Consider the following 144,179-nt stretch of genomic DNA (forward strand, 5'->3'; position numbering starts at 1 on the left):
CAAAAAGTCTCATCTTGACCATTTCCTGTCTGCACTCTATATTGATTTTAGAAAAAAACGCTAGCCTATATCGCTATGATTTTTGGCCATTGTACTCACTCCGCTGAGGCAGCCCCGAGGATTTTTCCGATCGATGAAAAATAAAAAAGTTATGCGTGTTTAAAAAATCTTGAGATCAGCTGATTGGTCCTCTAGCCTGTCAATCACCATGATGAAGGTAACGCCCCTTCTGGGGCGGCAAGACTATAAAATCACGGAGGCCTGGACGTGAATCAGTCACTCTGGAAGATCGCGAGGGAGAGGCCACAATTGTGATTCTAAGCTGTGAATCAACTGAACTGTGAGTCTGCAATGTACTTGCAATAAATGATTTGTTAGCCCTTAATGAAAATGAAATGAGTTGTTTGGTCTGCCATGTGCTTGAAACAGCAATGGAAATGGAAATGAAATGAAATGAAAAGAAAATGCAATGAGCTGTTTGGCCTGCCCTGTGCTTGAAACTGCAATGGAAATGGAAATGAAAAGAAAATGCAATGAGCTGTTTGGCCTGCCCTGTGCTTGAAACTGCAATGGAAATGGAAATGAAAAGAAAATGCAATGAGCTGTTTGGCCTGCCCTGTGTTTGAAACTGCAATGGAAATGGAAATGAAATGAAAATGCAATGAGCTGTTTGCCCTGCCCTGTGCTTGAAACTGAGATGGAAATGGAAATGAAAATGCAATGAGCTGTTTGGCCTGCCCTGTGCTTGAAGCTGCAATGGAAATGGAAATGAAATGAAAATGCAATGAGCTGTTTTGCCTGCCCTGTGCTTGAAACTGCAATGGGCTGTTTGGCCTGCCCTGTGCTTGAAACTGCAATGGAAATGGAAATAAAAATGCAATGAGCTGTTTGGCCTGCCCTGTGCTTGAAACTGCGACGGAAATGCAAATGAAATGAAAATGCAATGAGCTGCTTGGCCTGCCATGTGCTTGAAACTGTAATGGAAATGGAAATGAAATGGAAATGCAATGAGCTGTTTGGCCTGCCCTGTGCTTGAAACTGCAATGGAAATGGAAATGGAAATGAAATGAGTTGTTAGGCCTGCCCTGTACTTGACATTGAAATGGAAATGGAAATGGAAATGAAATGAGTTGTTTGGCCTGCCTGAACACTAATTTCGGCCTACAAGGCCCCTATTAGCAGAGAAACCAGTCCCTTTTGCCCAAAATGCCCCTATTAGCCCAGGAGCATTTTGGCCCAAGCAGCCCGTGCCAGGCTTGGAAAAGTCCAGAAAAAGTGCCTTTCACTGAGATTTCACTCAGATTTGTTTTTTTAAAGAGCCCCTTTGGCCCATCAGGCATGTACTAACCCAGGAGCCCCTTCGGCCCATCAGCAAGTATTCCCCCTGCAAGTATTAAACTTCACCCCAGTATTTTTCTCCCTACCTTCATTGGCTCCCTGTGAAATCCATGCCAGGATAGACTTTCCTTCTTCATTGCTGTGTTCTGCAGAAAAAGATGAAACATGTCTAAAATTCTCCACCCTCTCCCCCTTCTCTCTCTCTCAGTCTCTCACCTGTTTTGGGCAGAATTTCTGGCAGTTTCTGAGCTGCCAGCCCACCAGCCCTGAGTGACTGAGCTGCCAGCCCACCAGACCTGAGTGACTGAGCTGCCAGCCCACCAGGCCTGAGTGACTGAGCAGCCAGCCTACGAGGCCTGAGTGACTGAGCTGCCAGCCCACCAGACCTGAGTGACTGAGCTGCCAGCCCACCAGGCCTGAGTGACTGAGCTGCCAGCCCACCAGGCCTGAGTGACTGAGCTGCCAGCCCACCAGGCCTGAGTGACTGAGCTGCCAGCCCACCAGGCCTGAGTGACTGAGGTGCCAGCCCACCAGGGCTGAGTGACTGAGCTGCCAGCCCACCAGGCCTGAGTGACTGAGCTACCAGCCCACCAGGCCTGACTGACTGAGCTGCCAGCCCACCAGGCCTGAGTGACTGAGCTGCCAGCCCACCTGGCCTGAGTGACTGAGCTGCCAGCCCAAAAATCAATTTGGCCCACAATGTCAATACTAGCCCTCTGGAAACCATCCCTTCGGCCGACAACACCCATACTGGCGCTCCAGAAAGCCCCCCCTCCCACACCACTGGCCACCAATGTTGGAATTGGTGGAGAGGTGTTATATTGCATTGAGGGACCAGCCCTCCCATGTGGACATGGGACCCAACGGGTCCCACTTAGTCTAATATTTAAATAAAACCCATTGATCAAACAAGTGCAATGTGCAGTCAAACCAGGGTACTTAATTCATCCATTCAAATATTGCTGTGAACCAAGTTCCCACAAGGCAGAAGATGCTTGCAACCCTGTAATAGCCGATAAATCTAACCCTTTGATCTTCCATATGCTTGTTGGTACATTTAGGGATCTACATAATTTGTGCTCATAACCCAGGGAAGGCGAGTATTGAACAACATCATGGTCAAGGCTGGAAAAAGAGTCGATCAACTGAGAAGGTGTAACCTTCCCTCTATTGACGAACTGTACACTGCAAGGGCCAGGAAGCAAGCGGGTAAGATCTTTTTAAGAAAGGCAGGAGAGAGAAAACAGGGACTTATAGACCAGTTAGCCTGACATCGGTGGTGGGGAAGTTGCTGGAGTCAATTATAAAAGATGAAATAGCCGCACATTTGGTTAGCAGTAACAGGATCGGTCCGAATCAACATGGATTTACGAAGGGGAAATCATGCTTGACTAATCTTCTGGAATTTTTTGAAGATGTAACTAGGAAAATGGACAAGGGAGAGCCAGTGGATGTAGTGTACCTGGACTTTCAGAAAGCATTTGATAAGGTCCCACATAGGAGATTAGTGGGCAGAATTAGGGCACATGGTATTGCGGGTGTAGTGCTGACATGGAAAGAAAATTGGTTGGCAGACAGGAAACAAAGAGTGAGCATTAACGGGTCCCTTTCAGAATGGCAGGCAATGATTAGTGGGGTATCGCAAGGTTCGGTGCTGGGACCGCAGCTATTTACAATATACATCAATGATTTGGATGAAGGGATTCAAAGTAACATTAGCAAATTTGCAGACGCAAGCTGGGTGGCAGTGTGAACTGTAAGAAGGATGCTATGAGGATGCAGGGTGACTTGGACAGGTTGGGGGAGTGGGCGGATGCATGGCAGATGACGTTTAATGTGGATAAATGTGAGGTTATCCACTTTGGTAGCAAAAACAGGAAGGCAGATTACTATCTAAATGGCATCAGGTTGCGAAAAGGGGAAGTACAGCGGGATCTGGGGGTCCTTGTTCATCAGTCTATGACAGAAAGCATTCAGGTACAGCAGGCAGTGAAGAAAGCAAATGGCATGTTGGCCTTTATAACAAGAGCAGTCGAGTATAAGAGCAAAGAGGTCCTTCTGCAGTTGTACAGAGCCTGAGTGAGACCACACCTGGAGTATTGTGTGCAATTTTGGTCCCCTAATTTGAGGAAGGACATTTTTGCTATTGAGGGAGTGCAGCGTAGGTTTACAAGGTTAATTCCCGGGATAGCGGGACTGTCATATGCTGAGAGAATGAAGCAGCTGGGCTTGTACACTCTGGAGTTTAGAAGGATGAGAGGTGAACTTATTGAAACATATAAGATTGTTAAGGGTTTGGGCACGCTTGAGGCAGGAAACATGTTCCCGATGTTGGGGGAGTCCAGAAACAGGGGCCACAGTTTACGAATAAGGGGTAAGCCATTTAGAACAGAGACGATGAAACATTTTTTCTCACAGAGAGTTGTGAGTGTCTGGAATTCTCTGCCTCAGAGGACGGTGGAGGCAGGTTCTCTGGATGCTTTCAAGAGAGAGCTGGATAGGGCTCTTAAAGAGAGCAGAGTCAGGGGATATGGGGAAAAAGGCAGGAACGGGGTACTAATTGGGGATGATCAGACATGATCACATTGAATGGCGGTGCTGGCTCAAAGGGCCGAATGGCCTACTCCTGCATCTATTGTCTATGTAAATAAGTAATTTTCACAATCTGAAGTTCAAGATCATCTTTAATCAGTGCCCATATTATAACGGTACAGCAGGTCGTTAGCTGTTAGTTCATCATGACCACTTCCAAGACTGACTAGTGTAGGAAGTGGGCATTAGTATGAATCATACAGTAAGGTGGTATTAGTGTTGCTATACTACTATGATTGGTTCACATGCATAAACCAATCTACATCCTTTCCCCTAAAGAATGAATATAGTTAATCACACTTGCCGCAAGAATTCAAGCATACTCGCCATATCTGTCAGGCGGTCTACTAATACGGCACGAACGCGTACGGAACAAGTCCTCTCCCCCTTTGCCAGAAAAATTAGGAGGAGGTGAACCCGGAAGTGAGAAAGCAGCAGGGGACACCCGTGGTGACCGACAGGGAGAGCATGCGGGAGAGATAGTTTTGTTGTTAGTCATAGCTGCCGGTGGTGGTGGGGTAAGGGACATGCTGGAACTGGTGGTGGCCACGGCAGCAGACGGCTGGAAAAGTAGAGGTGGAGCGAAAGGATCAGCTGGTGGGGTGGACATGGCTCCTTCACAGCCAGCAAGTGTTGGCAGCTCCGACGGTACAAGGCGCCATCGATGTCAACAAGGTAGGATTGGGGTTCTTCAGATGGGCCGACAACGCAACCTAGACGCGAATGTCCCACAGTAGTTTGCAAACAAACGAATTGGCCCGGAAGTAGTGGCGTAAGTGATCTGCTGGACTTGTCATGAGATCGTTTCTGTATGCTGTGTTTCTCCTGAATGCGCTTCTGGTTCGTAGCTGGCTTCAGCATCTGTGGCACCAGCTTCTGCTGGGCGGTCGTTATCGGAGGTCTTGTCATCCTGGACATCAGTCGCTGGGCTGGCGAGCCCAGGATCCCGTCTCTAACAATGTTCCTGAGGTTTAAGAGGTCGAGGTACACGTCTGACTTGGCTAGGTGGGCGCGTTCCTTTAGCTGTTTAGCGCTTCTGACGGCTCGTTCAGCGAGCCCGTTACTTTGTGGGTATTCGGGGCTGCTCGTGACGTGGTGCAAATTCCATCGGTTGGCAAAGTGTTTGAAGGCGTGACTGGTAAATTGTCTTCCGTTGTCGGTCTGCAAGCGGACAGGTGAGCCGAATGTGGAGAAGTGTTTCTGTAGCTTTTGAATGACCATCTCTGATGTGATAGAAGGCAGTAAGTCAAGCTCGAACCAGTTAGAATAGGAGTCAACTAGGACTAGATAATGTTTACCGTGCCACTCGAAAATGTCTGCCGCCAGCGACGTCCAGGGCAGTGCTGGTGGAGGTTGTTGCAGCAGGGGCTGTCTCTGTTGGTGCGGCGCCAGGCTGTTGCAGATGGGGCAAGAGGCCATTTTGTCCCGTATGTACTTGGTTATGCCAGGCCAATAAAACATATTCTGTGCATGGGCCAGCGTGGCATCGGTGCCTGGGTGGCCGCTGTGTGCCTCTTTATAGTGTTCGTCACGTAATGATGAAGGGATCACGACTTTGTGGCCCTTAACTATGACACCGTCCTGTTTTACCAGTTCATCACGGACTAAGAAAAACGGCTGCACCTCCGGTGGTGTGCTGGTTTGTTTGTCTGGCCAGCCTCTCTTGATTATGGATGAGAGGAGCTGGAGGGTGGCGTCAGCGGCTGTGTGTTCGTCTAGACGGCGCAATTGTTTTGTGGGAACAAAGTCTCCAACTGGAGGCATGGGTTCGCATCCCACTTCTGACACCATGTAAATATGTAATTTCCACAATCTGAAGTTCAAGATCATCTTCAATCAGTACCCATATTATAACGGTACAGCAGGTCGTTAGCTGTTAGTTCATCATGACCACTTCCAAGACTGACTAGTGTAGGAAGTGGGCGTTAGTATGAATCATACAGTATGGTGGGGTTAGTGATGCTATTCTACTATGATTGGTTCACATGCATAAACCAATCTAGTCTATATCTCTGACCCCTCTCACCCTGGCCACAAACGCTTTGAATCACTTCCCTCTGGAAGATGACTCCAGACTGCCAAAGCTGCCACACCGACATAAAAAGTTTTTTTCCCCACGAGTAGTAACAAAAAATCTGTAACCTCCTTTTGCTCTGGTATTTTATTTAATTCACATGTTTTATCGATAATTCACATGATGTTCCTAACTGTCACTGTATGTCATGTTGTCACTTGCAGGCAGAGCATCAAGGCAAATTCCTTGTATGTGAATACTTGGCCAATAAACTTATTCATTCATAATGAAATATATGGTTTTTGTTTCCAATTTGCAAAAGGCTCCAGTCATCATGCCCGAAATAGCAGCTGAACATCTACATTGCATGGTTTACGATCCAATTCAATGCAACTCCCATACAAAATTGACTTAAACCAAAATAAAAACTATTATGAATGGTGCACACTTGGATTTCTTTTTCTCTCTCCAAAAACATATATGATTGTAATTATATGGAAAAAATGAAAGGTGGAATGCATGAATAACGATTTCACAACTGGCTGGGGAATGTGGGGTGTTTTATTATCAACAGTTTTAAGAAGCATAAATAAACGGCAAGAAACCAAAAGAACAAACATTGAAACTTTGCTGGTACTAGTAAATACAGCCAATTCCTCTTTTCTGCATTGTCAAATTCATTTAAAAATAAAATAATGGCTCAACAAGGAAAGATTTAAACAGATAACTATATTTACAGGCAACACCAATGTCACCTACACAAGATATATAAGGAAGCAAAATAGTAGTAATCCCTCCCCAGAATCCAAAGAAATAACATCATGGCTTTAAAAATATTTAGTAATTTATTTAACCAATATATAACAATACATATACAACTGTGTCTCATAATGAAACACAAGTGCCAGGTTATGTTCTACAAGTGATCTGAAGGAGATCATTGCATCGGACAGGTAAATAAATAATTTGGATCATAATTGAAATTTAATTTTAATTCAGTTTCATTTTATATTCTACTAATGATTGAAAATGGAAATAATAATTATTTAATAAGAGCAAGTTGATGCTTTGCACTGCAAATTATAGCAATACAGCAACTTAAATAAGGAAAAATAGTTTCAGCAAAATATGCCAAGTTACCGTACAAATTCTCAACAAATTGAACTGGAAGAGCATTTTAATATTAAACTTAGAACACTTTTCATTGATAGTTTACAATCATACTTTAATTATTGGTATGTGGAAATTCAGCCTGGTCAGAGATGTCTACAATTTGATTGCAAGTGCATTGCTCTGTTTCCTTAAATAGGGATTTTCACAACTACAGAAACAGAATGATCTATATATGCTTTAATTTTAGTTAATTGTATTTCAATTGGTCTACCTTGTTAACCTTCCATGGAATTCAATTAGATTCAGGTTGGCATCTGCAATGTTTTCTCTTCGATGAGATACTAAATGCAACTGCAGACAAATTCATGGCCAATTATCCCTTTTCCAAATGGGTATTTATCCTCACTTTGATTTGTCTGGTAGCTTAGACATGCTAGTTAATTCAGAGAAAGTTTGAGGTATCATAATCAACTAATACTACAATGCTCTTTCATTCCCACTCCACTAAACAAAGAACAGGTAAAACAAAACAAAAAAACCCATCAATCAACTTATTTTGGGGTTTTCTTTTACACAAAGAAAATCAGCAGGAAACAGAGACAAATTGCAGTTTTAAGATGGTTGTGAATCAATTCAATGTATGCCTTTCATCAGGCTCTGCAGATCAAACATAAAACTACAGAAGGAAATTACAAGGTGACAGATGAAAAGATTCAAGGATATTCTCGAAACGTATTGAAAAAAATTGCAAAATTCCAAGTGAGTCTTCAGAATCCATGACCATTTAGAGTGCAGAAGAAACACTTGGAGGTACTGTTACACTATATTGATGTATTAGTAGCACAAAGAAGCCAGGTGTAGATCATGGAAGAAATCTACCACCTCACAATCCACCCACCTATACATTATTACCCCCCCCCCCCCCCCCCACCCACGCACTTCCACTCCAACATTGGGACTCTTCAGTGTCTCAAAATCCAAAGAAATGCCATGGGAACATATCATTATATTCCCAAGGGATCTCATTCAGAGAGAAGGAATTGTTCTGGCCAAGCTAACAGATTACACAACAGTTTTTAAATGTTAATGCACAAAACAAAAATAGACTAATATACAACCTTCACAAAAAACTAAATGTTTAATTTTATTTCCAAAGCAACTATTTGTAATGTTTTTGGTGAGATTGGCACAGAGGTTAGGAGCTTCTTCTTCTAAAAATAGTATTTACAAAAAATATGGAGGCACTTTAAGAAGAATTCAAAAATAACCAGTAGTGAAATTAGTGCAAAAATGTCAAGTAAAATGCATTTCTTCATGGAATAAAGTCTACTTCTAAAGAGTATGCATGTTTCATTTACATACTATCAAACATTTAGCAAATAAGATCTGCAGATTTGAATTTATCACATAATATACATTTTCCTTTGAACTTTATTAAAGCCGTTGGAGAATTTCAGCAGCATTTCCCATACTCACAGATGTGCCTTAACGAAGGTTCAGAATATAAACACTTATTTCCATACCATTTTTGTTCGATATACAGATGGATTATTAGTTGAAGAAAGAAAATTCACTATAGTATTTCTGAAGCTTGGTGCATTCTAAAAGATTATCAGCTACTGTCAAATTGTTTACTTTCTGAATTCAGAAATAAAATTTAAAAAGCATCAGCAAATGCTATCACCAACTAATCCACTTATTTTAAATCAGCATTTTAAAAATACTTTACAAATAGAATTTCCTATTATTCACAAATTATATAGCTCAGCTTCGGAACAAAAATGGATCACGAATATTCACAACAGGTATTTTCATAGCCGAAGAGCCAGGTGTATTTCCAGTTTTCCAGAATGCTGCATTACTAGGATTGCCCAATGGTGGGTTAGGAAAAACCCACGAGTTATCATCAATTGAGCCCTTTCTACAAGAAACTTTTTCTTCCAATGCAGCACTGCCAACGGGAGTGGGCCTTGAGTTTGCCCATGGTACAAGGAACTCTCCTTGGTCACAAAAAGGCGCTGTATCCTGATGAAAATGGTGAGTTGTGGCAAATTTTGAATTTTTCTCATCGGCCTCCTTTGATGACGGATGCAGTGCCTGATACATTGCCCCCGAAGAATTCAGCTCCAGTTTTCCAGAGTCAAGTGACAGGTCATCTAGGTTTTGAACTGAGTAGGTAGAAAACAGAAAAACATTAATTACAAAGCAATTTTAATCAGTCGATTTTTATTTCATTCCCACCCACAAGCCTTTAGAAATTTTCAATTTGACAGAAGAGATAAGCAAATGTTCTGCTTGCAGCTGTATGAAAGAAAACATTTTAAAATATCAGACATATACATATCAGACATATACAATGTATAATTGAAATAAACTTTGTTTAATGGGATAGAGTAAGGTCCCTTTAAATCAAATTCCATATATAACTGACAAAAATATTAAAACAAGTTAAATATTGGCAAGACTTTTTTTTGAGCGTTTGATGGTGAAAACAAAACCTAAATCAGGTTTTTTTTTCATAAAAGGGCCCTTGCTGACCCTTGCTGTGCTCATCTTCATCAACATAGATGAGTTGGGCTAAAAAGTCAGTTTCCGTGCTGTGTGACTATGTAAACAGGATTCTCAGAGGGTTATAGGATTTAAAAAACAGTGACATTGAGAGGTGCTAGAGGGCAAAAAGAAAGTTGTTTGGGAAAGGATCGTAGATTTTTGGATAAACGAAACTTATGTTGGATAGAAGCTGAAGAACTGGCCAGTAGAATTTTTAGAATGTTAAATGCTTAAGTACAAACCCTTACACGGAGGCAGGGGTCTTATTATAGAGGTGGAAGCAGATGGTGCAATGGATAGGCAATAATGATATTTTGCCAAAACAAAATGAAAAGTACAGATGTCCAAACTACCAAGCAAGAAGATTTATTTTTGTTAACCAGGCCTATAGATGGAAGTCAGGATTAACAGAATAAAGGTAATGGTTATATTGCTCAGAATGAGTCGTATATGCAGTAGCAATAGACAAGGTGCCTGATGAAAGGTTTGATGGGTTTTGCTGAAAGGTTATCCAGCCAAAATATTAAATCTGCTTCTCTGTCCATAGACGCTCCCTGACCTGATGAATATTTAGTGTTTCCTTTTTAATGGTTTAATTCTAACTGAAATAATGGGGTTTCACAATCCTAGGATAGGGGACTGTAAAAACAGGATAAAACCTCATTGAATGAAGCAGTATGTGAAAGACAAGCAGTACACTGCTCCAACAAGCACTTTAAAATTCATGGCACTTATTCATCGTAAGTTGTACAAAGCAGCTCTGGATCATCTCTTCGCCTAGGATTTTGCACCCTTTATCATGGAGCCACAAGGTGCCAAGAGGATCTTTACATCTTTACCCCCAGTCCAGGTCAAAAGGGACTCGTGTTGTGCAGTGAAGAAGATGATCCAAAAGGGTGCCTTGAGGGACTGGAATGGAATTTTAAGTCCATCTCCTCTCACTTTCAAAAAGCAGCAAAGCTGAAACTGAATCAATGAAATGCAAATAAAATTTGCAGTGAGATCATGTGCCGTGATGATGGGAGATAGCACTCTCCTGCAGTCCTGAACTTTGTCACTGTAAATAAAACTTATCACGTGTGTTCACCCCACTGCACGTGTTGGTGTGGTTTCACTGCCGAACTCGATAGCATCCCTGTCGAATTCGATAGCATATCCTCTAAACCTATCCTATCCATGTACCTGTTGTGATGGTACCTGCCTCAACTACCTCCTCCAGTAACTCATTCCATATACCTACCACCCTTTGTGTTAAAAAAGTTATCCCTCGGGTTCATATTAAATCTTACCGTCCTCACCTTAAACCTGTGGTTCTTAATCCCCCTACTCTGGGTAAGTATGCATTTACCTTAACTATTCCACTTTTGACCTTGTACACTTCTTTAAAATCACCCCTCATCCTCATGCGCTCCAAGAAATAAAGTCCTAGCCTGCTCAACCTCTCACTGTAGCTCAGGCCTGGAGTCCTGGTAACATCCTTGTAAATCTTCTCTGCATCCTTTCCAGCTTAACAATTAGGCTGTGGGCCGAGGAGCTTTATTCTGCAGTTTCGTGACCCAAGTCACCAAACTACATGAAATTTTGACATATTGTGTAAAAATTTTATTTAAATCACCCCTGAAACTCGATATGAAGAAGACATGCACATTTTTATTAAATTAGAGAAAAACCGGAAAAATGTCGGGTATTTTTTAGTCCAATCAAAGCACGTTTAACATTGAGTTGTCTGCCAGTTGGCCAATCACGCGCTTTGTTTCAGGCTAGCACACAAAATGGCTGAGGGGGCTTCACAGATGCCTGTTTTACTGGAGATGTGTTGTTCTGTGGAATAAATGTCGTGGAAACTTGCAGCAGGTATTTGTATTTAGTGGGAAAAGCATTAAAAAGGCTGAAGAAAGTGCTGCGAAGTGGATTAAAGTGCAAGAAAGCCTTCAAAGTCCCTGCTGATGTGCTGGAACACAAAGAAGGCCCCCATGAATCAACTCTAACTAAAAGGTAAGACTAAAGTCTGAATTTATGAAAATCTATCTGTATGGACTTTAATTAATTTAATTGCACCATTTTATAATGTGAATAAATTAATTAATTAATTAATTAGTTCCTTATTCATTCACTCACTCACTCACTCACTCACTCACTCATTCATTCATGAAATTGAGGGCCTAAACTATAACACTGTCAATTAAACATTGTCACTAATGCCAGCCTGTAGTAGAGTAATAAGTCTTTAACAGCTAATCTCGGAGCTGCCTGCGAAAACTTACCGGGAAAAAGTGCTTCGATCGCGGGGCCTAGGTACTCGCGGTAAATAGCGATCGATATCCCTCCATTTTTCTCCCGTTATCGGGGTCTGAAAACGACCGCTACAGACGGCACTATGTACAGCCTACCCCCCCCCCCCCCCCCCCCCGCCCGCGGAGATGATCCGTGGCTCCGCGATCGTGAATCGGCTGCTTATTAATTGAGACCGCGGCTTCACTTTACCGCGAGTACCTAGGCCCCGCGGTCGGAGCACTTTTTCCCGGTAAGTTTTCGCAGGCAGCTCCGAGATTAGCTGTTAAAGACTTATTACTCTACAACAGACTGGCATTAGTGACAATGTTTAATTGACTGTGTTATAGTTTAGGCCCTCAATTTCATGAATGAATGAATGAATGAATGAATGAATGAATAAGTGAGTGAGTAAGTAAGTGAGTGAGTGAATGAATGAATAAGGAATGAATGAATTTATTCACATTATAAAATGGTGCAATTAAATTAATTAAAGTCCATACAGATAGTCCATACAGGTCTCCACCGCAGCACTTTCTTCAGCCTTTTTAATGCTTTTCCCACTAAATACAATTACCTGCTGCAAGTTTCCACGACATTTATTCCACAGAACAACACATCGGAATCTCCAGTAAAACAGGCATCTGTGAAGCCCCCTCAGCCATTTTGTGTGCTAGCCTGAAACAAAGCGCGTGATTGGCCAACTGGCAGACAATGTTAAATGTGCTTTGATTGGACTAAAAAATTCCCGACATTTTTCCGGTTTTTCTCTAATTTAATAAAAATGTGCAAGTCTTCTTCATATCGAGTTTCAGGGGTGATTTATATAAAAAATGTTACACAATATGTGAAAGTTTCAAGTAGTTTGGTGACTTGGGTCACAAAATCCTATTACTAGACACATTTTTGATGCTCGGCCCACAGCCTAAATAGCTTTCCAACAGGGTGACAAAAACTGAACACAATACTCAAAATGTGGCCTCACCAATGTCTTGTACAACTGTAACATGACCTTTCAACTTCAATGTTCAATACTCTGTCTGATAAAGGCCAATGTGCCAAAAGCTTTCTTGTCCACCCTATCTACCTGTGACACTACTTACTATTTAATTGCACCCTTAGATCACTCCACTCTACTGCGCTGGCCTGTTCCCTGCCATTCACTTGTTAGACTCCCAAAATGCAATACCTCACACGTCTCTGCATTAAACTCCATCAACCGTTCCTCAGCCCACCTCCCCAACTGATCAAGATCTGCTGCAATTTTTGACGATCATCTTCACTAACTACAATACCACCTACATTCGTGTCATCAAAGTTACTAATCATGCCTCGTACGTTCTCATCCAAATAATTTATATAGATGAAAAACAGCAATGGGTCCAGCATTAAACTCTGAGGCACACCACTAGTCACAGTTCCCTTTTGAAAACCCTGATTAATGCTGTTTCCATCTCTTTTAAAAGTATTATTCCAGATTATAATGATTTGTCTCAAACTGTTTTATCTGACATCTGCTCTGTGTCTTCGCCCAACATTTTAACTCTGTCCCATTTTTTTAATCATTCACAAGAGAGAAGAGCTTTGATAAAACTGATACTCATTGACATCAGTTTTTTCAGGGCTACTGCACTCCATACTTGGTCAATGTTTCTGTAATTTCAAGGGGCAATCACTCTCGTTTATCCGCTGAAGTCAGTTGTTTAGTGCATGTCTTGGCTGAAAATGGGAAAACTGTTTTACGACATTATTCCAGATATGTTGTGTATGTTGTGTGGAAGCTCGCAAATCTGAACCATTGATTAAAACAGGCATGAATGTGACAGGTTACTTATCTTCTTTATTTCAAATGGCAAATGATTACTCTCATGCCAAGTATCTCATGGGAGGGTGGTGTCTCTTCTGTTCGACACAAGAAACTGCAGATGTAGTTTAAAAAATTGGGAGACTCAACAATAACTGCTAAATATTCATACTCCTTCTCAACACTTCAAAAATCGAAGTGGACAATGCCTGTATTCAATGATACAGAGTCTCCCACTACTAACAATCTTGACTTTACCATTGCCCAGAATCATAACTGGATAAGCCACACAGATTCTGTGGCAGCACGAATAGGCAATAAGCTTGGTATCCTGATGCCAGTAACTGAGTTTAGTTTATTGTCACGTGTACCAAGGTACAGTGAAAAGTTTTTGTTCCGTGCTAACCAGTAAGAGGAAAGGCAATACATGATTACAATCAAGTCATCCACAGTGTACAGATACATAATAGAGGGAATAATGTGAATAACATTTAGTGCAAAATAAAACTAGTGAAGTCTGATCAAAAATAGTCTTGAGAGTCTCCAATGAGGTAGACAGTAGTTCAGAACTACTCTCTAGTTGTTGGTAGGATGATTCAGTTGCTTGATAACAGCTGGGAACAAACTGTCTCTGAATCTAGAGTTGTGTGTTTTCACACTTCTCTACCTTTTGCCCGATGGGAGAGGAGAGAAGAGGGAGAGGCCAGGGTCCAACTCGTCCTAGGATTATGCTGCTGGCCTAGCCGAGGCAGCACAAGATGTAAATGGAGTCAATGAAAGGGAGGTTGGTTTGCATCCACAATTCTCTGCACTTTTTTGCGGTCTTGGATGGAGCTGTTCCCAACCAAGCTGCGATGTATCCTGATAAAATGCTTTCTATGGCACATCTGTAGAGGTACGTGAGGGTTGTTGGGGACATGCCACACTTCCGAAGCCTTTTAAGCAAGTAGAGTCATTGGTGTGCTTTCTTGGCCATTGCTTCAATGTGGGTGGTCCAGGAGAAGTCATTGGTGATATTTACTCCTCGGAATTTGAAGCTTTCTACCATCTCTATTTCGGCACAGTCAATGCAAACCGGGGTATATGTGCACCGATTCGCTTTCTGAAGTTGATCACCAGCTCCTTTGTCTTGCTGACATTGAGAGAAAGGTTGCTGTCTTGACACCAGGTCACGAGGGTCTCGATTTGTCCGCTATCCTCACTAATTCAGATCTGTTGTTCAGGAAGTCGAGAATCCAGTTGGAGAGAAGAGCACGGACTCCCAGTCCCGCGAATATATTAATGAGCTTGGATGGGATAATGGTGTTAAAGGCAGAGCTGTAGTCTATGAATAGGAGTCTGACGTAGGTGTCTTTCTTATCCAGCTATCCAAGGGGAGAGTGTAGAGCTAGGCATCACCCATAGACCTGTTGTGGCGCAAGGTGAACTGCAGCGGTTAAATTGTTTGGTAGAATGGATTTAATGAGTTGCATAACTAGCCTCTCAAAGCCTCCTGTTAATCAATGGCTACATCCACAGCATCTTCTAATCCTGACCTCATTTTTACAAAGGACGAGAGCTGTAGGTCCACCTCAAAAATCATACACCATCCTGACCTCTAATATTTGTATATACTTGAACTTTTTTCCCAACATTATAGTGGGAGTAACCTTATGAGAAGCACTATTAAGGATAGGCTGTAAATGTAGACCTCTGTATTAGCATCAATGCACTGGCCAATCAAGAGGAGATGCTATTTAACCTAGTTGTTGTTTGCATCCTTCCCATTTCCAAAACATTCACACTGCATTTAGGGCCTCTGCCTCCTCCACATACAAGAATGATGATGTTAAAATAAGTAGTAGTTTCACCTTCTCATAATGAGCAAATCGCAATAGAGCAACATGTCCGTTGTAAGCAGTGGGATTTGTTGTTTTCCACTAGAACATTTTGCATTTGATCAAGAATGATCATTCTACACAGATTCATCAGAATGAGATTAAAGTTTATAAGGTTAATAAACTGGTACTAAATATATAAACATGGCTTGTTTTCCTTTCAGTTGTAGGTCGTGATTCCAAGGACAGCATTTATTGACCGTCTCTAATGTAAGAGAGAATGGAGCAGCTGGGCTTGTACACTCTGGAGTTTAGAAGGATGAGAGGATATCTCATTGAAACATATAAGATTGTTAAGGGTTTGGACACGCTAGAGGCAGGAAACATGTTCCCGATGTTGGGGGAGTCCAGAACCAGGGGCCACAGTTTAAGAATAAAAAGTAAGCCATTTAGAAGGGAGACGAGGAAACACTTTTTCTCACAGAGAGTGGCGAGTCTGTGGAATTCTCTGCCTCATAGGGCAATGGAGGCAGGTTCTCTGGATGCTTTCAAGAGAGAGCTAGATAGGGCTCTTAAAAATAGCAGAGTCAGGGGATATGGGGAGAAGGCAGGAACGGGGTACTGATTAAGGATGATCAGCCATGATCACATTGAATGGCGGTACTGGACGAAGGGCCGAATGGCCTACTCCTGCACCTATTGTCTATAAAGATGATGGTAAACCACTACAGTTTACATGATGCAAAAGGGACTTCCATTATTCTGACCAATCAATGTGTAGGAATAGTAATATATTTCTATACAGAGAACAATACGGAGAACTTAATTGCGAACATTTATTTGCTGCTTTTCTACATCTAGCTGTCTTGCTTGGGAGGTGCTGAAGAGATAGCCCAATCTCTATTAAGGATTAGAGTGCAGCAGGAACTGGAGAAGCGATCTTTAAATGATTTCAGGATTCAATTGAATATAATACAGAGAAATTGGTTTCTCTAGTGGGTGGCACAGTGGTAGAGTTGCTGCCTTACAGCACCAGAGACCTGGGCTCAACCCTAACTGTGCGTGTTCCGAATTTGTACGTTCTCCCTGTGACCATGTGTGGTTTCTCTGGATTTCTGGTTGATCCCACATTCCAAAGAAGTGCAGGTTCATAGGCTTCTGTAAATTGTTCCTATTGTGTAGGATAGAACTAGTGTGTGGGTGACTGCAGGTTTGGCACACTCGGTGGGCTATAAAGCCAGTTTCCACACTGTGTCTCTAAACAAAAATAAATTAAATTAAAAACAAGGCAATATTTCCTTAAAATTAAAACCTGTTCATTTTGGAATGAAAGCAGCCCATTTTGCACAAAAACTGCAGAAGAAATCTGGAATTCACTTTTGTACAAGGCTGTGGATGTTCAGCAAATTAAACATTTTGAAATCAAGTTCCTCGCTGGTCAAGAGCATCAAGGAATATGAAGCACATGCAAGCAAGCTGGAATGAGATATTAACAGCCATAACCTAATAGAATAAAGACATCTTGCAAGACTGAATTTCCATACATTTGTTCCAAGATAACACAAAACTAAAAAGCAGAGTCTTGAACAAATACATCATAAATATTGAATCTATCTTGATATCTTAAGTAATATTGTTCAAATATTTTCCATTTTAAATTATTTCTCTCATGCAAGAAAAAGTATAACAATAAGCATTTTAATTAAATGAATTGTTCCTTTGTGAAGACAATATAATCTTGAAGTAAATTGTAAAAAATTGACAAATGAATCCAGGAAAATATATTTTCTAAAAAATTAACTAATTTAAATAAAAGCACAATGGTTCTCACCTATTTCATGACTAAAGATAAAATGCATTAATGCTCATATGACCAATTCTGCTGTGGCAAGAAACCTATGTTAGTAAAATTGCTGGAATAAAATTAAAATTATGATTTAGCTCCAATGTAGAGCAATTTCGGGCTTTCTTTAGGATAATTTTTAAACATAAAAGCAATTAGTTTTGCACCGACTTTCAATTTGTGGGTTTATTTTATTTTCCTGTAAATTGAAAGATTGAACATCAAAGATGCTACAAAATGGTTTAGGTTGCACATCAGCTTTGTTTGACACGAGTAGTTTGTAGCTTTGGAGGATAAGGCAAAAGGGGAACAAAACAAAGTAGAGAACATTTTGTTGTGCATGAGCAACACCTTTATGTGTGAAGCTTATCAGCAAAAGAAAGCCAGACCTAATCTATATGAAGGACAGACAGTAATTTATATATTCAGACTTAACAGCTTATGAGATGTTGATGTGGTAGTATTTGATAGCAGCTCTTTTATTGGCATGGATGAAGTCAGTGGTTAAAGGTAGTCCATTTCCCCTCCACACACACTACTTACCATTCTTTGTTGAGCTGTGTGTGGCTAACAGTTTTTGCAGAAGCTCAGTTTGCGTTTTTGTCACCAAATGTAAATTAGACATTTCTCTCTTCAGATCCTGGTATGGCTTTTGCAGACCAACTTCTCTAAAATGTAAAAAAAAAAAAATACATTGTTAAAACTAAACTACAAAACAATACATCATAGCTATAAAATGAAATTGTTGTCATGATAAACATTTGGAAAAAAAGTCTCAGGAACAGTACTTCATAATTTTTTTGAGAAATAACTGAACTAGAAGAATTTTTGAGGAGATTATTGGTTGTCAAAAGTATAGTCTATTTTTTTATCCTTATAAAATAAAATAATTTTCAGATATGCTCTTCACGGCTCAAATGTTTACATCATAATACACTCAACAATAGAGAAACAATGGATACATATTTAATTTCTGCAACTCGTTTTCCTTGCCCAAGGCAAGAAAACCCAATATTTAACAATGATTTGCAGTGACCATCCATTTTCTGTTACCTTGGAATCAATTGTAAACATGAATAAATATGTAAAGTACAGATAGAAAATTAAATGTAGTCAGTTACTGAATCAAATCATAGCAGTAATTAGATACAATATTGAGATTAGTTTGGAATCCAGTTTTTAATGTTGTGGATAATTCTACATTTATATTGTGCCTGTTTTACAAGTTTAACTCCTACATTACACATTTACTACAGAGAACGAGTCGCTGGTCTCAGCACATACTCATATACTTTGAAGGGAAAGTAAATAGAAATTAAAGAATAGAAACTGTAGATCCTTAGGGAGTAAAAGAACAGAATCACAAGAACCACAACAGAAATGCTAATTACATAATAAAAATTACTCAGTCAACTAAAATCTGTCTACAAATTTAAGAACAAATCTAAACATTGCACTTCAGTTTCTTCTTCAGTCTGCACCCACTGTTTACTGGAAAGAGGTGATCAAGTTCTACAAACTAGCATTGCTACATCAACAAAGTTTCATCCATATTTAGAAAATCAATTTTTAGTTCACTATCAAAGGACCAAAGCTATTTTCTACCTGCAAGCATATTGAATTTGCTTCCTCCCTTTCTCACAACTAAAACATATTAGAAAGATATAATACGACCAATAGTCACTAACCTCTCATTGTTTATCATAATATAACTATGCAGACTCAAAACATTCCTAAATTACATTGGGGGTCCTTTTGCATTTTTCCAATACCTTAAATCCAAATCCTCCCTGGATTAGGAAAGTCCAATCTATGGACATCCATAGCATCTGGGGGCTAGGTCAAGCCAAGCAGACTTGCTTCCTGCACTGGTTCACTCACGGTCACAGCTATTTGTTGTGATCCTCTCCCATAGTTTTTTTTAATTAATTTCCAATTTATGAAAAAAAAGGTTACGAATAGTTCCCTGCAACGGAAATTTCGTAAGATGGGGATAGCCTGTTGCATGAATTGATCATGGCACTCGAGACAAATTAGCTCCTTAAATCACAATTTATTTCTCTAATGTGCTATAATGTTGTAAACCACTCCATTATTCCATGCCTCAGTAGAACCAGCAAGAAACTAACAGGAGATTCAAGATTCACTACTACAACTACAGAAACTATAGTAAATATTATTTTTAAAAGATCCAGAAATCGGAAATAAAATTTGAAAATGCTCGCAATTCTGAGTGAAGCAGGCTTCATCCATGGAAAGGTAAATAAAGTTAAAGAGTTTGTCGAAAAGCCTCTGTCATACTCTTGCAAACAAACCAGAGTTGTGATCTGATCCAAATTATTTTGTGAACTCCTCAATAATCAGGCAAAAAAAAAATCTGAAATGTTAACTCTATTTCTTTTTCCACAGTTGGTGCCTGGATTGCTGTGTTCCCACTTCCACAAAGTGTGTACAGGTAAATAAATGGCAAGTGGCTGACTTTTTGTGTCTTGTTTTAAGAGCAGTTTTCCTTTTGCCAGGTTTACAAATAAGGTTTTCACAAATGAGATAACATTAAAAAAAGTCAGAAAATTGACTGCCTCCTACTGCTGATACGGTTTACCAAGGTTATTTCAAAGCTGCCAAAGCAGTTGAGTGGGTGCATTATGCAAGATGCACTGTTCTAACCTTTAGAATTGTTAAGAGTGCAAGAAATTCCAAACTAATTCTTAGATCTTCCCTTTGACAGCAAGTCATGTAGGAGGGTCTGGAAATTTTCAAAAACAATAGCATGGTGGCATGGTGGGAGAGGGGTAGAGTTGCTGCCTTACAGCACCAGAGACGCGGGTTCAATCCTGATTACGGGTGCTTGTCTGGACGGAGTTTGTACATTCTCCCTGTGACCTGCACGGGTTTTCTCCAGAATTGTGGGTTTCCTCCTACTACTCCAGACGTACAGGTTTGTAGGCTAATTGGTCTGGTACCACCACTATTCCGCAGAGTAACTGGAAGAACATTCCTGCCTATAGTCTACAGATCATGGTGACGTGTGAACACACACACACACACTTTCAATCATGTGACAGCAAAAATGCATCTTCTTAACGTGGTATATTAATTGTGATCATAAAGTTGGAAGGTCAAAGCTGAAAACACTTTCTTTTTTGTAACTTATTCAAAACTATCATCAATTAAAGAACATAGCAGAGTATTTTCAGCCTCTGTTAATCAATGTGATATACAAATATCATGGAAATTATAGCACAGAAGCCATTTGGCGATTTGCACTGCTAATGCTGTAGTTTTCCAAATTTCAACAGTGACACAAAACCTTTGCATGCATGTCTCCAGTCGACCACAGCTCAGTTCAGCAACACACAGACTTGGGATTACAAGTACAATTCTATTCATAACCGAGTTAAAGGATTATAGTTAAATATTTATAAAAATAGGAAATAATTTGTTGAAATGGACATATTATTAAATGTTTTAAACTAAAAAAATATCAATGGAAGAGAAATTACAAATCTAAAAAGAGGGTCAATTAAAATGTTTCAACTTCTCCAAGATATTTAAATGAGAAATATAATGGTAGAAACAGTAACTGAAAAGAAGCATGTAAACGTTTTTAATGACAATGTAGGATACAAGACAATGCTGATGATGCAAATTCTATTGTTTACATACGCTGAGCAATGCTGCTAAAAAATAAAACAAGGCTGATGAACTCAAAATTATCAAACATTTAACACTCTTGTAATTCAAACGGCACAGCTAGAAGTTGAAGTAAATTTGTTTGATTGAAAGGAGATATCCGCACTTCAAATATTAGACACTGCTCTATAAAACACTAAAAAGCAGCAAGAGGCAAATAGCTTTACCAAAGGTGTACTGAATGCAATATGCTGACATAATTTGATCTATCTTTACACTTTAAATCTTTACAAATATTATTTCACTAAATGGAAAAGTAATAAAATTAGATATTTTCAATGTTTGAGCTCCTTCTAGAGGTAACACATATAATTACCTATGATTAAAAAAAGTTCATTCACCTAATTGCATTTCAAAAATCCCACAGTGCAAAACACAATAGAAAATAGAATACTTCAGAAGTATATTCATTACTGTAAAAAAATATATAGCATCCAATTTGAACACTGCTCATTCCTAAGAATAGCAATATGATAATGAATGGGTAATCTGTTTTAATATTAAATGGCATTCAATAAAACATCACCATTAATTGCCCAGCTCCATCAAAATAGTGCAATGGGATCTTTCACAGCCGAATGAGAGCGCACAAGGGTTTCATTTTAAAGTCCTCTTCAGAAGAGGGAGCATATATATCACTAATGATATGTTTTTTTCACACAAATTCAGAATTGGCAATGTCAAATTTTTTTTGACAGTTAATGTTATTAATCAACAATTACTGCTACAAATAAGTTTACCAGAAACCAATCACAAATCCATCCTATTTTTTAAAAATTGGATATTAATGAACAAGTTATTGTTTTACAAAGATTTGCTTATTCAAAAAAATTTATAGGTTATTGAGTGCAATTCAATTCCAATTATGTCAACTTGAAATCAGGACTTGAACTCGGATTTCAGAGATACCAGACCAATAATGTAAACACTACACAGCTACCATATTTAATAATATTAAATGTATCTACATCTATCTAGGGGGAGGGTCAATTGGTGTTGCAATTGGAAGTGCTGCAGCAGGCAGGGGAAGTGCAATTGGAATTTATTTGAAAGTCCAGTGCTGGGCGAGGCAGCGGAGTGGTGAAATCTTACATTGGGAATGGGTCGAGTTGGGGGACCACGCCTCCCATGCGGGCTACGGGTTAGTGGTGGAATATTGCGTTGGGGTACCAGGCCTCCTGTGTGACAGGGCTCCAGTTGGTCTAGTATACTATTAAAAGTCTTGTTTGTGTGTGCGCGTGTGTGAGATCGTATCTACGCCAAAACGGTACACGGTAGCGCTAAAATGTTTGCACAACGTTACTTAGCTTTTTCCCTCGTCGCCCTTGTCAAGTTTCCTTCAGATTTTATGTTATATTTCACGTTATTGATATTTAAGGTTTAAAAAAGCCAACTTTAAAAAGATTTTCACTGTTAAATCCTTGCTGCCCCAGTTTCCAACACACTTGGAAGTTGCAATCCAGGAACACTCTGTGCTTCCACCAAGTTTTCACCTGAATGGAATCTCACAGTCCTCCACCCAACATTTGCAACAATGTTGCCATCATAGAACACTTATTTGTGTTCCTGGCAACACAGGAGGAGAGGGGCCAGGGGAAGTGGAATTGGAATTCTTCTTGGTTCTTGGTCCTCCAAAATATTCCAAATGGAATTTAAACTGGAGATGGCGGAGGGAGAACTCAAGCAAAAAATGGTTCTTAGAGAAAAAGAGCCACCTTAAATTTAGTTACGTCTGGTTGGATAACTATGGTAGGGTGAAGACTATTCCATGCTTTAATTGTGCGGGGGAAGAATGAATTGCTGTACACATCTATCTTGGTAGCTGGTATCTCAAATTGGATCAAATGCCTCCTGCTCCTAAAAGGTTTGGGTTCGGTGTAGGTTTGGTAATCTATGTCGAGCTGACCATTTAACATTTTGTAAAGACAGGTCAAATGGTGAGCTTTACGTCTGTCTTGGAGAGGGTTCCACCCCAGTGAATTCAGAAGTTTGGTAACACTTGCTCCTCTCTCTCTCATAGGTATTTGTAACATTGGAAGAGCTGGGGAAGTGCAATTGTAATTTTTTTTTAAGTCCAGTGCTGGGGGAGGCAGGGGAGTGGTGGAATCTTATGTTGGGGAACAGGTTGCATTGGGGGACCAGGCCTCTCATGGGGGGGCTATGGATGAGTGGGGAATATTACATGGGGGAACGGGTTGCATTGGGGTCCAGGCCTCCCCTCAGACTGGTCTAGTACATATATAAAAATGAGGTCTGAACGTCACTGACAGAGTATCAATGATAAGACTTTCCAGAATGTCAGAAGTGCATCTTCAAAATGTAAAAGCAATGATTAATTCCATTTTGTTTTCAAGATGTGTGTGCCTGACAAGGACTTACCAACCATCCAATCCTCCTTGGGAAGGTGGTCTGAAGCAAGGTTCTTGAACTATTGCGTTAATCTGGTGAAGGTACATCCAGTATTGTTGGGGGGGGGGCGGGGGAATTTCAGAATTTAGACTCAGTGACAATAAAAGACCAGCAAGGTATTTCCAAGTCAAGAGGATGTGTAACTTACAGATCGTAGAGTGTTCCTCTTCACCTGCTGCCCTTATCCTACCTAGTGGGCAAGTTGGGACGAAGGACCTGTTTCCACACTGTATCACTCTTTGACTCTACCCAACTTCTGACCTACTGTTGTAGTAATGCTATTTATGTGACTGGTCCAATTGAGTTTCTGGCCAGAATATGGATGGTCAAGAGAACCTCAAATGTTAAGGGTAGATAGTTAAATTCCCTCATGTTGGAGATGGTCATCACCTGGTACATTCATGTCATGGGTGACACTTCTACTTAACAGCCCATGTCTGCATTTTAACTTTTTGATCTTTCTTCTTTCAAATTGCCAATAATCATTATAAATAATTGTTACAGTGCCTGTACACAATCAATAAGCTAGATACACCATTAACCCGTGCTCATTGCTTTTGATGGAAGCACAATGCAAAACTTATGCTGGTTTGCAAAATTGCTGCAATTTGTCCCAATATAGAGAAGTATTAATTGGCAATGTGCTCTTCAGAGAGTCAATGCAATGAGTAACTAGAACCAGAAAATCTTGCCTGGACTATTTTGTCACCCTAAGCTTCAAAGGGGAGTGCATTGTTGCTAAAAGAAAATGTGATGAGAATTTAATCAAAAAGTAAACGAAACTGATTATTTCTGCGGTAGTACAACATGGAAGCAAACAGTCGCCAATGTTATGCAATAATGCATTGAAAACTATGGCATAAGAGGTGGAGAGGACCAGAGATGTGGTCTACCTACACGGACCTAAGAACATCTCTGGATGAAATCTGCAAAAACAGCAAAACAATAGACAATAGGTGCAGGAGTAGACCATTCAGCCCTTCGAGCCAGCACCGCCATTCACTATCATGGCTGATCATCCACAATCAGTACCCCGTTCCCGCCTTCTCCCTATATCTTCAAGAGTTCTATCTAACTCCCTCTTGAAAGCAACCAGAGAATTGGCCTCCACTGCCTTCTGAGGCAGAGAATTCCACAGATTCACAACTCTCTGGGTGAAAAAGTTTCTCATCTCCATTCTAAATGGCCAACCGCACATGCGACTTTTCCGGCGACTTTCAGGCACCTGTCATAGGCTGTTGCAGGTCGCCGGAAAATTTCAACATGTTGAAAATCCACCGGCGAGCAGAACAAGGTACGACTCTTTGGGCGACTACTCATGACCATACAGGCTTCACCCTGCGACATGTTGCCAGGGTGTTGCCTGTATGGTCGTGAGTAGTCTCCTCAGTCGCCCAAAGTGTCGTAGTGTCTTTTTGGTCACCGCTGAATTTTCAACATGTTGAAATTTTCACCGACTTTCCACGACCTATGACGGGTGCCGGCAGTCGCCGGAAAAGTTGCATATGTGGGACAGGCCTATTATTCTTAAACTGTGGCCGCTGGTTCTGAACTCCAACATCAGGAACATGTTTCCTGCCTCTAGCGTGTCCAATCCCTTAATAATCTTATATGTTTCAATAAGATACTCTCTCATCCTAAATTCCAGTGTATACAAGCCCAGTCGCTCCATTCTTTCAACATATGACAGTCCCACCATCCCGGGAATTAACCTCGTGAACTGACGCTGTACTCCCTCAATAGCAAGAATATCCTTCCTCAAATTTGGAAACCAAAACTGCACAAAATACTCCAGGTGTGGTCTCACTAGGGCTATTTACAACTACAGAACTCTTTGCTCCTTTACTCAACTCCTCTTGTTATGAAGGCCAACATGCCATTCGCTTTCTCCACTGCCTGCTGTACCTGCATGCTTACTTTCAGTGACTGATGAACAAGGACACCCAGATCTCGTTGTACTTCCCCTCTTCCTAACTTGACACCATTCAGATAATAATCTGCCTTCCTGTTCTTGGCACCAAAGTGGATAACCTCACATTTATCAACATTAAATTGCATCTGCCCACTCACCCAACCTGTCGAAGTTACCCTGCATCCTCATAGCATCCTCCTCACAGTTCACACTGCCACCCAGCTTTGTGTCATCTGCAAATTTGCTAATGTTACTTTTAATCCCATCATCTAAATCATTAATGTATATTGTAAATAGCTGCGGTCCAAGCACCGAGCCTTGCGGTACCCCGCTAGTCACTGCCTGCCATTCTAAAAGGAACCCGTTAATCCCAACTCTGTTTCCTGTCTGCCAACCAATTTTCTATCCATGTCAGTACCCTACCCCCAATAAGCGAGTTCGGTATTCCGAAAAACGCAAGGAATCATAGGATTTGTTAAAGGTCACTCGCTATAAAGAAAAAGCGATTTGTGTAAAAATATATTTAATCTGAGGAATGGGGGTGCCAGGTAGCGGGAAAGCAGGGTGTAACAGCGAGATAGAAGGGGAAGATGCGAGTGGGAGACGGAGACTGGACCGGCGAAGAGACATTCTCAGCAGCTGCACGCACACAGACCCTCGACTCATCCGCAGCCAGGATGGAACCCGGATCCCTGGCACTGCAAGTGCCGCCGAACTGCCACAGGACCGTCCCCCTTTTCCTACTTTTTAAAAAGACAGACGGACTGTAGTCGAGCTGCTGCTGATAGGTGCCGCCACACCACACATTAGTCAAGCATGATTTTCCCTTCGTAAATCAATGCTGACTCAGACAGATTCTGTTACTGCTATCCAAATGTGCCGCTATTTCATCTTTTATAATTATCCCCAGCATCCTCCCAACCACAGATGTCAGGCTAACTGGTCTATAATTCCCTGTTTTCCCTCTCCCTCCTTTCTTAAAAAGTGGGATAACATTAGCTACCCAATCGACAGGAACTGATCCTGAATCTATAGAACATTGGAAAATGATCACCAATGCGTCCATGATTTCTAGAGCCACTTCCTTAAGTACCCTGGGATGCAGACCATCAGGTCCTGGGGATTTATCAGCCTTCAGTCGCATCAGTCTACCCAATACCATTTCCTGCCTAATGTGAATTTCCTTAGGTTCCTCCGTCACCCTAAGTCCTCTGGCCACGAGTACATCTGGGAGATTGTTTGTGTCTTCCTTAGTGAAGACAGATCCAAAGTTCCTGTTCAACTCGTCCCCCATTTCCTTGTTCCCCATAATAAATTCACCTATTTTTGTCTTCAAGGGACCCACATTTGTCTTAACTAATTTTTTCCTCTTCACATACCAAAATTTTACTATCCTCCTTGATATTCTTGGCTAGCTTACCTCCATACCTCATATTTTCTCCCCGTATTGCCTTTGTTGCTCTTTAAAAGTTTCCCAATCCTCTGGCTTCCCGCTCATCTTTGCTGTGTTATAGAACACAACACAATCCTCTGGCTTCCCGCTCATCTTTGCTATGTTACAGACACAACTGTGATTTTAATCCTTGGCACCTGGCTTCAGTTCGACAAGAAATTTAATGACTTCAGCACATTATAAAAATATGCGAATCCATCCTCAAATGCCATATCCCACCAATTGATTAATTCACCACATTCCCATCAATCACCTACCAATAATCTTTATCAACCAGCACTTAACAGTTTTGCAAGCCTCACACCCACATTGCACACACTCTCAGGGCAGACACATTCTCCCACACATGTTGCACAATATCACCGACACACACCTCTTTCTCAGAGGTCGATGTGGAACATAATCAGAGGTAGAATCAATGAGGGATAGATATGGCTACATATTTTGTTTATATGGTGGAGATATTGCTCCCAGTAATAGAGCAGCCACCACTGATCTATTGGCTAGAAAACAGGGACAAAACAATAGCTTTATGCCTAATCCTTCTTCTCACATCCCACCTCCCCCTCAACCACAAACTCCCAACCTACAAGATGCAGATGGTGCAAGCAAACACCTCTTAATACCCTCTTAATTCCCCCTCCACCACTTCCTTCTTACACCATTTTTGTGGTTTACTCTTTTAGATAGCAAGGATCTCCAACCCAGTCAAATAACAGAAGAGCAAGAAAAGTAATGATGAAGCAACACGGTCAGTCATTTAATTTAACACCCCACCAGGTCAGATACAGGTAACATATGTAATTTAAAGGTCAACTTAACGGTGAGATCTGTAGTGGTGAGCCACAAATAAGTTGCAGCCAGGACAGGAGCAGCACTACTTACTGCCTGTTTCCCAGAGAATAAGGTTGCTCACGAGTTCTGCTCCAGTGACCAAGATGATGCAGATGATAGAAAGCAGATCTATACATGCGATGAATACTTGGCCCATGATCTACAGGAGTCACTGTGTCAAAAAGGCAGCCAGCATCATCAGCCAGCAACACCACCTTTTTATTTTAAATTTTTTTTATTTTATTAGAAGTACAATCATATGGCACCAAAGTGCCTAATATATATTTTCATAATGCATTTTATGTACAACTTCTTTTTTTTTTGTTACATTGAAAAAAGATTAGAATAAGAAAAAGAAGTTAGATAGTAAAGGATAGAAAGATGTGAAATATATAGTGTGTGAAGAAAGAAAACGAGTAATATAATCTTGACCAACCCTCGTCCAGTCCTGAAACAGTTATTTTTTACAATTGTGTTGCACCATATGATTCCAAAAAAACGACGAATGGAGACCAACTCGTTATGAATTGGTCTGATTTATCCATTAGGAGGAATCGCATTTCCTCAAGATGAGCCGTGTCCAACATACTTGCAATCCACATTTTAAGCGTTGGTATTGAGGTACCCTTCCAAAATTTAAGTATTAATTTTTTTGCTATTATTAAACCATAGTTAAAGAATAGATTTTGAGATGTGTTCAATTTATTCCCATCTTCCATTACGCCAAATATAATAATTTCAGTATTAGGTTCCATTCTTGTCTTGAATGATTTTGTAAATATTTCAAAAATATCATTCCAAAATCTATAAAATTTTATGCAGGAAACTAAGGAGTGTGTTATAGTTGCATTTTGGGCTAGACATTTATCACAAGTGGCGGATATATTTGGATAACATTTGTTCAATCTTGTTTTTGAATAATATAATCTATGTACAATTTTAAATTGAATTAGATTATGTCTTACATTAATTGAACATTTGTGAATATATATCAAGTATTTTTCCCATGTAACCTTCGTGATTTTTATCATTAGTTCCCGTTCCCACTCTTCTCTAAGTACCTCTGTCGATGGTAGGTCTATATTTAGAATACTATTATATAAATATGATATTAATTTTTGTGAGTCAGCTTCAATATTCATTGCTTCTTCCAATACTTCAGAGGTTATTTTTTGATATCCTTGTATATATTTTTTCATGAAATCGCAAATCTGAAGATATTTAAAATATTGATTGTTTTTCAATTTAAATTTTAATTGTAATTGTTGGAATGATAGCAGGTTTCCCATTTCGTACATATCCCCGATCCTTCTAATTCCGAGACTTTCCCATTGGTTATATGTCTTATCAATAAGAGATGGTTTAAATAAAGGGTTATTCACGGAGGAGGAGCCATCTTGGAGGAACGGCTGCTAACCAGCAGCCGTCCGTTAAACTCGCTTTTTAAAAAAGTTTTTTAGTTAGTCCTGTCTCGTCCGTTTGGAGAAATTGACGTTTTAAATGTGGGGGGTAGGGGGCAATTTTATTTCTAGGTCCCTACCTGGTCGGTGAGGCAGCTTTTTCTCCGGACTGCCCGTCGACCCGTCCTCGCGGCCTACCAGCGGGCTTGGAGCGCCGTTTCCTGGCGGGGACCGCCCAGCACCTCGGCCTCGGTGGCGGCACAGCGCTGGAGCGCTATCGTGGAGCGGAGCGGGCGATGCCTTGCCTGGGTCGCCGCGCTGGAGCGACATGCTGGAGCTCCGATGAGCTGGACTGCCGAGAGCAACAACTCCGGGCTGCGGGTCTGCGGAGCAGAGCGGGCAGCGCCGATTTCAACATCGGGAGCCTGGGAGTTCCAAACCGGCACGGCCTTGTCGGCTTCGGTAGCCGCGGTCTACAGCTTGGAAGCGGCCGTTCCAGGTGGCCCAGCCGCTGAGAGGACTCTCCCGACGCCGGGGCAAGACCACCCGGTGAGAACGGCCACGAACATCGGGCCTCCGTAGAGGCAACTGCGGTGGCAGGCCTGACTTTGGGTGAACTTCGGGTTGGGGACTGGACATTGTGCCTTCCCCCACAGTGGTAATCATTGTGGGGGGATGATTTTCTGTCTCTACGTAATCCTGTTAGTCTTTGTCCAAGATGGCTGCCGTGAAGGGAGAGTGGACGCTGGCGCGCTTTGGCTGCCGCTGCTCTCTCTTCACATTGTGTTTTTGATTTTCTGTTTTTGGACTGAATTCTGTTTTTAGTTTGTGTCTCTGTGATGTCTTTATTATTTATTTTACTCTGATTATATGTTTATATTCCTGTTAATCTATGTAAGGTGTCCCTGAGATGTCTGAAAGGCACCCAACAAATAAAATTTATTATTATTATTATTATTATTCGCTATTGGCATTAACAATGATAGATTGTTAATGCAACACCACCTTGGCCACATGCATTTCACTCCTGCCATTGGGAAGAAGGTAGAGAAGCCTGAAAATTGTAACGTCCAGGTTCAGGACACCAATCACACTACTGAATGCTACAATGTCCAAACAAGGCTGCGAGTTTGAATTTCATTGTTCCATTGTGGGACATTTTTGACAATAAAACACTCTTGACTTTTTGGCACATTGGCAGGCTTGCCAGATTGTCTTGAGTAGTAAAAAAAAAATTGGAGGAACTCAGTGGGTCAGGCAGCATTTGTGGAGGGAAATCCTCTTGCATAATATAGGATCAAGGAATCATTTACACCTTCAAAATACCTTTTAAAACTGAGAATATTCATTCCAAATTAAGATTACTGGCCAACATTATAAGGCTACCCAAGTAGATAGTAACTGGTGGGTGATATCTCAGCTCCCATTTCAGCAGATGGAAATGCCATCAAATGTCTGAGTGCAACAGGTACAAGTCAAGTTTCTATTGGGCATGCGCAATGTCCATGCCCAGAGTGCACCTGCACAACTTCAGACTACGTTGATCATGAGTCTGCTGTTCTGCTAACGGGCTTGGAGTGTCGCGGCAATCACCCTAACTGACAGCAATTGATTAGGTTTCCTTGAATGCTGCTCCTGCATTTTCTCAAACTATCTCTCGGTCATTGCATTTTATCCAGACAGTCCAGAGGACCATTAATCAGATCAAGCCAAACCAACCCAAAGCTTGGCCATCGAGCACAGAGCTTCCATGGGCATTCATCATGATCATCTGCAGTCTCCTCCACAGAACATCAGCAGCCACACTAGCTATTTGCTTCTGGAATACTTAATACAGAACTAAAATAAACAAATTATGTAATATTTACAAATTATGTAATAGGTAAAAATAAATGTGGATTCTGACGAAGGTTTATTGACCTTAAGCATAAACTCCCTTTCTCTCACCACAGAGTGGAGAGTCCTAAACCAATGAATATTCCCAGTACTTATTTACTATTTCACATTTTCAGCCACCTGATTTTTTTTTTTGACTGTCAGTTGGGACTGTTGATTAATGGAGAATTTAAGGGCAGTGGTTTGAATAAATTAGTCACGGAGTACCCAGCTAGATAGGAATTGCATTAGTTGTCACCTTGTGCTCAGCTTGATGCTCCTACTGAGCTAGTGCAAAAGACTATGCCTTCAAAGTAATGGTGCCACAACATCCAGTAGACCACCATGAATCCCAACACCCACTCAGCATGTACAGGTCCACCACCGATTTTCCGGCAACTTATGGTCTGGCACCTCCTTTAATCCAGACAAAATAACAAGAGCACACTTGAAATTCCCCCCGAAAATGTGGTGCCTAGGCCGGGTAAGACGGACAATCTCAACCTCATTGGGACTTCCACACCTATTAGCGGGTCAAATCTGTCCCCTGTGGAAAAGGCCCTAGAACCTCGGCCCAGCCGGAGTCTGCAGATCCATTCTCATAGCTGCCCTCCAGTAAATTGGTGGGTCTAATTTGCCCCATGGCTGGGGCTCTGAATCTCCGCTCGGCCAAAACCGGCAGATCCTTTAACATTGCTGATTTCCGCAGCCGATCGGCTAGTTGAATTTGCCTCCTCCGATCGAGGCTCTGGAACGCAGGCCCGCCTAGAGCAGGCGGATCCATTCCCATAGCCGACTTCAGAGGCCGACTTTATGGGACGGTATCTCGGCCCCCGAGGGGCCTTGGTGGACTGTACCGGTGCCGCCGGGACTCCTCTCGGAGGCCATGACCTATGTTTGTCCGGCCAAACGGATAATCCAAAAAAACTCTGGAACCAACTTTGGATCTTGGGCAGTTCCTTCTCTCCTCCATACTTTGCTCTTGCCATCACCCTGATATGTTAATCTTTGTCTCATCTGACAACAAGACCTTTTTCCAGAACTGTGGTTGCTCTTTTAAGTACTTCTTGGCAAACTGTAACCTGGCCATCCTATTTTTGCAGCTAACCAGTAGTTTGCATCGTGCAGTGTAGCATCTGCATTTCTGTTCATGAAGTCTTTTGCGGACAGTGGTCATTGACAAATCCACACCTGACTCCAGAAGAGTGTTTCTGATCTGTCGGACAGGTGTTTGGGGATTTTTCTTTATTATAGAGAGAATTCTTCTGTCATCAGCTGTGGATGTCTTCCTTGACCTGCCAGTCTCTTTGCTATTAGTAAGCTCACCAGTGCTCTCTTTCTTTTTAATGATGTTCCAAACAGTTGATTTTGGTAAGCCTGAGATGTGTCTGATGTCTCCAACAGTTTTAATTTTGTTTCTCAGTCTCATAATGGCTTCTTTGACTTTCATTGGCAAAAGTTTGGTCCTCATGTTGATAAACAGCAATAAACGTTTCCAAAGGTGATGGAAAGACTGGAGGAAAGACGAGGTGCTGAGAGCTCTTTTATACCTGCATTAACGAGGCAATTAAACACACCTGAGCAATTACAAACACCCTTGAAGCTATGTGTCCCTGACATTATGGTACCCTGAAATGGGGGGACTATGTATAAACACAGCTGTAATTTCTACATGGTGAAACCAAAATGTATCAAAATGGCCTTTAATAAAATCTAACAATGTGCACTTCAGCCACATGTGATTTTTTTATATTACAAATCTCTAATTGTAAAGAGGCAAATAAATAAATGATGGGTCTTTGTCCCAAACATTATGGAGGGCATTGTATATTTGTTATTAATGTTTTCTTTCAGCTCTTTATTTTACACCCATTGTTGGCTACTCTTTCTGGGAGATTTTCAGTTAAGATGGGCACAAAATATTTGTCAGATCCTTACTTCCTAATATAGCTTGCACTACGCCATTCTATCAGGAACCCATATTAATTTTAATTAAGATTTTCTTTACATTTCTAATAATAAAATAATAATAACCATAATCATATTTTTTTAGCCAAGTATGTTTTGCAACATACGAGGAATTTGATTTGCCATACAGTCATACTTCGAGATCAGCTTTATGTAATTTACCAGATTTCTCCCATAGTCTAATTTGATTTTCATCAATTTGTTGGTGTTCCTTTGCTGCATTAAGAATCATTCCAAATCCTCAAGCGTCCTGTTCTCTTTAGCAATATTTTAACAAATTTTGAAGAAAGACACAAAATGCTGGAGTAACTCAGTGGGACATGCAGCATCTCTGGAGAGAAGGAATGGGTGATGTTTCGGGTCGAGACCATTGGACTGATGTCAGGGGAGTGGGCGGGACAGAGATAGATTGCAGTAAGAAGGAGACAGTAAGGTGGGAGAATTGGGAAGGGGAGGAGATGGAGAGAGGGAAAGCAAGGCCTATTAAGTTTTCCTTTGATCTCATATTATCTTTAATTTATCTGGTTAGCCATGGCTGAACCACTTTTCTTATGTATATTTGTGGTATACTGTGTATTAATCAATTTAAATACCCAGCCATTGCTGATTTACTTCCATGTCTTTTAATAGTAATTAGGAGTAGGCACAACAGTGCATAGAAAATAATTTCTATTTCGTCTCTGGTTCTTTGGTCAATTAGCTGAAATTCATATTTTCTTACTGTCCACCCTTCCACCTCCAATAACAGATTCTCTTAAGCAAATCCCTAATTATTTTGAGTACTATATTAAATCTTCCCTTAAAGTATCTTTGTTCATGTTCCTGGTGAGCAGCATGGCCAGGAGTGTTCTCGGCGAACAGGGTCAAGCCCTCTAATAGGCCCGGCGCACCCGCCGCGGATGTCGGACCCGCCCGGTAGGCCTGGCTCTCACGCCGTGGACGTGTATGGGACCTGCGCCGCAAGAGCGAGGAGGGACCCGCGAGCAACCGTCGAGGAGCGAGGTGGGCCGTAGGAAGCTTTCGGCGACCACAGCGGAGCCGCTCAAGAGAGGACCTGACAGCGGGCATTCGAGGATGGGCCATGAGTGCCGGAGGTTGGATGGGTGCCAGAGGTCGGTTGAGGACGCACCGCTGAGAGAACAAAGTGGGACCCGGCATGGGGGGATCCACCAAGAACAAAGAGGGAACATTGGGGACTATCCTGAATACTTTTGTAACTTTGTTGGCGTCCTAAACTTGGTGGCTCTTTGGTTACTTTGTGTATGGTAGACAAAATAAAGAATTTCACTGTGACATGTCACATGTGGTAATAAAGTATCAATCAATCATCTCAATTTCTTCCGCACATAATTGATGCATCTCATTAGCAGATCATTTGGGTAAATCTTTCTGTCCTCAAGCGTATACTATAACAGATTATGCATCACAAAGTGATAGACAACATGCCAAATCAGATGTTCTTATCTATCAATGAATAAAAAACATTTTATTAATTAATTTAGAGCAACTGTAACATCAACAGCTCTCAGTTAACCAAACCGTTAGAAGCAAAATGAATGAAAGGCATGACTGTTATACTTGAGGGAGGAAAGTTAAAAAAATTGTAGAGGTGCTAAATCGGGGTGTAGTCAATATAAATACGAGGTAAAAAGCTGTGATGAAATACCAATGACATATTAGCCGAGAAGTGATGAAAAAAACTCCTCACCAAATACTAACTGCTAGAAAAGACTGGAGTGGGAGATGTAAAAATGCCAAACAGCAGAGGAGACATTCGTCATGATGGATCGTATCTTTAGCTGCATGCTATATCCGACTCTCAAATGCGCACCACTAAAGTTGGGCATCTGAAATAGTCTAATCCAATGTTAGAGCTCTTTACCTCAAGGAGTGAATTTACTCATGAAAATACTAAGGGGAAGCCTACATTTCTGTGCTACTGAACCACACATGGCATGCATCAATACTGCAACATTACTTTTAACAAGATTACTCCCATCTAAAATAGAATACAAAACACAAATTAGATATAATCTCACAGAGAATGTGAAAGCAAATTAAATGGATGTGTTATTTGAAGCACTACTTGATGTCCCAACAACACTACTACTGAAACTGATAAAAATTAATCAGTAAGACTGAATATCACACCGATGAGAGCATATTATCACCTTCCATAAAACCCAATCTTCACCATTATTTTTTTTTTAAACAACAATTAGCATTTCTTACAATCCTCGGACTAGGAGCAGTCATCTAAATAAACCTGAATCTTAATGGTTACAATTTGTCCTCAACAGTGGGAGGTGTTATGGACTCTGCTGGATACTATTATATGTTCCCCTCTAATACATGTCTCTTGCACATTCCCACACACTTCCAGCAAAAGAAATGTAAATGTATGCCTGACTTGCTTGCTGGTTCTACCGATGCTAGTCAGTGTGGATGGGAAATTATCTTCCCATGGTTGGGGACAGAGCTTGTAATCATGTTAACAGTCATCATGTGGGGTTGACAATCTTGGTGCGAACTATTAAAAGGGACAAAATTTGGTTCTACATATGAAATTCTTCATTGGGTACATTACTGTTTTTGTCAGTGAGCGCGCACACGGACCCACACTAACCAGTGCTTGAGCATACCTCTCTGTTTCTTCATCTTTCAGGATCTCTCTTTTGGGCATGCATGATTCTAGTCTGGAGACCTGCAATGAAAAACACAAGGATTCATTGTGCTGGTTTACAAGGTCACAACTAAAATAAAGTAAATACACATTTTACTCCTTGGACAAACACGCAGGATAACAAAAGGCATGTGATCCTATCATTTAATATCTTTATTTAATCTTTTGAGCATATCATTTGTTGTGCAATGACTTGAAATAACCTTCTCACAAACACATTTTTTTGATTACTTCTGGAGTACTGGTTCAAACACTTGCACCAAATGACTGAGTGCTGTACTTCAGTAGTTTAAAGAGAAATACAGGCCATATAAAGGGCCTGTCCCACTTGGACGACCTAATCCACGAGTTTAGAAGAACCTAGACGAGTTGGAAAAAAATGTCACGGTCGTGTTGACTCGCCGAATTAAAAGACCTCCTACGACTATGTCTATGACCTCCTACGACTATGTCTACGACCTCCTATGACCCCCCCTCGACCTCAGTCTTCCACACCCAAGACCAACTATGACTAGCTACGAGTGGAAAATTATCACATGATAAAATTATGTAATGTTTGCATTTTTTTTCTCGGGCCAGTTACCGATCTACAACTACCTACGACTACCATCGCGACCTACTACGAATTACCTACGACCTACCTACGAGCAAAAAGTATAAATTTTTTCCACGCCGACCTTTTTTTTTTTACCCGTGGACATTTTTTATCAGGCTGGAAAAAATGGCGCGACCTACTTGAGGCCACGAGTACGCGGAGACCACTCACGAGCATGAGGTAGAGTTACGAAGACCTCCTACGACCTCATGGTGGTCAAGCTGCGAGTACGAGTCAAGGGCAAACTCGGCAGAGGTCGCCAATTAGGTTGTGAAAGTGGGACAGGGGCTTAAATGCTCTATCCCACTATCAGCACACAAAAGGTCCTGATCGAGAAAGCCATTAGGCCTCCTTCTTGCATATGGCATGCACAGCCTAAGTTGTAGATCAAGAGTAGACATCCAGGCCAGGACAGCATCAGTTACTGGGTGGATGGCTTTGATGCCCCCATGGAAAAGCATCAGTGGGCAGTCATTCACGATGTGTGGGTTGGTCTGGTCGTCCGCAGTCACAAGTAGGGCTGTCTGTCATCCCCCACTTATGCAGGCGATGGGTTGTTCTTGCATGGAGGGTGCAGATTCTGTTCAGGGTTAGCCATTGCTTGCGATGGAGGTCAAAACCCGGTGGTTTCACTGTGGGGTCTGTGATGACCTCTCCGTTGTTGGCGTTGGAATCTTTCCAGGCTCTGCGCCACTCAGTCTTAGAGTCAAAGTCTTCCAGGGATTTAACGGAAGACCAGAAGGTTTTGCAGGACTTCAGGTGTATATTGGGCAGATTGATCAAGTCAGCATGGATGGGAAGGTCAGGGTTAGCCTTGATGGTGCACCAATCTTTCAACCCTCTCCCTTCTGCATATGCTGGGAGAGGGGCGATATGAGAGAGGACAAGGAGCCACTGCAGAAGGTGTTGACTTAAGCTCACCTACTTCTCACCATTGACTCCGGCGACTGTGCAATCCTGCTCCTTCTCGACCTCAGCGCAGCATTTGATACGGTCGACCACACCATCCTAATTGACTGTCTCTGATACGGGGTTGGTATTGATGGCACTGCCCTGAGCTGGTTCATCTCCTACCTCAAAGGTGGGAGTTTCTCTACTAACATAGGCAAATCTCTCTCCTCCCCAGCTAGCCTCTGCTGCGGGGTTCCACAAGGTTCCATCCTTTGCCCCATTCTATTCTCCCTGTATATGCTCCCCTTAGGCCAAGTCATTCAAAGGCACGGCATTTCCTTCCATTGCTATGCAGACGATACACAACTCTATCTCCCCCTGAAGCCCAACAACCAATCAAATCTACTTAACCCTATCCACTGCCTCGAGGATATAAAGTGTTGGATGGCCCAGAACTTCCTCCAACTAAACGAGAGTAAGTCTGAGGTCATCCTTCTCGGCCCCTCGGACTCAATCAAAACGATAGCAGGCAGCCTGGGAAGCCTTGCCCCATTACTCAAACCTAACGTCAAAAACCTTGGCGTGATATTTGACTCAGCATTGAAATTTGACAAACAAATCAATGCCGTGGTAAAAGCTAGCTTCTTCCAGCTTCGGACGATAGCTAAAATAAAACAATTCCTCCAGTTTGACGACCTCAAAAAGATCATCCATACATTTATCTCCTCCCTCCTCGATTACTGCAACTCCCTTTACACTGGCATCAGCCAATCTCCCTTGTCCCACCGGCAACTGATCCAAAACGCCGCAGCGAGACTCCTGACGGGCACCTGAAAAAGGGACCACATCACCCCAATTCTGGCCTCTCTCCACTGGCTCCCTGTGCGTTTCCGAATAAATTTCAAGATCCTTCTTTATGTTTACAAAGCGCTTAACGGGCTTGCCCCCACCTACATCAAAAGTCTGCTTACCCACCACACCACCTCCAGGTCCCTCAGATCGGCTGACTTGGGGTTACTCAACATCCCGCGGTCTCGGCATAAGCTCAGGGGCGACCGCGCCTCTGCGGTTTCAACTCCTAGACTGTGGAACAGCATCCTTCTTCCTATCAGAACTGCCCCCTCCATCGACTCTTTTAAGTAGATACTTAAAACTCATCTTTACTCTCAAGCCCTTCTTGACGTCCTCTGAGGGAGGGCTATATGTATTTATGTATGTATTTAATCTATGAACCACTGGTGTATAACGTTAGTACCTCCACCAATGTAAAGCACTTTGGTCAACGAGAGTTGTTTTTTAAATGTGCTATAGAAATAAAAGTGACGACTTGACTTGAGCGTCCCTGTGATGACCCGCATTGCAGAGTTGACAAATTAAGCCTCCTGATCAGGCAGCAATACATACACAGCTGGTTTCCTTCATGCCAGTTATTTCCAACTCTCATTGATATTCTGAAATTGCCATTGATCAAACATTGCATTCACCCACAAGCAAGCGTGTTTTTATCAAGTGCATGTAAGCAAGTTACAAGACATATATGGCCACAATGACTGATTCCATGCTTAATATTTGTCTGTAATAGATTTGTACATACTATAAACCTCTCTTAAGGCATCTGCGATGCTGACCACTTGTGCATCTGCTGTGAAAATAGCTGCAAAATACATTGTCTAAAACAGTATTCCAGATGTCCAGTGCATATTAATGGATAGAAAAATAAATGCTTACTGTACTATTCGATCAAATGGGATAAAGTATCCTCATCCATATCCTACATAGCCAAATATTTACACAAATATTATTCGCCCAAATCATGAATTTCTCTTGAGAGGAAGAAAACTTGATCTCTCTTGGAATACTAGTCTCAGTGGGAACACTTTTCATTCTTCTAAATTCCAGGAATACAGATCAAATGCGCTAATAATTATTCATGTGATAATCCCTCATTCCAGGAATTAATCTAATTTAGTCACAACTATTTGCACCTACAAAATGTCTGCAGTTTCAACACCTCAAACATTTATAATAATTGCAACATGACATTTCCCTTCCTAATTGCTTTCAATCTAATCTTCTTGCAGCTATCATATAGCAAATGATAAACACCACTCCATTGTAAGGTTGCATCTGATAACTAAATGTTAGGATAAATACTGTCATATTGTGTGAAAAGAATGATCTTGTGAAAGTGATATTAAAGTGAATGTGGGAATGAAGGGTTACAATGTTTTGCCTGAAATGTCCGGTTCTGCTTCCGATTGATCTTATGGGACATTTGAACTGAAAGGTCCTTCATCAGGGGAAGAGAGAAAACAAGTTTCTCTCGGCTCTGTGGCGCAGCGGTAGAGTTGCTGCCTTACAATGCCAGAGACACAGGTTCGATCCCGACTACGGGTGCTGACTGTTTGTACGTTCTTCCCGTGACCGCGTGGGTTTTCTGAGATCTTTGGTTTCGTCCCACACTCCAAAAACGTACAGGTTTGTAGGTTAATTGACTTGGTATAAATGTAAATTGTCCCTAGTACGTAGGATAGTGTTAGTGTGCAGGCTGGTGCAGACTCGGTGGGCTGAAGGGCCCATTTCAGCGTTGTATCTCTAAACTAAAGCTATTTTTAATTTGTTTTGGGTGTGGAGAGATGCAAAGGGCAAATCTCTGAATTGTTGTGGCAAATTAACTGCAGAGCTGAAAGAAAGGCCCACATATCAATCTGCTAATGGGGAGCGAGACACAGCCAATGTTAGGAATGGAGGATCCAACACAGAACCTGCCATTTCTGATACAAACAGAGAAAATGAAGTTATAGAATTTGATAGAATTCAAAAGACTGAGATATGCCCAACCAGAGGATGAATGGGATGTCTCAAGCTTGCATTGGGCCTCATTATAACAATGCCTGAAAAAGCCATTCTCCTAGCCATGCAAATACCCATTGCTATGGCATTGCTCTGCAGAAAGTAAGAGATTGAAAGAGAGGCTGTTTAATGTGAGGAGAAGTCCAGCCAAGTGGAAGGGGACCAGTTAATTGTTTGTTCACAGAACAAACTGAGGACCTCCACACCACACTGGTTGAAGATAGAAGAGTGGACAGACTATATGTCTATGGTAAAAAATGCCTAGTTGGGTCAAGGGAATTAGAAACTGTCAAAGTGGCATGCAGGTGATGTTTTTAAGTGGGAAAGGATCATAGAAGGGGTGAAAGGATGATGTAGGAAGAAATAAACATAGTGAGACAAGAGCAGGCTGAAATAAGTAGATTTTGCTAGGTGATCTTGTTCATAGATCTTTAGGAAGAGGTGGAAGTGAGTTGTGCGGGGTTGGGGGACTATGAAGCTAGAGGTGTTAAAGGGAGGATTTCTAGAGGATATTAGATCTGTGACCAATTTTTTTAAATATCAAAGACAATGAGTTTGAGGGACGGGATCCCAAGGTCATGAATACAAATTTACAACGTCCTCCAGTATAAATTATAGAACTATGATTAAAAAAAACTCTCACTCTCCGCCATTTCCTAAAAATCAAGTAAGTAATCTCTAAACTAATCACCACTTAGTTATGTGTGCTGTAACCTAAAAAAGTTCAATTTATATGACTTTGGAGAAATAGGGATTATAAAAAGTGTACAATTACTGATTTATGCACAATATCATGAACACATTTGATAAAGATAGAAATGATAAAGTACGAATTCATTAGCAAGATTCTAAAAACTGGTTCCTCAAAAAGTTATACCCCTTCCAGACAGTGTAATAAAAAAGATATTTATCTAATCAAGCACACTTCATCTACATTGCAGCCCACATGTATTTACACCTACACAATCATTTATCAAACAAAGTACTTACATAATTATTAATATACATCTCCCACTTGAATTTCACCTTTCACAAATGTGTGGTTTTATATCATCTACCTTTAAAGCTCACATTTGGTAATCATAAAATTAAAATTATAGATGATTCCAAACTAAATTACTTGAGGGAATCCAAGCTAAGACTATAAAAATAAATAACTGCATCTAACATAGTATTCAATTATCTGTTGTAATCTAATGTAAGTGTAATCTTTAAATAGAATGCAACGTTTATAATAGGAGATGCTTATGGTAAATTCACAATTTGCTTAATCTTCAGCCTATTTTATACTTTTCTTATTTGCCAGTTTCTGCATTTCATTTTCCTTTCAGCCACTGACATTTCAGTATAACCTTTCTAGCGAAGTCTTCCATTCCAGTTGTTTGCTCTTGGATGCGCAATAATGTAAGACCTCCAGCTTTTGTCACAGTTGGACTAGAAAGTGTTTAGAAAGGGTAGTTTGAGAAGTGATGTGCTCCTTTTGCTATTTACATGAGATTTCTTGAGTCTTTTCCAGGGACGTTCTGAATGCTCCCTCTCCAATTTTAGTGATCAGGGGCCATGGACTATCCAGACCTGGTAGGGTTGTTGCATATTTTAAAGGCAGTCTGAAACTTTTCTTCTGTCCAACTGGTAATCCGTTGCTGCGACAGGGCTGTTTCGAGTGCTTGGTATCGGGAATATGAACGACACGATCTTCCCAACAGAGGAGATATTCAGAGAGTGCTGAGCACGAGGGAGAAGTGAGGAGTCAGTGATTGGCAAGGGGATCTGTGCTCTCTTTCCCACCCATGTAAGCTCACACAACTTGAGAAACACACCCACACATTTGAGCATTAATGTCAATGCAGCAAAGCCTGGTCTCCAGCTCTGTGTTGTGGTTGGTGTACATTGGCAAAGTATCCCACATTGGAAACTACACAATGCTTCAATGGATAAACAGTTCTACAGACATTTAAAGGCCGAAGTCCAATTGCAAACCAATGATCACAGGAATAGGCTTTTGAACAGCTTTTTACTTTTAAACAGAAAAATGCATCAACAGTGATTCTGATCGAGAGAGAAATGGCCAAACAGAATGATCCTATGGGAGCATGAGGGGGGGCATCTGAAGCTCACAAATTCCCATCCTGCAAGGCAGGGCAATATAATTATCAGGGCAGGTTTTAAAGAAAATAAAAATGTCAATGTCAAATAGGAATGAGATTTCAGCCACATAGGAGCACTGCAGGCACATCCAAAACCCAACTGAAAGCAAGGAAAAAAACTGTACAATGGAAACAAGTATTTACATTGAGATCGACAAGGGAGAAACAGTTTGTAATCCAAGATTGTTGCCATCTCACAGTAAATGAACTATTGTAATAAAGCATAACCAGTTGGCATGGACTTTGGCTTTTGTACTACTCGCGTCATTCTAGATAATGATCTTGAGCCTGACCACTGTTACTAATGCTACCAAGCGACTCAGCTGCTCACACTAGTTTCAATTCTGATTTATTAACTATTGCAAAATCCTGCAATGATTCTTTTCCGACCGGAAATTTTTTAACTATTAATATGTACTCTTAAAAATTCAATTCCTTTTCCTTGATATTAAGGCTGGCCTTTCGTGTTTAACTGTACTGCAAAACAAATTACACAGTAATTCCTATACTTCTCAAACCCCTGTTCAATAAGCGAGTTCGGTATTCCGACTGCGCATGCCCAGGTCATAGGTCACTCGTGATAAACATTCTCGGCAGCTGTGCTGCTGCATGTGTGCAGGCCTACGTTTCGTCCTTGGTCGGGGTCGGCTCCGGGTCTCAGACGCTGCGGGCGTTGTTGAGTTGCTGCTGGGCCGTCCCTGTCCCTGTCCGGGGGCGGCCCTGGGCTAGCGGGGCGCCGGCGCAGGCGGCCCCAGGCTTGCAGCCAACGCGGGGAGGGGGGAGGTGTTGGCTCTAGCTCGGGTTGGCCGGCAGCCCTGAGTGGTGGCTGCCCCAGGCTTGCAGCCGGCGCGGAGGGCAGGCGCTGGCTCCGGCTTGGCTCTGGCTACCGGAGGGACCGCCAGCTGGGCCTCTCGCCTTGTCCAGTGGCTCTCGGTTGGCCCCCTCAGTGCCGGTCGGGGCCGAGCATCGGTCATCGGCGGGGATGCACACAGGGTGCATCGGCGGGTCAGGCAACATCTCTGGAGAAGAGCCTCAAACCGAAATGTCACCCATTCCACAGACAATAGACAATAGGTGCAGGAGTAGGCCATACACCCCTTCAAGCCAGCACCGCCATTCAATGTGATCATCCACAAACAGTACTCCGTTCCTGCCTTCTCCCCATATCTCCTGACTCCGCAATCTTCAAGAGCCCTATCCAGCTCTCTTGAAGGTTTCTAGAGAAGCGTCCTCCACCGCCCTCTGGGGCAGAGAATTCCTCAGTTTCACAACTCTGTGTGAAAAAAGTGTTTCCTCATCTCCATTCTAAATGGCTTACCCCTTATTCTTGAATCCGGGGATGCTGCCTGTCCCGCCGAGTTGCTGCAGCGTTGTGTGTGTGTCCCCGTTGATGGCGGGTGCTCGGCTTTCGCCGGCGCCAGGAGGATTGGTCGGCGGCTGCTGTGTGGGGCGGGGGGTGTGGCTGCCGGTCCATCAGGGAGAGGGTTCCTCTGGGGTTGGGCTGGAGTTGCACTTCTTCTCCACACTGGCTGTGGGCCTGGGGCCGCCGATGCTCTGGGACGATGTACAGTCGGTCCGGGGCTGTCGGTTGGCCCCGCAGGGTTGAGCTGGGGTTGGCGCTTCTTCTCCGCGTTGGCATGGAGTCTCGTCGGTCCGGGGTCGCCCCCGACCTCTCCTGCCGCCCCACTTGTGGGGATGGGACACTCGGGGTGGGTGGGTGGAGACGGACGGTCCAGCAGCGCCCCGGGTTCGATCCTGGCTGCAGATGAGGCACGGGTCTGTGTGGATGCAGCAGCGCAGCTGCCGAGAATGTCTCTCCGCCGGTCCAGTCTCTCCTGTCTCCCACTCGCATCTGCCCCCTCTCTCTCACTGTTACACCCCGCTCTCCTGCTACCTGGCACACCCGTTCCTCAGATTAAATATATTTTTACACATAAATTATGAATAAAGATAAGAATTTATACACAGTTTATACAGCCAGTAATTCGTTCGTTTTTTCTTTATCGCAAATAACCGTTGACAAATCCCATGATTCCTTGCTTTTTTCAGAATACTGAACTCGCTTATTACAATAAGGTGGTGCATCATGTTACGGCAATCTGGGCAGCCACATTGTCTTAAAATGTTAACAGTTACTGTGATAGTATTTGTTAATTGTTTAGTGATATGCAACATAATCCTTTCTCATCACCAGAGCATGAAGAATTTAAGAGGAAATCAGCCCAAAAAAGTTGGAGAGAGTTAAGGAAGATTTAAAATCTACAATAAACCCTTTTTTTTGTTAAATACTGCATCGTTTTCAAGGCTCAAGTGATGACAAAATTCAATCATTACGTAAAGAAGAGCATAATTTGTACTAATCCTGATCCAGAGTTGCATCAATTTACACAAAATAACCACTTCAAATATTTTACTGCAAATTAGAGGGTCAGTGATATTTTAAATTATTTTTGACTATTTTTTAATTCACACTCCAGATGGTGAGATTGTGCAAGAACAAATCCAATAGAAGCACAAATTACTCCAGAAAATCATAGCTTTGCAGAGATAATGTGTGAAAAATCTAGTTAATCCTAGAGGATTAAAAAAATGCCACCGAAACTGATCAGGTATATTAACCGTTTCTCGCTCCACAAATACTGCCTGATCTGCTTGGTATTTTTAGCTCCTTGCTTGTGAGGAACTGACATTTGTTTTTTGATCACTGGTATTCAAATATTTAGAAGATGAATTTTAAATTTTCATTGCATTATATTTATTGTTGGCGATGAAAACCATCACAAAAAGGATCCCAAGAAGTGATCAACAGTTTAAGATACTTAAAGAATTTGTGCGCTATTATTTCACAAAGGATTAGATCACCATCTAGTGGAAAGATATATAATAACATCTTGCATTCGTCCAAAAATCTGAAGTATAAAACAAAAATTCTTGAAATCAATTAAGACTGGACCCTGCACAGCAAAGATCACAAAATGTCCAACGATTTCTGACATGTTAATACTATAATACTGACAGCAATCTTGGTAATTTCTGTGCCCCAGGTTCAATTTGCTTGCATACAATTTGCCATGAGCAAGTAGACAAAGTAAAGTTGGATACACCTGGGAGTTCAATGTGGGTGCAGAAACCTGGGCTAATTTCTCAGAATGATACGAACTTACCAGAAAATTGCACTAGATCTTAATTGGTGCAAATGTTACTTACCTATTGATAGTCATGAAAGACAAGAAGGGGTCTTTTTTTTTTGACAAATTACTCAAGCGGGTTAAGCAATATCTATAGAGAGGAGGGCATAAACAAAAGAGCAGACACGCGATGAATGGAGGAACTCCATCACTATATCTTGAGAACTGATATGGCAGAAACAAATGGCAACAATGGCACACTTGTACGCTCTCTCTTCTTAGACAGATGTCTACTCTCCCACAATTCTCGTCATAATGCCATCGGAATAGCTGCATCAAATTGTCCCAACAACATCTAAAGAAGTACCAGTTGATGTATTATACTTATATGGATTTTAAGAAACTCTTTGAAAAGGTTATTGTGCAAAAATTAAAGAGTTGGTTTTGGGGGAAATGCATTAGCATGAACAAAACAAAACAAAAAACAGTGAACATCAAGAAAATAGAGAATTGCAATATGTGTTTATTTGCTGGTGATAGGCAGTATGAGTGGGATACCACAGGTGTCAATGTTGGATCCAGTTACTCAATGATTTGGATAATGGAATCAAATGTAATATCTGCAACAAAACTAAGCAAAGTGGGATTATAAATTGTGGAGCCTATACCTAAACAACCCGTCTTTCCAAATGCATGTAATCTTATCCCTCAGAATCCCTGCAGAACCCATCCATTACCTCACCTACTACAGATGTAATTCCAAGATCCCTCAACTTTATATCTTTCTCCAAAGTACAACCAGAGGAAAAACCTTGCCCATCTCCTGCGGCTGCAAACATGGATGTAGACTTTGGTCTTTGAAAGACCCTATTCTCTCCCTAGTTATTCTTTTCCCCCATAATATACTCAAACTTTACTTAGATTCTCCCTAATCTTATCCACCATAACTATCCACGTCCCCTTTTATCCTCCTGACTTCCTTCTTAAGTATATTCTTGCATCCCCTCAACTTCTCCATATTTTTTTCCAGAGAATGGTGAAGCCGTTTCCATGTTGAGTAATTTAATTTTTCTGATCTGCTTTATCTGAAAAACAATTTCCTTTATTCAATATAATCATGTTACATATTTTGGTAAATGTACTTGCTCTGTCCTCCTTAAGATTGCAAAACATCCTCTTTTTCTACTGTTCTGAAGAAAACACACATCTTAACGTTTCTCCTGTCATATACTGTACAATTGCCAAAATCATTGATGATTTTCTATACTGTCATACATAGTGGAACAAATGTCATCAAATTAAAGATTTTGTCTCTACAGTAAACTGTTTGGTACCATACCATTTCAAATTGTGTTTCTCAAAAATTATCCAAGAATGAAACTTAAAAAAAACAAATAACACCTTCAATTTACCTTCAGTTTATAATTTTGTAGCTCTTCTCTAAGGAAATTACATTCTTGGTTAAGAATCTCCAGTTCTTGTTTTAAGGTTTGCACTTTCAGTTCATTACTTGATTTTTCTAAATCCCAGGAATTATAGGTTCTGTTCAGATGATCCATCACTACAAAGTAAAGAAGAATATCTAAAAACAATGACTTTTCAACAAAGCATTTATCAACAATGTAGGTATTGCCTCTTAATAATGTTTTTCTTTTGTTTAAAAAAAAAATTTAACTTCTGTGCACATGATTAAGTTTGATTAAAAGCTTATATTAATCATAGTATAAAAAAATAACCCATTCATTATCTCCTTTACCAATTTAAATATGTATTATTCCAAAAAATCAATAATGATCTCTTGTGTCAGGTTGGAGGGAAGCTAGAATAACACTCATATCTCTATGTTCAAGAAGGAACTGCAGATACTGGAAAATCGAAGGTACACAAAAAAGCTGGAGAAACTCAGCGGGTGCAGCAGCATCTATGGAGCAAAGGAAATAGGCAACTCATATCTCTATGACTTTAAAACTCTCATTGTGTGTGTGTGTGTGTGTGTGTGTGTGTGTGTGTGTGTGTGTGTGTGTGTGTGTGTATATATCTTTATATTTTCGCCAAATCGCTACGCAGTAACGATAAAATGTTTACATATTCTGACTCACATTTCCCCCTCTAAGCAGTGATCAGCTTCACAAGATTCAATATTTCACGACTTATTGTTGATTAAAGTTTAAAAAAAAGGCAAAACTGACTTTTAGGCTTCGACTGATGACGTCACAATGAGGTGGGTGGCCACGATGGCTCGGGTCACTCGGCGCCCATTTCACACACAGAATATTCCACGAGCTTCAAGTGACGTCAGGGGAGGGCCGCATTTAAATTAACGTTCCGCTTTTTCCGACCCGGGCTTCTACCCGCGATGGCCCCGGCTGGGGTTTTACGTGGCCATCAAGGAGGCATCGAGACAGCGGCGGTGAAGGAGACATTGAGACCGCAGCAGTGAGGTCTCCTGGCTGTGGTGAGGCATCGCGATGGTGGGGCCTCGCGAGGGTGGTGGGGTCCAGGCCATTCGGTTGGCCCGGCGGCAGTTGAGCTGGGGTTGCCGCTTCTTCTTCGCACTAGTTGTGGGTCTGGGTCCGCTAGCGTCATCGGTCCGGGCCTGTCGTTTGGTCCGGAGGGAGTTGAGCTGGGGTTGTCGCTTCTTTTTCACACTAACTGTGGGCCTGGGGCTGCTGGTGTCGTTGGTCCGAGGCTGTCGGTTGGCCCGGTGGGAGTTGAGCTAGGGTTGCCGCTAAGTTTTAGTGAGGTCTATAAGTTTTGATTTTCACTTGTGAATTTTATTTTTTCATGTTCACGTTATAGGAGTCCCATTCGGCCCATCGAGTCATGCCATTCAATCATGGCTGATCTAGGCTCCTAATCCCATGTTCCTGCCTTCTCCCCATAACCCCTGACACCCGTCCTAATCAAGAATTTGTCTATCTCTGCCTTAAAAATATCAACTGACTTGGCCTCCACAGCCCTCTGTCACAAAGAGTTTCACAGATTAACTACACTCTGACTAAAGAAGTTCCTCCTCACCTCCTTTCCAAACGAGCGCCCTTTAATTCTGAGCCCAGGACCTTTTCACATCTACTCTATTCATGCCTTTCATTATTCTGTAAGTTTCAATGAAATCCCCCCTCAATCTTCTAAACTCCAGCGAGTAGAGGCCCAGTGCTGTCAAACGCTCATCATATGCTAACCCACTCATTCCTGGAATCATTCTTGTAAACCTCCTCTAGACCCGTTCCAGTCAGCACATCCTTCCTTGGATATGGGGCCCAAATTTGCTCAAATTTTACACCACACAGCTGTTTTTGCTTTCTAGTGAGATTTCCAAAAGCACAGATAACTCTTCAATAACTTGAAATTCAAGCTCTAGACACCACATTGATGGTAGAACAGTTCAATTATGAAGGCATCATATCTATACTTTGTAAACGAGTAATCTCACCGAGTGAAAGACGTTTGGTTTGTTATTTTTATTCCCCAACTCTGCAATTCCAATAGATGTATAAGATCATGAGGGGAATGTGTGTAAATTTATAAGGGGAACAGGTAAAATCCAGTATTTAACCCAGAATTGGGGAATGAAGACCCAGGGGACAAGTGAGAGGGGAAAGGTCTTAATAGAGACCCAAGGGGAAACCTTTTCACACACAGATTGGTGGGTACATGGAACAAGCTGCCAGAGGAGGTAGCTGAGGCAGATACTATAACAGCATTCATTTATTTGGACAGGTTAATGGATAGGAAAGGTTTAGAGGGATATGGGCCAAATGCAGGCAGGACTAGTGTAGATGGGGCATCTTGGTAAGCATGGGCAAGTTGGGTTGAGGGGCCTATTTTCATGTTGTATGACATGACCCTTCACAATTACTGAGCCAAGGTCAAATAATACAAGTCATAACTCAAAGATTGAATCTGAGACATTAGTGACAGTTAGGGTAAACACAATGTAGAATATTCATTGCTAATCTATAATCTTATTCTCCTAGACTGGTAAGACTGCATTTTTTGCAACAAACGCAATGATGTTTTTAAATGTTATATCCTAGAAAAATGTACCTTGATTGGTTTCAACTTCACTTCGTAGCTGAAGAATTTCTACTTCTTTAGCCTGTAGCGTTTCATTCAGAATTCGGACAGAATCCATCTGATCCTTGACCTTTATAAAACAAATTTATTTTTTGACATTGAAAATAAGTACATCTGCAAGATTTTCACTTCATTAAATTGTATATCACACTAAAAAAAACACAAAATGTAGTCAATGTTTGATGATCGCATGGCTAGTTGGGAAAATAAACTTATCACAAACAGGAAACAATAGAAAAGACCATAGAATCAGAAGATAACATAAAAAATATCAACACAATTTCATAAAAATCTCCCTCCATTTGTTATCATAGGAGAGCCTGCAAATACCCCATGTTACCATTTTCCTGACAACTCATAGGACATGGTAAAAGGTCACGAACACAACAATAAATTCAAAATTACCAGCTGCAGTTGTACATTTAAATCAAATTTAAAATTTACATTAAATTAATCATATACCACAAAACAATGATATTCTCTTGATATTTCTTTTAAACACGCCTTTCTACTTATTGTAACTGGAACACAATACCAAGACACATTATTGGATACTACCATTCTTTCCAGTTTCTGTCTCATCTTGTCTCTTTCAATGCAGACTTCCCGATAAACCTGGTAAGCTTTATTCACCTCCTCCTGTCCGAAAAAACCTTTCTCTTTGTCCATAGATGCATTAAGAAGCTGGATGCATGGAACAAAAAAAGTTTTTTTTTAAGCAGCAGTTCACATAAATCATCCATCATCTGTTCATATTCCGACAAGTCAGAAATTAGGTCTTAAATTACCATAACAAAACAAAGTGCTAAACTGAAAAAGTGCTGGTTGCATCTTTCAAACAGAGTACACCTACATTGATTCAATTTAGCTGCAGTGCTTCCAGAGTATTCCCTGCCATGGCAATTCAAGTTCTTGTCCTGGTGTTTTTAAAATGTTGTGAGGGGATCTTCCTCCCCCACCCCAGATTCCCTCTAAATCTCCCCCTTCTCACCTTTATGCTTTGCCTCATCTAAGACAGCCCCAGCTTGGGGGAAAGGATTTTAACCATCTACCCTATCTAGCTCCCATATCTATCTATCTTCTATATTACTAAATCTCTGTTCTTGACCGCTTTTGGCCGTCTGTGCTGCGATTTCCGAGAGAACGCCGCCACCTATGGCTGTCATTTTGGCCACCTTGCTCAGAGCCCCCCTCCGCCGCATGTGTGCCGAGGATTTTTCCCGTCGATGAAAAATGACAGAGATATTAATGTTTTTACAAAATTGCCCATTCTCTCTGCTGCCCCCGATGGTGGCAGGGGGAGGGACTATAAAACCAGGAAGTGGTGCGCCTCACTCACTCTTCAAGATGGAGGAAGGCAGAGGGTCACGTTTCTCTAAGCTGTGAATAACACTGAACACATGTCTACTCAAATGTGAGTGCCCTTAGTGGTTCTAAAATGCTTGCAAAAAGTGTCTATTGGCTCTAAAATGTTTGCAAAAAATGTCTATTGGTTCTAAAGATTGCAAAAAATGTGTATTGGTTCTAAAATGTTTGCAAAAAGTGTATCGGTTCTAAAATGTTTGCAAAAAGTGTCTCTTTTCGTTCTATAATGCTTGCAGAATGTGTCTTTTTTGGTTCTAAAATGCTTGCAAAAAATGTCTAGGTTCTAAAATGCTTGCAAAAAAAGTATTGGTTCTAAAATGCTTGCAAAAAGTGTCTATTGGTTCTAAAATGTTTGCAAAAAGTGTTTCTTTTGGTTCTACAATGCTTGCAAAAAAATGTCTATTGGTTCTAAAGCTTGCAAAAAAATGTCTATTGGTTCTAAAGCTTGCAAAAAAAATGTCTATTGGTTCTAAAGCTTGCAAAAAAATGTCTATTGGTTCTAAAGCTTGCAAAAAAAATGACTTGGTTCTAAAGCTTGCAAAAAAAATGACTTGGTTCTAAAGCTTGCAAAAAAAATGACTATTGGTTCTAAAGCTTGCAAAAAATATCTATTGGTTCTAAAGCTTGCAAAAAAATGTCAATTGGTTCTAAAGCTTGCAAAAAAATGTCAATTGGTTCTAAAATGCTTGCAAAAAAGTATTGGTTCTAAAATGCTTGCAAAAAATGTCTATTGGTTCTAAATGCTTGCAAAAAGTGTCTATTGGTTCTAAAATATTTGCAAAAAGTGTCTATTGGTTCTAAAATGTTTGCAAAAAGTGTTTATTTTGGTTCTACAATGCTTGCAAAAAAATGTCTATTGGTTCTAAAGCTTGCAAAAAAATGTCTATTGGTTCTAAAGCTTGCAAAAAAAATGAATTGGCTCTAAAGCTTGCAAAGAAAAATGACTATTGGTTCTAAAGCTTGCAAAAAAAATGTCTATTGGTTCTAAAGCTTGCAAAAAAATGTCTATTGGTTCTAAAGCTTGCAAAAAGTCTCTATTGGTTCTAAAATGCTTGCAAAGGTGGGAGGGGGAGGGACTATAAAACCCGGAAGTGGTGTGCCTCACAGTCTCTTCAAGATGGAGGAAGGCAGAGGGTCACGTTTCTCTGAGCTGTGAATAACACATGTCTACTCAAATGTGAGTGCCCTTAGTGGTTCTAAAATGCTTGCAAAAAGTGTCTATTGGTTCTAAAATGTTTGCAAAAAGTGTCTCTTTTGGTTCTACAATGCTTGCAGAATGTGTATTTTTTGGTTCTAAAATGCTTTAAAAAAATGTCTATTGGTTCTAAAGCTTGCAAAAAAATGTCTATTGTTTCTAAAATGCTTGCAAAAAAAGTCTATTGGTTCTAAAGCTTGCAAAAAAAAAGACTATTGGTTCTAAAGCTTGCAAAAAATGTCTATTGGTTCTAAAATGCTTGCAGATAGTATCTCTATTGATTCTAAAGTGTGTGCGCGTCGTCTGTCTGTGCGTGCGTATGTATGAGTTGCTGTGTCTGTGTCTGTGGATGAGTGTGTGAGTGTCTGTGTATGAGTGTGTGTATGTGTGAGTGTCTGTATGTGTGTGAGTGTTTGACTGTGTCTCTGTGTATGAGTGTCTGTATGTGTGTCTGAGTATCTGTGTGTGTGTGTGTGTGTGGAGAGCCACTAAGAGTGCATGGGGGGAGATTGAGGGGAGATGGACTGAATGCGTGTGGGGGAGGGGAATGGCATGGAGCAGAGTGGGGGGGAGAAGGGAAGAGGGGTGACTGAGTGAACTGCCACCACCAGCTGTGAGTGACTGGGCTGCCAGCCCACCAGCCATGAGTAAGTGAAATGCCAGCCCACCAGCTGTAAGTGACTGAAGTGCCAGCCCACCACCCATGACTTAGTGAACTGCAAGTCCAAAAATCCATTCAGTCCACAATGTCCATACTAGCCCTCTGGAAACCAGTTCCTTCAGTGCACAACAGCCTGAGTGACTGAGCTGCCCGGCCAGAGTGACTGAGCTGCCCGGCCAGAGTGACTGAGCTGCCAGCCCAAGAATCCATTCAGCCCACAATGTCTGGAAGCCAGTCCCTTTGACCCACAACACACATACTAGCGTTCCAGAAACCCCCCCCCACTGGCCAGCAATATTGGAATTGGTGGAGAGGTGGAATATTGCGTTGGGGGACCAGCCCTCCCGTGTGATGCTGGATCTCTGTCATTTTTCACCGACGGGAAAAATCCTCGGCACACATGCGGCGGAGGGGGGCTCTGAGCAAGGTGGCCAAAAATGACTGCCGTAGGTGGCGGCGTTCTCTCGGAAATCGCAGCACAGACGGCCAAAAGCGGTCAAGAACAGAGATTTAGTAATATAGAAGATATACACTTTTTGCAAACATTTTAGAACCAATAGACACTTTTTGCAAGCATTTTTGAACCACTAAGGGCACTCACATTTGAGTTGACATGTGTTCAGTGTTATTCACAGCTCAGAGAAACGTGACCCTCTGCCTTCCTCCATCTTGAAGAGTGAGTGAGGCACACCACTTCCTGGTTTTATAGTCCCTCCCCCCTGCCGCCAGTGGGGGCAGCAGAGAGAATGGGCAATTTTGTAAAACCATTAATATCTCTGTCATTTTTCATCGACGGGAAAAATCCTCGGTACACATGCGGCGGAGGGGGGCTCTGAGCAAGGTGGCCAAAAATGATGGCCGTAGGTTGCGGCGTTCTCTCGGAAATCGCAGCACAGACGGCCAAAAGCGGTCAAGAACAGAGATTTAGTAATATAAAATAGATTATACTCTGGCTAATGAAAGCAAGCACCCATATACCTTAATCGCCGCAATATCTAATGGTGCCGCCACATTCAGGGATGAGTGTACACCAAGTTCCTTGCTTTTATCATTACTCCCTTGAGACTTATCATTCACTGTGTACATCCTACCATTGTTTGCACTCTGAAAATGCATCACCTCACACTTGCCAGGATTAAATTTAATTTGTGATTGCTCTGCCAAAATTCCCAGCTATCTATAATATGCTGTATTGTTTAAGAAAGAACTGCAGATGCTGGAAAAAAATCGAAGGTAGACAAAAATGCTGGAGAAACTCAGCGGGTGAGGCAGCATCAATGGAGCAAAGGAATAGGGGGGTGGAGGGCGGAAAGAAGAAAGGAAGAGGCGAAGGCCGGTGGTGGAAAACCCGGGGGGGGAGGGGGGGGCAGGGGACACATGCCCACCCCCCCTCTGTTTTGAGAGGTGGGGGACGATCCCCCCATCTTTTGTAATCCGGATTTTAAAACTCGGTGAAATCTCCTCTTTCCGCGAGACAGTGGGGGTGGGACTGCTGATCGAGGGCGCCGATTGGACGAGAGAGACGTTGATCAGCAGGCAATGGGGGTGGGACATGATGATTCAGCACGATGATCGGAGGAGGGAGGTGTCGGTCAGAGGCGGAAGTAGGGGGATGGGACTGAGGATAGAATGCGGTGATTGGAGGAGGGAGACGTGTCCAGGTCATAGGGTCACAATGGCAGCCCTGGACACAGACCTGCGCCTCATTCGCAGCCATAATCGATCCTGGCCGGCTCTCCGGCGTTGCCATCGCTGCCGAACCGACACTGGACCATCCCCGTCCCCACCCGAGTGCCCCCCACGCCCAGGGGTGGCCAGAGACGTCGGGAGTCAGACGGGCGCAGTGCCCACAGCCAGTACAGAGAAGCAGCGCTACACCCAGCTCAACTCTGTCTCTCCCGCCGGGTTAACCTACAGCCCTGCCTGGACTTAAGGGAAATATGGCCCAGGCTTACAGCCAGTGCAGAGAAGCAGCGCTAGCTCCACAGCTCCGGGCTGGTATTCCGTCAGTCCAGGCAGGACTGTAGGTTAACCCGGCGAGACAGGCAGAGTTGAGCTGCATTTAGCACGAGATTGAACTGTAATTACCATTCACAGGGCCCACAACAGAAGCCTTCGAAGCCTCGTGAGTGTGCGCATGCGCGCGCGGCCGCCAATAAATTGTGTCCCCCGCCTGGGGTATAGGGAGAGGTTAGGCAAGCTAGGACTTTGTTCCTTGGAGAGCAAGAAGCTGAGGGGTTATCTTATTGAACAGTATAAAATTATGAGGGAAATAGGTATGGTAAACCCAGTTTTATCCAGAGTTGGGGAATCAAGAACCAGAGGACATAGGTTTAAGGTGGAGGGAAATATTTAATAGGAACCCGAGGAGTAACTATATCCACACGGAAGGTGCTGGAATAATGGAACGAGCTGCCAGAGGAGGTACTCGAGGCAGATACAATCACAACATTTGAAAGACATTTGGACAAGTACAAGGATAGGAAAGGTTGAGAGGAATATGGGTCAAATGAAGGCATGTGCGATTAGCATAGATGGGGCATCTTGGTCCACTGGGGCAAATTGGGCCGAAGTGTCTGTCCTGCATGTCTCTAAGACTCGATGACAAGGCCAGCACTATTATAGTCTGGTGTACTGACCTCTATCTTGTTGAGGCTAGGCGACAGCTCTCGGGACACCACCTCGTACCTACCCCTTGATCCTGATCCCACCAACAAATACCAGGCCACCGTCTCCCTAACCATCACAGTTCTCATCTGTTCTGGCAATCACCTCTCCACGGCCTCCAACCTGAGAGAACCCCTGCTCCGCAAGGCATGTTTTTGCCTCTTACCCAAGATCCATCAATAGGGCTGTCATGGTAGGTCAATCGTTTCTGCTGCTCTTGTTCCACTGAACACATCTTCAAGTACCTCAAAGATAGATACAAAATGCTGGAGTAACTCAATGGTAGCATCTCTGGAGAGTAGGAATGGGTGATGTTTTGGGTCGAAATCCTTCTTCAAACCAGCATCTTGGTTTGAAGAAGGGTTTCTTTCCTACGTATTCAAGTACCTCAACTCTATCTTGTCCTTCCTTTGACTAGTCCATTCCCACCTAAATCCAAAACACCTCACACACTCTCACAAGACTTTGGCCGCCTCCACCTTTTCTTCACCATGGACATCCAGTTGCTTTACACTTCAATTCCCAAACAGGAAGACATCAAGGACTTCAATTTCTTCCAAGAATAAAGATTTAACCAGTTCGCCTCAACTAAGATTATCTTTTATGCAAGAAGGAACTGCAGATGCTGGTTTACATCGAAGATAAACACAAAATGCTGGAGTAACTCAGTGGGCAAGGCAGCATCTCTGGAAAAAAGGAATAGGTGATATTTCGGGTTGAGACCCTTCAACAGTCTGATGAAAGGTCTTGACCTTAAACGTCACCTATTCTTTTTTTTCCCCAGAGATGCTTTCTGACCCACTGAGTCTAACTATCTTCTGCCTGGCAAACCTTGTTCTCACCCTCATGCACTTCCTCCAACCTTGTCTATTGCATGTGCTGTTCTCAATGTGGCCACCTCGACATCGGCAATACCAAGCATGCCATAGTGCGAAACACTTGCACTGTGTCTGCCATGGCTAGATGGATTTCCCACTTTCTCATTCCCATACTGACCTGTCTGTCTCCGTTCTGCTCCCCTGCAGGTGCAAACTTTAAGAATAGAAAATCATATTTTGATTGGGTAGCCTACAACAGAATGAACATTAAATTCTCCAACTCCAGGTAACCAATACTTCCCCCCCACCCACTCTCACTTCTACTGATCTAACTAGGTCCTCACACACACATACCTTTCTTTCTACTCTTCCTCGCACCCCTCTATCTCAGTTACTTTCTTCTTATCCTTTTGGTAATCACCCACTCCAAGACTGTTGGTGTCCCTCTTTCGTCTCCCCCGTTTCCAACTATCTACTATCGTTCCCTCTGGTTCTGCATTTCACTCCTCACCTTTCTTTCTTATCAGATTCTATTATCTACAACCCTTTCTCTTCCCCACATATCACTCCAGTATTTGCAACAATCTCCAGCCTTCCCTCCCCAACCCGACTCATCTGCCAATCAACCCCTCATCCACCTATCGTTGCCAGTTCTTTCCCTTACCTCTTTCTACCACCTATCTTGCCTTCAATCCAGTCTTGAAGAAGAATCCTGTCCCAAAACATTGTCTATCTATTTCCCTCGATAGATGCTGCCCGACAGAGATCCTCCAGCCTTATTTTTTGCTCAAACGTTTTAGTTTGGGTAATTATGAGTGGATGATAAATAAGGATCTCGCCAGCAGCACTCACAATACATAGAGTGATACAGTGTGGAAACAGGCCCTTCGGCCCAACTTGCCCACACCGGCCAACATGTCTCAGATACACTAGTCCCATCCTCTCAGGATTTCATACATCTCTATAAGATCACCCCTCATCCTCCTGCGCTCCAAGGAGACCCAGCTTCCTCAACCTCTCCCGATAGCTCAGACCCTCCAGTCCTGGCAACATCCTTGTAAATCTTCTCTGAACCCTTTCAACCATGACAATATCTTTCCTGTAACATGGTGCCCAGAACTGAACACAATATTTTAAATGCGGTCTCACCAACCTCTTATACAACTGTAACATAACCTCCCAACGTCTATACTCAATACTCTGACTGATGAAGGCCAATGTGCCAAAAGCCATTTTGACCACTTTATCTACCTGCTACTTGACCTTCAAGGAACAATGCACCTGTACTCCTAGATCCCTCTGCTTGACAAAACTACCCAGAGGTCTACCATTTACTGTGTAGGTCCTGCCCTTGTTAGACGTTCTAAAATGCAACACCTCACACATCTCTGTATTAAATTCCATCAACCATTCCTCAGCCCGCCTGGCCAATCCATCCAGATCGTGCTGCAATCTTTCACAACCATCTTCGCTATCTGCAAAACCATCCACTTTTGTATCATCAGCAAACTTGCTAATCTTGCCCTATATGTTCTCATCCAAATCGTTGATGTAGATGACAAACAGTACGGGCCCAGCACTGAACCCTGAGGCACACCACTAGCCACAGGCCTTTAACCTTCCACCATCAGCCTCTGCATCCTTCCATGGAGCCAATTTGCTATCCATTCAGCTATCTCTCCTTGGATCCCATGCGATCTAACCTTTCAGAGCAGCAGACCATGTAGAACCTTGTCGAATGCCTTACTGAAATCCATGTATACAACATCTACAGCTCTGCCCTCATCGACCTTTTTGGTCAAGTCTTTAAAAAAAAAATCAGATTTGGGGGAGACACGACCTCCCACGTACAAAACTATGTTGACTATCCCTAATCAGCCTTTGCTCGTCCAAATGCCTGTATAACCTGTCCCTCAGAATACTCTCTAGTAACTTACCAACTACAGATGTTAAGCTCACCGGCCTATAGTTCCCAGCATTTTCCCTGCAGCCCTTCTTGAAAAGAGGCACAACATTTGCCACCCTCCAGTCGTCTGGCACCTATCCTGTATTTAAGGACGACTCATAAATTTCAACCAAGGGCTCCCGAATTTTCCTCTCCAGTTTCCCACAATGTCCTCGGAAAAATCAGATTCAAAAACATTTACTGCATTTATTGTGTCTCCAAGCATTCATTTCTCTTCTAGACAAGCGTGACATTGGACATTTCCCAATCTCTACATCAGAGAATTGACTCGAACATAAAATAAAGTAGCATTTTAGAAAGAATAATAGGGAATTAATTTTCTACCTGTAGTTTCAAGATATTATTAAGCTATACTTTGCCTAAAGATCCTAAATAGAGGTGGAGACAGTGGGGTTTGAAAGAAGGTGGAGGTCAGAGACAGCAAAGTTCCAGATGGGGATGGAGAAACAAGAGTAGAGGTTAAGGTGAGGGACTGCAAGTTTTTTCAGGGGAGACCAAGTGGTTGAACGATCCAGAACAAGGGGTCACAGTTTAAGGATAAGGGGGAAATCTTAAGGATTTAAGTTAAGGATAAGGGGGAACCGAGATGAGAAAAACATTTTTCACACAGAGAGTGGTGAATCTCTGGAATTCTCTGCCATAGAAGGTAGTTGAGGCCAGTTCATTAGCTATATTTAAGAGGGAGTTAGATGTGGCCCTTGTGGCTAAAGGGATCAGGGGGTATGGAGAGAAGGCAGGTACGGGATACTGAGTTGGATGATCAGCCATGATCATATTGAATGGCGGTGCAGGCTCGAAGGGCCGAATGGCCTACTCCTGCACCTATTTTCTATGTTTCTATGATTCCTCTTTAATAATATTTAGTCGTTCATAGACATGTCTCTCAAAGAGAGGCTGACAGATGAAAGACCCAATAATAACCACGGTAAATTTCACAAACTATTCTGTCATTTGCTACTACTCCTGCACCTAATTTCTATGTTTCTATGAGAGGAAAAGAAAGGTGGCTGGGAGACAGAGCTAGGAGACAAGGTTGGAACAAAGAGGCAAATTGTCAATATCATTGCATATTAATATTTTGCTAATTTCAAAACTAATAAATTCTACAATTCAACACAAAATAATTTACCCTTTCCTCCAGAATCCGAGCTTTTTTCTTCAACAAAGAATTTTCACTCTCCGTTTGCTTCAATCGTTTTTTGATATCTTCGTAGGCTGTGACAAGTGCAAAGTGGGAACCGACAGATTCATCACCTGAAGAACCTGCAACAGGACTAAACCTGAAAGCTGTTGCTTCAGGGCTTGCTTCTTCATGATTCAAAATAGAAATATCATCTTCTGCACATGCTGCGTCCATGCTCACGTCTTCACACAGCTCACCAATGATGACAGAAGCCACAGCTCTCTTCCGCTGACCAGTACAGGCTCACTGTCAATCAAAACAAAACAAATTTGTTGAATATGGTACGTCCTCACAATAAAAACAGCTTTGTATGTTAATAAATATTATTTCAAGGTCATCAAAAGTAACCAAAATAAACCCCAATTCTCAGTCACATCTATTTATACTAATACTGAAATTCTCATCTTGTCCTCTTCCGGTTTGCGTTGTTTTTAAATTTGCACAAAAACAATCCCCCATAGCGCTATGATTTTTCGCCACCTTACTCACTCGCCTCTGCTACAAGTCAAATACGTTTTGTTCGGATCTATTTGTGAAATAGTACAAAAGTTATGAAGGACTAAAAATCGTTAAAAAACGCCCCTTCCGGCAACTGCTGTCAATAACGGAGGCGAGGAAATAAAAAGCTCCCCTTCAGCTGTGTGGAGAGTGTGCAGCAGGAGTGTGTTGATCAGCTTGTGGAGAGTGTGCAGCTTGCAAAGAGTGAGCAGCTTGCGGAGAGTGAGCAGCATGCGGGCTGCTTCTGCGGCGACCAGCATGACGAGCCGGAAGCTGCTGAGTTGAACTGGAAGCCTCTGAGTGAAGCCGTAGTGGGACCGGGATCTGCTGATGCTGATCCGTGAGGCCGAAAGCTGAAGGTGCGGGGTGAGCAGAGTGGGACCTGCGTCTGGTGCGACCACCCCCCCTCCCCTCCCCTCCCCACTCCCCTTCATCCCACCACCCACTTCCCCCCCCACCCCACACCCCTCTCCCCTGAGTAGTGGAATATTGATTTAGGGGAACGGGTTGTATTGGGGGAACAGGTGAGTGGTGGAATATTGCATTGCGGAATGGGTTGTGTTGGGGGAACCAGGCCTCCCAATGAATGGGTCCCACTTAGACTAGTACACAGTTAAAAAGGTAAGCATTTAGTGATGCAAAATATTTGCTCTGGTGCACAGAGTTGTTATTCTTAACACAAATCCACATTCAATTGTACATTTTACTACCTATTCTATATGTTTAAACTAGTATGGAGCTTTGAGCAGCTCCACCATTTAGGATGTAGCAAAGAAAATTGGAAACATAAGCACAGTAGTCTAGTCAGTACTTAGTTAGACACAAAATGCTGGAGTAACTCACCGGGCCAGGCAGCATCTCTGGATAGAAGGAATGGGTGACGTTTCAGGTCGAGACCCGTTTTCAGACTGACAGTCAGGGGAGAGGGAGACACAGAGATAAGGAAGTGTAAGGTGTGAGAACAAGACATGAGAGGGGATAGAGATCAAGGAAAATGTAGAATAGATCATTGCTAGCTAGGAGAATGTGACAACAAAGCAAACTGATAAAATGTAATTGGGGTCAATCAGACTGGTCAGAGATCCGGAAAGGGGGAGGGATGGAAAGCAAGGATATTACTTGAAGTTAGAGAAGTCAATATTCATATCGCTGGGGTGTAAACTGCCCAAGCGAAATATGAGGTGAATTTGCCCTGGCCTCACTCTGTCAATGGAGGAAGCCCAGGACAGAAAGGTCAATGTGGGAATGGGAGGGGGAGTTAAAGTATTTAGCAACCGAGAGATCAGGTAGGTTTAGGCAGACTGAGCAGAGGTGTTCAGCGAAACGATCACCAAGCCTGCGCTTGGTCTCACCGATATTTAGGAGTCTACACCTGGAACAGCAGATACAGTAGATGAGGTTGGAGGTGGTGCAAGTGAACCTTTGCCACAGCTGAAAAGATTGTCGGGGTCCTCTGCCTCACCTGTAAAGTCTGCCCTATCTTCAGTGTAAATCAGCATCTGCAGTTCATTCCAGTCAACACATCTAGTCAGCCCTTGATACAGACTGAATTTTTCCAATCCAATGTTCATGCGTTCTTCCCCTTCACATTTAGCTCAAGTACCATGAGATTGGTGTCAACTTGTAATGAACTGATGGACAACTTATCATCAACTACATGGTTAAGTTTCTGCAGTGATGCAGCTTTGACACTAATCATCCATGTTGTTGACCTTAATCGCCTTTCTGTTTTCTTTTATTTTCACAAGCACAATCAACTTGCTACTGAATTTGACTGTACCACATGCCAAAAGCACATCAAGTTTCTGCTAAAGCATAATAGCATTAAGGGAACATGCAGGCATTATTAGGCCCGTGAACATACACTTGATTCTTGCTGCCTACATACGCAATTTCTCTCTACATACCCTATTTCTCTCTACTCTGAGCTGAGGGCTACAGTGAACTGGCAAAGTGGAAATGCAACCCGCATCAAATGAATCATGATCATATTGAATGGTGGGTATGGTTGAAGTGTTAAGAGGTCTAACTCCGCTTTAGTTTTCTTATGAAATCCAGATTTACTGCCACGTACAATTCTACCTCTGACTTCATCCATTTCACCACTAACTTCCATCCGGCACTCAAATTCACCTGGACCATTTCAGACATCTCTCTACCGTTTCTAGACCACACTATCCCCATCGCAGGTAACAGACTACTGACCGACATCTACTATAAACCCACTGACTCCCATGCATATCTGGACTACACTTCTTCCCACCCCGCTTCCTGCAAGGACTCTATCCCCTACTCCCAATTCCTCCATCTATGCCGCATCTGCACCCAGGAAGAGGTGTCCCAAACCATGGCATCGGAGATATCCTCATTCTTTAGGGTTCCCCTCCTCGACTCTAGATGAGGCTCTCACCAGGGTCTCTTCTATACCCCGCAACTGCTCTCACTCCCCATCCCCCCCCACTCGTAACAAGGGCAGTCCCCCTTGTCCTCATCTTCCACCCTACCAGCCGCCACATACAACAGATAATCCTCCGACAGTTTCGCCACCTCCAACGGGATCCCACCACTGGCCACATCTTTCCATCTCCTCCCCTTTCTGCTTTCCTCAGAGACCACTCCCTCCGTAACTCCCTGGTCAATTTGTCCCTTCCAAACCACCCCCTCCCCGGTACTTTCCTTTGCAACTGCAGGAAATGCTACACTTGTCACTTTACCTCCCCCTTGACTCCATCCAAGGACCTAAGCAGTCTTTCCAGATGCGGCAGAGGTTCACCTGCACCTCCTCCAACTTCATCTATTGCATCCGCTGCTCTAGGTGTCAGCTGCTCTACATCAGTGAGAACAAGTGTAGGCTTGGCGATTGCTTCGCCCAACACCTCCACTCAGTTCGCAATAACCAACCTGATCTCCCAGTGGCTCAGCACTTCAACTCCCCCTCCCATTCCGAATCCGACCTTTCTGTCTTGGGCCTCCTCCATGGCTAGAGTGAGTCTGACGGTAAATTGGAGGAGCAGCACCTCATATTTCACTTGGGTGGTTTACACCCCAGCAGTATGAACATTGACTTTGACAATTTCAGATAGTCCTTGCTTTCTCCCTCTTTCCACTCCCCTTCCCAGCTCTCCCACAGCCCACTGTCTCCGCCTCTTCCTTTCTTCTTTCCGCCCCCACACCCCCTATCAGTCTGAAGAAGTGTCTCGACCCGAATCGTCACCTATTCATTCGCTCCATAGATGCTGCCTCACCCGCTGAGTTTCTCCAGCATTTTTATCTACCTTAATTCCACCTCATTCAGTTACTGTATTGGTTTTTTGTACTACTTTCAGACTGCACCACAATTTCGGCAGAACTGCTTTCCTCCATTATGCACAATGTAATGTATTAAACAAAAATTGCAATATTTGAATTCTGGTCCTGTCCTACCTTCAACTTGCCCATTCAAACATAATTTGCTCAGACTACTCTTCAGTGCCACCCAACATTCCATCTGTTCTTCCCCCCCCCCCCCCCCCCCCCCCCCCCCCCATCAACTCTCAGAAAAAAAAATACCTCAAGTAATTAAACTATCAACATAGAAAGAAGATTATGTTAATTTCTTCTGATCTGAAAGCAGACACGCAAACTTTAGGAATTTCCATCGCAATTAACTTTAGGGTGTGTCTATTTATTGCAGTTCTTCAGGGTCAAAGTCAGGCTACACACCTTGACAACAGTTTTCCATTTTCCGGTATTAACGTTGAGTAAAAGTAACTACACAAGCATGAGTGAGTAGTTGGCTAAAGTTGATTGGAAGGGGACCCTAGCAGATTTGACAATGGAGCAGCAGCGGCAGGAGTTTCTGGGAGTAATTTGAAAGACGCAGGATCTTTTCATCCCATAATAATAATAATACATTTTATTTATGGGCGCCTTTCAAGAGTCTCAAGGACACCTTACAAAATTTAGCAAATAGAGTAAAAACATGTAAGCGGAATTAAATAAATAGTAAAGACATCACCAGTACACAAATTAAAGACAGAATTCAATCCAAAGACAAAAATCAAAAACACAATATGAAGAGAGAGCAGCGGCAGCTAAAGCGCGCCAGCGTACACTCTCCCTTCCGGCAGCCATCTTGGACACAGAATAAAATAATCATTTACACACAAAAAAAAACATCCCCCCACAATGGTTACCACTGTGGGGGAAGGCACAGTGTCCAGTCCCCATCCCCAGTTCTCCCATAGTCAGGCCTATTGAGGCCTCCACAGTTGCCTCTACGGAGGCCCGATGTTCCTGGCCGTTCTCGCCGGGTGGTGTTGCTCCGGCGTCGGGAGAGTCCTCACAGCGGCTGGGACGGCCGATTCCCTACCGGAGTCCGTGGTATTCCGAAGCCGACAGGGCCGCGTCGGTTGGTGCTCCGAGGCTCCCGATGTTAAAGTCGGCGCCGCCGCCCGCGGCTGGCCGCTCCACAGCCCCGCAGCTCGACGGTGTTGATCACAGCGGTCTCAGCATACCGGAGCTCCAGCGCGACGACCCAGCGCGGCGACCCAGGCAAGGCATCGCCCGCTCCGCTCCGCGATAGCGCTCCAGCGCTGTGCCGCCACCGAAGCTGAAGGTGCTGGGCGGTCCCTGCCAGGAAAATGCCGCTCCACTCCCGCTGGTAGGCCGCAAGGACGGGTCGACGGTGCAGCCCGGGGAAAAAGCTGCCTCACCGACCAGGTAGGGACCTAGAAAATAGTTTCCCCCTTCCCCCCCCACATAAAAAAGTCAAATTCCCCAACAAACATAGGACAAAATTCACTAAAAACTAATAAAAAAAGTGAATTGAACGGACAGCTGCTGGTTAGCAGCCGTTCCCCAGGATGGCTCCTCCTCCTTGAGGTGTATAAATAGATTTATAAATAGGTGTATAAATAGATCCTCCATGACATTACAGTGGGTGTTATTGTAGATAGTGTAGATGGTTGGCAAAAATTGGAATAGGATCTTGATCGGTTGGGCAGGTCGGGTGAAAAATTGTTGATGGAGTTTAATACAACAAAGTGTGTGGTGTTCCATTCTGGGAAGTCTAACCAGGCTAGGTCCTACACCTGTGAGCGACAGGGCTCTAGGGAGTGTTGTCGACCAGAGGGATCTGGGAGTGCAGGTACATAGTTCATTGAAAGTGACGTCAGGTAGAAAGAGGCGGTCCATAAGGCTTTCGGCACATTGTCCGTCATCAGAGTATTGAGTATAGAAGTCGGGAGGTAATTTTACAGCTGTATATGACATAGGTGAGGCTACATTTATAGTATTGCGTTCAGTTTTGGTCACCCTGTTATAGGAAAGGATCCAGAGAAGATTTACGGGGGTGTTGCTAAGACTTAAGGGCTTGAGCCATAGGGAGAGGTTGAGCAGGCTAGGACTTAATTCCTTGGAGCACAGGAAGATGATGATCTTATAAAGGTGTATAAATAGATAGGGGGATCAAGAACCAGAGGACACAGGTTCAATGAGAGGCAAGAAAGATTTAATAGGAACCTGTGGGACAACTATTTTACACAAAAGGGTGGTGGGTATATAGAACGAGCTGCCGGAGGAGGTAGTTGTCACAGGTACAACCACATTTTAAAGATATTTGAACAGGTACATGGAGAGGATAGGTTTGAAGGAATATGAGCCAAACACAGGCAAGTGAGACAAGTGTAGATTGGGCATGTTGGTCTGTGTGGGCAAGTTGGGCCGAAGAGCTTGTTTCCATGCTGTATGACTATGACAAAGTGAAAGAAGCTTACTAAGGGGGGAATGAGATAACCGTGACTTCCAATGGAAGACAAAGACAGCATAAAAGCAAACAAGAAGGCATATAACCTAGCAAAGATTAGTGGAAAGCCAGAGTGTTGGGAAGCTTTTAAAAAACAAAGGCAACTCAAAATGCAATAATGGGAGAAAAGATTAAATATGAAGGTAGGCAAGCCAAAAATAAAGAAGACACCAAATATTTTTTCAGATATACAATGAATAAAAGAGAGGCAAGAGTGCACATTAAACCGCTGGAAAATGACACTGCAGCATTAGTAATGGGGAATGGGGAACAAAGAAATGGCTCATGAACTGTCATGTTTTTGTGTCAGTCTATCAAAGTGGAGGCAGTGTAAAACACCAGAAATTCCGGAGAGTCAGGGGACTCTCATTATTACTAAGGAGAAGGCATTTGGTAAGCTGAAAGGTCTGAAGGTGGATAAGTCACCTGGACAAGGTGGACTTACCCCCAGGAAGACATTGTGCCCAGGTTTGTGGATGATACGAAGACAGGTGGAGGGGGCAGGTAGCGCAGGTAGCATAGGATGCTATGAGAATGCAGGGTGACTTGGACAGGTTGGGTGAGTGGGCAGATGCAGTTTAATGTGGATAAATGTGAGGTTATCCACTTTGGTAGCAAAAACAGGAAGGCAGATTACTATCTAAATGGTGACAAGTTGGGAAAAGGGGAAGTACACCGGGATCTGGGGGTCCTTGTTCATCAGTCAATGAAAGTAAGCATGCAGGTACAGCAGGCAGTGAAGAAAGCAAATGGTATGTTGGTCCTCATAACGAGAGGAGTTGAGTATAGGAGCAAGGAGGTCCTTCTGCAGTTGTATAGGGCCTTAGTGAGACCACACCTGGAGTATTGTGTGCAGTTTTGGTCCCCTAATTTGAGGAAGGATATTCTTGCTATTGAGGGAGTGCAGCGTAGGTTTACAAGGTAAATTCCCGGGATGGCGGGACTGTCATATGCTGAGAGAAAATTGAATGGTTGGGCTTGTATACTCTGGAGTCTAGAAGGATGAGAGGGCATCTTATTGAAACATATAAGATTATTAAGGGTTTGGACACACTAGAGACAGGAAATGTTCTCGATGTTGGGGGAGTCCAAAACCAGGGGCCACAGTTTAAGAATAAGGGTAAGCCATTCAGAACAGAGATGAGGAAACAGTTTTTCCACACAGAGAGTTGTGAGTCGATGGAATTCACTGCCTCAGAGGGCGGTGGAGGCCAGTTCTCTGGATCCTTTTGTAAATTGCTTGTTCTAAGCTTCCCCCAGTCTAGTTTCAGTCAAAAATCACTGAGTCAAGCACTTGCGCATCTAAACTTTATTTTGACAAAACACAATTACAGTTCCCACTACTGTACTTAACCACCGCAGGTTCGATCCTCTTGGACAGGTACGTGGATAGGAAAGGTCCAGAGTGATATGGCCCAAATACTGGCAAATTAGACTAGTTTGGTCAGCATGAATGGGTGGGCCAAACTGTTTCCCTCCGTAATTCGAAACGGAAGTTCGATAATTAATTAAAAACAAGGAAGAGATGAGTTACTGACACAATGCAGGGATGCACAAGTCAACTCTTCCAAAGCAATGGTACGATGAGTTGATTGAATGACGCCACTCAAAACTAATCTATTTTCTAATCTACGATTTCATGAACAATCCGATTTTTTATCACCCAGGCCGCCCGAGTTGTTGACAAAGTTGACATGTACAATTTGCAAAGATGTCCAATGAACCAGCCTCTGATCACCCCACGTATACGTTCTGGTGCCCAAGAGCCAGGCACAGACTTCAAGACGCCCATTGGGTCCAGAGTGCTGATGGGACACAGAAGACAGACACAACATTCTGGACAGCGGGACAGGCAACATCTCTGGAGAGAAGGAATGGGTGACGTTTCGGGTCGAGACCCTTCTTCAGATCTCTGGCCCAGGTTTCGCCGATGTCACTCTCACTTACCGGCTAAATTCGATTACTTTCCGCCGCCGCCGGCAGCCCGGCTCTCAGCGCCTGCTTTCCAATACCGACACTGGGCACAGCCCACTGTCCTCCATTTGTGAATCAGCCCCGCGTTCCCCTTTCACCTCCCAGCTCGCACCACGTGACCATTTGCCGACCGCCGCCACGCTGGAACAGTGACGCCATGACGCTGGCGAGTGACGCGGAGTTTGGGGCCGCGCTTCGTTCCCTTGACGGAGGGAGGGGGGGAGAGGGGGAGGGGAAATGCTGGAGTAACTCAGCAGGTCAGGCAGCATCTCTGGAGATAAGGAATAAGTGACACGTCTGAAGAAGGGTCTGGACCCGAAACGTCACCCATTTCTTCTCTCCAGAGATGTTGCCTGACCCGCTAAGTTACTCCAGCATTTTATGTCTATTTTTGGTTTATAGGCAATACACAATAGGTGCAGGAGGAGGCCATTCGGCCCTTCGAGACAGCACCGCCATTCAACCCCAATCATCCCCAATCTGTACAAGCTGTAAGCTGTACCCCGTTCCTGCCTTCTCCCCATATCCCCTGACTCCGCTATTTTTAAGAGACCTATTGTTCTTCAACCATCATATTGGTCTAAATTATACCTGTTGTTTCTACTACATTGTGAAGGATGTTAACAAATAGAAATTTCGTTGTTTTTTGTAATATTCAGTTGTAAGAAACCTGAAGTGCTGATTGTTAAGGTGTGCCATTAATCATGAGCAAGAACCCTATTTATTTTCTAACACATAGGTTATGCGATAGGATTCATCACTGCTGCAGGTGCAATAAATGATAAATTCTAAACAGTAAATTCTTCAATCCTCTTCCGGTTACGGTATTGCTATTGACGAGGTCCAGGTTAGAATACTTTACCGGCGCAGTTTCCACCCGCAAGTTCCACTTCATTTCATGGATTGGCAGAAAGAATCAGCTTGAAACATTGTTTTGTAGCTCGGGTTCAGCTGCGGCTGCGGCTGCAAGGACGAGGCGTGAGGACTCTCGCGCTCCGTTTCTGGCGGGATGGCCCCTGCAGCTCGTGCAACGGACACACCAACGGACAAGCTCGGGGTCGCGCGGGTGCCGGGCTCAGGGAGGGAGAGCAGTTCCCAGGTGCGGGAGGCGAAGGCAGGAAGCGGCAGGAGAAAGTTGGTGGTGATCTGCACACGGACTGACTTTTGATAGTTCGTGCGGGAATTTCGGTAAAGCTTCCTACACGAGCTCCGCGAGTAGAGGGAATGCCCACCGTTCTACGCGTTTATTATCACATAGACACAAAAAGCTGGAGTAACTCAGCGGGACAGGCACCATCTCTGGAGAGAAAGAATGGGTGACATTTCGGGTCGAGACCCTTCTTCAGACTGGTTAGGGGAAAAGGGATACGAGAGATATAGACGGCGATATGTGGAGATAAAGAATAATGATTGAAAGATATGCAAAAAAGTAACGACGATAAAGGAAACAGGCCATTGTAAGCTGTAGGGTGAAAATGAGAAGCTAGTGCGACTTATCACATACACGAGTAGGGTGAGGTGCAGGTGCAATGAAACATCTACAGTAGCAATGTTAGAAAATTTTGAGATTTTAAAAATCAAGTCTGCAATTTATCCCATCAGATAAAGCATAAAAAGAAGTTTAATTTGACACCTAATTCACTTTCATATCTTCAGTATTAAAAAAGTTATGGCCATTTTCATATTCTGAAATTAGCAGCTTGTTCCCTTTTGCTTTTCCATTGACTTAACACAAAAGCTGTGATCAAGGACAGTCAAAAGCCCAACACGTTCTTAAAAATTAAGAGAACTAAATGAAATTTTCAGTTATTATAGATTGAAGCATTCTGAAACAAATATGAAACAATCTTACTTGGATGACCTGAAATTAAAGCATATAATTAGTTAGTTACCCAATTGTAGCTAATTACAAAATTCAATTGCTAGATCTAAACATCTATCCATCTCTTAAGAAAAGGTTAACATTTTCAAAAAGCCTAAGTGTCCAAATAACATTCACACAAGAATTCACAATATAATATGATTTTTAAATCTCATTGTCATCAAATTATAGACCAAAGGAATTTAGTGTTTAATTCCTGTAAATTAATGGGCATTTAAATCATCTTGCGAGTGGGATTTTGTGGAACGCGCTGGTTTGGAACGTTGCGGTTGCAGTGAATTTTATACCCCATATCGGCAGGAAAAATACTGCCGGTTCGTATATTTACATAATGACATTTTCGCAACTTGAAATTTTGATTAAAGGCATCCTTAGAAGCAAGTTTATATGAAAATATAAACGGCATACCTTGCCTTGTCCCCTACGTGAGATCCGTCCCGTTGTCGGCGTTGACGACATTTGAAGATTATTTTAATTTTACTCCAACAATTAAATGATCCAGCGCTAATTTTAATAAACTTAATAAAACGGCAGTGGAAGCAATTTTTCTTAGCAACTAAACAGCCGGACAGAGATCGATTTGAATAGGCTGCAGAAAAATCGCATTTTAAACCTGCCCCCCTCTCAAAGGCGCCAAAGTCGCGCACACGTGCAGCGACAGAACTGCAGCGCTGCTGAAGGTAAGTTTTGTAACATACCTATATACAGGCCAATGAAATTTTCTGCTATGGCCAGAGTCGATGTTCTCACATTGTGAGTCAGTCTCATTTTAGTGCACTTTGGCACCTTTTCAATGTAAGATGGGAGAATCATCAGAGCACTTGGCACCTGTTGAGGTGCTTTCTAAGCTTGCCTGTATCAGATCTCAGTTTTTTACTTTGGGATGCCCCTGAGCCAGTGTCTCTGAGCTGTAATAAGCGAGTTCGGTATTCTGAAAAACGCAAGGAATCATGGGATTTTGGCAAAGGCCATTCACTATAAAGAAAAAGCGAACGAAGCGCTGGCTGAAGAAACTGTGTATAAATTCTTATCTTTATTCATAATTTATGTGTAAAAGTCTCATCCCCCCCCCCAAAGGAACAGGTAGTAGGAGAGTGGGGTTTCACAGCGAGAGAGAGGGGGCAAATGCGAGTGGGAGACAGGGGAGAGCGCGCACACAGACCCGCGCCTCTGCAGCCAGGATAGAACCCGGGTCCACGGCACCGCAAATGCTGGACACTGGACCCCCCCGAGTGGCCCATCCCCGCCTGGGGGGTGGCCGGAGACAACCTGGGGCGACCACGGACCGACGACCCCAGCAGCCTCAGGACCACAGCCAGCACGGAGTAGAAGCACTAGCCACAACTCAACTATGCCTGTGCTGCCAGGCCAACTGACAGCCCCGGAACGACAGGACACCAGCGGCCCCAGGCCCACAGCCAGCCGGAGAAGAAGCGCCAACCCCAGCTCAACCACGCCTGTCCTGCCGGGCCAACTGAAAGCCCCGGAACGATGGAACACCAGCGGCCCCAGGGCCACAGCCATCGCAGTGAAGCGCCAATGCCAGCTCAACTATGCCTGTCCCGCCGGGCCAAGCGACAGCCCCGTAACGATGGGACACCAGGCCCACAGCCAGCACAGGGAAGAAGCACCAACTCCAGCCCAATCTCCAGCCCCTGCCAGTACCGAGAGGGCCAACCGACAGCCACTGGACAAGGAGAGAGGCGCAGCTGAAGGTCCCTGGCCGGAGACGACCAGGGCGACCACGGACCGACGACCTCAGTGGCCCCAGGCCCACAGCCAGCGCGGAGAAGAAGCGCCAACTCTAGCCCAAGAGCCAACTCCAGCTCCCACCAGCACAGAGTGGGCCAACTGACAGCCACTGGACAAGAAGAGAGGCGCAGCAGGAGGTCCTTGGCCCGCCGGGGAACGGCCGCCCCAGGAGCCGAAGACAGCGCCTCCTCCCCGCACCTGCTGCAAGCCTGGTCCGACATCTCCGGCCATCTCCAGCTGCCCCCGGACAGGGACGGGACATCCGGGAGGGGACGGGGACGGCCCAGCAGCAACTCAACAGCGCCCGCAGCGCTAGAGACCCGGGCCCGACCCTGACCATGGACGAGCGCGATCTTGCTCACTCACCAAAGCATAAAGCAATAAATACAACAAAATAATCTTAGCTTTTAACAAAGGAACAATAAATACAACTAATTCATAGTTTGAAAGCAGTATTTTCTTACCTAGAAGAATCAAAGCTGGAAAAAACAGATGAAATGAAGGTCTATAAGTACACAGCTCCACTGCTTCCAGCAATGTTTATGCTGAGTGACCTTTGACCTGGGCATGCGCAGTCAGAATACCGAACTCGCTTATTAACTGCAGTATGCTACAAACGTGACAGGCACCACTAATACTGTAGACTTGAACCAACGATCAGGATTCGTGACTATATTTAGATGAGATGAGAAAATATAACTGATTGTCATCTTGACCTGCCTCCAACTGCTGAGGATTTTCTGTTCACAATTGGACCTTTAGCCAATCTGTTCCCATACGGTTACAACACCAGCAACTACCAAACAGTGCAAACATATTGACCGATATACACAAAATCAGGACAAACTAATCCAGGCAGTGTTACCCCATCAATATTCCCAATTATTCATAAAATGTTGGAAGATAATTTCAAGCAACACTTACTGATGCTCAAGATAGACACAAGATGCTGGAGTAACTTAGCTGGTCAGGCAGCATCTCTGGAAAAACGGGCTAGATGATGTTTTGGGTCAAGACCTTTCAGACTGGAGTCAGGGCAGAGGGAAACCAAAAAGTATGAAAAGGTACAAAGAGCAAATGAAAAAAAAATTATGAAAAGAACACACCAAAGTCAGCACTGATGATCAAGGAAAGGTGGAGCCCACAATAGTCTATTGTCCGCTGTGTAAACGGTGATAATGAGGGGATACGAATAGTGCGTAGAGCCGGAGAGCAGGAGTAATCACAGAGGGGATGCAATGAGAGAGGATGTTACAGACTATTGTGACCTCCACCTTTCCTTGATATGCTTCTGTCGGGTCCCCCTGCAACCTCCTGCATTCCAGAGAAAACAATCCACGTCTGTCCAACCTTTCCCTGCAGCTAATATCCCCTAATCCAGGTATAATTATTTTAAACTGCACCTTTTCCCATTACACCATCTATTTCACTTCAATTGGGTGACCAGGTTTCACCCAAGTTCTTCTGTTCTTGAAATCCTCATACACAGCTTTATTATCTCCCGGTTTGCCACTTTTCCAATGCTCTCTTGACTGACCTTCTTTACTGTACACTCTATGATCCAAAACTGCAATGGCTGTCCTAATTCAATCCAAAATTTGCTGGCCTTATTGGATTCCAGTAAGCAACACTTGCATGTTAATATTCTCATTCTTAATTTCAAATCCTTACAATCTTTGAATTATTCTACTGTGACTTCAGTTGCTAAAGCCGCAAACTCTGGATAACTATGTAAATCCTTCCGGTTCTATACTTCCCTTCCTCCTTTATGATGTTCTGTAAAATCTATCTTGTCTAATTGTCTAAAAATCTAATTTGTCTAATTAAATACAAATAATACAAATATCTCTGCAAGGGGATCCTGCAATTTCTATTGTCCCCCTTCCTCACTTCACTTCATTTGCCCATCATCTCCTTCCCTGATTCCACCTACACATCTGTCTCACCTCTCTGTCCCTCAACTTTTTTACATTGGCTATTTCCCTACTACACTCTCAATTCTGATGCAGGTTCTCAACCTGAAAGATCAACTACTGTTTGTCACGACAATGCTGCTTGATCTGTTAAATTGAGACTGCAGTTTTCTTTGCATCAGATTCCAGCGTTCACAGTCCCTTGCACCCTCAATAATACCTCCTTTATGTTCTACTATAAATGTCTTCATCATTTCGTTTTGATGTAATAAATTTGTATCTATTTTTTCCTGAACCTTTGATCCACATTTTTACCTTTTTGTCGGGTCAATGGACAAGTTACAATGCTCTAGAAAGTGATTTTGACAAAAATATATTTAAAATAAATACCTACTTTCTTTTTTTTCTATCTAAATTCAACTCTAAATGGATTAGTAATTGATATTTACTATTGTCCCCTTCATTTTTGATTTTAAGGTTTTTCAGGGCCCTGAACAATAATCTGCAAAACATAATGGAACTCATTGATAATGGATTTTATGCAGACACGATGTGGATTCAATGTGAAAATGAAGATTGCTTGAAATGGAGGCTTTTGACAATTGAGGATGCTGCATCTGTGGATTCAAGTAAACCCTGGTACTGTCACATGAACAATGATACGTGGTTTAACTGCTGTTCTGTGCCTGAAGAGAGTTACCCTGAGGAATCTGTATTCCACCAATGTGGATTGAAACTTGTCTACTCACAACTTCCTGTGGGAACTCTAGTTTTAGCCAAGATGTCTGGATGGCCGAGGTGAGGCTTACCCTTAGAGTAAGGAGGAATTTTTCAAACTGTAATTTATTCAAAATGATACCGTACTTTACGAGAGGAAAAAAAGTAATAGTCTTACAGCACTGAAACAGGTCCTTCAGCCCCCAAATTCCCAATCATCTGTTCCCTAACTTAGTTAACTTAACATATGTAATTAAGGAAATATTAGCAGTTATTAAAGACATCTGTAGCAGCAATCTTAAAACATTAACTTTTTCTGGCTGGCAAGCTGCGATGCAGCGATTTGTGTTGAGGCCTTAGCTTTGTTACACGATTGACTTATATGAAGACACTGAATCTTGTTGCTAAATTTGTTGCTGACAAAATGATTGTAGGGAAATAATTTATTTACGAAGGAACTGCAGATGCTGGAAAATCGAAGGTACACAAAAATGCTGGAGAAACTCTGCGGGTGCAGCAGCATCTATGGAGCGAAGAAGATAGGCAACATTTCGGGCCAAAACCCTTCTTGGGGTTTCGGCCCGAAATGTTGCCTATCTTCTTCACTCCATAGATGCTGCTACACCCGCTGAGTTTCTCCAGCATTTTTGTGTACCTTTGTAGTGAAGTAACTTGTGCATAGGGCATAAGGAAGCTCTAAAGTGATATAGATTGGTTAAGTAAGTGGACAAAGATTTTGTAAATGGAATATAACATGCAAAATCAGTTAAGTTCTAGATTTGTTATAAAAAACGAACATATTGCTTCAATGGTGGAGACTACAGTGTTCTGAGGTGCAGAGGGATTTGAGTTCCTCAGTGCATGATTGGCCAATGGGTGGTATAAAGGTACAAGTAATTTCCAGGGAAATTAAAGACAAAACTAGCAAGGTTATCCTCAGTTATAAAGGGCATTGATGAGACTACATGTGGAATATTGTATACAACATTAGTAAGGGATTTGATAGTCCCCCTTGGTAGGCTGAGCCAAAAGATTAAGATGCATGGGATTAACTGATTTAATCATATAGATTCATAATTGTTTTGCTGAAGAAGGTAGATGATTGTAGTGGAAGGACAATATTTGGCTGGAGGTAGGTGACCAGTGGAGTTCGGCAAGGATCTGTGCTGGAACCTCTGTTGTTTGTGATCTCTATAAATTACTTGGACGTAAACATAAATGTGTTGGCTAGTAAGTTTTCAGACACCAGAAGACAGCTATTCCATCGGACATTCCACCAATTGAACAACCAGAGCATAAGATGGACATTAGTCCTCCAAAGTGGAGGGAGGTGGAACAGACAGTAAAGCGGGCAAGAGCATCTTCAGCCTCAGGGCCAAATGGGGTTCCGTATCGACTCTGCAAGGGTGTTCCTGATGTTCTTTGCTTCCTGTGGAGGCTAACGAGAGTGGCTTGGGAGAAGAGAGTCAAACCCAAAGCATGGCACAGGGCACGAGGAATCCTGATTCCGAAAGAGAAGGAATCCATAGATATCAGCCAATTCCACCCTATCAGTCTCCTCAATGTAGAGGGTAAGATTTTCTTCAGCATCATAGCTCAGAGGATGACCAGCTATTTAGAGAGAAATAACCTTGTGGATACAACAGTCCAAAAAGCAGGCATCCCAGGGTTCTCTGGATGTCTCGAACTTACAAGCATGATTTTGCACCAAATCCAGACTGCAAGAAAAGAAAAGAGAGATCTGTATGTCATTTTCCTTGACCTTGCCAACGTGTTCAGAACTGTTCCTCACAGTTTCCTCTGGGCATCCTTTGACTTCTTCAGGATACCTGAGACTATCGCAAGCCTTGTCAAGGCTTATTTTCAAGATCTGCAGCTGTTTCACCACGCCTGACTTCACGACCACATGGCACTGCATGGAGATTGGCATTATGGCGGGGTGTACCATCTCCCCATTGATTTTTACAATGGCTATGAAAATCATCATAAGGTGGCGTAGGTGGCGAGCGGCTGAAGTCTGGAGTCCGTCCACCACCCATCAGGGCCTACACGGATGACATGACAATCATAACAACAACAGCACCTTGCACCAGGCGCCTTTTAGGGAAGCTTCAAGAGAACATCACTGGGGTCAGAATGAAATTCAAGCCATTCAAATCAAGAAGCATTTCCATAATCAAAGGCAAACTGACAGATCAAAAGTTCTTCATTGATCAAGAACCTATTCCAACTGTGTCAGAGAAGCCAATCAAAAGTCTTGGAAGATGGTATAACTCTAAACTGAAGGACACTGATCAGGCTAACGAGTTTAGGCAAGAAGTCATCAAAGGTCTGGCGAACATCGACCGATCCATGCTGCCTGGAAAGCTGAAAATCTGGTGCCTGCAGTTTGGGTTACTACCTTGCCTTATGTGGCCACTAACCATGTATGACATCACCCTCACAAGAGTCGAGAAGATAGAAAGAACAATCAGCTCTTTCGTGAGAAAGTGGTTAGGTGTTCCTCGGTGCCTGAGCAGCGTAGGCCTGTATGGTCAGGGGGTACTCCAGCTGCCTCTCTCTAGTCTCACAGAGGAGTTCAAGTGCACTAAAGTCAGACTAGAGATGACCCTGGCAGAATCAAGGGACACTGTCATCCGAGCTGCTGCTCCAACCCTGGCAACAGGAAAGAAGTGGATGGCTAAGAATGCGACACAGCAGGCAAAATCTGCTCTCCACCAAGGCGACATGGTAGGGAAAATCCAACATGGAAGAAGTGGCTTGGGGCTTGGCGGAAAGCGACCTTGCTGGAACAAGGCATCATCACTGGAGCACCGGAAGTTGGTCGCGGCCGAAGTCCGCCGACAGGAGGAGTTGAGTACGTATGCCAAGGCTGTGTCGCAAGCTAAACAGGGCCAGTGGATGAGATAGGAGAGTGTGGAAAAGAGGAAGATCAGCTGGAAGGACATGTGGGAGATGGAGGCGAGCAGGATACGTTTCCTCATTCGGGCAACCTATGATGTCCTTCCTAGCCCAAAAAATCTCAACCAATGGCTGGGCGAAGATCCATCATGCCCCATGTGTTCAACACCAGCCACACTGAGGCACATTCTCGCTGGGTGTAAAGTAAGCCTCTCCCAAGGACGGTACACCTGGAGACATAATCAAGTGCTCAAATGCCTGGCAGCGACTCTGGAACGCAGGAGAACAGCCAAAAATGCCCTGCCGCCCAGAACAACCAACCCAGTTAAGACAATTGCCTTTGTTCGGGGGGAGGGGGGGGGGGAACAAAGGCAATGGACAATTCCACCAAGGACCAGGTTTGGACAGTTGGAGGCAGCCGGGATTGGCAGATGCTGGTGGATGTGGACCAACGGCTTATAGTTCCATCAGAGATAGCCATCACCAACTTGAGGCCTGATCTTGTGCTCTGGTCGAACTCTCAGCGTTTGGTGTATTTTGTGGAGCTCACAGTCCCTTGGGAGGATGCTGTGCGATATACAGAGCTTGCAGCGGAGGCAGAACAGCGGGGCTGGAGAGCTAAGATCTGCCTGGTAGAAGTTGGATGTTGAAGATAACCCTCATAGTAAATGATAACTCCAGAATACAATGATGACTGCTATACTTTAACAATGTTCTAACAAGAAGATGTTGATGTAGCTTCTCAGAATTTCATCGAGCTTCCCGAGTTTTCGTGGGCGTAGCTCCATGATTTCCTTCTGATGAGTCTACACCTCCCGAGTTTTCGTGGGGGCGAATTCCCATCCATCAATCTTGATAGTCCACTGGTCCTTGATTAGAATTCCTAAGAAAACCTTGGAGAAAACAAGTTAACTACTGATACCTCCACTAATACTTTTATAATGATGAAAATGCACCCAGGCATTTCTTCCTTCTACCTTTACTACGGTCGGAGTCATTAAAATAACTTGGTATGGTCCTTCCCAACGAAAGTTCGATCCTTTCCTTACACAAAATCTTCACTAAGACATTATCTCCAGGTTTTACTTTAATGGGAGTTACTAATGAAGGCATATCCTCATAGGTTGCTCTCACTCTACAATGTAAATCCCATAAGGCTCTTGTCAAGGCTAAGATATAGTCGGTCATCTCTGCAGTCATATGGTGGAAATTAACTATTTTCATTGCATTCTGGTTCCAAGGGGTTTTCAGGGGTCTTCCGTAAATAATTTCAGCTGGGCTTAATCTAGATTTTCCTGCAGGCGTGACTCTCGTGTGAAATAGGGGTACTGGGAGAAATTTAATCCATCCAAGTCCAGTTTCTGCCTTTAAATGGACTCATTTGTTTTTCAGGGTCTGGTTTGCCCTTTCTACTAGTCCGGCAGCCTGTGGTCGATAAGCACAGTGTAATTGCTGCTTCATCCCCAGCTGTTCATGAAATTCTTTATTTATTTGTCCAATAAAGTGTGGACCGTTATATGAGCTAAGTCGAAGGGGAATACTGAATCTAGGGACAATTTCTCTCATTAGCACCTTGACAACAGTAGCCGCTTTATTGTCAAGGGTTGGGTGTGCCTCGATCCACTGGCTGAATACATCAACTATGACAAGAACGTATTTGTATTTGTGGCATCTTTCTAATTCAATATAGTCCATCTGCAATGCCTCAAAAGGACCCATAGGCAATGATGTTTTCCCTCCTTCACACCCTATTCCTTACCCTGGATTGTATTGCTGGCAGACCAGTCAATTGCTGCTTACCTTTTGAGCAAAAGATTGTATTACCTCCTTCACATCCTATTCCTTTCCCTGGATTGTATTGCTGGCACACCAGTCAATTACTGCTTACCTTTTGAGCAAAATATTGTAATTTTGGATGCCACCAAGTAGCTAAAGAGTGTCCCCTATTGCTTTTGCACCACAATGGGTTGCATAGTGCATACACTCGATATCCCATATGGCCAATGAGTCTGTCATGCAAGTTTGCCCTGCTGGAGTGGCCCATAGCCCAGTCATACAATCCAGTACACATCCCAGTTGTCTCCATCTCTCCTTATCTCCTTCAGTAGCCTCTTCTTGTAATCGAACAATATCTTGGATGGTCGGCATCAGTTTCTCCAAGAGGAACTTGTTAGTTACACTTTTAGTCTGCCTCATCATTCTAGGTACCACCACCTTACATTCCCATGATACTCCTTTAGCAACTAAATCGGCATTACGATTTCCAATGTCTACTGGGGTCTGTCCTTTAGTATGGGCACTACATTTTATTACAGAAATGTGCCTGGGTAGCATTAAGGCCTTCAATAAATTTGTCACCAATTGTTTGTGTGATATTTGGGTTTCTGCAGAAGTTAGAAATCCCCTATTTTTCCATAATTGTCCAAAATCATGCACCACCCCAAATGCATATCAAGAATCAGTGTAAATGTTTACTTTTAGATCTTCCCCAATAATACAAGCCCTAATTAAAGTGATTAATTCAGCTTGTCATGCTGATAGGGCGATTCAAAAGCAGCTGCTTCTACAATCTCCGTCTTTTGATTAATAATTGCATACCCAGACAACCTCTCTCCCCGCAGTCCAATGGATGCACTGCCGCCCACATATAATGTGATGTCAGGGTCTTCCATGGGTACATCCCTCAAGTCCTCTCTCACTGATGTTTCCTCCTCCATAACAAATAAACAGTTGTGTCCTGCTTCTGCTCGCTCTTCTGGGGGTGAATAAGAAAAGAGGCTGGGTTCATTAATGTACAGTGTTTAAACTGCAATTATGGATTGTTCAACAGATAGATCTCATACTTATTTTGGCGGGCCATTGTCAAATGCTGGGTTTGGAGCTGCCCCAACAATGCCGATACCGAATGTCAACTGTACACTACAATTTCCTGCTGGAGTGTCAAATTAGCAGCCGATTGTAAACTATTGTAGATAGCATTTAAGATTAGAGTGCAAAGAGGATGTCCCCTAGCTACTGGATCTAATTTGGAGGAATAATATGCAACTGGTCTATGTCTATCACCATGCTTTTACGTTGATACCAAAGTGGCACAATTGGATAGAATTGTACAATACAGCTGGAAAGGACGATCGTATAATGGGCTTCCCAATGCCGGGGCTCGCATCAAATATATTTTCAAGTTCTTAAATGCTTCCTGTGCCTCCTTTGTGAGTTTGAATTCACCCTCCTTACTGGTATAGGGCGTTAGCTCCTTTGTTTCTCAAGCTATATTTGGAATCCAGGGTCTGCAATATATAACCATGCCCAGCCATTGCCTCATTTCTGCCCTACTTTGACAAAAGGAAGCAACTGACAATTTTGTCAAAATTAAGCTATTGCTTGTTTTAGGGTATTTAAGATATGCTGTACACAATGGTGAACAAAATAAGTCCTTCTCTGAGTACAATTTGAAAATATTTATACCAGAGAAGTAAGAAATTCCATCACAGAGAACTGAAAGAAAAACACGTTTTCCTCATTTACAACTCCATTCTGTCAGTTGCTTCCTTTTGTCAAAGTACGGCAGATTTGTTTGGCTTCTTTTGGGACTGGAAATTCGCAGATGGGTTCGAGTCTGCTCTTCTCAAGACTTCTTTCGGTGGCCGAAATTATAATCCCTAGAAATTTTACTTTCTCCTGAGCTACCAGTACTTTTGATGGGGAAACCACATATCCTAGATAGGCTAGATGATTTAGTAATTATGCAGTGTCTTCCCGATTACTGGATTCATCTTTACTAGCCACCAATAGGTCATCAACATACTGCACTAATGTTGAATTAATTTTAAACTATAAAGTACTCAGCTGATCCTGCAGACACCTGGAAAATAAAGTAGGTGAGTTGACAAATCCTTGAGGCAACCTGGTCCAGGTATATTGTTGCCCCTTATAGGTGAAGGCAAACAATTGTTGGCTGTCTTCATGAAGAGGAAGAGAAAAGAATGCATGTTGGAAGTAGACTAGCGAAAAGACTTTGGCTTCACCCGGTATTTGGGCTAGGATATGGGTAGGATTTGGCACTAGGGCATGAAATGGTTCGACAACAGAATTGATTTCCCTTAAGTCTTGTACGAGTCTATATTGACCCTCCTTTCCCGGTTTTGGAATGGCACGAATAGGGGTGTTACAAATAGATTGGCAAGTTTCCTTGTTCTAGCAAACCCCAAATTAATTTGTATATGCTGCTGATGACCTGTAGTTTCAATGGATATTGTAGATTGAAGGAAGAGTTACCCCTTTCTGGAGAGCTACACGGATGGGATTGATGTTCACGCATCCTACCTGAGCAGTGTCCTCCGCCCATACTTGAGGGTTCACATACTCGTATACCTCACTCCCCAGACGATGACGTAAGTGGGTAAAAACCTTCCTTGGGGCCTGGTAAAATTCAACAACAATTTGATTAGACACATTTTGCTTTTGGTAAATATTCGGGTTTGCCAAGGTAATTGTCTTTCTTGCCATCGTTCCTAGGTCTTTAGCTCTAGCCGGGAAATTCACCCTTCGAGTGATGTGAGGAGCAGCCTCGTTGGTGCTTTTCCATAACTGTGCTGGTATTTTAGCATATTCGGCAGCTCCCTCTTTTCCTTCCACTAGTGCCAATATTTCTATTTCCCATTCCTGTCCTTCATAAATTTTAAAGAAGGTTTCCAGCTCACCATTCTTTCCACTTCTATGGTAAGCCAGTTGGGGTTCTTCATCCAGATCTAAGGACCACCATTGAGGTGTCACTATGGAGTTACATTGTCATGCAGGGGCCCAGGCGGTCACTACTATGCCTCTATCGCCACATTCTATTTTTAGTTGGAAAGCACAGAGTAAATCTCTCGTCATCAGGTTGCAATCTAATCCGGTGGTTATCACAAATCTATGTTTGATTGTCTTTTATCCATATACTACTTCGACTGGCTCAGAGATGGGATACTGGCAAATTTGTCCTTGAAACCTGGACAGATTCTGAACTGCTCTTGATTCTGGTAATTATAAATTGATTGAAGAGATGACATGGATGTGCCTGTGTCTACTAGGAAAGTGCAGATTTTACCTTCAACCTGTAGAAAAAACATAGGTTCCTCTTCAGACTTGCACCCAGTCACTACCAGGTTTGCTAATCATAGGCGTGCAAATGGGTTACTCTGAGAAAAGGAGATTTGTCCCCTTGGCTCCTGATTTTCCTGCCAGTTCCCTCTGTGCTCTCTAGGATCCCGTTGATCCCTCCATTCTCTTTGATCTTGGAGATTTTTTTCTGTGACCCCCCCCCCCCTCTGTCGTTCTTTTCTTTACTTGGGCGCCCCCTACTCCAGTGATCTACCCCTCCGCAATGATAACTGGCTCATTCCTGGTGGCTGGCTTTTCCTTAACCCTGGTCTTTGGAGGACTGGCTCTAGGGCAGATGTTTCCCTATAACATTGGTCTGGATATTCCGGAACTAACTTTTCCCAGTCCATAGTTTGTTAGTACTCTAGGGATCCATGATTCAGTGTCAAATTTTGGTTTTTCTATTCTGGTCACATATTCAGTTCTTGGTTTTACTGCTGGCGGGCTATCCTGCTTCTTTATTTCCTTCCAATGATATCTTACAGCACTGGCCATTTGACTGGCACTATTTTCTGTCCAGTCCATGTTATTAGTCCAAGAAAGGATTCAATTCAATTCAATGGCTTCAGCTACTTTGGTGAGGTGACAATTCAGTAGGATGGCACAATATTGAGGGGAATTTACTCAATTTCTGTAATTTAAGTCACCCGATTGAGCCATTTCTAATTCAGAAAATCGCTCTAAAAACTCACCTGCTCCTTCTCCCCTTTTTGGTCTTACATCTAATATTCTGGCCAAGTCGATTGTTTTCTGAAGGGTGTTGGCAAGAGCTGTTAAACAGCTTCCTCCCTTGCTCCATTGTCCGCTATTATATTTGCAAGAGCTTCATGCAATGGATGTCCTAAATTCGTTAGGAATCTGGCATGCTCTCTTGGGGTAATTATTTGCTAGATCACCGCCCATAAATCCCAGAAATCAGGGTGATAAACGCGCATTGGAGTTCTTAAGTGATCCACAAAAGAAGCGGGTGATTTTCTACGATCGGGTATTTGACATAAAATAGCCATCGTCTCGTTACGCTTCCATGGGGAATAGACTCTAATTGTACGGGGATTATTTCCATTCACTGTATTGGCTGGATCAAAAGAAGGATTAAGCATTTCCCTTACAGGGGACTGTCTAAGGGTTGTTTGTTTAGCTTCAGGATCTACCTCAGCCTCTTCAATTATGGTCTCACACCCAGATGTATCTTCCCCTTCACCAGGGGGTTTGCGGTACTTTCTAAAGGATTTCCTTCCTTCCTTAACTGCTCGTTTGATTGTCTAGTCCTATTACGAACTCCGCGATGTGCATTTGAGGTATTGGGATTGTAAGGTGAATAAGTTCAAGTTCAAGTGAGTTTATTGTCATGTGTCCCTGTATAGAACAATGAAATTCTTGCTTTGCTTAAGCACACAGAAAATAGTAGGCATTTACTACAAAACAGATAAATGTGTCCATATACCATGATATAAATATATACACACATAAATAAATAAACTGGTAAAGTGCAAATAACAGAAAGTGGTTATTAATAATCAGAGTTTTGTCTGAGCCAGGTTTAATAGCCTGATGGCTGTGGGGAAGTAGCTATTCCTGAACCTGGTTGTTGCAGTCTTCAGGCTCCTGTACCTTCTACCTGAAGGTAGCAGGGAGATGAGTGTGTGGCCAGGATGGTGTGGGTCCAATAAGGTGGTGGACCTGAATTTATAGTTCTAACACTCTCCCAGTCTTCTAAATAATCATCGTCATCCCCCTCGTAACCAGTGCGCTTAAGACTTATGGATGATAGTCTTTCTGTAAAAGATTTTCTTCTCCCTTTATCTTTAATACTCTCAGGCTCTTCCCTTATGCTACCTTAGGTTCAAATGCTTCAGTATCTTCTAATACTATCCCCCGTTTTAGAGTTGCTTCCTTCCAACTTGCCATTCTTTCCTCCGCTCTACTTGCTTTCTGTTCCTCAGAATAATTTATCCAGAATTCAATTAATTCCTTTTTGTGGAAATTCACTGCATATTTCTTGCAGAGGACTTTGCGAGTCAGCGGTCATATATTTATTTGCATAGTTTCCCATTCTGTTGGATAAGGAAGCAATTCTAAACTACTACCACCTCTTAACAATTTCTCTTTCTAATTTCGAAATTACCAAAGTCATTTTAGGAAACAACCAATCACACTCACACACGTTCTCGCAGCTGTCTCCTAACCCCGATCTTAATCTGAACACATGCAAATGAACTCTAGACATGTGAGCAAAATTGAACACAAAAAAGGAAACTTATTTCTGATTAGTCCACTTATCAGAAGTATACCTAACCACACTCCTGCATAAATCAAAAACATTCACATTACAAATCACGCACTCCAAGAAATCCTCCTTGTGGCGCGATCGATCAGCAGGATGACTCCTCCCCCGACGCAGTGATCGAAAGAGTACAACCCCTGATCAAAACACCCCGATTCAGATTCTTACAACACCATGCTCTACAATAATTACAAATATTTAACTCAAACACACTCTTACTTCAAGTTTCTAAATCCGTAAACACTCGCACAAGCAGCAACACAAATGATGGTCCGCGGACTTGACACCATCTAAATCTTAACAGAATATTTACAAAATCCGGATCCTATGACAATACAAAAAGCTAGATTTTTACAATGTACAAAATGATTTAAAGCACTAGCGCACAGTTCACGAACACTCGATCTCGATACCACGTCATGCTGTTATCACGCAGTGAACCTCTCCCTCTGATACCGAAGATTTTCCCCTTCCTAGTTTACTCTTTGCTGAGGGGTACTACTCCTTAATTGACTATTTTCCTCCTGAATGTTACTATCCCTCTGCTAAGACTGGACTTCCATAGGGGGACCTCTATCCCACCTTTTCTAAGTTTGACAGAATTAGGAGTATCCTTCACTATTCGGATTAGTTTTCATCAAGTAAACGGGTTCCCGTCTCTCAGGTACTCTTCCCTATCAGGTACTAGTCAACAATCGACCAGAGGGTTACTCTTCACTGTTGATCAGCCGCTATTCGGAATCAATCATGGACATGCACCAACTTCGAAGTTCTATATACAGGAATTCGAATTCCACCTTACTGGCAGAACCTCAATATGAAATTCAGTATTTGAAAATTTGGCTTTGCAAATATACACTCGAACTCGAATTCCTAATTTTAGCGCTTCTACTATGCGGGTTCTCGAATCAAACTAAAATTGCCCAGTTAAATTCTTGAACGGACTGGAGTATTCCGGCCAATCTATACTCTGTCCGTCCAAGCCCAATACTTCTACAAGGTTCTTCATCCGTCACTTCAGGGAGAGACTCAGATACCTTCACGCAGACACTCCCTTCTGCTGGGCACCGAGGATTCTGCGCCTAGCCGCTTTGGGCTGTGAGTTATCGATGCCGATTTTCAGAGCGCACCTTTTCAATTCGCGCTCCCGGCAAAGATCCGATCGAAGGCCAGACCTGTGTTTTAATACCCCACCAATTGGATACCAAGTCTAACCCTGGGCCACTCCTCACCCAATGAAGCGCTTTTGGCTCTCGATAAATCAGCTGCAGTCTGCCAACTATGACCAAAGTTTTGGGCCTCTAACCCAGGAAAGGAACTCTAACCCAACCTCAGCAGAGCCTCTAATCCCACCCTGGTTTTATGGGCTCCAAACCCAAAGGAGCGCTAATCACCCCTCCATGCTTGCTAGACTCTGTTCTAATGAACTCGATTAGACCCTTTCCCAAGCCCGCGATTGATCGATCCGCTCAGAGTAATGAAGTGCCGAAAATCAATGCGAAAACCACACTATGGGCCTGATTTCTGCACTCGCGATCGAAACAGCTCAACACCCTTGATCGCAAACTTGTGTTTGGGGGTCTTTTGAGATCTTGGATGAGCCCCTAATGTAATTTGCCCATTTCTAAGCTTCCCCCCAGTCTAGTTTCAGTAAAAACACTGAATCAAGCACGAACAACTCTTAACAAAAGCGCAATTACAGTTCAACTACTGTACCTATCCCACCGTGGGTTTGATCCTCGTATCTGCCTGATCAAGCCCTCGAGGCCTCGCTCGAACAGAGACACTCCAGAAAGTCACGCAGTCCCAAGCGCTCTCCCAGAAGATTGACGCAGGACCTCGTGGTAGTGAACTTTTATATGTCCCGGGACCTCGAGGGACCGAACCGTATAGGGATGGTCTCTTAATAATCCAATAACAGATATCGATTAACCCCATAATCCCATACATAACAGACATTTCCCTATCCCAATAATACAGCAGCTTATACATTATATAAGAAAGAAAGCTCTCGAAGGAAGCTAACAAGAACAAACATTGAAACATGTGCCTTGAGATTCAAACAATTTCTCCAAGGCTCAACAGTTCGACCAATCATCAATTAACAGGATGATCGTCTTGCAACATGATGTATACTATTTACAATGCTTTTGCAGCGATCCAATATAAATGATGCATTTAAGGTTAGTTAGCAAAACCGCTGTACATGTTATCAATTTAAGAGAAACAGGGAGAACACCTGGACCCCTTACCATCCTGCATATCAGTCTGAGCCTAGACTGGCTGGCGCCAATCAAAGCCTGTAATGTTCAGCTGACAAGGGTTAAGCAATTCTGACAAGTGCAGGGATCCTCCATTTTATGGTGTCTTTAATTTAGCCAATATTAACAGAGTAAGTGTCAGATTGGGAGGTTGAATGTAGGGAGAAAATATACAATTAATGAGAGACATTGATATACGGAGAGGTAATCGGATCCAGGTCCATAACTCCTTGAAGTCGCTACACAAGTAGATAGAGTAGTAAAGTATAGAAAGCATATGGTGTGCTTGCCTTCATTGGTCAGAGGTCATAATGCAACTTTCTAGGACTTTTGTTCGGCCACATATGAAGTATTGCAAATAGTTCTGGTTGCTCCAATACTGAAAGGATGTAGAGACTTTGGAAAGGGTGCAGAGCAGGTTTACCAGTATGAGGCCTAGATTAGGAGGTATTAGCGACGGACAGATTGGTTAGACAGACTATTTATTGTTTCTGGATTTCTGGAGGTCAAGGGGAGACTTGATCAAAGTGTAGAAAATAATGTGATGCATAGATAGGATAGACAATCAGAACCTTTTTTCCCAGTATGGAAATATCTAATATGACAGGGCATAAGTTTAAGGGGAGAGGGGCTAACATTAAAAGGTGGCACAGTGGCTCCGAAACTCTACTTGATCAACTGACAATTAGTTTTCTTTGAAAGAACTGATCTGTGTTTAAAAATGGAGATACATAGAAACATAGAAAATAGGTGCAGGAGTGGGCCATTCGGCCCTTCAAGCCAGCACCGCCATTCAATATGATCATGGCTGATCATCCAAAATCAGGACCCCGTTCCGGCTCTCTCCCCATATCACTTGATTCCCTTAGTCCTAAGAGCTAAATCTAACTATCTCTTTAAAACAATACACTTTTGCAGAGAAGAAAATCACATTACAAAGTGATGTACATACGGAATCAGGGGATGTGGTGGGACGGTGGTAATTTCTCCTTTTCAGATGGTAGGCTATTTATACATGGAGGAACAAATTTCATTATGTAAAGGAAGAGGAGCAGTACAGTGGTACGTGGTTTAACTTTATGTAAAAAAATAAAATATTTATTAAATAAGGTAAACATTTGTATTGCAATTATCATTAATCAATGAGTTATAAGTTGGAATTCTTACGAGTAACAGCAATTTGTGCCTATGAGGTTTCGGGTTATTTCCATGCTTATATTTCCATGCTGATGCCTATGCCTATGACCATTGATCCATTAATGAAAATATTCAGCAAATGTTTTTGGTCTTAAGGCATTTTATTCCATATACCACATTAGCATGTTATGGAACTTGAGTAATTTGATAATGTTAAATAATTGATTTTACTTCTTTAGTTGGCCTTCCATCCTCTGTCCAGATTGTTTTACTGGAGAGTATGTAATTTATGACAAAGATGGCTTTGTGGAACAATATCATACTGAATTCTTGGGAAAACCACATACCAGGTCATGGATTTCGATGGGACACATTGAGCCTTATTACACAAGAGGCAAATTGGTATGCTAATTTTTGAAATAAATTAACATTGTGGAAGCCAAAAATACTTCGTTTGTTTGAACATTTGTCTTACCAAATATAAATATCAGTTGTACTGTTGTGTTAATTTTGATATCCAGGATTTACACTAATTAAAACTTTGAAGTTAGTTCCTTCAGATTGTATAGAATGGAAGTTGGAAAGTTGAAATAAAACAAAAAATTCTAGAAATGCTGGGAATGTCAGGCAGCATCTGTTGAACATTAGCTGAGTATTTCCATTATTTTCTGTTGCTTTATTTCATGCTAAAAATCATTACAGATTTAAGGGAATGCATCTCAAATATATAGAAAGTTTAAGCAATGATTATTAGAATTTGTTGTAATAATGTTAAAATGCATACTTTAATGTCAAGGTACTATTTTTAGTTACCAATTTGCTATTTTGTACACAGATTTGAGGCAAATGTGCAAGCAGTTCAGTAAACATTAATTAGAAACATAAGGGTAATGTTAAACCTTTAACAATATATGGTGAATAACAATGCCCACAGGATAAACAAACGCTTTCATGTTCATTTATATGAAAATGAAAATGTCAGATCAGAAAGAAGAAACTAAAGAAAGACTGAACATCATTAGTGCTTAGGAATATCCATATACACTCATTGCCAACCTAAGTCACTCTTGGTGAAGCATTGTTAATATTCTGAGAGCAAGTTTGAAAGGAAAGATGCAGAGAATAATTTCCAAAGCAGTTCAGTACTGTTAAAGGCCAAACAAAATGACCAATCCCACACAGAACAGATAAATGCTCCTGCCACAATGTTAGCTAATTTTAAAGTAATTTAAAAAAACTAGACACCAAGTGCTGCAATAACACAAGCAGCATCCATGGAGAATATGAATAAGTGAAGTTTTGGGTCTAGACCTTTCAGACTGATTGTAAGGGGGGGGGGGGGGGGGGGGGGGGGGGGGGGGGGGAGGGGTTGAATGTGGACGAGATGAGGAGCAGGCCAAAGTGTAGCAGGGAATAGGTGAAACCACACAAAGTTTTTTTTTCTTGATAGGCAAATGAAGAAAAATGCACGAGAAAAGGATTGAAGAATTGAAAATTGGGCAGCCAGAGGAAGGAATGTAGGTGGAGGGGAGGGGAGTAATAAATGCGAGTCTAGGTGGGGCACAGGAGAGGGAGAGGGTAAAGAAAGGGGGGGTTGGGGGAGAAGGGGTTGGGGTTGTTAGCGTTTACCTAAAATTGGGAACTTCAGTGTTTATTTCATTGGGTTCTAAACTATAAGTGAATGAAGGAATTGCTAAGGGAGCAGTTTCCTGAATCCATGTCTTGCATTTATGTCTTCATCATTAAAAAAATATCAATAATCTATTATTGTAATAAGTTACTATTGTTGTAATAAATCTATATCTATAGGCAATTGACTATAAAAGAAGCAGACAGTGGTATAAAAGTGCAGTAGCAGAAGCAAAAATGTTGACAGAGTTTACTTCTGAAGAAAGACTCAAAATGTGCAAGCTCAACAAGGAAGGTACAAGATATTGCATTTTCATTAATGGTTAAAATTAGGGATCTGTTTCAGGATTAATTATTTAACATTGTCTGATAGACAATAGGTGCAGGAGTAGGCCATTCAACCCTTCAAGCCAGCACCGCCATTCAATGTGATCATGGCTGATCATCCCCAATCAGTACCCCGTTCCTGCCTTCTCCCCATATTCCGTGACTACGCTATCTTTAAGAGCCCTATCTAGCTCTCTCTTGAAAGTATCCAGAGAACTGGCCTCCACCGCCCTTTGAGGCAGAGAATTCCACAGACTCCCAACTCTCTGTGTTCCTCGTCTCCGTTCTAAATGGCTTACCCCTTATTCTTAAACTGTGGCCCCTGGTTCTAGACTCCCGCAACATTGGGAACATGTTTCCTGCCTCTAGCGTGTCCAAACCCTTAACAATCGTATATAAGATATCCTCTCATCCTTCTAAACTCCAGAGTGTACAAGCCCAGCTGCTCCATTCTCTCAGCATATGACAGTCCCACCAGCCCGGGAAGTAACCTTGTAAACCTACGCTGCACTCCCTCAATAGCAAGAATGTCCTTCCTCAAATCAGGGGACCAAAACTGCACACAATACTCCAGGTGTGGTCTCACTAGGGTTCTGTTCAAATGCAGAAGGACCTCTTTGCTCCTATACTCGACTCCTCTTGTTATAAAGGCCAACATGCCATTCGCTTTCTTCACTGCCTGCTGTACCTGCATGCTTACTTTCATAGACTGATGAAAAAGGATCCCCAGATCCCATTGTACTTCCACTTTTCCTAATTTGACGCCATTTAGATAGTAATCTGCCTTCCTGTTTTTTTATACCAAAGTGGATAACCTCACATTTATCCACATTAAACTTCATCTGCCATGTATCTGCCCACTCCCTCAACCTGTCCAAGTCACCCTGCATTCTCATAGCATCCTCCTCACAGTTCACACCGCCACCCAGCTTTGTGTTATCTGCAAATTTGCTAAAGTTACTTTTAATCCCTCATCCAAATCATTGATGTATATTCGAAATAGCTGCGGTCCCAGCATGAGCCTTGCGGTACTCCACTAGTCACTGCCTGCCATTCTGAAAGGGGCCTGTTAATCCCTACTCTTTGTTTCCTGTCTGCCAACTAATTTTCTATCCATGTCAGCACTCTACCCCCAATACCATGTGCCATAATTTTGCCCACTAATCTCCTATGTGGGACCTTATCAAATGCTTTCTGAAAGTCCAGGTACACTACATCCACTGGCTCTCCCATGTCCATTTTCCAAGTTACATCCTCAAAAAATTCCAGAAGATTAGTCAAGCATGATTTCCCCTTCGCAAATCCATGCTGACTCGGACCGATCCTGTTACTGCTATCTAAATGTGCGGCTATTTCATCTTTTATAATTGACTCCAGCATCTTCCCCACTATCGATGTCAGGCTAACTGGTCTATAATTTCCTGTTTTCTCTCTCCCGCCTTTCTTAAAAAGTGGGATAACATTAGCTACACTCCAATCCACAGGAACTGATCCTGAGTCTATAGAACATTGGAAAATTATCACCAATGCATCCACGATTTCTAGAGTCACTTCCTTAAGTACCCTGGGATGCAGACCATCAGACCCTGGGGATTTATCAGCCTTCAGTCCCATCAGTTTACCCAAAACCATTTCCTGCCTAATGTGGATTTCCGTCACCCCAGATCCACTACTATATCAGGAAGATTGTTTGTTTCCTCCTTAGTGAAGACAGATCCAAAGTACCTGTTCAACTCATCTGCCATTTCCTTGTTCCCCATGAAAAATTCACCTTTTTCGGTGTTCAAGGGTCCAACTTTGGTCTTAACTAATTTTTTCCTCTTCACATACCTAAAGAAGCTTTTACTATCCTCCTTTATATTCTTGGCTAGCTTACCTTCGTACCTTATCTTTTCTCCCGGTATTGTCTTTTTACTTATCTTCTGTTGCTCTTTAGATATTACCCATTCCTCTTACCTCCCGCTCATCTTTGCTACGTTGTACCTCTTCTCTTTTATTTGTATACTGCCCCTGACGTCCCTTGTCATCCACAGTCGCCCCTTACTCCCGTTGGAATCTTTCTTCTTCCTAGGAATGAACTGATCCTGCACCTTCTGTATTATTCCTCGAAATATTGAAATATGAAACATTGATATATCATGTAACCAGAAAGGCATTGATTATGATATTCTTAGATTTTATATAAGCCTATATGTTCTCTATCGTGACCTGCTCCATCTTGTCGACAGTATCTCATCCTTTTCCAGCTGTTCTTTCAGCTGATCTATAACTTGCATGAACAAAGCACCTTTGAAATCTTTAGGAATAAATGGAAATGGCCACTGCACAAAAAACTGGTTACATTTTGAAGTGTTTTTAAGCTGTACCGTCATGTTTCCTTTATTCAAAAAATATATATACTGAAATGTATTTAAATAAAAATAAACTAAAAGCAGAAGAAAAAGTAATTGAGATTAGTACCATCGACAAGCAAATCACTCATGTTGGCCATGATGAAAAAGGTTTGCTAAAATAATTAGAAAATAACAAAAATAGTTAGCCCTTTCTCATCATTCTTGTCATACATTTACCCACTTCTTCCTTAAAATGACTGGCATCAGTTAATCTCCATGAAGAAGCATTCAGTACTCCAATAGGTAATATTTAATAGATAAGATTCACATATCTTTTTGAAGATTTTCAGTAAACTCTTCCAAAGCGATTGTCCTTGGAAATGAAAGTAGATTCAAACACATAATGTGACTGCAATGTTCCAGATACAAATGACAAATTAGAAAGTGGATTAATGAGGCTACTAAAGTTTGCTTTCGATTGGTTGTATAGTGATTTTTGTCTTACTTCCCCAGAATAGTGCTCTGCTGAGGATTATGGATTACACATTTGAAAAAAAATAGGCTTCCTAAATAACATCAGTGGGAAATGCTTCTAAACCCCACATATTATGTAAACTATATGTAAACAAAACTATGTGGAATCTGTCATCAATAACTTTGAACATAGTGCAAAAATCAAATTGTCAGAGGAATTCAGCAGGTCAAGCAGCATCTGTGGAGCAAATGGATGATCAATGATTCAAGTAGTGACACTGTATCAGAATCTGAGCTTCCCCAGTTGGTTGCTGTTTGCTCCAGATTCCAGCATCTGCAATCTTCTCTGACTCCAATGAACAAGTTTGCAAACAGGATAGTATAGAACATTTTCAAAGTGCAAGATACCTATTTTATCTTGTGAATTCTGTCTCAATAGACCCTTTCCGTTTGTTTAATGATTAGTTGACTCTAAGCATGCTAAATACATTCAATTATTTTTAAGGAACAGCAATTGTTTATCTTGAAATTGCAATTAGTAAATGCAAAACCTTTATATAACAGTGAAGAGTAACTTGCAGATATGTATATCATGATAATCAGTGCATTAATTTTTTTTCATAAAGGAAAATGAAAACTGAAAGATTAACCTCAATAAGTCACAAATGTCAACACTCAGTCTGCCATTTCACAAAGAAACTGTTGACAGTAATATTGATTATTGATGAATGTAATATAAATGTTTCAGGTTTATTGGAAAACCAATAACAGTTAGCCATGGGGATAAATCTGCCAGTATATATTACAAGGGGAGTCATCAATAGTACAGATTAGCTCATAGCTTTGAATAGCAATGTAAAATCCAATAATTAAATAAATCATATATCCAACTAATTCAAGTATGTATGTTAAAATCTTATGAAATAAGAGAGAAGCAATTGTAGCTCATTTATGTCTCTTCCATCATTCAATATTATGCCTGATCTTTGAGTTCAATATCATTTTCTGCATCATATCTAACAATTTATTTCTTGAATATACTCAGAGACTGAGCCTTTTCACTGAGAGAATTATAACGATTCACTATCCTGTGCATGAAAAAACGTTTAATCTTTGTTCTTGAGACTGTGACTGAGAACCTCAGTTCCAGACATCCTGGGGACTTATCATCCCCTTAAGAATTGTATGTTTGAATGAGAACCACATATCATTTAAAGTTATCTATGTTTGTCACAAAAAGCAAGACAAATCTAATCCAGCTAATTTACACTTGTCTCAATCATCAACAAAGTGACAGAAGGTGCCATTCATAAAGCTATCAAGCAAAGCTAAACAATAATCTGCTCACCAATGCTAGTTTTGGTTTTGCCAGAACCACTTAGCTCTAAGCCTAGTTACAGATTTGGTTCAAATATGGATCAACGTGCGAAAGTGATTACTCTTGACATCAATCAGTATTTGACCAATGGCAGGAGGAAATCCATTCCCTGATTAGAGTCATAACTCAGTCAATAAAGTGGAAATATTCACTACTGATTGTATAGCATTCAATTCCTATTACAGCTCAGCAAATGTAATAGTCCACGTGTGCATGGAGTAAGACCGAGACAATGCTCAGAGGGGGGCTGAAAGGTTCCAAGTATGTTGAGGCATATGTAAGATATTTACATTGAGGTATGTAAGATAATTTCCCGGGGTCTGATTGAGTGTATCCTTGCAGATTGTTGGAAGTGAGGGTAAAAATTGCAGGGACCTCTGGTGGAGAAATTTGCATCATCTTTATCCACAGGTCAAGTACCGGAAGATTGATTGATAGCTCATGTGCCTTTAATTATAAAAGAGCTGCAAAGACAGGCTAGGGAACTACAAGCCAGTTTGTCTAACATCAATGGCGAAAAGGCTCCTGGAGAGGATTCTGCGGGACAGGATCTACCAGCCTGGAAAGGCTAGGCCTAAATTGGGATAGTCAGCTTGGCTTTGGGCGTGGGAAACTGTGACTCACAAATTTGATAGTTTATTGATGAGGTGATGAAGAAGATTGACGAGGGCATTGTAGATGTGCATGTACCTTTAATATAGTTACCTCATCACTACTAACCACTCCCCATATCACAAGTATAATTACAACCTCCCACCCACTGATCACTCTCAAGTTTCCGTGACAGACCACGTACAGTTAGTGCTATCTGTAATGTTACAGAATGAATAAATGAAGTAAAGCTACAGTGTGTTGATGACACTTCTTTACATGGTGTCATACCTCTTACCCTTGCGCCTCCTGTTTATCGGTTGTTTCTTTAGTTTTGCCCCAGTCTCCTGTTCCCTCTCTCTATTTCCTCGTTATGGCCACTTCTTGCCGCAAACCCGATGTGCTCGTTTTCGATTCAGACATTGCCCATCGATGGGATGTCTTTAGACGTGACTTCGACCACTATGTCACAATCGCTCATCCTGCCGCCACCCCAGAGGTCAAGGCTTCTCTGCTTCTCAACCTGGCTGGTCCCGATGCCCTGGAACTGTCAGACTTCTTCGTCTACGCTGCGGATGAATCTGCTCGGGACCCGGTATGTTTATTGGCTAAGTTTACCGCGATTTGCGACATTCCCTCTAACTGCATCTTAGAACGTTTTAAACTGTTCGGGCGGCGTCAGCACCCTGGTGAATCTGCTGAGAATTATGTCGCTGCGCTGCGACACCTGGCCAGGCGGTGCCGCCTTGACACGCTGACCCCCGAGGAACTGACCAGGGACATTCTGGTTTATGGTCTCCGCGATGATAAGCTAAGGGCTGAACTTTTGCGCAAGCCCGACCTGTCTTTCAATGAGGCTATGCATGCCTGCCGTTTGGCCGAAGCTGTCACCTCGGCGGTGTCACCGGCTGATCACGACATTAACTTTGCCAGCGTTACTAGCCGTCGGCGGTACATGACCCCGCCATGACCACCGGGGTCCGGCACTGCTCCCAAGGGACGTACCCAGCATAGGTGCCCCAATTGTAACTTTTCCACTCATCAGTTCAATGTATGCCCTGCTTTGGGTAAAACATGCAACTACTGTAGGAAACTGAACCATTTTTCTGCTGCCTGCCGTTCCCGTGGGAAGCCTGTTGCTGCTCCAGGGTGTAGGTTAAACAACTTGGAGCAAGCTGATAGCGAGCTCGGTTCCCAGTACCAGCCCAACAAACTCCCTGTGTCTGACTCGGGTTCCTCTCAGGGGGAGACCAGCATATTTTCTCTGTTGGATGCACCTGCTGTGATAACAGACCCTTCAGTTCGTGTAACTGTGAACAACTCGACCTTCACCGCGAAGGTTGATACCGGGGCCGTCGCAAATGTAATGTCAACAAGTCTCTTCAGGAAGATAAGAACTAATGAGCAAGTTACTTCTGAGCGTTCCACTTTGCATGCATACGGGGGAGGGGTGCTTGTTCCTGTGGGAAAGGCAACTCTGCACTGCAAGATACTGGAGACCTCTCGGCCCCTCACTTTCTATCTTCTCGATTCCAACTGCATTACCCTGTTGGGCATCCAAGCTTGCCAGGACTTGGGCCTGGTCTCCTTCCGCCCTAATGAACCCGTTGATCGAATATCCTGACCGCTTTGATGAAGAGCTGGGCAAGCTGCCCTGCAACTACAAGATTGTTGTCGACCGCAAGGTCGAGCCAGTGGTCCGTGCACCACACCTTGTTTCCTTCGCCATGAAGGATAAAGTGGAATCGACGCTGCACAGCATGGTTAAAATGGGCATCCTAAAGGCGGTCAGCGAACCCACCAGCAGGGTCTCCACCATGGTTGTTGCCGCGAAAAAGGACAAAAGCGAAATACGCATTTGCATCAACCCCAAAGACCTGAACCTTGCCATCAAACGCCCACACTACCCCATGAGAACAGTAGAGGACGTCGCTGCGCAGGTTGGTTCGGCCACAGTCTTTTCTGTCCTCGATGCCAAGAGCTCCTTCTGGCAGATACCGCTTGACGAGCAGTCCTCCTACCTGACAACTTTCAGCACCCCCTTCGGCAGGTTTAGGTTCCTCCGAATGCCATTCGGAATCAACTCTGCCAGCGAGGTGTTCCAACGGACAATGGAGCAACTGTTTGCCGGTCTACCGTGTGCCATCATCGTTGACGACATCCTGGTCTACGGTAAGGATGTCGCCGAGCACGACTTCAACCTCCGCCAAGTCCTAGACCGGGCCCGGAAGATCAACTTGAAACTCAACCCCAAGAAGTGCCGATTCCGCGTCCCGGAGGTCACATATGTTGGACATGTATTCATCGCCTCGGGGCTGAAACCCGACCCGCAGAAAACGGCTGCCATCTCCGGGATGTCATCACCTACTGATGTGCCCAGCCTGCAACGGTTCCTGGGCATGGTTAATTACCTGGGGAAGTTCATCCCCGACCTCAGCGAGCTGAGCGCACCCCTGAGGGATTTGACAAAGAAGGACACGGCCTGGGCTTGGTTCCCTCAGCACCAGAAAGCTTTCGACATCCTAAAATCCAGGCTGATCAGTACCCCCACACTCAAATTTTTTGACCTGCAGCGTCCCATTATCATCACCTGCGACGCATCTCAGTTCGGGCTCGGTGCCACTTGTCTACAGCTCCATGACGGCCTGCAGCTGCCTGTTTCCTACGCGTCCCGCACCATGACCCCTGCCGAACAGCGCTATGCTCAGATCGAAAAGGAGTTGCTGGCTGTGGTGTTTGCCTGCTCAAAGTTTAAGGACTACATTCTAGGCAACACTTTCACCATCGAAACCGACCACCAGCCGCTTGTCACCATCCTTAACAAGCCGATCCATGTTGCCTCATCACGGCTGCAGCGCATGATGCTGCAACTCCAGCGTTTCACTTTCGAGATCGTCTATCGTAAGGGCAAAGACATGTTCGTGGCCGACACGCTATCCCGCGCCCCGCTAACGTCCACCGATCGCCACCCCTATGAAATGTCTGACCTGATGGTGCTCAATGTCAATATTGTCCCTTCGCAGCAGATGAAGTCCCTGGTCCAGCACACTGCCGATGATCCTGCCCTGCAACAGCTTGCTGCCGTCATCCAGCAGGGCTGGCCCGACCGTCCTTCTGCTCTGCCGGCTGGTGCCGTGCCCTACTTCCTGATCCGTGATGAACTCGTACTGCACGACGGCGTGGTTGTGAAAGGACACAAGGTTGTTGTGCCTGCCGCGCTGCACGACCACTATTTTCAGTCCGCTCACCGCGGTCATCCTGGGGCCGAGGCCACATTGTCTCACGCCCAGAGCCAGTTCTACTGGCCTGGTATGGCGCAATACATCCGGGAGAGGGTCTCCTCGTGTTCCACCTGCAACAGTCTCGCCCCCCACCAACAACGACAGCCGCTTCTGCAGCAGCCTGCTCCCGAACTGCCCTGGATGGCGGTTGCCACTGACATTTTCGAGTGGCGAGGCAAACACTTCCTGGTCCTTGTCGACTCTTACTCCAACTGGTTCGAGGTTGACCAGCTGCACTCCCTCACCTCTTCGGCCGTTGTCGATAAGCTGCGCCGACACTTCTCTACCTTCGGCTCCCCGGCCAGCCTGCAGTCGGACAACGGCAGCCAGTTCACGAGCTCCGAGTTTCGGGCTTTCGCGGCCAGCTGGAACTTCCGCCACTTCACCAGCAGCCCTGAGTACCCGCAAAGCAACGGTCTGGCCGAGCGCGCCGTCCGCAGTGCAAAGAACTTGCTGGAACAGTGTCGCTTGTCTCACTCCGATTTTTACCTAGCCCTCCTTAACCTTCGCAACATCTCCCGCGACCCTGCCCTGGGCTCCCCTGCTCAGCGGCTCATGTCTCGCACCACCAGGCCCCCGATCCCGGTGGCCCAGCGCTCCCTCCTGCCCTCCGTTCTCAAGCCCGCTGCTATCCAGGAACGCATTGCCCTCAAGCACGATGTCCAGAAGCGCTCCCATGATAAGTCCTGCCGCCCCCTTCCGCGCCTTTTCCCCGGTCAAGTCGTCCGCATGCAATCCCCCTCCGGCCACTCCAGGCTAGCCACCATCATCGGCTCTGCTGGTTCGCCTAGGTCCTATTTCGTCGACCATGCGGGAATTGTCTACCGCCGGTTCCGCCAACACCTGCGGCTCGTCAACGTGCCTCCACCACCGCCCGCGGACCCTTTTGCTCCCCCGCTGCAGTCTCGGCCTCCGGCCGCTGCTCTTCACCCGCCACTCCTCGTATGCCTCGGTCTCTGCCCTCTCAGATCTATCAGTCCGTTCCTCCCCTGGCTCATCCTCCCTCGCCTGCCCGCCCGCTGCCCGCTGCTGTGCCCGCATCCCCTCCTTCATCTCCGTCTTCTTCATCCCCTGCCAGCTCCCCCGTTCTGGCTCGGCCGTCTGTACCTGTTCCACTTCTTCCTGCAGGGAGGGAAGATGGCGAGATGCGAACCCGGTCAGGACGTGTCGTCAAGCCGCCTGTCCGCTATGGTGACTTTGCTTAACCGTTATAGTGCATGAGACGTGGTCGCCCTGTCACTATTTTGTTTTCCTTTCGTTTCTAAGGGGAAGGATGTAGATGACATGTGCATGTACCTTTAATATAGTTACCTCATCACTACTAACCACTCCCCATATCACAAATATAATTACAACCTCCCCACCCACTGATCACTCTCTAGTTTCCGTGACAGACCACGTACAGCTAGTGCTATCTGTAATGTTACAGAATGAATAAATGAAGTAAAGCTACAGTGTGTTGATGACACTTCTTTACAGGCATGGACTTTAGCAAGTCCTTTGATAAGATCCTGCGTGATAGGCTAGAGGGATGGCTAGATCTCATCGGGTCCAGGGTAGGATAGCGAAGTGAATACAAAATATACTTATTGATAGTGGAGGGTTGTTGTTCAGTTTGGAGGACATTGACCAGTTGTATGTAACATGTACTCTGTTGTTAGTCATCTATATGGTGAATTTGGATGACAATGTTGTTCACATAATTAGTTGGTTTATGGATGATTCCAAAATTGGTGGTGTAGTGGACAGTGAACTAGGTCAACAAGGATTACAGCAGGATCTAGATACACCAGGAAAGCGGTGCATGAAATAGGAGATGGAATTTAACCTGCACAATTGTGAGTTGGTAGGTTAAATTAGAGCAGGATTTACACAGTAAATGACAGGGCCATGGAGAGTGATGTGGAACAGGGAGATGTGAGGGTGTAGGTACATATAGGCTGTGGGCCGAGCATCAAAAATGTGTCTAGAAATAGGTTTTCATGACCCAAGTCACAAAACTACATGAGATTTTCCACAGATTTAGATGACATATAATTGAGAAGGAAGTCATAACTCGTCATTGCCAAACGTTGCACATTAATTAATTATACTAATTAGAAAATGAGATCGGGAAAATAAGTGTCATCTAGTGGACAATGTCCGTATTACACGATGGGCAGCCTATTTCCGTGTTGCAGTCCATTTAAACTATATATTATTATACCAATATATCTATATTACTAAATCTCTGTTCTTAACCGCTTTTGGCATTCTGTGCTGCGATTTCCGAGAGAACGCCACCACTTACGGCCGTCATTTTTGGCCACCTTGCTCAGAGCCCCCCTCCGCCACATGTGTGCCGAGGATTTTTCCCGTCGATGAAAATGATGGAGATATTAATGTATTTACAAAATTCCCCATTCTCTCTGCTGCCCCTGCTGGAGGGAGGGGGAGGGACTATAAAACCAGGAAGTGGTGTGCCTCAATCAGTCTCTCAAACAGGATGGAGCTCTGTCAATTAGTCTCTGTCACTCTGAGCTCTGAATGACACTGAACAAATTTCTTCACACCTGTGAGTAAGTACCCTTAATGTGGTTTGAAAATGAAAATATGGTTATGGTTAGTTTGAAATAAAAAAGCACTGTCTGCAAATGGTTGTTTGGGGGGTTTGGGTTGAAGTAAAAAGGCACTCTCTTTCTCTCTCCCCTCCTCTCCTCTCCCCCTCTCCTCTCCCCCTCCACCTCTCCTCTCCTCTCCCCCCTCTCCTCTCCCCCCCTCTCCTCTCCCCTCCTCTCCTCTCCCCCCCTCTCCCTCTCCCCATCTCCTATCCCCCTCTCCTCTCCCCCCTCCTCTCCTCTCCCCCCTCTCCCTCTCCCCTCTCCCCTCCCCCTCTCCCCCCTCTCCTCTCCCCCCTCTCCTCTCCCCCCCTCTCCTCTCCCCCCTCTCCTCTCCCCCCCTCTCCTCTCCCCCCTCCTCTCCTCCCTCTCCCCCCCCTCCTCCCCCCTTCTCCTCTCCCCCCTCTCCTCTCCCCCCCTCTCCTCTCCCCCCCTCTCCTCTCCCCCTCTCCTCTCCCCCCCAGCCTTTCCTCTCCCCCCTCTCCTCTCCCTCCCCTCTCCTCTCCCCCTCTCCTCTCCCCCCTCCTCTCCCCCCTCCCTCCCCCTCTCTCCTCCCCCCCTCTCCCCCCTCTCTCTCCCATCCTCCCCCCCTCTCCTCGCCCCCCTCTCCTCCTCCCCTCTCCTCCACCCCCTCTCCTCCTCCCCTCTCCCCCCTCTCCCCCCCTCTCCTCTCCCCCCTCTCCTCCCTCCCCCCCCTCTCTCTCTCTCCCCTCTTTTTCTCCCCCTCCTCCCCTCCATCCCCTCCCCCACCGTCCCTCCCCTAAACCCCCTTCCCATCCACACACCCCTACCCCCTTCCCTCCACCCTCCCTCCCACTCCCTGCTCCCACCTCTCCCCTCCCCTCACCTCACCCCCCTCTCAGCACACCTTCTCTCTCCCCCTCTCCCCCCCTATCTCCCCCCCTCTCTCCCCCTCCCCCTCTCTCCTCCCACTCTCTCCCCCCCTCCCCCTCTCTCCTCTCCCCCGTCTCCTCCCTCCCCTCCCTCCCCCCCCTCTCTCTCTCGCTCCCCTCTTTTTCTCCCCCGCCTCCTCTCCATCCCCTCCCCCACCCTCCCTCCCTCCCCTAAACCTCCTCTCCTCCACACCCCTACCCTCTTCCCTCCACCCCCCCTCCCTGCTCCCCACCTCTCCCCCCTCCCCCTCTCTCCTCCCCCCTCTCTCCCACCCTCCCCCTCTCTCCTCCCCCTCTCTCCCTCTCTCTCCTCCCCCTCCCCCCTCCTCCCCTCCATCCTCTCCCCCACCCTCCCTCCCTCCCCTAAATCCCCTCCCCTCCCCTCCACCCCCCAACCCTCTTCCCTCCACCCTCCCCCTCCTCCACCCCTCCCTGCTCCCCAACCTCTCCCCCTCACCCCCCTCAGCACCCCCTCTCTCCCCCTCACTCTCACCCTCTCTCTCCTCCCCTCCCCCCCCACATTTCCCCCGTCACCCACCATTCCTCTTCTCCTCCTCTCCACCCCCCTCTCCCTCTTGCCCCTCTCTCTGTGTTTCTGTCTCTCTCGCTCTGTCTCTGCCCCTTCTCTCTCTGCCCTCACTCTCTACCCCCGCCCCCCCCCCCTCTCTAGATGTGACTGCAAGTTGGGGGGTATGCATCAGTAGATAGTGTGGTTATGGGGTAAAAGGAACAAATGAATAATATTAATATAATATCAAGGGGGGTAATTAGCGTGAGTGCGGGGGGGGGATAGTTAGTGTGTGTGAAGCTGCATGCCGCCTCCCCCCCCCCCCCACAACCGCACGTTGGGGGAACAGACCCAACGGGTCTGCACTTGGTCTAGTATATATATATATATAAAACTTGTTAATATGAATGTTATCATATATAATTAAGTATAATTATATTATATAAAAATAATATGATGAATATAATTGTGAGTGTGTTTTTTTTAATGACACTGTCGCAGAGGTCCTGCTCCTGAACCAGCCTAATTAATGGGTTATGGCAGTTCTTGTGGGTTCCTCTCTTTACTGAACCCCACTGACTGCCAGTGTGCAGAGTGGGGGTGACGGCAATAGTGGGACCAGGGCAGTGCCAGACCTGTAAGATACCTTATTTCTGATGTAAATGTCACATCCTGGCCAAGAATCGAATGCTCTGATGTTTACTCTACGAATATTCATTTTAAGCTACAATGAGCTTATATTTATGTTATAGACCCCTCCCCCCCCCCCTCCCCGATGGTGCCTTTGCAAATGAGGGCTATTACCTTTGACCTAAAAGAACCCTAAAAGTGTTGCATTGTTTATCTCTAGTTTGTGTGTGTGTCTGTGTATGCCTTTCAAACGTGTATCTGTGGATGTAAGTGTGTATGTACATGTGGATGGATGTATGTGTGCATGTATGTTTGGATGTGTACATGTATGTCTGCGTGTGAATGGATGTGTGGATGTGTGTGTGTGCGGATTTATGTGTGCATGTATGTGTGTGTTTGCATGCATGGAAGTGTGCGTATGGATAGATGTGTGTGTGTGGATGTGCGTATGTATGTATGTGTGGATCGGTTGGTGGATTGTCGCAGTCATTCGCCGGCACGACATTATCATAAGTAATTCACTCATTGTTTAAATAATTTGACCAAATAAACAGTGAAATGATCCACATTAAAATATAACTTTGTATAATCATTTTTTTCCACAATTTATTTCTTTTGTGTACTTTGAACCTTTACAAATGATGCAATGCGCTGGTAAGACATGCCTGCGGTCAATGAGTTCGACAGTTGCTGTTTGTTGACTATGACTTGTCATGGATCGAAGCAGTCTCTTTGGGGCCGGCTCATCTGCTTCACCATCAGGAACTGCCTCTTGAGGTGATTCACCTGCTTCAGGCTTTTCAGCGTCTTGAACTCAATTGAAAGAGGAAAAATAAAACAGAAAAGGAATGAAAAGTAAAATAAATCAACATCCTCAAATATATCTTTTCATTTTACTTCGGAGTCACGTGAGTGACTACGTGAAGAACCCCGCCAGGACGCATGCGTGTCATATCGCTACACGCATTGCAACGAGTCACAGCAGGGGGAACGATGTTCCCCTTAGCGGCAGAATTTGAAAGCCGGGAACAGCAGGTAATAATAATAATAATAATAACTTTATTTATAGAGCACTTTAAAAACAACCACTGTTGCCACAAAGTGCTGTACATGACTAATCATGGACAAGAAATTATTACACGACAATAAAAACATTAAAAGAAAGAATAAAACAATAAAATTAAAAACATTAAAAGCACTAAAACAGGAGCAAAGTCTCATGCAGGGTCAAAAGCCAAGGAATATAAATGTGTTTTAATACTGGTTTTGAAGATGGACAGTGAGGGGGCCTGTCTGATGTGCAACGGCAGAGTGTTCCAGAGTGCCGGAGCAGCAACAGAGAAGGCTCTATCCCCTCTGAGCTTCCGCTTAGACCTCGGTACCTCCAGGAGCAGCTGATCAGCTGACATGAGGCAGGAGCGTATGGATGAAGCAGCTCAGAGAGGTAAGGCGGGGCGAGCCCATTTAAAGATTTAAAAACAAATAAAATAATTTTAAAATGAACTCGAAAGTACACCGGGAGCCAGTGGAGGGAGGCCAGAATTGGCGTTATGTGCTCCCTCTTTCGAGTTCCAGTTAAAAGGCGAGCAGCAGCATTTTGAACCAACTGGAGACGAGCCAGTGAAGATCGAGCAACTCCAAAATAGAGTGCGTTACAGTAATCCAGCCTAGATGTAATAAAGGCATGGATTACTGTTTAAAAATGCTGCCGCTCAAGAATGGGCTTCACCTTTGCCAGCTGCCTTAAGTGAAAGAAGCTGGACTTTACCACCGCGCCTATTTGATGATCTAATTTAAAATCACTGTCCATCCTAAAACCCAGGTTTAAAACTGTTGGCTTCACATACCGTGCCAGGGGACCCAAGTCAACAAGGGGAGGTTCACGGCAGCCATTGGGACCAAACAATATCACCTGTCTTCTTTTCATTAAATCCTAGAAAGTTTAGGAAAGTAAGGAGACTCTGCGTTCCTTCCACTTACCTTACAGGTGGAGACATGGACCAGATCCACGAAGGCTGCAAAAAAGCTGGCGGGGAGTTGCGAGCAGCCAGCAGCAGCAGCCAATGGCACGCCAATCTCCCGAAATGGGAACAGCTGTGCCCGACTTCGCTCCCGCACCGGCCACGGCCGGGCGGTAGAGCGAAGCAAAAAACTAACAGAGTCGTTGACTCCGATGAGTCCGACTCTGAATAGCCGCGAGCGGCCAGTGCCCGTGAGCATTGGGGCCGGTTGGAGCGGCTGGGAGTGGGGAACAAGAGCAGCCGCGACGGCCAGTGCCCGTGAGCATTGGAGCCGGTTGCAGCGGCTGCAGGAACTGGAGCAGGAGCAACTTCAGGAGCAGCCGCGATGGCCAGTGCCCGTGAGCATTGGAGCCGGTTGGAGCGGCTGCAGGAACTGAAGCAGGAGCGACTTCAGGAGCAGCCGCGACGGCCAGTGCCCGTGAGCATTGGAGCCGGTTGGAGCGGCAGCAGGAACTGGAGCAGGAGCGACTTCAGGAGCAGCCGCGACGGCCAGTGCCCGTGAGAATTGGAGCCGGTTGGAGCGGCTGCAGGAACTGGAGCAGCCGCGAGTGGTCAGTGCCCGAGAGCATTGGAGCCAGTTGGAGCGGCTATTGGAGCAAGTACTCCAAAGTGACAGGCTCCGGGAGATGGAGACTAGTCACAGTGGGCAGCTAGTAAGTCCTACAGCAGTACCTCTTGTAGGGCTGCACAGTGTTTCTCCCTCATCAGAGGGGAGTACAGGGGGTCAATTCTGGGCTGACCCTGAAGAGGGGTGCAGAACATACCCCTAGTGCACATGGGGTGCAAGAAAACCTATTGGATATGGTGTCCCAGTTTATTCAACCCGACCAAACTGGCCAAAACCTGGAACCTAAAATAGCTGCAAGTATCGACTACTTGTCATTCAACCAGCTATAAGGACAGGCATTATTGGACACCACAGCAAGACACTTACCACCATGGAACTGCAAAGCACTGAATGTTCCCAGTGTCAACCAGTGTATTTGAGAACATGTCGGAGCCTCAATCAGAGCCAGGGACTTGAAACTACAGAAAGTTCTGAAAGTCCTAACAGCGGTAATTACGGTTTTCGCCCGCACAATAAACAAAAAAGACATGACACAAGATCACCAGGATGCACTGGCTTTATTTTGCAACTACCAATACGAGTAAACAGCATTAGGAAGAAGTGCCATCCAACCGGCTTTAGACCCTAATTTGCAGGCCTATGCAAACCTGGAACCTCCAAACCACCAATATTACTATTTGGAGGCAATTTATCAAAACAGGTAAAAGAACTTGACGAAGAGGGTAAAACCCTGGGGCTCATTAAAGCAACGTCTAAAAACTACGTGGGCCAGGAAAAGCGCCCCTACACACCACCAGTCGGCCAAGACAAACTGGTGAAAGCTCAAAGGCCAGGAACACTCAACATCGGTCTTTTTAGGCCATGGCCCAGACCGGCCTTCCTGGGGAATGCGCTAACCCTCAACACCGACCCAACTACAGATCCAGACACCGGCGCCTCAACGTCCACGGAGGATGCCGAAAAAGTAACAAACCTACCAATAGTAACCATGGAGGTAGGTGGGTCTAGTTCCTTACGAGGTTGGTGGGAGATTACAATTCTATCTGGATGCATGGAATAAATTAACTACCGACACTTATATTTTCAGAAGTATAGGGTTATACCATAGAATTTATACAAAAACATAATCCTCCAGTTCAGTATGTACCGAACCGAATGTTCGTACTTACAGGCAAAGAAAAATCAAAAGCGCATGCTGAACTACAGTGGCCATATAAAAAAGGAGTAATGGAGGAAACCCAACACGAATCACAGGAATTCGTGTCCAAAATCTTTATCATAAACAAGATGGTGGTTGCCGCATCATCATAGATTTGACTAATTTGAATACTTTCGTACTATATATTCATTACTAGATGGAAACCTTTGTTACTGCTAAACAATTAATTTCCTAGGGTACTACATGGCAAGCATCGATTTAAAAGATGCTTAATATACAGTACCCATTAGAGGTGACCACAGATGTTATTTAACACAATGGATCATCTGGGGTTCACCCTTAACTCAGTTCACATGTCAGTGACTTTGCCGAAAGAAAATGTTACAGCCTTAATGGAGGCTTGCAGCAAAATCATTGACATCACAAAACCATCCATCAGACTGGTAGCTAGAATAATTGGCATAATAGTGGCTGCGTTTCCAGCCACACAAATCGGACCTTTACATTATCAAAAATTACAGAGGGCTAAAATACGAGCACTCAAAAATTATGGTGGTCATTTTGACAGACCAATGAAGCTACCAACAGAGGCCATAATGGAACTAAAATGGTGGAAAGATAACATTAGGCATTGTTCCAATCCAAACATTATCAGCTACCCATCTATGGAATTACAAACTGATGCCAGTGCACTTGGATGGGGTGCTACCAATTCCATCTCCAGCTGTGGGGGAGATGGAATGCACAGGAGGCATCATTATTACAAACACTGGGCATAAACCACCTGGGAATGTTAAGTGCATTCCATGGCCTTAAGTCATATTGTTCTGGGTTATATCACCAGCATGTTAGACTACAAATTGACAACACCACCGTGGTAGCATATATCAACCATATGGTTGGAAACAAATCGACATTATGTGACAATCTGACCAACACAATTTGGCAATAGTGTATCCAGAGAGATATTTGGATATCAGCTACCTACTTACCAGGTAAACTAAATTTAGTGGCAGACAACAGGTCACGCAAATTCAATGAAAACACTGAATGGATGTTGGATAAAAATGTATTTGCTGAAATTACAGCACGGTATGGAACACCAGATATCGACCTATTCGCATCCAGGCTCACACCAGTTATCAAATTATGTTCATGAGAACCAGAACCTGGGGCAGTGGCAACAGATGCATTTTCGCTGCATTGGGGGATTGTTTATTTATGCATTCCCTCCTTTCTGCCTCATCAGTCGGGTATTTAGGAATATACAGCAAGACTCCGCGTCTGGTATTTTGATAGTACCCGATTGGCCTACTCAACCATGGATCCCGGTGATACTCGACATTGTATTAGAACCATGCATCACCATCCATCATAGACCTAATTTACTGGTTCATCCCGCAACAAGGGGAAGTTACCCATGTCATAATTATATAAACCTATTAATTTGTAGAGTTTGAAACCACCTCTACTACACCTGGGACTGACGGACCGAACAGTGGATATTATTTCAGCGGCCCACAGACAGTCCACCAGAAAACAGTACTTGGTGTCATCAAGAAATGGGAAGTACTGTCACAACAATAAACATCACCCACAGATCTATGAACATCCCGTCTGTTCTGGAATTCCTGGCAAGCGTCCATTACGATGAGAGGCTCAGTCATAGTGCCATCAACTGCGCCAGAAGTGCTCTGTCAACATACCTGTGGCAAGGAACAGAGCGGCATTCTGTTGGGACACACCCTGGTAACCAAACTCATGAGCGGCATTTTTAATGTTAATCCCTCAAGAACCAGGTACTCCCAAATATGGGATGTGAGCATTTTACTGACCATGTTAAGAAACTGGTCTCCAGCTACACTCTGTCCCTACAGAAACTGACTATGAAAACAGTCATGCTGATGACCTTGGTCACGGCACAAAGGGTCCAGTCACTACAGAAACTAAGGCTGGACAACATGACTATTTCATCTGGAAATTTAACTTTTCACATCAATGAATTAGTCAAACAGAACAGACAGGGGTCAGCAGGCCTAAAAACAGAATTCAGGGCCTACCCGACAGATGATCGTCTCTGTATTGTAACACACTTACTATTATAGATGGAGTATACTAAGATCATCAGAGGGAAAGAAATGTCACTTTTAATCAGCTACAAACAGCCACTCAAAACAGTGACAGTCCAGACCATCTCTAGATGGCTAAAACAGGTCCTAATAAAGGCTGGAGTAGACACTAGCATTTTTAAATCTCACTCCACCAGGGCTGCAGCTACATCGGCAGCTATGAAGTTGGATGTTCCTATGGACCAAATCCTCAAGACAGCAGGATGGTCAATTGAGAAAACTTTCCAACGATTTTATAACAAACCAGTCATTGAACCTGGAGCATTTGCAGAAACAATTTTAAGTTCTGAATTATAATTTACCCCATAAATAGGGGCTATAATTTGGTGTTAATATATTTATCGTTGGGTTTTTCAATATCGTATTGATGTCTAATGATGTTAACACTATTCTCCCCATAATCAAGGCAGATGTGATGCATGGACTCGTTTCCACGGCATGAAATCACAGAGCTTTAAAATCCTCACGTAGTCATTCACGTGACTCCGAAGTAAAATAGTAAGATTAAACGAGAACTTACCAGTTTGAAGTTTGATCGTTATTTTATGAGGAGTAACGTTGAGGGATTACGTGCCCTCCGCTCCCACCCTTGATCATATACTCAACTGGTATCTCTTCTCTAATCTTACTATGTTTAGTCATTACAGTTATCTGTGATTTCACACTGCTGCTTTGAAGAATGACACGCATGCATCCTGGCGGGGTTCTTCACGTAATCCCTCAACGTTACTCCTCATAAAATAACGATCAAACTTCAAACTGGTAAGTTCTCGTTTAATCTTACTATTTTTCAAAGTAACATAGAAACATAGAAACATAGAAATTAGGTGCAGGAGTAGGCCATTCGGCCCTTCGAGCCTGCACCGCCATTCAATATGATCATGGCTGATCATCCAACTCAGTATCCCGTACCTGCCTTCTCTCCATACCCTCTGATCCCCTTAGCCACAAGGGCCACATCTAACTCCCTCTTAAATATAGCCAATGAACTGGCCTCGACTACCCTCTGTGGCAGGGAGTTCCAGAGATTCACCACTCTCTGTGTGAAAAAAGTTCTTCTCATCTCGGTTTTAAAGGATTTCCCCCTTATCCTTAAGCTGTGACCCCTTGTCCTGGACTTCCCCAACATCGGGAGCAATCTTCCTGCATCTAGCCTGTCCAACCCCTTAAGAATTTTGTAAGTTTCTATAAGATCCCCTCTCAATCTCCTAAATTCTAGAGAGTATAAACCAAGTCTATCCAGTCTTTCTTCATAAGACAGTCCTGACATCCCAGGAATCAGTCTGGTGAACCTTCTCTGCACTCCCTCTATGGCAATAATGTCCTTCCTCAGATTTGGAGACCAAAACTGTACGCAATACTCCAGGTGTGGTCTCACCAAGACCCTGTACAACTGCAGTAGAACCTCCCTGCTCCTATACTCAAATCCTTTTGCTATGAAAGCTAACATACCATCCGCTTTCTTCACTGCCTGCTGCACCTGCATGCCCACTTTCAATGAGTGGTGTACCATGACACCCAGGTCTCGCTGCATCTCCCCTTTTCCTAGTCGGCCACCATTTAGATTATAGTCTGCTTTCCTGTTTTTGCCACCAAAATGGATAACCTCACATTTATCCACATTATACTGCATCTGCCAAACATTTGCCCACTCACCCAGCCTATCCAAGTCACCTTGCAGTCTCCTAGCATCCTCCTCACAGCTAACACTGCCCCCCAGCTTAGTGTCATCTGCAAACTTGAGATATTGCCTTCAATTCCCTCATCCAGATCATTAATATATATTGTAAATAGCTGGGGTCCCAGCAATTAGCCTTGCGGTACCCCACTAGTCACTGCCTGCCATTGTGAAAAGGACCCGTTTACTCCTACTCTTTGCTTCCTGTTTGCCAGCCAGTTCTCTATCCACATCAATACTGAACCCCCAATGCCGTGTGCTTTAAGTTTGTAAACTAATCTCTTATGTGGGACCTTGTCGAAAGCCTTCTGGAAGTCCAGATACACCACATCCACTGGTTCTCCCCTATCCACGCTACTAGTTACATCCTCGAAAAATTCTATAAGATTCGTCAGACATGATTTACCTTTTGTAAATCCATGCTGACTTTGTCCAATGATTTCACCACTTTCCAAATGTGCTGCTATCCCATCTTTAATAACTGACTCTAGCAGTTTCCCCACTACCGACGTTAGACTAACTGGTCTGTAATTCCCCGTTTTCTCTCTCCCTCCCTTCTTAAAAAGTGGGGTTACGTTTGCTACCCGCCAATCCTCAGGAACTAATCCAGAATCTAAAGAGTTTTGAAAGATTATTACTAATGCATCCACTATTTCTGGAGCTACTTCCTTAAGTACTCTGGGATGGAGCCTATCTGGCCCTGGGGATTTATCGGCCTTTAATCCATTTAATTTACCCAACACCACTTCCCGGCTAACCTGGATTTCACTCAATTCCTCCAACTCCTTTGACCCGCGGTCCCCTGCTATTTCCGGCAGATTATTTATGTCTTCCTTAGTGAAGACGGAACCAAAGTAGTTATTCAATTGGGCCGCCATATCCTTGTTCCCCATGATCAACTCACCTGTTTCTGACTGCAAGGGACCTACATTTGTTTTAACTAATCTCTTTCTTTTCACATATCTATAAAAACTTTTGCAGTCAGTTTTTATGTTCCCTGCCAGTTTTCTTTCATAATCTATGAACATCATATGACCATAAGTAAAAAGATTTGTTGTTTGAGTCCTATCATTACCTTTCTTCCTTCTAGACTTTGTTATCGCTCGATTTATTGTTGTTATGTTGCAGAAGTGACGATAACACTGCATGATAACCCGGGATACACTGCTGCCTCATAATAATAGAAGATAATATGTGTCAGGGTGTATTTTACATCTTTTCATGTTTTATATTATGTAAGACAATATCAACATATCAATGAGGAAATTAAACATGTATGCATGTCCCGGTAGATGGGATGGCAAGTCTGCAAATTATCAAATTAGTGTTCATTAAAGCACAGTGCATGTCCACACAAAACACTTTTGTGTGGACAGGCTCTGAAGAGTGGAGGGGCAGAAGCTGCAGAAAAAAAAAATCTCATATTACTTAGGTCTGCATGGACTTCAATTCATAAAATGTCAATCTCTTCTTAATGTCAATGAGACTTACACTGTAATTTACTGCCATAGATAAAACTTCAAGTTCAAGTGCAGGAGCAGAGGGTGCAGAATAGCTAGAGAAAGAAACATCTCATAGTACCTAGGTCTGCATGGACTTCCATTCATAAAGTGTCAACCGCTATTTAATGTCAATGAGACTTACACTGTAATTTACTACAATTGATAAGTTATTTCAAGTTTAAGTAGAGGCTACAGAAAAAAAAAACTCATAGTCATTAAGTCTGCATGGACTTCAATTCTATCTATCTATCTATCTATCTATCTATATATCTATCTATATATCTATCTATCTATCTATCTATCTATCTATCTATATATCTATCTATCTATCTATCTATCTATCTTTAAAACTCTGTGTGTGTCTGGCTGTGTTTCTGACTTGTGGCTGCCAGCCTTTGATTCGTTGCTACGCCAACACCCGACCCAGAAATGCTTTTTTCCATTTCGGTAGAGATTTCACTTTTCATTCCAAGTATCCACTCCTCATTAAATTTCGTCGTGTTTATGTACACATTTTTAATAAAATCCTTCTCCACCCTCCCACTCACTCATTCATTTTGTCGCCTCCTGCTGGCCAGCGACCATAACGGCTGCTGGCGCCTGCATCTCGCCTCAAAGACGCCATTTAAAAACAGCCGCACTGCTGATTCCTGAGCCGCTTGAGTTGGAGGACCACGTCTCCCGAGGGGGCTACGGGTAGGGAACGGCTGCGTTGGGGGAGCAGACCCAACGGGTCTGCACTTGGTCTAGTAAAATTTAAACCTCTTCTTAATGTTAATGAGAATAACAATATGTTACTACCATTGAAAAACTAGTTCACATACACCAATTCATTTCTACAGAAACATCAACCATTTCTGACCATTTCTCACTGCAATGGAAGCCTATAAAGTGCGATCAATATCCCTCCGTTTTTCTCCCGTGGTCGGACACACATAGTTTAGGCCCTCAACTTCATGAATGAGTGAATGAATGAATGAATGAATGAATGAATGAATGAATGAGTGAATAAGTGAGTGAGTGAATGAATGAATTTATTCACATTATAAAAGGGTGCAATTAAATTAATTAAAGTCCATTCAGATATATTTTCATAAATTCAAACTTTAGATCTTACCTTTCAGTTAGAGTTAATTCCTGGCTGTCTTCTTTGTGTTCCAGCACCTCAGCAGCGACTTTGCTTTCAAGGCTTTCTTCCACTTCTATCCACTTAGCAGCACATTCTTCAGCCTTTTTCATGCTTTTCTCACTAAATTCAATTACCCTGTTGCAAGTTTCCACGACATGTATTCCACAGAACAACAAATCGGAATCTCCAGTAAAACAGGCATCTGTAGAGACACCCTCAGCCATTTTGTGTGCTAGCCTGAAGCAAAGCGCGTGATTAGCCAACTGGCAGACAACTCAATGTTAAACGTCCTTTGATTGGACTTAAAATCATCCGATATTTTTTACCGGTTTTTCTCTAATTTAATAAAAATGTTCAAGTCTTGTTCATGACGAGTTTCAGGGGTGATTTATATAATTTTTTTACACAATATGTGAAAATTTCATGTAGTTTGGTGACTTGGGTCACGAAACACTGGAATAAAGCTCCTCGGCCCACAGCCTAATAGTTCCTTGAAAGTGGCAACACAGGTAGATAGGATGGTGAAGAAGGCATTTGCATGTTTGCCTTTATTGGTCAGGCCACTGAGTACCGGAGTTATGGTGTCATGTTTTAACTGTGTAAATTGTTGGTGTGACCACACATGGAGTATTATGTGCAGTTCTGATTGCCGAACATTTGGAAGGATATAATTAAGCTGGAAAGGGCTGAAGGGACTGGTTCCCAGAGGGCTAGTATGGACATTGTGGGCCGAATGGATTCTTGGGCTGGCAGCTCAGTCACTCAAGCCTGTTGTGCTGGCAGCTCACTCACGGATGGTGGGCTGGCAGTTGACTCATGACTATTCCTTGAAATTCCATTTCAAGCAGGGTGCAAAGCCACCAAATTCAAGTGCAGTTTCTTACCACTTCAAGCAGGGTACAAGGCCACCAAATTCAAGTGCAGTTTCATACCATTTTAAGCAGGGTGCAAGGCCACTAAAGACAGTGAGTCGTGACCTCTCCCTCCTCCATCCTGCAGAGACGGAGCCACGCCCACACTTCTGGGTTTTATAGTCATTCCCCCCCTCCCACCAGAAGGGGCGTGGTCTTCATGGCGTGATTGACAGGAGAGAGAATTTCAACATTTTTAAAGCACTAATAACTCTTTTATTTTTCATCAATGGGAAAAATCCTCGGCACCTGATGAGCGGAGGGGGCCTCTGAGTAAGATGGCCAAATATCACAGCCGTACGTGGTAGTGTTTTTTCTATAATCAATATAAAGTGCAAACAGGAAGTGGTCAAGATTAGACTTTTAATTATATAGAAGGCAAGGCAACTTTAATTAGGAAAGGCAATTTTAATTAGGCAAGGCAACTTTAATTAGGCAAGGCAACTTTAATTAGGCAAGGCAACTTTAGCATTTCCAAACCAAAGGCAGCACAGCTTTAGCATTTTCAAACCAAAGGCAACACAGCTTTAGCATTTCCAAACCAAAATCGACACAGCTTTAGCATTTCCAAACCAAAGGCAACACAACTTTAGCATTTCCAAACCAAAGGCAACACAGTTTCAGCATTTCCAAACCAAAGGCGACAGCTTTAGCATTTCCAAACTATATTTTCAAACCACATTAAGGGCACTGACAGATCAGTAAAACCACTCACACTTTAGTAGACATGTGTTCAGTGTTATTCACAGCTCAGACTGAGAGACGTGACCCTCTCGCTCCCCCATCTTGCAGAGATTGACTGAGGAGGCATTTAACACTTCTGGGTTATATAGTCCCTCCGGAAGGGGCGTAGCCTTCAGGAGAGAAAATCTCAACATTTTTAAAACAGTAATAACTCTTTTATTTTTCATCGATGGGAAAAATCCTCGTCCTGCGCAGCGGAGGGGGACTCTGATTAAGATGGCTAAAAATCACAGCCGTATGTGGCAGCGTTTTTTCTAAAATCAATATACAGAACACAGGAAGTGGTCAAGATCAGACTTTTAGTAATATAGATTATATTTGACCAGCCTATCCTGTCACATCTGGAGCAGCAAACATTTATTCATCTATATTGGATCATCTATATTGGATTAACCATTTGTCTGATGCAGTGTTTTTTTCTAGCATTGAATAGATCATACAATAGAAAGAGCAGAAAATTTATGCAAGACAAATCAATGGCAAGGACAAAAGAGAATTTGGTGAGTTCTACGTGACTTGGAACTTCTTGCTAGAAATCTGTTAAAACTTCACAATTAACAGTTTAAATTATCAGTATTGTTGTGAAACATATATATCACATTCAATTTTTGGGAAACATTAAATTGACTGCAATTTAAATAATGGGTTATATTTTATGGGCAATGGTAAATTGCCAGTCCTGGTTATTTATAATCTCTGGAATTTATCCATAAGCTTTCTGTGAAAATTTGTACTGAAAGTGATGCTGGTTAGAAAGTGATTTTGGTACAGCATTGCCTAGATGGGTTTTTGAGCAGGGCTGTCAATTGATTGCTATTTAATTCATGTTAATGTTGTTTTGCGATTACTATGTATGTGATTAATGCTTATTAATGTTGTTTTTAAATATTTGTTGGTTATGTCATTGGGGCTCAATGTATCAGTTTTATTTGAAGGCAAGAACCCGAAACGTCACCCATTCCTTCTCGCCAGAGATGCTGTCTGTCCCGCTGAGTGACTCCAGCATTTTGTGTCTACCTTTATTTTTATTTGAAGTTTGGGGACTCTGTAGAGGGACTTGGACAGGTTGGGAGAGTGGGTTGAGAGTGGCAGATGACATACAGTGTAGCAAAGTGTGGAGTCATGCATTTGGTAGTAGGAATAAAGGCATAGCCTACTTTCTAAATGGGGAGAGAATTCAGAAATCGGAGGTGCAAAGGAACATGGGAGTGCTGGTGCAGATTTCCCAACAAATCAAATTGTTAGTAAGGGAGGAAAAAGCAATGCTAACATTTATTTAGAGAGGGCTAGAATTAGAAAAAAAAAGGGATGTAATGCTGAGGCTTTATAGGCATTGGTCAGACTGCATTTGGAGAATTGTGAGCAGAACTGAGGAAGGAATTACTGGCGTAGGAGAGGGTCCAGAGGAGGTTTATGAGAATGATCTCAGGAATGATTGGCTCAACACATAATGAGCGTTTGAAGGCACTGGGCCTGTACTCGCTGGAGTTTAGAAGGATGAGGGGATATCTCATTGAAACTTACCGAATAGCGAAAGGCCTGGATAGAGCGAATCTGGAGAGTCCAGGGCCAGGGACCATAGCCTCAGAATATAAGGACGTACCCTTAGAAAGGCCATGAGGAAGAATTTATTTTGCCAGAGGGTGGTGAATCTGTGGAATTCATTACTACAGACAGCTGTGGAGGCCATGTCAATGGATATTTTTAAGGCGGAGATTGAAAGATTCTTGATTAGTAAGGGTGTCAGATGATATGGGGAGAAAGCAGGAGATTGGGGTTGCGAGGGAAAGATAGATCAGCCATGATTAAATGGTAGAGTAGATTTGATGGGGCGAATTGACTAATTCAATTCTGCTTGGAGAACTTATGAACATGAATTTCAAGGTCAATAATCTCTAAAAATTGAAAACATTAATTAATGTTTCTATTATTGTGAAAAAAAGTAGATGAGGGACCACCAGCAGTCTAATAAATGGATAAGACAGTCTACATCAGGAAAATGTAAGAGGTAAGGAAAAGCACATAACATTAGATTAATTTAATTACATAATAATAAAGCTAATCACTTAGAAAATGTGTTTGCATTCAAAATAAGTGAGAAATGAGAGTAAACATGCCACACATGCCTGTACTTCCTGGGTACATGCTATGTTTGTTTGGGCCGCATGGATGAGGACATTGGGCAGTATTTGTGTTTTTCTAAGACATCCAGCTCCCCTTAAGGGAAATATTTCCTGTGGCTACCAATCAGAGAGAATATTTATGATACGATGAACAGCTGCAATACATGCAGGATAGATTTTGAGATCCATTATTCTTTTTTTGAGGCCCTGTTCCAAGGGCAATGTAGGAGGAGAGAGATCTATTCCCACTGTTCAAAGTGGAGCTGAGATAGATGGAATGTTTATCTGGCAATGACATTGCTAACAAGGAAAGAGTAAATTAGGAGGCACTAAAAAGAGCTTGGATCTCAGAATTTTCTTTTCACCTCATGCCATTCAATTTACGTAGTGCATGAGAAGCACATTATTAAAATAAAAAAAGTGAATTATATCAAGTAAGAGGTGAAAAGAGCCACTTGCAAACAAGTTCATCAGGTGTGTGAACACCAGGTTCAATAAATATACTCCTCCACAAAGTCCACGATCAACTGGCCATCCCCATCTTCCCTACAGTTTTACCTGACTTTCACAGTTCTCCCAACATAGAAACATAGGCATAGAAACATAGAAAATAGGTGCAGGAGGAGGCCATTCGGCCCTTCGAGCCAGCGCCGCCATTCATTGTGATCATGGCAGATCGCCCCCTATCAATAACCCGTGCCTGCCTTCTCCCCATATCCTTTGACTCCACTAGCCCCTAGAGCTCTATCTAACTCTCTCTTAAATCCATCCAGTGATTTGGCCTCTACTGCCCTCTGTGGCAGGGAATTCAATAAATTCACAACTCTCTGGGTGAAATTTTTTTTTCTCACCTCAGTCTTAAATGATCTCCCCTTTATTCTAAGATTGTGGCCCCTGGTTCTGGACTCGCCCCACATTGGGAACATTTTTCCTGCATCTAGGTTGTCCAGTCTTTTTATAATTTTATATGTTTCTATAAGATCCCCCTCATCCTTCTAAACTCCAGTGAATACAAGCCTAATCTTTTCAATCTTTCCTCATATGACAGTCCCGCCATCCCGGGGATCAATCTCGTGAACCTACGCTGTACTGCCTCAATCACAAGGATGTCCTTCCTCAAATTAGGGGACCAAAACTGTACACAATACTCCAGATGTGGTCTCACCAGAGCCCTATACAACTGCAGAAGAACCTCTTTACTCCTATACTGATCCCCTTATTATGAAGGCCATTAGCTTTCTTCACTGCCTGCTGTACCTGTAAGCCAACTTTCAGTGACCGGTGTACAAGGACGCCCAGGTCTCGCTGCACATTCCCCTTACCTAACCTAACCCCATTGAGATAATAATCTGCCCCCTTGTTTTTGCCACCAAAGTGGATAACCTCACATTTATCTATATTATACTGCATCTGCCACGCATCTGCCCACTCACTCAATCTGTCCAGGTCACACTGCAACCTCCTAACATTCTCTTCACAGTTCACACTGCCACCCAGCTTTGTTTCATCCAGCAAACTTGCTAGTGTTGCTCCTAATTCCCTCTTCCAAATCATTAATATATATGGTAAACAGTTGCGGCCCCAACACCGGGCCTTGCGGCACTCCACTCGCCACTGCCTGCCATTCTGAAAATGACCCGTTCACTCCTACTCTTTGCTTCCGGTCTGCCAACCAATTTTCTATCCATGTCAACACCCCACCACCAATACCATGTGCTCTAATTTTAGTCACCAGTCTCCCATGCGGGACCTTAACAAAGGCTTTCTGAAAGTCTAGATACACTACATCCAACATTTCCCTCTGACCTTTACTTTTCCCTCTCAGCCTTCAAAATATCTCCATGAATGGCAAATTAAATTTAATTTAGATAAATGCAATGTGTTGAAATTCGGAACCTCAAAGCAGGTTAGAACATTCACAGTGAACAGTAGGGTCCTGGAGAGTGTTGCCGAATAGAGCGACCGAGGTATACACGTACATTGTTTCCTGAAAGTGGCGTCCCAGGTGGACAGGGTGGCAAAGAAGGCTTTTGGCATGCTGGACATCAAGTATAGAAGCTGGGATGTTATGTTGTCAATGTACAAGACTTTGGTAAGGCCTTATGTGGAGTGTAGGATCCATTAAGCTTAAGTCAGCATATTATAGCCATGTCTAATATTTTTAGTTTTTATCTGTCTGTACTTTTGTAGGTGGGATTTCATACATAGAGGGGTGTGTCTACTTTGGAGGAGACTAGCGCAGACTCATAGATTTGACTTTTAGTTTGATCCGAGGGATGTGAAGGCTAAAGGGCCTGTCCCACTTGACGATTTTGCCGGCGTCATATCAGTGTCCCCAAAAGATTTTGAACATTTCAAATTTCAGTGGCGACAAAAAAAATGTTGCAATACTTGAACAAACACCACGGGTCATACATCATCATGCCGCGTAACTGCCACGTCATATGTCATCATGCCGCGCATTTTTCGGTGACCTGATACGTCAGTCAATGATGCCGGCAGTCGCCGAAAAAATCCCCTAGTGGGACAGGCCCTTAACAGTTTTTACCACGATCTCATGATCACACGAGACACGAGATGCCACACTCATAAGAAGACACTCTTATATGATTTATATGCCACGAATGGAACAGCTATTGAGAACAGAAAGTTATGAGTTATTTCTTTGTTATATATTACTTCAATAAAGACCAATTGATCAACAAGCAACGTATGGAGGATTCGTTTTTGCTATCATAAGAGTACGGTGGGTGCGTAAACTACAGCTACATCACATTCCCGAGAAGTAATGGCTATCGAAGTTGGACTTTGAGAAGGTATAGAAATTGCCATTAAAGAAGTAAAAACTGTTCTTAAGAGTGAAGTAAAAAACTGTGGCTCTACGAATGGAGTGAACGAAAGAAGAAAGCTGAATCTCTACGGGTGAGATTAGAGCTTGAATTTTGGAAAGAATCTGCTGGTTGTAAGCAAATTGACACGGGTATAACCTGGGTCATCAGAAGAACAAAGATTGAAGACTTCATTCCTGGGACCGTGAGTAAGACGGATTGGGCATATTTGAAAGTCAACTTTAAAGACAGAATTTTTAAAGCTAAAGTCTGCAGTGATAGCCTGCAGATATAGTACTGAATGCAGGATTGAAAAGCGGTGGGAGATTGCAACCTTCACGTGGTCCACCCTGTTTCGACGAATGCAATCAACCTGGCGTGCACAATCAAATAAGATCAAATAGACCAAGTTGTCCTACAACTATAGGCTGTGCACGCCATAAGCTAGAAGAAGTATTGAAAAACAGCCATGAGAAGATAGTTTATGGTAAACTTGAAGATAGCTATTAGCGCTGACTATATGACCATGGAAATAATGATGTTATGAACTTCTACAAGATAAGGTGTGATCAGCCGAAGATTGTTTACCATAGATAGTGGCTAAGAAGACTTCGTGACCTTGGAATCAATGATGTGTTTTCAAGAAAAACCTGTTTTGTTTTTCACCAATCAAGCATGTTTGAAAAACGATCTTGAAGGTACAGCCAGTTTGTTTTGAAATCCTGTGAGTGTTTACAGAACATTGCGATAAGGATATAATTCATCATTATGGATCAGCTAGCAAGTAAGTATGAAGAAGAATCGCCACAGGAGGGAGATGTGGAGCCAGAATCGAGAAGATAGGAAAGGAGAATTACCAAGCTGAAAAAGGACAAGCAGGTTACCTGGAAAAATGCTGGAAGGGCAGAGACAAGCCGTGGAAGCAAGTTAACAAGTCAATTGGATACCAGAGGGAACTAATGGGATCAGAAGAGAATGCGAGGAAAGTACAAGCCAATCTGGAACAATTACTCGACCTCTGCCGTGAGGTTGGAGAAAAACACTTAATACTGAGCCTACAACTATCTGGAGAAGAACGTGAATGGCAAATACAGTGGTATCGAAAGAGAGCAATTTTTTTCCCCTTGGTTTCATGGAAGAGGCGGAGAAGTGGTTGTCAGAAATCACGGCACGAACATTACGCTCTACAGAGGGAAAAGCTATGCAACAAGGTGCTGAAATGGAAGAGGAAATTAGACCCTAAGATATTATTTCAAATGTCACAACACGCAAGATATAAATCTGGTTCTGTAGCCAGTTCAACCACAAGGGTCTCTGCCCATATGGAAGCTGAGGCAGTTATGGCTGCTCTTACACTACAAGCTGCCGCATTGGAAACGAAGCATGAGGTTGAGGCACTAGAAGAACAAATGAGGGGAGAGGCTGAGGCACATGCGGAACAGATGAGGAGAGAGGCTGAGGCACATGAGGAACAAAGAAGGCAATTGAGTAGAGAGAAAGAAAAGCTGGAACTAGCCACAAAATTGGCAGTTGCCAAGAGCCAGAAGGAGGTACTGGAAAGTCAAGGTTTAAGATGCGGTTTGAAGTCATCTTGGAAGAAATGTTCTTTAATAGAAAAGGAAGCATCTAAGCTGGAAGCAGCAGCTAAATTGAATCCACGGCCAGAGCCAGTCTGTTCTCGTGACTCAGAGCTAGCACTGAGTGGATGGAGGGTCGGCAAAACTTCATTCCAGCAACAGGGTGCCAGACCGAAGCAAACATCTTATGAGCCAGCAACTCGGCACTCTTCTCAGAGATCTAATGTACAGGATCAAATGAGCCAAGATTGGCACAGGCCTGTTCACCATACATCTGTATCCAACCAGGGCTTTCAACATGAATTCTATGAATTGGTGAGGAATCAAACTAAAATCAGTAAGCTCCTAGCTCAGCAGAACCTTTCTTCCACCTTACCTCCAATGGAAATTCCTAAGTATGACGGTGATCCTTTGCAATATGAAACTTTCATAATAGCGTTTGACGAAGGAGTGGAAATGAAAACTATTAATGAAAGAGATCGCTTACGATTTCTGGAGCAATACACAAGCAGATATTCAAGGCAGCTTGTTGAAAGTTGTCAGCATTTGCCTGCAGATGAGGGCTATCAAATGGCAAGAGAATTGCTGAAATAACATTAGCTAAGATTGCTAATGCATACATGAAGAAGGCCTTTGCTTGGTTAGTTATCGAGCCAGAAGATATGAAATTTTCGATATTTCTTAGAGGTTGTTGTAGCTCGATGAGAAATCTCAACAACATGGAAGAAATGAATGTTATTAGTAATATGAAGATTATCATTCTAAAACTGCCCTATAGGCTTAGAGAAAAGTGGAGGGACGCAAAATGACGCCGTCTCCCCGCGCGTGTGCAGTGGGCCCGGGCGGGACCATTTACACTACATACATCGCCTCGACGCCTCGTGCCTGGTCTGGGTGAGTGGTGGAATATTGTGGGAGGGGGAGTCTGCTTGTATTTTATCAGAAGTGTCTAACTACCTGCAAAGGGGTGCAATCCGGCCCGCGGGATGATTTGGAAAAAAAAAGGAGTGACCGCTTCTCTGGGCCCAGGGTCTGCCCGCCCGGTCCATCGCCTCCATCTGTGGGATCGGAGCCTCGCTGCCAGTCAGCCAGGCGTCCAGGGAGCGGGTCTGCTGCCGGCGGGTGGTCCAGGGAGACCATTCTCCCGTCACCGGGCGAGAGCGTGAACGACTGATTCTGAACTCAGTCCTGGCAGCGGCTGTGACCCAACACCAGGCGCCTCTCCAGCTGAGCCCCCTCCCTCCCCCCCCACCTGCCGCGGGACCTCCAGCGCAGGGAGGGAGGGAGAGAGAGGGGGGAGGGGAGAGAGAGATGGGGGAGGGAGAGATGTGGAGGGAGATGGAGGGTGGAGGGAGGGGAAAGGAGGAAGGGGAGAGGGAAAGGGGAAGAGGGAGAGAGAAAGGGGGAGAGGGAAAGGGGGAGAGGGAAAGGGCGAGAGGGAAAGGGCGAGAGGGAAAGGGCAAGAGGGAAAGGGGGAGAGGGAAGGAGCCGTCACAACCCAGTATAGTTTGAGGCTAATTAGAGGCTGTATGGTAACTTACATTTCACTGTACCTTAATTGGTGCATGTGAAAAATAAATAATTTGATTAATTGATTGTTGTATTGAATTATTTGTGACACTGTATTCCAGGCACACACTGCACTGAACACACAATATGCATACCATGCAGACTTTGCTACATCATATATGTGCACAGTGCATAATGCCTTGCATAACACTGTACAAGTGAGTAACAGAAACAAGCAGCTATGGTGTAGTTACATAGATCTGTTTTGCCTTGTTCTTCTTTGTGTTGTTAACGTGTGCCCGCGAAAGAAAAAGAGCAACAAAGAGCACGCAGGAAGCATTTCTGAAAATTTTAGGAAATACCATCAAATTCCAGGAAATTTGGGATTCTATTTCAGGGGTTTTTTTTTTTGTTGAATTTTGAGGGTGGTCATTGACTGCAGTCTTCAAAGGAACATCACTTAACTGTCAACTCCTACAGGGTCTGGAACTTACCAACTCATTGGAGTTCTCATTAAATTCAGACAAGAACCAGTTGCTTTTGATGGCTAATATTAAAGCAAAATTTCATCGTCAAAGTATCAGAAAAGCATATTGACTATTTGCGATTCCTATGGTGGCCTGATGGTGTTGTACAATAAAATCTTGTTGAATACCGGATGAAGGGACATCTCTTTGGAGCAGTGTCATCACCAAGTTGTGCCAACTTTGCATTAAGGAAGACCGCCGAGGACAATAAAGCTCACTTTCCAGAGTGTCAAACACAGTAAAGAACAACTTTTATATGGATAATTGTTTAAAATCCATGTCTTCGGAACAGGATGCAATTCAAATGGTAAAACATCTGACTTCCCTCTGCAATAAGGGAGGATTCATGCTATCAAAGTGGATCAGCAACAGCTGTGCTGTATTGACATCCATTCCACAAGAACACAGAGCCAAGGAGACCAGGGAGTTGGATTTGGATAAAGACAATCTACCAATGGAAAGAGCACTGGGACTGCACTGATGTGTTGAAATAGATGTGTTTAAGTTCAGAATCTCGATTCAAAAGCAACCATGTACAAGAAGGGGTATCCTATCGGTGATTGGTTCAGTTTACGACCCTTTAGGATTTCTTGCAGCATTTACACTGCCAGCCAAGTTGATTTTGCAGATTCTCTGTAAGGAAAAACTTGGATAGGCTGAGAGTATAACGTAAACGTTCTCTCAACGACGGACAGAATGCTTAGCGGAACTCAACAAGATCTCGGAATTCGTTGTGGACCGATGCATGATGCCTACAAACTTTGGTCAAATCAGATATGCACAGCCGCATCACTTTTCAGATGCAAGTGAAAGTGGCTACGGTACATAAGCCTTGTATTTCCTTGTAAGTGAATACTTGGCCAATAAACTAACTAATTAACTAATTAACTAACTAACTAACTAACTAACTAACTAACTAACTAACTAACTTACTTACTTACTTACTTACTTACTTACTTACTTACTTACTTACTTACTTACTTACTTACTTACTTACTTACTTACTTACTTACTTACTTACTTACTTACTGTTTCATATCGAAGACTGGAAAAAGATAATAACAAAGTACATGTTGCATTCTTAATGGAAAAAAACAGATTGGCACCATTGAAGCAAATGACGATTCCCAAAATGGAACTTACAGCTGCAGTCTTAGCTGTTAAAATTGTCATAATGCAGCAAAAAGAACTGCAGCTTGAGCTGGGGAAATCTATCTTCTGGATTGATAGTACTACAGTGTTTAAATACTTCAACAAAGAAAACAAACACTTTCTAACATTTGTAGCAAACAGAATCTCACATGTAACAACATTTCAGTGACATTTGGACAGGTCATGGATAAGATAGGTTTAGAGGGATATGGGTCAAATTTGGCAAACGGGACTAGGTTAAATAGAGAATTAATTGGCATGGAGAAGTTGGACTGAAGGGCTGTCGCCATGACTATAAATCTATTGACCTGTGCCGGTTTCCAGTTTCTCATTATAATCTGTATGTAATCGATCCAACCTCAATCTCTTCCCCCCATTATCTCCCAGATATATTGATTAGCTTGTTCTTAACCCATTGACAGTTATATACAAAGGGAAGGCTCATGAAAGGTACAGTTCCTTGGAAGCCATTTCCTGTCCACACATATGCTGACAGAATCGTAATATCCTAGCATTTCAGGATACTATCATCTCAAGAGACTCTAGCACTTTTTCTTTAGCCATCTTTTCTTTCCTTTGCTGTGTAAAAAATTCCAAAGTTTATTGGTTATAATCCATGCTATGTGCCTTGAAATTGGCATGCGCATGTCATCATTGCACCTTCCCTGTTTAATTGTCGAAGATGCCGAACTATTATTTCAGTAGAAATAAAAAACTTCAGATGCTGGTTAATACACAAAAGGACACAAAGTTCTGAAGTAACCTGAAGTGCTGAATACACCCCTAGTGTATTACGACTATCTATAGAATTAACTCGGCAGGTCAGGCAGCATCTTTGGAGAACATGGATCGGTGATGTTTCAGATCGAGACCCTTCTTCAGTTGAGTGTCAGCGTTAAATCCATTACAAGAAAAGTCCAAATAGAAAAAGTGATTTATTTCATAATCAGCAAAACATTCATAACAGCAGTCCAAATGGAATCCCAGCTAATAATACAGAATAATCTATCACTTGAGTATTGAGTAGTGAAATAAATCAAGGTGTTGGGAATATTAAAAAATCAGGCTGTGGAGAGACAGTTAATGTTTCAGGTCAAAGACTGAGTGAGGGTTCTGGGATAAGTTGGAGAAACAAATTTGAATATGTACTGATGTGGGTAGCTGGAGGAAAGGGGTGGAAAAAAAAAGTTTTGTAAGCAGGTGTTTCCAGTATTACTGAATCTGTGTGACTATCTATAGAGTTAATCTTCTTCATGCCTGAATGCTTTAACAGCCTTCTGAGACTGGATTTTTAATCTCTTGATGGGACTAGTTCAATTAACATTTGGGAATCCTGGAAGTAAATACAACACATCTTGCAGACTCGTTTTAATCCACCCCTAGTGTATTACGACATCACTTGCGATTTCAAGAGTAATTAGTAACGTGGATGTGATAACAACCCGGTATTTAATGGTTTTCTTTTAACAACCAATTGTGTGCATCAGAGTTGGGAACAAAATTAAATATTTGGAATCCTACCTAATGGGCCTGTCCCACTTAGGCGACTTTTTAAGCGACTGCAGGAGACTCTGCGGTCGCCACATGGTCGCCACATGCTCACGGGTGGTTGCCAGGTAGTCGCCTTCGTGGTCGTGAAGAGTGCCCGCATTCTGGGAACTTGTCACGGCTTCATTATGGTCGCCGCGAATGTTTCAACATGTTGATAAAATTAGCGGCGACCAGAATGAAGCTGCCATGGAGAGTAGCGAGAATTTACCTGCCATAGTTGGGTCGCCAGGAGATCCTAGTGGGTTACCAGGAGGTTGAAGGTTCTCGTAGGTTGTAGCCGGTACTGACCGGTGAATTTCATTGACTCATAGGGGGAAAAAAACATAAGCAGTAGTTTTCAGAACCAAGGATAACCGACCGGTAATGTTAATGTCCGCCGAGCTTCATAGCCGTGCATCTCTGGCTTCTTAAAAGTTTTCTCCACTCCTTCTCCCATTTCTTCCCCCTTCTCTCCCCTTCTCCCCCCTTTCCCCCCTCTTTTAAAGGACTTCTGTGACCCCTTCCATACACTGTGCTTTCAACGTCTTAATTACAGCGCCAACCTTCCTGTTCAACGTAGTGTTGGTTTGTATTTGGCTTTGCTCCGTATGAATTTCACTTTGACAGCGCTCCCCCACGCTTGCCCAGTCCCCCGCCTGCATAACGCGCTGGTGAAGGAAGCGATGTATGTGCGTGTGTTCCACTCTGACAGCCGCCGTTCCAGTCGCCGGTTTTTCAGGCGACTGCCGCCGATTTGACAGTCGACGGCAGTCGCCTGAAAAATCGCTTAAGTGGGACAGGCACATAACAGTACTTTTTTCAAAGGCTGCGTCTCATTTTAATGATATCTAGATTAGGTAACTTGGAATTTATTGTGCCATCTCTGACATAACATGTTACAAGATGGCAATTTTAAAGTTAAAATCCAGAGTTAGAAACATTTAAAATATTCCAGTGTTTGTATTATTGATCAAAAACGATTGTTGACTTTGAAATATTTTCTGAAGAGGCTTCTTATCTGCTTTAAATAAAAGTTTGGATCAGATTTTGAATATCACATTTTAGGTTTATACTTTATGATATTCAAAGTATATATTGCATAGATACGATGTTATTTGTATGTTTAGGAAACTTCAAAAAGCCACACAGGATTCTTCACCAATAATTCATCAAAATGACATATTGACAAGTAAAACAAAGGGTATGTATTGTTTTGGAGTATTAGCAAATGACAGAAAAGTTTGTGAAATTTACTGTGGTTATTATTGGGTCTTCCATCTGTCAGCCTCTCTTTGAGAGGCATGTCTATGAACGACTAAATATTATTAAAGAGGAATCAGAGAAACATAGAAATCCTTCTCAAAATATGATGGACCATATTATAAAAAATGAGGGTAGGGTGATGACAATCACATAAATGAAATAGCACGGGAAAAGCAACAAGTCTGTTAAATAAGCAGCGCAGAGTGAGCAAGTTTGATCAAACAACTGTTTTGCTCCTGGTTTTCATGCCTGAAAGCAAATCAAGTGGCTTATATGTTTAGCCCATACAAGACATACATGGGTGACTTTAATCTACATATAGATTGGGCTAACCAAATTGGTAGGAGCGCTGAGGAGGGGGATTTCCTGGAATGTATACAGGATGTTTTTTTAAACCAATATGTAGAAGAACCAACTAGATGACAGGCCATCCTACACTAGGTATTGTGTAATGAGGAAGAATTAGTTAGCGATCTTGTTATGCAAAGCCCGTTTGGCAATAGTGACCATAATATGGTAGAATTCTGCATTGAGATGGAAAGTGACACGGTTAATTCAGAGACTAGAGTCCTGAACTTAAAGAAAGGAGACTTTGAAGGTATGAGATGGGATTGGCTTGGATAGACTGGCAAATTATACTTAAAGGGTTGCAGTGGAGATTCAATGGCAAAGATTTAAAGACCATGTGGATGAACTCCAAAAAATGTTGGCGTATGGCGAAAAAATAAAACTGGGAAGACGGCTGAACCATGGCTGATGAGGGAAATCATGGATAGTGTTAAATCCAAGGAAAAGGCATATAAATTGGCTAGAGGAAGCAGCAAACCGCAGGAATGGGAGAAATTTAGAACTCAACAGAGGAGGACAAAGGGGTTAATTAAGAGGGGGAATAAAGAGCATGAAAGAAAGCTTGTGGGGAATATAAAAACTAACTCTAAAAGCTACTTTGTATGTGTAAAAAGGAAAAGATTAGTGAAGCAAAATATAGGTCCTTTACAATTATTAGACAGGTGAATTTATAATGGGAAACAAGGAAATGGCAGAACAGTTAAACAATTACTTTGGTTTTGTCTTCACTAAGGAAGACACAAACAATCAACCAGAAGTACCAGGGGACCAAAGATCTAGTGGGAGGGAGGAACTGAAGGGAATCCACATTAGTCAGGAAATGGTGTTGGGTAAACTGTTGGGACTGAAGGCAGATAAATACCCAGGGCCTGATTGTCTGCATCCCAGAGTACTCAAGGAGGTGGCCCAAGAAATTGTGGATGCATTGGTGATCATTTTTCCAATGATCTTTCAACTATGGATTAGTTCCTGTGGACAAGAGGGTAGCCAATGTAACCCCACTTTTTAAGAAAGGAGGGAGAGAGAAAACAGGGACTTAAAGACCAGTTAGCCTAACATCGGTAGTGGGGAAGTTGCTTGAGTCGATTGTTAAAGATGTTATAGCAGTGCCTTTGGAAAGTAGTGACAGGATCGGTCAAGGTCAACATGGATTTATGAAGGGGAAATCATGCTTGATTAATCTTCTGGAATTTTTTGAGGATGTAATAAGTAGAATGGATAAGGGAGAGCCAGTGGATGTGGTGTATCTCGACTTTCAAAAAGCCTTTGTAAGGTCCCACACAAGAGATTAGTGTGGAAAATTAGAGCGCATGGTGTTGGGGGTGGGAGATTGACGGATAGAGAACTGGTTGGCAGACAGGAAACAGAATAGGAATTAATGGGTCCTTTTCAGAATGCCAGGCAGTGACTAGTGGGGTGCCGCAAGGCTTGGTGCTGGGACCCCAGTTATTTACAATATATATTAACGATTTAGATGAGGGAATTAAATGTGACATCTCCAAGTTTGCGGATGACACAAAGCTGGGTGACAGTGTCAGCTGTAATGAGAATGCTATGAGGCTGCAGGGTGACTTGGAAAGGTTGGGTGAGTGGGCAGATGCATAGCAGATGCAATATAATGTAGATAAATATGAAGTTATCCACTTGGGTGGCAAGAACAGGAAGGCAGATTATTATCTGAATGTTGTCAGATTAGGAAAAGGGGAGGTGCAGCGAGACCTGGGTTTGCTTGTACATCAGTCACTGAAAGTAAGCATACATGTACAGTAGGCAGTAAAGAAAGCTAAGGAGGTCCTACTGTAATTGTACAGGGCCCTGGTGAGATCGCACCTGGAGTATTGTGTGCAATTTTGGTCTCCTAATTTGAGGAAGAGCATTAGTACTATTGAGGGAGTGCAGTGTAGGTTAACCAAGTTAATTCCCGGGATGGTGGGACTGACATATGATGAAAGAAAATGGGTCGACTGGACTTGTATTCGCTGGAATTTAAAAGAATGAGGGGATCTTATAGAAACATATAAAATACTTAAAGGATTGGACAGGTTAGGTGCAGGAAAAATGTTCCTGATGTTGGGGGATTCCAGAACCAGGAGTCACAGTTTAAGAATAAGGTGTAGGCCATTTAGGACTGAGATGAGGAAAGACTTCTTCACCCAGAGAGTTGTGAATCTGGAATTCTGTGCCACAGAAGGCAGTGGAGGCCAATTCACTGGATGTTTTCAAGAGAGAGTTAGATTTAGCTTAAGGCTAAAGGAATCAAGCAATATGGGGGGAAGGTAGGAACTGATTTTAGATGATCAGCCATGAACATCTATGTTTCTAAGACTGAACAATAGGACCAATAAACCTTTGTATTGGAATTGAATAGTTTGACCATGCTCTATGAGATTTTTTATTACCTGACTCTTGGTCTTTCAGTAGATCTCAGTCTAGAAATCCTCTCTTCAAAAATAATGCTGTGCTGTTGAACATAGGCTTAATGTTAATTAGTGCAAAATCAGGCAAATTTCCAGACCTTGACATCTGGCAGGAAATCTGCTGTAGTCTTGGATGATATCCTTGACCATCTTTTAAAATAAAGGCCTCTGGTAGGCATTGTTTTCCAATGGCCTGTTTTGTTCTTCTGACTCTCCTATTTTCTATCTTTGCAGTTTTCATTCTTGGAGTAACAGCATTGTTAGCTGGAAGAGGGTTCATTGTTATGTGTATATGTCCTTCTCGGGATTAGCTGCAGATGTTGGAACTGTGAGGCTAATATATGAAATCTTGGATCAATGGATCAATGCAATGGTATGCAATGCAATGCAGGGAAACCTGACTGTTGTTTAGAAAATCCCATAATAGAGTGTATTTATCTTATGGGACATTTAATAACAGTACAGGTTGAACCAATTTTCTGGCACCCTCGGTTCCAGAGTATTTCTGGACTATCTGTGTATCTGGACCAACAGAAGTGACATGATAATGAAACAACAATCAAACCCCTGGCCTGCTAAAAACACGTCTGCCATTCTCTAATGCACCGTGGAGTGCCAGAAACTTAAATAAAACAAATATAAAATGTAAACTGAATGTAAATGCAATGACCTGCTGACCCACTCCCGGCCTTTTAGAGCCCTGACTTCCGAACCCACTCCCGACTTTCATGGTGCACCCACTGCATGGTCTGGTGACACGGCTGTTGTTGTAGCTCACGTTGTAGCCCCTCGCGTTGTAGCGCTCTCTTATATAACCATATAACCATATAACAATTACAGCACGGAAACAGGCCATCTCGACCCTTCTAGTCCGTGCCGAACACGTATTCTCCCCTAGTCCCATATACCTGCGCTCAGACCATAACCCTCCATTCCTTTCCCTTCCATATAACTATCCAATTTATTTTTAAATGATAAAAACGAACCTGCCTCCAGCACCTTCACTGGAAGCTCATTCCACACAGCCACCACTCTCTGAGTAAAGAAGGTCCCCCTCATGTTACCCCTAAACTTCTGTCCCTTAATTCTCAAGTCATGTCCCCTTGTTTGAATCTTCCCTACTCTCAGTGGGAAAAGCTTATCCACGTCAACTCTGTCTATCCCTCTCATCATTTTAAAGACCTCTATCAAGTCCCCCCTTAACCTTCTGCGCTCCAAAGAATAAAGCCCTAACTTATTCAACCTTTCTCTGTAACTTAGTTGCTGAAACCCAGGCAACATTCTAGTAAATCTCCTCTGTACTCTCTCTATTTTGTTGACATCCTTCCTATAATTAGGCGACCAAAATTGTACACCATACTCCAGAATTGGCCTCACCAATGCCTTGTACAATTTTAACATTACATCTCAACTTCTATACTCAATGCACTGATTCATAAAGGACAGCGCACCAAACGCTTTCTTTACCACCCTATCTACATGAGATTCCACTTTCAGGGAACTGTGCACAGTTATTTCCAGATCCCTCTGTTCACCTGCATTCTTCAATTCCCTACCATTTACCATGTACGTCCTATTTTGATTTGTCCTGCCAAGCTGTAGCACCTCACACTTATCAGCATTAAACTCCATCTGCCATCTTTCAGCCCACTCTTCCAACTGGCATAAATCTCTCTGTAGACTTTGAAAATCTACTTCATTATCCACAACCCCACCTATCTTAGTATCATCTGCATACTTACTAATCCAATTTACCACACCATCATCCAGATCATTGATGTACATGACAAACAACAGTGGACCCAACACAGATCCCTGTGGCACCCCACTAGTCACTGGCCTCCAACCTGACAAACAACCATCCACCATTACTCTCTGGCATCTCCCATTCAGCCACTGTTGAATCCATCTTGCTACTCCAACATTAATACCCAACCATTGAACCTTCTTAACCAACCTTCCGTGAGGAACCTTGTCAAAGGCCTTACTGAAGTCCATATATACAACATCCACTGCTTTACCCTCATCAATTTCCTGAGTAACCTCTTCAAAAAATTCAAGAAGATTAGTCAAACATGACCTTCCAGGCACAAATCCATGTTGACTGTTCCTAATCAGACCCTGTTTATCCAGATGTTTATATATATTATCTCTAAGTATCCTTTCCATTAATTTGCCCACCACTGACGTCAAACTAACAAGTCTATAATTGCTAGGTTTACTCTTAGACCCCTTTTTAAACAATGGAACAACATGCGCAGTACGCCAATCCTCCGGTACTATTCCCGTTTCTAATGACATTTGAAATATTTCTGTCATAGCCCCTGCTATTTCTACACTAACTTCCCTCAATGTCCTAGGGAATATCCTGTCCGGACCTGGAGACTTATCCACTTTTATATTTCTCAAATATACCGTGGGACTTACCATGGGACTTTCTCCCCTCTAACCGGCTGCTGTTTCTTGCTATCAGTGGTGGCCTTGTCCGCTCAACGCTCAACCGATCCCGCCTGCTTCTCCCGTTGTTCTTTCCAGTCGGTTTTACTTCAACCCAAAACCCCAAACCGACCATTTGCAGTCTTTTTACTTCAACCCAAAACCCCAAACCGACCATTTGCAGTGCTTTTTACTTCAACCCAAAATCCCGTACCGACCATTTGCAGTGCTTTTTACTTCAACCCAAAACCCCAAACCGACCATTAGCAGTGCTGTTTACATCAACCCAAAACCCCAAACCGACCATTTACAGTGCTTTTTACTTCAACCCAAAACCCCAAACCAACCATTTGCAGTGCTTTTTAATTCAAACCAACCACATTTTCATTTTCAAACCACATTAAGGGCACTCAAGGTCAGTAAAACCACACTCACAGTTTAGTAGACATGTTTTCAGTGTTATTCACAGCTCAAACTGAGAGACATGACCCTCTCACTTTCCCCATCTTGGAGAGACTGACTGAGGCACAACTCTTTTATGTTTCATCGATGGGAAAAATCCTCTTGTCCTGCGCAGCGGAGGGGGACTCTTATTAAGATGGTCAAAAATCACAGCCGTAAGTGGCAGCGTTTTTTCAAAAATCATGAAACAGAAATACAGGAAGTGGTCAAGATCTTACTTTTAGTAATATAGATGTATTTACTTTTTACTACACGAACCTGCAAGTCAGGTAAAAATGCTACATGCCAGTTTGGCCTTTACTGGTTTACTGGCCTGAGAGGATGGCAAATTATGTTCCAGCGTGCTGGCAACTCTTTTTAGCCGAGATGTATGAATTTAGCATGTGTTGAGGGAATCCTCAAACTCTCTGCCACTATCAATGAACAGGAGATTTCCTCAAATATCTGAATTTTACTGCCTCTATCACTGAAATGCACCTTCCTCACTCTTGTGGGCAGCCTGATAACCTCAATCATAGATGTTGAGGCAGTGCTTCCCTGGCCAATATGATCCATTTGGACAGCCCGTTTCAAGTTGGTCTACCCTGAACCAGGGTAGACAAGCTGCTCCTTCTGGAAGCTTTCACAGAGGTTGCTGTGCAGGCCACCCTGCCAGCATCTCTGAGCCCGGTTCCAACAAGCTGCTCCATTTCGGAACTTTCAGAGGTTGCTGTGTAGCCCAACCGGCCAGCGTCTCTGAGCCCGGGTCGCCAACCTGCTCTTTTTCAGAGCCAGTGGAAGGTACTATACAGACTATGCTGCCAGTGTTTCTGAGCCCAGGTCGCCAGGCTGCTCCATTTCGAAGCTTTCACAGAGGTTAGTAAGCAGACCTTACCTGCCAGCGTCTCCGAGCCCGGGTCGACCTCCTTATCAGAGCTTCAGGGTGGTTCCTTTTGCATGCTGTGCCTGTTCACATCTTCGGCCCCACGCTTGCAAAACTGCTCCCTTTCGGAGCTTTAAACGGAGGTTGCTGTGCAGGTCGCGATCCGATCCCAGTGAGACAGCATGAGTAAGCGGACCTTACCTGCCAGCGTCTCCGATCCCAGTGAGACAAGCTGCTCCTTCGGAGCCTTGGTGGAGCTTACTGTGCAGGTCGCGCCTGCCAGTTACTCCGAGCGTGGTGCGACAGGCTGCTCCTTCGGAGCCTTGGTGGAAGTTACTCCAAGGCCGACCGCCTGCTCCCTTCCGGAGCCTCAACGGCGGTAGCTGTACAGGTCGCGCCTGTCAGCCTCTCCGAGTCTGCTGCATCTATTTTCAGAGCCAGTGGGCCATTCCTGAAAACAAAAACAGCTTACCTGCCAGAGCATCTTCGAATGCCTCCGAGTCCCGTGCCATGCGACGACGTATTGACGTCGCATGCGGGCTGGCGGGTTCTTCACGCAGTCTCATCACGAGACTTCGATATAAACAGAAAAAATTAACCACTTTGTCCTCTCTAAAGTTGTCTGGTTCAATTGCCTGATAACAGCTGGGAAGAAACTGTCCTTGAATCTGCTGGTATGCATTTTCATGCATCGATACATCTTGCCTGATGGCAGAGGGGAGAAGAGGGCGTGACCACGGTGCGACTCATTCTTGATTATGCTGGTGGGCTTGCGGTGGCAGCATGACATGGAGGTGAAGTCAATGCAAGGGATGGTTTGTGTTATGGTCTGGGCCACGTCCAAATCTCTACAATCATGCAATCTTGGATGGAGCTGTTTCCATAACCATATGTATCCAGATAAAATACTATGGTGCTCCTGTAGAATTTCGTGAGTGTTGTTGGGGACATGTTGAACTTCCCAAGTGTTCTAAGGAAGTAGATGCGATAGTGTGCTTTATTGATCTTTGCTTCGATATGGCTGGTCCAGGACAAGTTGCTGCTGATATTTACTCCTAAGAACTTGAAGCTTTAAACCATCTCTACTTTGGTGCCATCAATGTATACCAGGGTATGTATAGTGCTTCACTTCCTGAAGTTGATCACAATCTCATTTGCCCTGCTGACATTTAGGGAAAGGTTGTTGTCTTGGCACCAAGTTATGAGGTTCTCAATCTCCTTCCTATACTACGTCTCATCATTATTTGATGTCAGGCCCCAATGTAGCCTCCTTACTGTCTACTTTCTGACTTATCTTTGTTTCCCCAGCAAATTTATAACTTTGGTATCATTATTCAAATTACTCAAATGAATAAGCGAGTTCAGTATTCCGCCTGCACATGCCTAGGTCAAAGATCACTATGCATAGTTTGAAAGCAGTATTTTCTTACCGAGAAGAATCAATGTTGGAAAAAACTGAAGAAATGAAGGTCCACTGCACTGCTTTCCGGGGCTGTTTATGCATAGTGACCTTTGACCTAGGCATGCGCAGTCAGAATACCGAACTCGCTTATTGTGAGAAGTTGGGACCCCAGAATACTATTTGTTGCATAACACGAAGTGCTGGAGTAACTCAGCGAGTCATGCAGCATCTGTGGAGGAAATGGATAGGCAACGTTTTGTGTTTGAACCTTTTTTCAGACTGATTGTACTAGGGGGAAGGAAGCTGGAAAAGAGATGGAGGTGGGACAAAGCCTGGTTAATGATGCGTGGATACAGATGAGGGGAATGTGATTGGCAGTATGTGTAAAAACTAGAGATAATGTCAGATGATAATGTCAGATAAGGAGAAATGAGGAATGAAATGTACAGCCAGAGGGAGGGATAACACATGGAAGTGGACGGGGTTGAAGGGGAGTGGGCAAATGGGTACACATCTGATTGGGTGATGGGCGTGGATGGGGTAGACACATGAAAGAGAGAGGGGAAGTGGGAGGGTTATTTAAAATTGGAGAATTCAATGTTCATACTATTGGTTTGTAAGCTACTTGAGTGGAATATGAGGTGCTGTTCCTCCGGTTTGTGTCTGGCTTCATTGTGGCAATGGGGGAGGTACTGGACAGAAAGGTCAGTATGGGAATGGGAAAGGATGTTGAAATGGTTATCAACCTGAAGATCCAGCAGGCCTTGGCGGACTGAGTGCAAGTGGTCAGCAAAAGGGTAATCTTGCCTGCCCTTGATCTTACCAATGTAAAGGAGGCCACATCAGGAGCACCAAATGCACAAATGAAGTTTGAAGAGAGCGGCTGCCTTACAGCGCCAGAGACCCAGGTCGATCCTTAGTATGGGTGGTGTCTGTATGGAGTTTGTATGTTCTCCCCGTGACCACGGGAGGTTCCCCGGGTGCTCTGATTTCCTCCCACACTCCAAAGATGTACAGGTTTGTAGGTTAGTTGGCTTTGGTTAAAATTGTAAATTGTCCCAAGTGTGTAGGATAATGCGGGATCATTGGTCAGCATGGACTCAGTGGAACAAAGGTCATAAGGTCATAAGGAATAGTAGTAGAATTAGGCCATTCAGTTCATCAAGTCTACTACGCTATTCAATCATGACTGATCTATCTATCCGTCCTAACCCCATTCTCCTGCCTTCTCCCCATAACCTCTGACACCTGTACTAATCAAGAATCTATCTATCTCTGCCTGAAAAATATCCACTGACGACCTCCACAGCCTTCTGTGGCAAATAATTCCACAGATTCACCACCCCCTGACTGGGAAAATTCTCCTCATCTCCTTCCTAAAAGAACGTCCTTTAATTCTGAGGCTTTGACCTCTAGTCCTAGACTCTCCCACTAGTGGAAACATCCTCTCCACATCCACTCTATCCAAGCCTTTCGCTATTCTTTATGTTTCAATGAGGTCTCCCTCATTCTTCTAAACTCCAGAGAGTACAGGCCCAGTGCCGACAAATGCTCTTCATAGGTTAACTTACTAATTCCTGAGATAATTCTTGTAAACCTCCTCTGGACTCTCTGGAAGAGCCAGCACATCCTTTCTCAGATATGATGTCTAAAACAGCACACAATATTCCAAATGCGGCCTTACCAGTGCCTTATAGAGCCGCAACATTACATCCCTGATTTTGTATACAAGCCCTCTTGAAATAAATGCTAGCATTGAGTTTGCTTTCTTTGCTACCGATTTGACTTGCAGATTAACAATTTGGGAATCCTGATGAAATGAAATGAAATGCCTTTATTTGTCATTGTAAGCACTGCATACAACAAAATTGTTGTTGCCACTCCATTGGTGCATAATATACAAACATAAAAACACAGGACACAATTTAAAAACAATGTTAAAAACTAGGTATTAAAATAAGTAAGTAATCAGTACTGTACATGGTGGGTAGCAGCATGGATGAGTGCAGCATGAATAATACTCAGTGTTTTTTCATGTTGAGTGTGAAAATTGCTTTGGGGAAGAAACTGTCGCTGAGACTGGAGGTGCATGTTTTGGCTGACCTGTAATGCCTGCCAGAGGGCAACAGTTCCAAATGATTTGATGATTTTAGTGGCTCTGCTGAGGTAGCGTGAGGTGGCTATATCCTCCAGAGAGGGCAGTGGGCAGCCGGTGATTCTCTCTGCTGTTTTTATCACTCTCTGGAGCGCTTTCTTATCTGCAGCTGAGCAGCCAGCATACCACACTGACATGCAATATGTCAGTAGACTCTCAATGGTCGCCCGGTAGAAGGCCACCAGCATCTTCTTCTTGGTGTTGTGCCTCCTGAGCACTCTCAGGAAGCGGAGTCTCTGTTGTGCTCTCTTGACGGTTGCAGTGGTGTTGGCCGACCAGGAGAGGTCCTCGGATATGAGGGCTCCTAGGAATTTGAAAGTCTGCACCCTTTCCACACATGCCCCATTTATGCAGAGCGGGGCCGGGTCCGCATCCCGTTTCCTCCTGAAGTCCAGTATTAGCTCCTTTGTCTTGGTTGTGTTCAGTGTCAGGTTATTTACTGAACACCACTCTGACAGTCGCTGTATTTCGTCCCTGTATGCTGACTCGTCCTCCCCCGAGATGAGCCCTGCACCAGCACTCGCCAGTTCCTTTGCACCTATGATTTCTGGATTTTCACCCCATTTAGAAAATAGTCTACGCCTTTACCAAAATGCATGTCTCCACACTTTGCTACACTATATTCCATCTGCCACATCTCTGCCCACTGTCCTGTTGCAGAGTCTCTGCTTTCTCAACACTACCTGCCCCTCCACATATTTTTGTTTCATCAGCAAGCTTTCCCATAAAGCCTTCAATCCACTCGTCCAAATCGTTAATATATAACGTGTAGCGGCCCCAGCATCGACCCTTGCGAAACTCCACTAGTCACTGGCAGCTAACTAGATAAAGCCCCCTTTATTGCCACTCTTTGTCTTTTGCTGTCCAGCCAACCTGCTATCCATGCTAGCGTCTGACCTTTAATACCGTGGACTCTCATCTTTCTAAGCAGCCTAACGTGTGTCACCTTATCAAAGGCTTTCTGAAATTCTAAGTAAACAACATCTACTAACTCTCCGTTGTCTGTCCCACTATTTACTTCTTCAAAAATTCAAGAAAATCTGACACGCAAGACCTCCCCTTCACAAAGCCATGCTGACTTCATCCTATTTTATCGTGAACCTCTAAGTACTCCTAACCTCATCCTTTATTAGGGCCTGTTTCCATGCTGTATCTCCAAATTAAACTACACTAAAAGATACATGTGAATCTCTGACTCACCTGGAAAGGCTACTGGGGTCCCTGGATGTAGGTGAGTAAGGAGATGTAGGGACCTATCCTGCAGTTCCGGGAAAGTACTTAGTTGTATCTTATCCAGCAGAAAAGACCCAGTTATGTCTTTTATATTGTCAGACAATCTTCAATACATGCAAAAATATTGCCTCCAAGACCATGAGCTAACAAATGCTTTCGTCAAATGTGTTGGTTTTCCTTTATTCACAGCTGGTATTTCTTCAAAGAAGTTTTATAAATTGATCATAGGAAACTAGCATTGAGTCATATACTTTGCTGATCAACTTTGCTGATAACTGTTTTGTATGCTTTATGTTTTAAGTGCAATTCACCTGCAGAAGTAGTAATTAAAATACCCAGCTATAGGTTGTCAATACAAGTCTCTTTGAATTATAAATGTATGGTATGAAAGGAAGTTGCTTGGCTCCTTACGCTGGCCAAGAATGAGCTATTAAGGTCAAACCCATTGTCCAGGTAAATGTCTGTGAATACGCTTTAATTTAGTTTAGAGATACACGCAGAAACAGGCCATGTCGACCAGCGATCCCCGTAGACTGACACTATCCTGCACAAAAAGGATAATTTACAAATTTTGCCAAAGCCAATTAACCTACAAACCTGTACTTCTTTGGAGTGTAGGAGGTAAATGGAGCAGCTGGGGAAAACTCATGGGGAGAACGCACAAACTCCGTACAAACAGCACCCGTAGTCGGTATCGAACCCGAGTCTCTGGTGCTGTATGGCAACAATTCTACCACTGCGCCATCATGCCGCCCCATTTATTTGGTCCATTTGCTCCTGTACATTTAACAGGCAACTTTGATTTATGAGGTAATTGATTAATCCATTGCCTTTATACATGTTGATTTAAACTGACTCTTAGATTAATTCGCCAATAATTTGCCAGTTACCAATGTTAAGTTGATTGGCATGTAAATGCTTGTCCTTTTCTAGACGATGATACCTGATTAGTAGCCTTCCAGAGTTCAGACATCATAACTGTAGGCAGAGATTATTCGAAAATTATAGAGCCTATCCTTTCCTTTGCTTAAAAAAGCATGTTTTTTTTTTTTCTGGGGCTTGTAATTCATTTGTTATTAACAATGCAAACACTTTCCTTCTATTTTTAATCACATTGGATCATTGTAATGCTTTTTTCTAATCTTGTGCCCGAAGTGTTCACGTTCCTCCTTGTGCTTCATATGAAATTACACCGTAACCAATATCACCACGTCCAATGAAACAGTTAGCTTGTCCAACCTTTATCTCTCAGAGTGTATACTGACATTCATCTCTGTTACACATCTTCTATCATTTGTGTGGGTCCATGCGCGAGTAAATGTATGAATGACATTTAGCAGGAATATAATACGATTTGATTTTGCAATGGTTTTAATCCTCACCCATCTAAATTTCTGCATTTTCAAGTCAATTTTAAGCATAATTTGCTCCAGAACGTGCTCCATTCTAATTCACATTATCTTTAATAAGGGGATTACAATGTGCTTTTCCATCATTTTATTGATTACAGTTTTATAATGTTTTCTGAATTTGTAATTTTTGTCTTAAAAAAAGTATTTTAAACATCTATGTTGAATTTGTTTATATTTTAATGTTATATGGATGTAAAATACTGTCTTACATCCAGAATAACAAAGCGCATTTTCAATTAAAACATTTAGAATATTTAAACTCACAGGAATGCTCAATTAAATATATAATGATAGAAAAAGCACTTACAATGTTTCATAGAAGCTCAGAGCGTAACACAAACACAAATTGATTTATAATTAATGTGACTGTTTTTGAAGTACGTGGTAAAAATGTTCCGTGAAACTCTTTTATTCCTACCTGTAGACAGAACAGGTAAGAAAAAGCTGCTTCCAATAAATTACTTAATGGAATTGATAGAAGTATAGACAATCGTGAGAATAACAGATAAGGTTGTAGTAAGAGTCTTTTTCCCAGGTTGGAAATGCCAAAAGTAAAGAGGGCATAGTTTTATGGTGAAGGGGAAAGTTAAAAGGAGATTTGCAATACAAGTTTTTTTTTACACTGGTACCATGGAGTTGGTAAAAGCAGATACAATAGTATTATTTAATTGGCATTTAGGCAGACACATGAACATCGCAGACCAAGGGGCCAGCAGATGGGATTGATTTAGAATTGCATCATGATCAGCAGAGACTGCATGGGCTGGAGCGCCCTTTCCTGTGCTGTACTATTGTTTGGTTTATGAATATATGAAATTATTTTATTGAAGGTTGATCATTTGTTGTGATACCTGAAAATGAAAGAATACCTGCCACGTCAGTCTTCATGTACCCATACCAGATTCTTCATCCCCAACAATATGTTGTCTGTTCAAATTTTGATCTGCTGAAGGAGAACTGGCTCTGCAGATTCCAGATCAGCACAGAACCAATTACAGAAACTGTTTGCAAGCACTGTGGCATCAGTCATGATGCCAGATTAGCAATGAACACACCCAATGGGATTTATTTCCAATAATAAGCAAGCACATTTAGAATCATCCCAACAGCTTCCTCTCTCTTCCCCTCTTGTTGGACTCCTGGGTTTATAAGGGCTTGAATCAGATTAATTGGTCCACTGACCATTTATCGAACCTGGCTTTGGTTTGTTTGCTTGTGGCCGCCATCGGAGCAGACCTTAAAGAGGACGTGTCATTACATCTCAACCTGCTTCCCCCTTTAGTGATGATCCCGGGATTTCTAACATGTCCAACCAAAGGGTGGGAGAGGTTCTGCATTCTTAAATTGCACTTAAGATGTTCCTGTGCATTTTCACTCTTCTGTCCAGCACTGTACTCACTAGCAAGCTCCGACTTCAGAGTTTCAACCTGCACTGTGGTCCTTCAGAATCCATCACTGAGCAGCTCCATGCCGCTCTGTTCTTGATTAAGCCCTTTCTCCAACTGTACAATACGAGCCCCTACATAACAGTTCACTTCCAAGGGAGCGGACTTTGCAGGTGTACTATTTGTAATTTCGTCTGCCAACCTGTCACGTTTCTGTTCTGCACAGCTATGTTATTTTTCTCAGAAGCAGCCTATTCCTTATAAAGCTGCAAGATTTCTGCCTCATGATTCTTCAGCTTCTTTTCATTCTCCTTTGACTGAGTTAAAATCTAATCTCTGGAAACACGAGCATCTTCTAGCTCAAATGTGCCTGAAGTCTACGGAGTTGTTTAATTGCCTCGTCACAACTTTCATTTGCTTCCAGGCCTTTGAGTTCCATCTCCAACTTCTCCCTTGTGGTGACTGCCTGTGCATGCTGATTCCATTCATCCTCCAACTCTGCTTCAAGCTCACAAATCTGCTTAACCAACATTCTCTTCCCTACATTCTGCTCATGGCCTGCAGTTCATCTTCAGCCAGGTGCACTGGGTGCGAACAAGGCTCCTGGGGTTCCTTGAATCTTCTCCGGGAATGTGGAATTTGGACCTTCCGGTGGGTGGCGAATAGGTCTTCAAACCTTGCACAGTCATGTTCAATGAGGAGTGGAGCCAGGAGTCCTTTAACCACCTTTACTGTGAGTGACAGTCTGTGCTGTTCATCCCAGTTTGGCAATAAAATAAATCAGGGAAGGTAGTGCATCCGTGGATAACAAGGGAAATCAGGGATAGTATCAAAACAAAAGATGAAGCGTACAAATTAGCCAGAAAAAGCAGCCTACCAGAGGACTGGGAGAAATTCAGAGACCAGCAGAGGAGGACAAAGGACTTAATTAGGAAAGTGAAAATAGATTATGAAAGAAAACTGGCAGGGAACATAAAAACTGACTGCAAAAGCTTTCATAGATATGTGAAGAGAAAGAGATTAGTTAAAACAAATGTAGGTCCCTTGCAGTCAGAAACGGGTGAATTGATCATGGGGAACAAGGACATGGCAGACCAATTGAATAACTACTTTGGTTCTGTCTTCACTAAGGAAGACATAAATAATCTGCCGGAAATAGCAGGGGTCCGGGGGTCAAATGAGATGGAGGAACTGAGTGAAATCCAGGTTAGCCGGGAAGTGGTGTTAGGTAAATTGAAAGGATTAAAGGCCGATAATCCCCAGGGCCAGATAGGCTGCATCCCAGAGTACTTAATGAAGTAGCCCCAGAAATAGTGGATACATTAGTGATAATTTTTCAAAACTCTTTAGATTCCGGAGTTGTTCCTGAGGATTGGAGGGTAGCTAATGTAACACCACTTTTTAAAAAGGGAGGGAGAGAGAAAACGGGGAATTACAGACCAGTTAGTCTAACTTCGGTAGTGGGGAATCAGTTATTGAAGATGGGATAGCAGCACATTTGGAAAGTGGTGAAATCATTGGACAAAGTCAGCATGGATTTATGAAGGGTAAATCATGTCTGACGAATCTTATAGCATTTTTCGAGGATGTAACTAGTAGAGTGGATAAGGGAGAACCAGTGGATGTGTTATATCTGGACTTTCAGAAGGCTTTCGACAAGGTCCCACATAGGAGATTAGTGTACAAACTTAAAGCATACGGTATTGGGGGTTCAGTATTGATGTGGATAGAGAACTGTCTGGCAGACAGGAAGCAAAGAATAGGAGTAACGGGTCCTTTTCACAATGGCAGGCAGTGACTAGTGGGGTACCACAAGGCTCAGTTCTGGGACCCCAGCTATTTACGATATATATTAATGATTTGGACGAGGGAATTGAATGCAACATCTCCAAGTTTGCGGATGACACGAAGCTAGGGGGCAGTGTTAGCTGTGAGGAGGATGCTAGGAGGCTGCAAGGTGACTTGGATAGGCTGGGTGAGTGGGCAAATGCATGGCAGATGCAGTATAATGTGGATAAATGTGAGGTTATCCACTTTGGTGGCAAAAACAGGAAAGTAGATTATTATCTGAATGGTGGCCGATTAGGAAAGGGGGAGATGCAACGAGACCTGGGTGTCATGGTACACCAGTCATTAAAAGTAGGCATGCAGGTGCAGCAGGCAGTGAAGAAGGCGAATGGTATGTTAGCATTCATAGCAAAAGGATTTGAGTATAGGAGCAGGGAGGTTCTACTGCAGTTGTACAGGGTCTTGGTGAGACCACACCTGGAGTATTGCGTACAGTTTTGGTCTCCTAATCTGAGGAAAGACATTCTTGCCATAGAGGGAGTACAGAGAAGGTTCACCAGACTGATTCCTGGGATGTCAGGACTTTCGTATGAAGAAAGACTGGATAGACTCGGTTTGTACTCGCTAGAATTTAGAAGATTGAGGGGGGATCTTATAGAAACGTACAAAATTCTTAAGGGGTTGGACAGGCTAGATGCAGGAAGATTGTTCCCGATGTTGGGGAAGTCCAGAACAAGGGGTCACAGTTTAAGGATAAAGGGGAAATCTTTTAGGACCGAGATGAGGAAAACTTTTTTCACACAGAGAGTGGTGAATCTGTGGAATTCTCTCCCGCAGAAGGTAGTTGAGGCCAGTTCATTGGCTATATTTAAGAGGGAGTTAGATGTGGCCCTTGTGGCTAAAGGGATCAGGGGGTATGGAGAGAAGGCAGGTACAGGATACTGAGTTGGATGATCAGCCATGATCATATTGAATGGCGGTGCAGGCTCGAAGGGCCGAATGGCCTACTCCTGCACCTATTTCTATGTTCTATGTTTCTATGGCAATAGATTTCTGGGTAGCTGGAACTTGTGTATATCAACGTGCACACATGTCAGTGGTAGAGTCTCAGATATTTGCTAGCTTGTGTGTAACAGTTCTGGGCGGACCAGAGTAATGTAGCTGCCTGAGTCTAATAAAGCTGGACTGTTAATATAGAGGGTATATGTTCGGGGTGGCTGTCCTTTTTTCTGGCCCCCTTGGATAGTGCAGCCTGTCAGAACGGATGTTATAGAAACATATAAAATTATAAAAGGACTGGACAAGCTAGGTGCAGGATAAATGTTCCCAATGTTGGGCGAATCCAGAATCAGGGGCCACAGTCTTAGAATAAAGGGGAGGCCATTTAAGACTGAGGTGAGAAAGAACGTTTTCACCCAAAGAGTTGTTACTTTGTGGAATTCCCTGCCACAGAGGGCAGTGGAGGCCAAATCACTGGATGCTTTTAAGAGAGAGTTAGATAGAGCTCTATGGGCTAGTGGATGTATGGGGAGAAGGCTGGCACGGGTTATTGATTGGGGACGATCAGCCTCGATTGCAATGAATGGCGGTGCTGGCTCGAAGGGCCGAATGGCCTCCTCCTGCACCTATTGCTATGTTTCTATGTAATGGTTTGGAAAGGGTCAAGGGGAACCCTGGGTCCATCAACATGAGTTTGTCCTCGAATACTGGTCACTGAGGGGTGCTCATGCTATTCCTTCCTATCTGCTGGCTGGGACAGTCAGGGCCCACGTCCCTCAGTGTTGAGTGTGGATTCTGCCCATGCGGGGACCCTGAGCAATGGCCTGGGCATGTACGGCACAGTCAATAATTTCCTCATAAGTTTGGGTGGGGGGGGGTGGGTAGCTGTGCCACTGCACGCTGGTCCTCAGCTGGCAGTCTCCTTAGATAA

At 43.3% G+C, this 144,179-nt stretch overlaps 1 protein-coding gene across 1 annotated transcript; it reads right to left on the minus strand.

The window, feature by feature from the left end:
* Positions 1 to 6,487: 6,487 nt before the first annotated feature.
* Positions 6,488 to 67,494, minus strand: azi2 (5-azacytidine induced 2). Its single transcript, XM_033047229.1, has 8 exons — positions 67,346 to 67,494; positions 59,062 to 59,361; positions 49,819 to 49,944; positions 49,231 to 49,330; positions 46,596 to 46,744; positions 35,529 to 35,590; positions 17,886 to 18,010; positions 6,488 to 9,225 (listed from the first exon to the last, which is right to left on the minus strand). The coding sequence occupies exons 2-8, from the start codon at positions 59,287 to 59,289 to the stop codon at positions 8,822 to 8,824; spliced, it is 1,194 nt and encodes a 397-aa protein (XP_032903120.1). The 5' UTR covers positions 59,290 to 59,361; positions 67,346 to 67,494; the 3' UTR covers positions 6,488 to 8,821.
* Between the last annotated feature and the right edge of the window lie 76,685 nt (positions 67,495 to 144,179).

This window comes from Amblyraja radiata, chromosome 2, assembly GCF_010909765.2.
Source record: "Amblyraja radiata isolate CabotCenter1 chromosome 2, sAmbRad1.1.pri, whole genome shotgun sequence".
NCBI lineage: Eukaryota > Metazoa > Chordata > Chondrichthyes > Rajiformes > Rajidae > Amblyraja > Amblyraja radiata.

Bases quoted from the DNA above. Each gene is read 5' to 3' on its own strand.
- azi2 (XM_033047229.1), bottom strand. From the start codon at position 59,289: ATGGACGCAGCATGTGCAGAAGATGATATTTCTATTTTGAATCATGAA. The intron at 49,945-59,061 runs GTAAATTATTTT...CCATGCATCCAG, and splicing joins CTCGGATTCTGGAGGAAAGG to CTTCTTAATGCATCTATGGA. The intron at 49,331-49,818 runs GTAGTATCCAAT...TGTTTTATAAAG, and splicing joins GACAGAAACTGGAAAGAATG to GTCAAGGATCAGATGGATTC.